Below are 144179 nucleotides of genomic sequence, written 5' to 3' on the forward strand. Positions count from 1 at the left end.
TTCTGAGAGATACCTAAACTGGGGCAGACTTGCAGAAGGCACATCTTGTTCCCTGGCATTGCACCTATGAAGCACTTCATCATGCAAGGCTGCAGACTGAGCTGTATTTCCAGCAGCTCAGTCATTCCCACAAATCAGAACAGCCATGGACCTAAGTGAAAGGGGATAAAGTACTTTACTTCCCATAGGTAAACACAGCCCAAGAGTTAGATGTGGGAGCTCAGCACCCAAAAGAGATTTTGCCTTTGAACTCAATATCTCAAGGCATGAGTGGTCTGAAAGTGCACTTAAAAGCTCAGCAAGAGGGGAAGAGTGTAAATCTTTATATATCCTTAAACAAAGTATATTTGTGTAACTATGATCCAGCTGCTTTGTTCATTTGTAATAAGATATTAAATTATTTGTTAGCTTCCTGCTTCAGCTCACTTCATGACCTACAGCCACCATCTGGCCATCACTGTTACTCGAAAAGCAACAAGAGCTACAAGAGGCAGCCATGGTCTCCTAGTTTCCTCTCACTAATGGAGTTTAGCACTTCAGCAGCAAAATATGAAAGTTCTCAGACACTAAGAGATAAACGAACTACCGATATCATGCTGCTCTTTCCAATTCATTATCAATTTTTGTTACTGTTGTTTTCAATCCTAAATAAGCCTGTCTAACATTGTGGTTAAATGCATGCCAAAAAAAAAGTCTCAGCAATAGTCAATAGAAGTATTCATTCTCCTCACATTAATACAGTTAAATTAGCAAATATAGCCCCTGCACGATTATGTTCAGCCTACCACTGTTCCATATCCAGGCCAGCTGCCTTGAAATAAAAGGTACTAGAACAAAAGCAAGACGCGAGAGCTATATATAACATCTACCACTGAAGACTGAACAGTACTGTCTTAAGTTTCTTGCGCTCATGTAAAATAAAAGCCAGGTAGCTATTCCTTCCAACATCTCAGCTCCTATCAACCTCTTTAGAACTGCACACAAGTTACATCTGTACAAATAAACTAATCAGAGCTGGAGCATAAACCCAAGGGTGCAATTGTCCAGAGCTCTATATTGCTAGCCTGACCTCTGGTCTTGGCATCGGCCATCCAGCTCTGTGCTAGGCCATGTCGGGCAAGTTTTGGAGGTTAGTGTAGACCAGGGATCATGTCCAGCAGATAGCTCAGATGTAGCCACCATGGTCTGCAGGGTAAGACAGGTTAGTCATATGGACATGTTCTGCTGTGCCTCTTTGCCTCAAGGCTAGAAAACAGACCCTGGCCTGCAGAAATGTAGTAATGAAAGACACCAGGAGCACGCACAATACTTCTTTGGAGCCTCTGACAATCCATTCATACCCCAGCTATAAATTGCAAATAGGAGCTAGGTGCACAACACAGACATAAAATACAGAAGAAAAGGCTAAGCACACTGTGGTAAGTCAAATTCTTGCAATAGTCCCAGATGTACTTCTGCATGAGGCACATCGCAGCAGGCTGGCTGTGAGGCAAAAACATACATGAAGCAAAAGTCTTTTTTTTCCAAGAAAAAGTCCGTGAAATGGAGATGGGAAAGAAACCCTCAAACACGTTGGCTGCTGTTGTTGGTCCAGAATGAGTGCAGATTCAATACTACAAGGAAATTATGTATTAAAAATGGCAAGCAAGCTGTCCTTCTTGACAGAACAAGGAAATAACCCCACTGAATCCTCTGACTGATGCCAAGAGCCAGCAACAACTACCTCAGTGCTGCAAGGGTCGAGCCACAGGCTGCTGCCTTGAGCACTCTCCAGGCTCCATTAAGCACCAGAGACACACAATGTGCTACATCCCAATGGTTTTCACCCTCTTGCCTATATTATTTGTGCCTGCAAAGGTCTGAAAACAAAGTGCCTGGAAACGAAAGAATGGATAAGACTGGGCAGGTCCAGGCATGTCGTGCTGTTCTCAAAAGGATTTTCATTGCTTGCAGCAAGCACAAGTTGTCAACATGGCACAAGTGAAGTGCTATCAATGGGTGGCCATCTTGTGTTCCTAATAGGGTTACTGGTTGAAAAATACAATTATTTATTTATTTATTTTTGTATTGTAAAATTTGGATATTGTATTGTAAAAATACAATACAGATTCTCGGATTGCATAAGTTATCACAGGACCAACACAGTCAAGGAGAATAAACTGCCTTTCACAATTAGTTTTAGCTCATAATTTAGAAAAAGTGAGTGAAAAGATGAACACATTATACTAGGCAGGCATTTTCAGATAAAAATCCGTGCGGAAATGCTAGGGGCTACTATGGCTAATGACACGAATAAATCCATGGAAAGCTCTTTTAAAAACCTGCACTATTATGAAAAAATCAAACCCATGTAATCTGTGAGGCAGCGCTGTCAGCCCGCAGAGAATGCAGTGCTGGCAAGGAGTGCACTGCAGTAATTCTGCACCAGTACATCATTCCACAGCCAAAATTTACACCCATAAAAGTAAAAGCAGTACCTAATTTCATTAGTAGTTTTATGAACTGCCAGATCCCATAAATATTCACATCTGAAACATCTGTCACAGTCAGCCAGAGCTCATCTTCCAATATATCGGAAGCAAACAAGAAGCATCTTTAATGAAAACATTTATTTTTAAGACAGTGAAAGCATTTTACTGAAAGATAGCTATAGGAGGAAATTATACAAACTGATGAATGTAATTCAGAAATATCCTTTGGCACTAACCTCAAGGTCTTTAAATCAAGAGGAATGGGCAAGCAGATGTAAAAAATAATTTCTTACTTTGTATTATATATTAGAATAAAATTCCAAATCAATAAATTATGCTAATTTGTCACTAGTTAAGAATTAGGCTTGAAGTGCAAAGAGGAAAAGAATCTCTCCTGTGTTTTCAGTAGATGGGACCTAGTAATTTCTAACAGATTTCATCACATTAAAAATATATATTTGATTTGACTGTAAGCATGCTCAATTTTTATTAGAGGCATTTGTATAATCTGTAATTAGTTACAGTTTTGAAGGCACTTCCATTCCAAACTCAATTGTTTCAAAACTTATTTCTTGCAGGGATTTTGTGGTAAGGAATTATTTTCCTTCAATGGAGATGTAAAACAAAACAAAACCAAAACCATTTTCAGCATTTAATAATTACAAAGTACAAAAGCAACTCTCTTGAATTTTCAAGTTCTTCATCTATGTGGTACCAAATGCGCTCTCCATCTAGTCTGAAGACAGATATTCCTGAAATAACAATGCTGTTGGCATTGACATATGCTCTACCCTTTTTATTAACTTCAGAAATACGGGCTACTCTGACGTGAATGTGATATGAGAAGTTTATCCTTTACTCCATCAGAGGCCTGATGCCATAAAACAAATTATCCTGAGTTCTGACTTCAGTGTAATCTGAAGGTGTTTGACAACTTATAAAAAGCTTTCGGCATTACTCAATTTAAGACCCAAAATGCACCAGTGTTTTGCCTCCCTTCAGTTAGGTGCTTTACTTTTAACCTAGACAGCTAAATAAGCGTTTCAGTTCTGAGGTAACACAGATGCCCTCAAAAAGAAGCTAGCTAATAAGTAAGAATTTAGCAGCCTGATTTTTTAAGGACCCTAAAGGAAATATTTGCCTTACTGCAGACACAGATCAATTTCTGGTGTATACAGATTTACCTGCGACAATGCATTGCTTTCTCTTGTTCTTGTTTCACCCTAGTCAGTGCAGGAGTTCCTCCATGATAAACACCAGTCTCTAATCCTCTGGTAAGGATGTTCTGGGTTTCTCCTATACAGACATCTATGTTAGTACACAGAACTTCGTGAATATTTACGAACCCTCTCTATGTATTTAAAACCACAGACTGCATAAGGCTAGTAAGCTTTATTGCTTTATCAATCAAACAGAATTAATATATCTTTGCCTAATTATGCAAGTATTCCATTCTCAGCATAGCTCTTAGTGGTGCAAGCCAAGCCAAACAAATCAAAATAAGTGAAAGGGATTAGGGGATATATTGATGTTAGTAGCTGAATTCCTTTTCAGGAATGTGATTGCCACATGATAGTTCCACCTTATTTTGAATATAAGTTTCAAAGAGGCCTCAAGGAATTATTTTTTAATAGCAACCTGACATGGAGTAGAGTATGCTTAGCAAGTTGTGACAGAGCAACTGAGAGCCATCAGAAGTGAATATTTCTGCCCTGGCAATTACTGCAGGCAGGACAATGGATTTTGACTGACCCTACACAAAGAGACTGTCAACGGGTTTGGGATGAGGACTTAATATGGGGCAAGTCCTTCAGTGGAAAATAAGAGAGAAGAAAAGTCAAGAACCAGTTTAATAAAAATTACTAAATCCTGCTCAAGCAGGGTACTATTTAATAAGATCACTGGTCCAAAAGGCTAGAAAGACTGGTTGATCAAAGAACTGAGACTGCATTCAGGACAAACTGAGTGAAGATGTTCTTAGGAAATCATCATTTTCCACTGATGTGACGCTCTCTGTGTCTTAGGAACAAGAAATGCAAATTTGAGAATTCATTTTGCCCACCTTTTTTAAAGTCATATTATCTCTGAGGAGGGTAATTACAAAATATGAACATCTCACTGTCAAGAGGGCATTAGGAGGAACATGAAGCAAACTCTAGCATTGACTGCAGGGACTCACTGAACCTCTCACGCATCTTAAGGGGTTCAAAAGTCTGCACCTGGAAGTCCACCTCAAGCAACGGACTTAGGAAAAAATGGCTAGTGACAATGGAGAGCAAAGCATAACAAGGGGCTTGCAGATAAACCTCTCTTCTCTTTTTTTTTTCCAGTTTAGGATGGAGAAATACTGACAGAGGTGGGCATATACCTAGGGAGCACACACAGAATGAATCATAAATCCAAGAGAATTTTTTTTCGCCTGTGGAAAATAAATGTAAATAAAAACTTGAGTAGCTCTTACCTAATGTGTCTGTAAACATTTTTTTCTGTGGTACCTCCACTGCAGGGGTTTCTTTAATCTTGCAAGCAGGAGCCTCACCAGCCATTGCTGAGGATGGCAGATCTAGGTTTTTAACACTCCTGGCCCTATTCTCATTCTTTGATTCAGGCTCATGCTCTCTCCTTTTCGATCTTGTGAGATGAAATAGGGACTGCTGAGGAGAAGCATGAGCCTTGCTCCCTTTCAGCCTGACAGCCCCAGTACTGGAATCACTGCTACTTGTGCTGCAGGAGAGACCTTGTTGTCTTAAGATCACTTGAATATCTTGTTTCTTTGGGGGTGATCTGCTGTACTTTTTAACAGACGTTTTTTCACTTCCACTAGGCTCATCACTAGCATAATCACCGTCAGAGAGATCCAAGTGTCCGTCAGTATAATCTACTCCCTGAAGCCCGTGCTGGGAGGGATGCTGAGCATGGTGAGATTTGGGCTCATCATCACTGTTGGAGGACACGCAGCTTGACTCACAGGACAGGGATGCAACATGCCACTTCGAGGCAGCTGTCCCCTTCCTTTGCCACTCCTGCTGCAAGGCTAAGGATGAGCTTCCCTTCTCCACAGCCTCAGGTGAGCTATGTGCAATTTTTACAATCTTACCATTGACAATCTTAAACCCAGTATGGATTTGTCTTTTGCTTTCTGGGCTCTGGCTCCGTGAAACAAGTTCTTGTGGGCATACCTGAACCCACTTCTGGCCCTGTGTGAATGCAGGGCCTGCACTCCCCTCTGCCTCTTTGATGCGACCTGTTTCTAAATCCGGAAGCAGAGAATGCTTTTGCAGGACTTCCAAGGGAGGTTTTGCTTCCTCTGTGAGATGACCCTTCAGAGGCTGATCTACCCTACCTAGGTCCTTTTGCAGGATACCCTCCACAGGTCTTCCATCAGTTCCACCTGCTTGCCCTGGAGAATCCCTTTCCTGCTGTACTTGTAGGTTCATTTCTCTTACTGTTTCAGGACATGGTTTCAGGTTTTCAGGCCACCTTCTCTGTGGTGAGTCAACAGGATTTTCCTTCGCATCTTCATCTCTCCCAATCACTTCTTTTTCTTCTGCACTTTGCTCAACTACTTTTGCTTTACAGTCAGTTTGAGCCTTTATCTCCCACTCAGCTAAAGCACAGTCTGCTTTTTTTTCATGTGTACCGATCTGCATGGAGCTACTGACCTCCAGATTTAACTGAGAGCGTTCCCCTGGCTGCAGTATTCCTCTATCCACCTGGCCAGGCTGGGAGAAATTACCCCAGCAGTCCAAAGCAGCTCTTCTGGAATGCGTGCTGTCTTTTAAGAGCTTCTGTTTATTTTTTTCAAGCCTTGCCACACCTTCTTTTCGTTTCAGAAAAGCCTTCCGAGGTGTCACTTTAGCCTTGCTCTGAAAAAAACATCAAAATGCTGACAATCACAGTCTGAGAATCATGCTCCAGAAAGGAAAGTATTTATGATAATTGAAAAAACTGAGACATCAGAAGTCTTAAAGACACTGTCTGAGGATAACTGAGGGTGTAAGTAACAGCCTCGAGACTACAGGGAAGGTACAAGAACTTTTAGAATTAGTCGCTCTGTGATGCTTCCATTAATTCATTAGTAGAGTCGGATGATTAAGACAGTGCTAAGTGTTTATATGATAGAAGCTGAGAAAAGTTCTTTCTTTCTTTTTAAAGGAAGTTTGAGTGTTTTTTACAATGTGACACACAAATATTTAAATACATCAGTTTGAGATGTTATTTTGCCAGGGAGACATAGAGAAAATTCCTGAGGGATGAAATGTTCATCTTCCAAGTCAAAAAGCCTAACAAAATGCTGAGTCTGACACCTAGAGGTGTCAGACATAAACTCATCTCAAACTGCGCATAAGGCAAAAAGCAGAACAGTAGTACTGTACTTGACCCTCATATAAAAAAACTGTATTTGGAAATGGTCCCATTCTCTCAGTGGCATATGAGAGATTTCATGGACCTCAGGTCTAAGTTAGCTAAGTATGTTGAGACTTGGGCGCAAACTATGACCCAGAAAGTATGTGGAAATAGAAGAATCCAGTGGGAAACTGGGGAATATAACTGACTGAGTAATACAGGTTTTTTTTACTTTGGGGAAAAATGTGCTGCCATGCAATGACCCAAAACAGAGCCCACACAATACTCAAGTCCATGAGAACTTGTCAGAAACAAAGTGAATGCATCAATGGCACAGTACCTGCTTCTCCTTCTGCTGTTTTTCTGTGAGATGATTGTCTCCTTTAAGTTGTTCTTCAACAAATTCATCAGAAGTCTTCTGTCCAATACCAATTGCTGGTGTAATTGGCCTAGGCAAGAAACAAGAAGATACTTATCTGTCAGGTTCTCCAGCTAGTTTTCTTCCAATAATTCTCCTGGAGCTGATGAGTTTAGAATGAAATGTTCTCTCCAATTTTTTTTCAAATGTGAAGCATGTTAGTAAAAAGCCCACTATTATGTGACACCTAAGTCTCACTTTAAAACATCCTGTCTAGACTAAATATTAATTATGCTTTTAGCAAGTAACATTTTTTTGGCTGGTATCAGTCTCTCCTTGAAAATAAAAAGTAGTCAAAAGGAAAAATACTTCAGGCATTTTTTCCAGACTAGAGCTGGTTCAATCACAAAGCACTCAGTATCTGTCTGACAGAGTGGTTTGAATCAGCTGGTGATGATGACACAGGAGAAAAATAACGTTGTGAAGGGACAAATTGAACACTGACTTAAAATGAAGCGTAATACAGCATACATTAACATATCTTATTTCATTGAAAATGTACTTAGAGCCTTAATTTAGGCTCCTACTAATAATCTCTACTGAATATTTAAAAATCTTGGGTTTAATAGAGGTACTGGTTACACAGCACATTACTGTTCCTTCTGTACCCCACCTCCATTAACAGATAATCTGTTCATTTGTCTGTCTAGCTCTGTCTATTAGCACACAACATGGTCTAATAGGTTTAGATTTGTAGACCAAAACTGTTGTTGCTGAGGTCTAAACATTAGACAGTACGTGTTTCAGAGAGGTTTACTTCAAACCATCTATAGCCTGGTCTCATAGCAAAAGTATCACAAAAAGCTGGAGTACATTCTGTGCTGTAGTTTCATCCAGTTCATGCTAAGACCACAACGTGAACCAAAGCACAGCAAGTGGGGTTGACTGGGAGATGGATTTCAGAAGCTCACTGCTGATGTGGCAGTGTGCCTATGTGGACAGGCCTACTTGCCCAGAAGTGCTTAAGGTCCTGCCACATCTTTCCAGCTTTCTGCTTTGGAGATCCCCGTCTTCCTTCTCTGCCCAGCTCCCACATGGTTAACGCACTAAAACACACTCATGACAATTACTTTCAGTCTGTACTTGCCTAGAAATTTGCGGCTTCTGTTTATACTTGATGGAAGACTTGTTGTGCCAAAAAAGCTGCTGCTTCTATCTGCATCAGCTGAGGAAAGGGAACAACTCTACGAGCATTTCTTCCATCACTAATGCCAACCTAACTATTCTTGCCTAGCCATAAGCACCCCCTCAGTGTGTTGGTACAATTCCTTTTACAATGGCGTGATGAACCAGATGAGATAACTGACCCAATCTAAAAGTTACATTTCTCCTCTCTCCATATAATTTTAACTCTGCTGACCTGTTCGCTATACAGGCACATAAAAATTGGTCTTGGCACAGCTGAAGAGGCAGAGCAAGTAGAAGAATAAATCAGCTGCTCAGACTGATGCTGCAATCACAAACTGGTGGCCACTGCAGAAGAAATGACAGCATAACAAAAGATGTTATCTCTCCTGCCAACTTTTGCCTTATTTCTATCCTTTTAAGATCAGAGTTGCAAACCCAGTTCATTTAAACTGGCTAAACCAGCATCCTATTCTATAGAAGCAGATCAACTGCAGTCCCTAGACCTGTCCAATCTCTGGCCATGCATACCTGCCACTCTGAAGCAAAGGAAAGAGCCTTTATGTTGCAAATATAACACATACAGTATGTGTACAATGGAAAACATGCTTTTGTAGCTTGACTAAGATAATTTCTCACCTGTCTTCTGTGTTTCTAATCTTCATCTTCCCTTCTATGCTGAAGAGCGATGGAGAAATCTCCTCCTTTACTTGTTCTCTTTGTTCTTCTTTGACAGTAGAAAAAGTTTCAGGGAAACTCCTTTCTTTTAATTGACTGTTATCTAGGCATCAGGAAAAAGATCAGTGAAAACAAAGCCCTTATAGAATGAATAAATGAAAAATAAACATCATAAACTAGAAATTTTTATATTTTCAAGAACATATGCAAGGTTTTGATTTTTGAAAATACTTAATGGAATTAATTTGAATTAAGTAGATGGAAGGATGCTACTCATGGAAAAAAAAAAAGAGGCTCCTGATGCTCAAGTCTAGTTCCTGGAAATAAGGAAAGGAAAAATGGTATAATTTGTACTCCCTGCCTCTAGAGATTTGTAATGCTGTGTGTTCTGGTTTTGTTAGCGAGGGGGGGCCTAAGGTGGTAGCTTCTGTAGGAAACTGCTAGAAGTCGCTCCCCTTTGTTCAGTGGACTCGGCCGGGCCTAGGGCGGACCTGCTGCTGGCCAGGGCCAAGCCAATTGGTAGCAGAATGTCCCATGATAACGCCTCTGCGATAACGTATTTAAGAAGGGGAAAACAGGAAAAAAAGAGGAGAAGGAGAAGATGTGAAGCAGCTGAGCGGGGGGCAGAGAGGGGGAGGTGCGAGCCTCATGGGCCTTGCAGGCCTCACCCTCTGGCCTCCCGCCAGGCAGCCGACTGGGCCCAACTTGGCCCGGCCTGGCTGCAAGAAGTGGAGAGGAGATGAGAAGTGAATAAGATGTAAAAAGGATCCTGAGAGGCGTCTGCCAGCCTGTTGTGAGGAACGGCTGCAGACGCCAAGGTCAGTGAAGAAGGAGGGGGAGGAGTAACATGGCTTCTGGCCAAGATTCCTCTGCAACTCGTGGTGAAGACCATGGTGGAGCGGGTTGTCCCCCTGCAGCCCATGGAGGTCCACGGAGGGGCAGAGATCCACCTGCAGCCCGTGGAGGACCCCACACTGGGGCAGGAGGATGTGTGAAGGAGGCTGTGGCCCGTGGAGGGCCCGCTGGGACAGCTGTTCTAGAGGGACTGCACCCCGTGGAAGAGATGACCCACGCCGGAGCAGTTCCACGAAGGACTGTGGCCCGTGGGAGGGACCCCACGCTGGAGCAGAGGAGGAATGCGAGGAGTTCTTCCCCCGACGATGATACAGCAGCGTAAAACAACACGTGGTGAACTGACCGCGACCCCCATTCCCTTTTCCCCCCCGTGCCGCTCGGGAGGGGAAGGTAGTAGAGATAATGTTAAGCCTGGGAAGCGGGAGGGGTGGGGGGAGGTTATCTTGTTCCCTGTCTCATTCTCCTGCTAATTTTAGAAATAAATGAATAGTTTTCCCCAAGTCGAGTCTGTTTTGCCCGTGATGGTAACTTTAAGGATTTCTCCCCGTCCTTATCTCAAACCTTGAGCCATTTTTCTTATATCATCTCCTCCTATTCTCTCGGAGGGTGGGGGGAGCGAGAGAGAGACTGCGTAGTCTGGTCCTGATCGGGGCTGAGCTACGACACTGTGTTAATGTGTTTACTGCAGAATATTGCAGTGGAGACACTTTGCTAGACAGTACTGAACTACTCATGTGTCTGTAATTATGTGACCAGTTCATCAAACAGTTTAACAAGCAGTATTTGTATGCATGAGATTTTCTAATCAGGCATTTACTCTTGTATTTCACAAAAGTGCAAATTTATATATCTTCCTTTTGAAGCTTACTGGCTATGCTCATTACAAGAAGGCTCTCACTTCAATTAAACTTTTTTCTAAATGTCAGATAATGGAGACTTGCTCTTTTAGCTCAAGTTAGGCCTGTCAACTGGAGCTAAAAGCCTTCACTGCCTCACTCATAATACACACTGTTGCTGTAGCCAGGAACTACATAGCTGACTTCATCACATTAATGCACCCAGTGCTACTCAAGTCCTTTGCAACACACTGAAAGGACTTTCTGGTCCAACAACAAGGATACAAAAGCTTTAGATCCTTCACTTAGCCATTTTCTGCTACACACCAAAAATCTCCAGTCCAACAGCAGACAAGCAGTGCTGTTTCTGCAATCTTCTCACTTGCCTCGCACCAGAATTCATTTGAGAAGCCAGAGGTGACACAGCAGGTTGGCAGAAGCAAAGGACGCAGAACACATGTCCCTCCTCACAGTCTCATATGTGGGGCTATGCTGTCTCCAGAACGCTCTAATAGGAGAGGAGCCCGAGCAGAGTAATTTTCAAATACCGCTTCCCAGTGCAAGGCAAGAATAATATGTCCAAGCAGCTGTGTAACTCACCTTTGTTTTCTTTTCTGTTCTCTTCTTGAGCATCTTGTCTGGAAAGTTTCTTTGTGAGGCTCCCAGTACGCTGCTGCAACGGCTCTGTGCTTATCCCTTTAAACAAGAATGTGAAGTGTTACACACGCTGTTGGCACAATCATGTTTATGTTTGCATAACCCATACTCTTCACAACAGTCAGCAAGGCCTCGGGTCAGCCCAGTCCTCAAGCACACATTCAGTTGAAGCATATCTCAAAGGCAACTGCACTGACCAGCTTCAAGTCAGGTGTTAACCTGATGTTCTAAGGCCTCTGCACTTTCAAGCCTTAGTTTCACACACACTTGAAGAAGGTCTATGTCAGTGCTGCTGTCAAAAATAAGCAGTCATACCTCCCCCTGTCCTCACATGTTCTTGCTCTCAGGTTCCTGTTGTCCACATTCGCCCTCCCCCATTTGTGCTGGCAGAAATTTTCTGAAGCTCTCTGGGCAACTGACCTAGGTTCAGCTGAAAACAATAGTGCTAGGCACAAGAAGGAGACCAGACTCTTTCAGTGAGAGTACTGGCCCTGCGCTGGCTTGAAAAATATAAAATTGAAGTTTCAGTTGTACTACAAGACTGTCTCACTGCATCACAGTCAGGTCTTGCTATAAAAGTTCAAGGGAATCCAGGATGCAGGTCTGATTTACATCCTATTCCCCTTTAAGAGGTTTCATTCACACTTCTTTTTATTCCTGTTCCTCCCATTTTGAAATCAACATTTGATTTCTTGCAAATCACTCTTTCTTCTTTCTCACCCTTTGGTATCTTTCCACAGAAGACAAGGCTGGCAAAGAGTAGGAAAGAGGAGATGCCAAGTAGCAGCTTACATATTGTTTTTCCTCCACGATGCAACTCCATATCAATGATGTGAGAAACACCAAGACTGCTGATGAAGAGCAGGCTTTCTTAGCTAAGGAAACATGTTCTCTCACCTTTGGAAGCGCTATCAATTTTCTACTTTTTATGCTTCTTCCCTTAAATATAACATACTTCCTACTTCATAGAACTTAGCTTTTCCAACTTAATGACTTTCTGCTCCATTTACATCTACAAGGTCCAGTTTCTCTGTCAGTATCAGAAGCAGGATGGTTGTGATCCAAAAAGTGAAAAAATCAAGTTTGACAACTCACCATAAAAACAAAGCACCTTCCCCTGCCTTGCAGTAATATCAGTAACAATCACTAGCAAGGACAAAAATTCACAGGATTTGAAAATAGCCTTAGCTTCAGATTTCCAGTGTTTTTTACCCACCTGAATCTGAAAGCTGCTGGTGCTCTCCTGAGATTTCCGAACTGCTCTCGTTTGGCACAGACAGCGGGGATCTGCTTTGCTGAGCAGAGTGCATTGCCAAGGGAGAGGTCTGTATGCACTCCGGGCTTTCAACTTGGGAAGAATTCTCTGACGGGAACTGGACAGGAACGAAAGTAGCTGGAAAGCAGGGAAGGGGTGGCATCATGGCTACTAGGTGGGAAGGTATCCCAGGAGAAACGGAAAAGCCTAAAAATAATTACCAGAGAAGAAAAATTAGAGAAGTTTAAGACAAATATTTTGCACCAAACTAGAAATGTTTTGCTATACTGGTATCACACAAAACCAGCGTTGCTTTCATGTTCCCTGGTGGTTTGCATGTTCAGAGTGAAATAATCAAATTCTGCTTTTGTTATTTTATTTAAATTGTAAAATGTGCTTGCCACAACCATCAGTCATAACCAAAATTATCCTACACTACAGGGATGCTGAATTAAAGAGAATTTACATAGTACTCCTGAGCACATAAAACACACATTACCCCTGGGCCTCCTTAAGTCCCTTAGCAGGTGAAAGTGTCGCAAAGTATCTCTGAGGCACCCCTCGATGCAAAGGAGGGCAAGGTTTTCCTTTTAGCTCTGGACGGATGGTTACATCTTTTATTAGAAGACTTCCAAGTGGAAAAGACATAAGCAGTTCTGCTTAGGGACCAGAGGCCAGGCTTACTGCTTCCAGGAAAGAAGCCCCTTGTAAGATGACAAAATTAGACTGGCTTCTTATTTTCTTTCTCCACATCATGATTCCTTTCTATCCTGTCACCTGACTTCAACAAGAAGAACAGAGACTCCCTGCGACTGAAATTGCCTCATCCTGCAGTTAAGGCATTTTTTTGGCAGAAGGCTGATCAGTGGATTCAAATCCCGTCTGGTACAGACTCAGAAAAAAAAAAAAAGCCCAACATGCTACTTCTGGACAGATTCTGTAACCACAAAGATGGCAGCTGGGCAGAGCCACTTCCGTCTGTGTTACTGTGAGACATTAAAATGACAACCTGAAGCTCAAACTGCACATATGGTCTTGAGTCCATGATACAAACTGTACTTCAGAAAAGTGTCAAATGATTTACAGCACTGAAGCAGGGGAAGAGAAGTCTGTATGATGAAGCGTAGCAGGACCCAGGGCACTTTCCCTCTCACACTGTTCAGTCCTTCCTGAGAACCTGAAGAAAGTGGTGCAGCCTAACTGTTCTGCTCATAGCACACCGGTGGAAGTAACAACAAGCATCTTGGCAATTGTAGCATTTTGTCAGGGATTAATGAGCAACATCATTGCTCTGTGGACATTCTGCTCTGATTGGAAAACTTGGAAGCTGCAGAATGTGTACTTGTTAAGCCTGGTCATTGCAGACAGCTTGCTGAGCATTTGCCTGCCATTTCAACCAGACCTTCCTCTGAGGCAAAAAGCACAGGATCATGAAGATTTCATTTACCCAGCCACAGTCTTAATTCTGTTTCTTTCTCAAGCTGTGTCCCTGGTATACAGCAGTGTTTCTTGACAGCTATTTCGCAGTGGCATAGCTCCATCAGGAAAATCGGTACAATGACAGCCAGACCTGCTGGTGTCACTGCTGGTGTGGCTTGGTTTCTGGCTGCAGGGTTGATGATTGAGATCCTGCTTATCTCCCCAGCTGAAAAAAAGCTGATTGTCACAGAGCATCAGGTTTGAAAATGAGACCTTCAAACAGAAGTTACATTGTGTTCTTTCTCAAGTTTCTCAAGTTTCTGGTTCCTTTCAGTCTCATTTTGCTTTGTGCTGCTGGCATCATCAGGAAGCTCAGAAAGGTCTCCACAACACAAGCAGACAATCTAAGCTGGAGAAAGTCAGGCTTTTAATGGGCACTGTGGAGGTGGAAGCCCTTGCCATGAAGATGATCAGAGGGCTGGAGCACCTCTCCTGTGAGAACCAGCTGAGAGAGCTGGGGTTGTCCAGCCTGAAGAAGAGAAGGCTCCAGGGATACCTTACAGTGGCCTTCCAGTACCTAAAGGGGGCCAACAAGAAAGCTGGAGTGGGATTTTTGACAAAGGCATGTAGTGATATGATGAGGGGTAGTAGCTTTAAATTGCAACAGGGTAGATTTAGATTAGACATGAGGAAGAAAATCTTTACTGAGAGGGTGGTGAGGCACTGGAACAGGTTGCCCAGAGAAGTTGTGGATGCCTCATCCATGGAAGTGTTCAAGGCCAGGTTGGATGGGGCTTTGAGCGACCTGGCCCAGGGCATGGGGGTTGTAACTAAATGATCTTTAAGGTCCCTCCCAACCAAAACCATTCTATGAATCCTCTCCTTTTGTCTCTGTATAATCTGTAACTTTCATATCGAGGTACAGGAAAAAAAAGGATATTTCAGCTTTTCTGTAATGCTCACCACTATACTATCATTTTTCTGCAGTACCATTCAAATCCCTATTTCAATAGAAGTCTGTACAAGAGACTGTACAAGAGATCTATTATTAAAGATAAAGAATTCCTCCTCATATTTCTCCTGGAATTTTAGTGTACAAAAATGGAAAGCAATGTTATCTGGAGTTTACAGCTTGTGCATAATGTGTGTAAAGAAACAAATGTTTTAGCCCAACTGCCAGAGGAAGAGCTCTCAGCCACTGAAAACAGCCATCAAACCTTCTCTTTCTTTAAGGAGCTGCTGAATTTCACTGCTGGAGCACAAGCATCAGCAGGCAAGGGTGCTGCAGCATCAGGAGGGATTCCCCAAGTACCTCGGCTGTAAAGTGCAATGATTTTCTGTTGTTCAGCCACCAGCCTTTGCAGCTGCTCCATATGCTGCCTCATCACCTGGTCCTGCTGCCCTGGAGTCTGAAAATACCAGGAAAATCTAGTATCAAACTACATTTCTCAATGTTTCTGGTACCAACAGTAATAAGAAAAGAAGCCTTGAGGTGAGGTGGGCTTAGGGCAAGAGGCAGATGATGCAGCCCTGTTAGCATCAATTTATATCTGATTTTTATTTTATATTATAAAAAAAGGCTAAAATTATTATAGACTAACAGTGGAGAAAGGGTTGAGAACTACCAGCATAGACACATCCTAAGTAATAAATTCAACTGTATTGGAAACATGAGCTTCTTTACAATGTGCAACTAAAGTGCTGTGGTTTTTACTATCTTATAAGAAGCACTTGGAGCACTCAGTGGAAGAGATACTGTGGAGTAACTCCTGATCATCTCTTTGTCAAAACTAAGAAGAAGAGAAAAAGTCAGAAATGGAAAAAAGCTAAAAAAGGAAATGGAGGATGAGAAGAGGACTGATAGGAAGATGTACAGCAATAAGAACATGAACATGCCTCACAAACATTACACACATGAGAACACAGAGCCAGAACATGCAATCTTTTTCACCAGAGGGAAGGAGACAGAAGTAACTATCCAACAAGAGGAATAAGAGAAAAATTGATTAATAGTCTCTTTGGAAAAGCATCTTATTTCATGGATGCATTAGAGCAATAATCAAACACAGGGTTATATGCACTTCCCAATGCTTGCCAGTAGAGCTTCCTACCTATAGACAGACAAAAAAGCTATCATCCCTTTTTCCCTGAAGAGGCTGTGCAACTACCAGAAATCAGTAACATGCAGTTATACATTCAGTGATTATTTAAAACAAACTAACCTGTTCCATGATTTTGTAGATGGAAGCACAATGGTTCATCCCAGGCTCTGAGGCAGGGAGCAAAGGAGGAGTGAACATTTCCAACGTGTCACTTGCATCATGAATTCCAGCCTGGGTTACACCAGAAGCCAACTTTTGAGGAAAAAAATCAGAGCTGGCCAAATAACATAATTGCCTTGCATGCTGAAAAGCTTGGTCATGGCCCACGTTATCTGCTGAGTCACTACTGTTGCCCATCATACCACTGGCTTCTGAGCTGTATGAAAGTGGACACTGCTTGCCAGAGGGCTCATTCATGTTGTAAACCCAACCTGGGGATGAAGAAGGCATGACCTTCTCAGTTATTATATTGGAAGACAGTATCTTGCTTGCCAGGTCACTCGCAGTCTGCTGTGACATATGGTCTTCCTCCTTAAAAGCATGTGCTTCCATGTCCTGCTTTCCAAAATCCATGTTAGGGGTGTGCAATAAAAACCACCATGAACAGAGGTGTCATGCTGACATAGTAAATCCTGTGATTGTCTTCATCATCATTTTTTTTTTCATTGAAGATATGGTTTTTTTTCTAAGCCCAGGCTGGAGGTAGAGTACCTTCTGACTTCAGAAATTGTAAAACATACATATGTATTTATTTATATTTTTAAATATAGAGAAGTATATATAAATATATAAAATACTGTTAGGATACATACAATACAAAAAAAAATCTGTGACACCACAATGTTTCTGCCAGCTAAAATGCCTTAGATGTAATCCCTGCTCTCTCACTATTAAATTCTAAAGTTTCAGACAAACACAAACAGATATCAGACTCTATTACAATAAAAACCAACCCCCCTTCACCACTAGAAGCATTTGCCAAAGTGTCTTGACGTTGCCTTTGAGCTAAATCTTCAGTCTTTAAATGCAGAGAAAGTGCTTAATGTCCAAAGATGACTGCAGAAAGCAGGGGATCAAGATAACAGGAGGAAACAGGAGAAAACAAATGGCATGTGAAAAAAACCCAAACAAAAACATCACTAGAAAACTGCCTGATATTTAAGTAGCTCAGAAGAATGCTTTTTTCAAATGATAGAATAACACCACTACAGCTTGCATCCGTTCTCCCTGAGACCAGTATGACTGAGACAGCTGCACAACACAAACATTCTACTTCCCCTCTTCAGGTACTGCGCTCCATTCTGAGACTTACCTTAAGAAAAATGGGGTGGAGGGGTATATTTCAGCAGCTGAAGCTAGTGAGCACCCCTATCTTGTCTGCTACAGGAGGATTCAGAGGTAGTTTATTTGCACTCTTTGAGAAATGCGGAGTCTCCAAGAACTTAATTCACTCACAAGAAAATTATTTAATGCCTTCTTCCTACTTTAATGTGAGTGGTTTGCGTAAGATGTATACACACGCAGGTTCGATACCTGCTTTGACAGATCCATCATCTGTAGCTAGGAAACGTTATGTTGTTTGCAGGCTTAAACTCCCTTTAGAGTAATCTAGAGTTCCACTGGAAACATTTTAGAAATCTACAAACCTAAAACAACAGAAGTCCAGGCTGTCTGGGTAGATGCTTGTGTGTGAAAATAAGAACCCTACAGAATGGATTTTCAGTAGGAGTGAAAAAAAAAACAAAAAAGGAAGCAGGTGTAGTGAAGGCAAAGGCTGGACAGGGACAGATCAGAAAGGATGGGCTAAGAAATCACATTTAAAGAAAACAGTAGAGCCCATGACTATATTGCAATTCTCTACAAAATCTAAGAGGCAACACCAAATTCCCAAGTCTCCCTGTTCCTCTGCTGTCAAAAGCAGTATTGATTGTATCCTAGTATCGCACAGGATATGATAATTTGCTTCTGCTACAGATCCCCACTTCAGGTTGAACTCAAGTGGAGCTAAAAGTTCAACATGCTAGTCATTTTTCTGAGTATAACACTATATGCAAGTTGGTTGGGGTTTGGTTTTTTGTTTTGTTTTGGTTTTAAAGCAAAGAAACAACATATACCCACAAAATCACTTAGGTACAAAGTTCATAGGGTACAAAGTTCAAATGCTGAGCAGTCAGCAGCTGCCAGCATGAAGGTTACTCTCAGTACTAAAGGCTGTTAGTGGCATGTCCCACTGACATTCCATTTTGTACCAGGTGCATGAAGACTCCATGTCCTGCTTATGCTTTCTCCAAAACACAAATTAAAGCAATATGATCTGAAGACTAAGAATGGCGGGATCTGGAAACAGGTGACATTTGACCAATCTCTCCAAACACATACTTTGCTTTAGGCACCACACTCACTGCCCAGCAGGTAAAGAACTATGAAGAACTGGACTTTGTGAGGAAACCTACCTGAAATCATCAGCAAGGAAAAGATGTTCAAACCTTAACACTGATAAGGAGGTCTCTGAGTGACTAACTTGACAGTGTTAGCTTTTATCCCATTAAAAATAAGAAGAAAATCCAATAACTGTCCAACATAGTTGATTTGCTTCATCAGCTTAAAATATTACCATCTCAGAAAGGAGGGGAGGTATATTCTTAATGTATGAGGTTTCAAAGCTAAGAAATAATTTGTTTATAAAAGTTAACACTGCCTAGGCTGGTAGCTGACTACAGTTTGGACAAGAAACTAATCACTAAAACTTGCTCTATCATGACCCTTTTCAATGTTTGCTTTCTCATTGCTGTGGATTGCCAGGGAACTCGTGAGTACACAGAAGCTCTCAGCCACAGCACCACTTGGTCAAAGACAAACGGAACCTCCCCCTCTCGGGCAACAAAGTAGTTTCTCGGTAAATATGGCCGAAGCAGTCAAAGCCGCTCCCTGTGAGGTAGAAATACCTTTGCACAGAGCGTTTTGGCAGCCAGTAGCAGCAAACAAGGAAGCGCGGTACAGGCTGATGATTGTCTTGTGAAGTGTTTTGCAGGGATTCTCTGTTTCAGCAGATTTTTAAATTAAAAAACTATTATAAAGATGAACATGTTTTATCCCAGGTAGTTTCCTAATAAATATAAGGCAAAATAAGTATGTAAAGTACCTTGCACTTTCACAGAACCTTCCACCCATGTATTTTTAGAGCACTTGCTGTGTTAACTGCATGCATAAAGTCAGTATGCATACGCATATGTGACCTGATCTTTAAAACTGCTAAATCCTCACAAATTCCCTTGAAAACAAGTAGAACTCTAACTGAAAGCCCCAACAGTTTTGATAAGGTGCCCCAAAATAGCATTAGGAAGTTAACCACAGGCACTCAGGCCTGCAGGCCTCAGCCAAAGCCTCTGAGCCAGTCTCGCAGCCCTGCGAGACCTGTCTGTGACTGGGGCACCCGGGGGGAGCCCTCGTCCCCTAGCACTGAAAGACTTCTGGGAGAAGGATTTTCGTAAACCTTGGAGCAGTTCCCTAAGTGTCTCCCTACTGGAGATGGCAATGAGAAGTTATTATTTGTAAATTTTCCTTTTGTTTTTTTAAATCGTCTGATTAAGCTTTTGGACCATTTGTACGGGTTTTAACCACCAGAGGGAAATGTTGTGCTATTCTGAGTGAGCAAACAGACAAAGAGATCCAAGCACCCAGATGATTTTTAAAAATGTAACAATGAAAATAATTCTACACCTAAGAGAAACACATGATCTCTGAAGTAATCTTAAGGGATGTTTTAGATAGTATCAGTGTCTCACAACATGTTATGATATTAAATGTGAAACTTCAAAAATTCCTAATCAATGAACAGTGGCATTTTTGTATACCCTACTGGCTACTAAACTCAGACTGGTGAAAAGCCCAAACAGTTTCCAAATACACCCAAGCCTCCACACTCGTGTCGAAAAGACAGCAGCAATGATTTGCAGAGAGTTTCTGAATTGGAGCACTGCTCTATTTCTGAAGTAGGTGATACCACATCATTGACCTAGTCTGTTTATACCGTGACATCCACTTTTCCAGTTGGAATTACCAGCCTACCTTGAGCAAAGTTCACAAGAAGGGCACTTTGCCAATGGAGTTACACTATAACAGCAATAAGGTGGATACAGCTTACACCAACAAAACTGAGTTTCTGCCAGGTGTCCTTGACCCCTACTTTGCAAGACCGATTTCCATGAGCAGTGCTATTTTGACAGCTGGACCTTTGGCTCCTAAGTAAGTAAAGATATTTTAAAATCTCACTGTAAGTTGTTTTTGTGCACAATTCTTCCGGATAAGCTTCCCCACCCAAACAAGATGCATCTGATGGCGGCCATCAATATCTGCGCATCTGGGAGCATAAACCTCTCTGCAACCAGAACCCTGTAAATATGAGTGTGTCTCAGTTGATGTCAGATCCTACAACAGCTGATGTTTCCTTTTAGGATTTTCCCCATGAGATTTTTCTCAAGACTGGTTCTATGGGATATTAAGGTCCATGGGAAGGATCATATACAAACGCATGCTAAAAACATTACCCAGTATGTTTGCAGCTGTCAGATCTCATACCCTGCACTGTCATGTGGTAGCTTTTTTTTATCCTTTCCGTCTACTTGGATGCTTTGACTCCTGTCCTGAGGCAAGAAGGATATGAACTAGTCCATGTCTAACAAGATTCCTGTATGCTTCAGTTACCTGCTGGAGATACCCAAGACTTTATCAGGCACTCTGGAGTATCCATAGTTTGCCTATGTCCTAGGCATGTTAGTTGCCTTTGTATGAGGAAGCAGATTTTGAGGAGTATTAATTTCTGATAACTGCATTCCCAAAAGTTCTCTTGTGGTGTAGAAGTCAGCAGAGAAACTGGAGTCAAGAAGGTTTCCCAAAAACCTGATTTTATAGCCCCAACAGTAAACAATATTTTTTCTCAGATGATCAAAGGAACTGACAGAAAGCTCATAGACTCTTTACAACCACAGTGTCCAAGCAGAATCCTTCAAAGAGCTATTTGGTTTGTGGTTTGCTGTGAGGGCCTTTACAAAGCTCAAAGAATGACTGTAACTTGGATTTTGTACTTTAGTCCACATTGGACCCTTTCTTTGCCTTTATTTTATGTTCTTCTCCCTTTTTACTTAAAATTGTTTACTTTAGCTTTTGTTTTGAATGCATAAAATTTACATAAAACTGCTATGAACATTTCTGAAATTAAGAACTATTCGGGAGTAATTTTTACACAAAAATAGATTTTTACTTAAAGGCCAAACAAAAAAACCTCCACCTTATTTCACTATGTTCCATACCAAATAACCATTACCTTATCAGAGATCACACACTATATAATAGAGCAGCAAAGTACCGAACTCTTTTATATTTTCTGCCAATAATTTCTTTTTGCCTGTGCTGTGTCAAAACTTAGTCTTTAATTAAATCTCTTGAGCATTTTCAATCTTAGTGAATATTAGAAATTGGTCTGGCTGCCAGACTCTGAAATGCATAAGAAATTATCCTTCAATATTGTGTTGGCTTTGTTTAGTGAAGGGGGGCTGCGGTGGTAGCTGCTGTAGGAAACTGCTAGAAGTTGCTCCCTTTTGTTCAGTGGACTCGGCCGGGTCTGCTGCTGGCCAAGGGCGAGCCAATTGGTAGCAGAATGTTCCGTGATAACGCCTCTGCAGTAATGTATTTAAGAAGGGGAAAACAAACAAAAAAAAATTAAAAAGGAAGAAGATGGAAAGAAGCAGACACAGGGGGCAGAGAGGGGGAGGCGCGAGCCTTGTGGGCCTTGCAGGCCTCACCCTCTGGCCTCCCGCTGGGCGGCCGACTGGGCCCGACTCAGCCTGGCCCGGCTGCAAGAAGCGGAGAGGAGATGAGAAGTGAATAAGATGTAAAAAGGATCCTGAGAGGCATCTGCCAGCCTGTTGTGAAGAACTTCTTGTGAGAGGAACGGCTGCAGACGCCAAGGTCAGTGAAGAAGGAGAGGGAGGAGTAATGCGGCTCCTGGCCAAGATTCCCCTGCAGCCTGTGGTGATGACCATGGTGGAGCAGGTTGTCCCCCTGTAGCCCATGGAGGCCCATGGAGGAGCAGAGATCCACCTGCAACCAGTGGAGGACCCCACACCGGGGCAGGTGGAGGCCTGAAGGAGGCTGTGGCCCATGGAGGGCCTGCTGGGGCAGCCGTTCCAGAGGGACTGCATCCGGTGGAAAAGGACCCTGTACCAGAGCAGTTTCACAAAGGACTGTAGCCCCTGGGAGGGACCCCGTGGTGGAGCAGGGGCGGAATGTGAGGAGTTCTTCCCCCAACGAGGAAGGAACGGCATAAAGTGACCATAACCCCCATTCCCTATTCGCCCCTGTGCCACTCGTGGGGGTGGAAGGTGGTAGAGATAATTGAAATTAAGTTAGGCTTGGGAAGAGGGAGGGGTGGGAGAAAGTTGTTTTTATTCTCTTCCTTATTATCCTGCTTTGGTTTTAATAATAAACAAATAGTTTTCCCCGAGTTGAGTCTGTTTTGCCCGTAACAGTAACTTTAGTGATCTCTCCCTGTCCTTATCTCAAACCTTGAGCCTTTTTTCTTGTATTATCTCTCCCTATTCCTTTGGAGGGTTGAAGGAGGGAGTGAGAGACTGCATAGCTTGGTCCCAAGTGAGGCTAAACTACGACATGCTCACACCTTTTAGCAGTGTTTTATTCACATGTATAAGCTGGGCTTTCAGGTTATTGAAAGTTATCGTGACTCAGCTGAGGAACACCAGTAACCTTCCAAAGGAAGGTAACTTTTTAAACCTTAGCCAATATCAAGCTATGCCCCCAAATAATCTATAGAATAATGTATATAATCTACAAAATAAAGTATAGAAAACTTGAGAGGGAAGAAAACTTTTGAGTGTAACAGCCGTTAAAAGTATTTTGTAATGAATTCAGTTGCATGCAGGCTGAGACAAGTACAAGAGAGGTTAATGAAAACAAAATAGAAAATGTTTTGTGCATTGATGAGTCTGCTAAAAAAAATCCTGGTTTTAGGAAAATCCCAGAGTACATAATACCTTCATTAACAAACACTGTGTTCATGCCAACTTAACTACTACCTAAAAGGTACACCAGGCTCTTCAATCTCTGTTTTGACTATTTGCATCCCTGCTGATACTGTCCAAAGGCAGTTGTCTTTGAAGTATAAACCCAACATATATATCCACTGGTCTGAAAATACCATAAACTGGAAAAAGCCTCTGAAAACAGTACTATTTTTACCACTGTTGTTATGAGCTGAATCTGTTTTGAATCAGAAAAATAAATACAAAAGTGTTTACATTTTTCTATTAAAATTTTATGAGACAGATTATTACAATGCATTATAATTCACCTAGGATACATTAATAAGACTATTTTAACTTTCACAAATTAGTATCTCTTAGAAATCCATCCATCTACCATAAATACACGTCATTCATGCATGCTAATAAATAGATACATTTTCTGTATCTTGGTATTGCCTTTTCTCTTCCATTCTGGTTTTTTTTTTTTTTTTTTTTGTAATGGAATACAGAGCAGAGAAACTGTTTTTATAAAAATGTACTTGATACTAGCAAAAAATAATAACAAAATACACTGACTAGAAGCAAAACTTGATTTGATACCTACCAGAAATTCATAGGTTAAAACTAGCAAAAGATGAGCAAAGAAAATCAAGGCCAGCAAGCAGAGATCCAGTGGTAACTACTTTAATGGCTCCATATTTCTGTAAAAGTTTTTCAGAAATGGGACACGAAATCAGAACAAAACCAAAGCTGGATAAACCAGTCCAGGCTAAGAAACAAAAACTATCACCAATTTTCTGGTAATTGATTCCATTATAATTCCTGACCACTAGAGAGAACTAAGCACAAATTCTTCACAAATAAAGCTGCCATGTTTTGTACTGAAGCATCAGAGCTTCAGTTGGAGAAAATCAAGATCACAGATATTTTCTGCTTTGACCTCGATATTCAGCCGTTGTTTCTTATGGAAGGAGCCGAGTGTTTTCTACTTCCCCTAATCCTCAGTGAATCACAAGTTTATAGATAGATTCAAGTTGCTGCAGATTAAATATGTTTTATTACATTAGTGTGTGTTAACTTAAATACATGTTTAGGAATGACAAAGCTATACTAATACTGAATAAGAGCTTTAAAAATTTTGATAGAAGAATACTAATTTGACTGGCTTAGCTCAGTTTTATGTACAGATCAAATTAATAATGCAGTAATTCAGTATGTATTTCTAATAAAAATGCAAAGAAAATAAATGGAAGATTATTTCATTAAAAGTATGAATGGTGCATCAGGATTTACAGTTGGGTTACAGAATACCATCAATCCAAAGAAAAGTAGCTATGGATATCAGCTAGAAAATTGTACAAGCAACGGATTTTTCAATTTGTAGGGAAAGGAATCCTGACTTGGTGGATAAGAACTTTCGCCATCACAATAACGTTTTAATGAGTAGGTTTTGCATTCCTGAATAAATAAAACTCAGGCACTTTTCAACTCAGGTTAGATAATGGAGTTCATTCAAACAAAACCAGAGAATTTGTTTTAAGGAACTTGTCGTAAAAGGAACTTAACTATGCTCAAAGCTGCCCAGGGAACAGCTCCTTCTTCAGTGGTCACATCGTTACCACCAGGTCTCAAGTCATTCACCCACAGTAGAAGAGATGTCATTTAATTCCCTCTTCAGCCTGAGGGACCTGCAACTACACCGCCCAGAAGAGAATTAAGAGCTATTGGTATAGTACAAATTGATGGTGAAACATCCTCCTTTTTTTTCCTTGTTTTTGGAGCTGTACTTCACATAGACAAAGAGGGTATGAGCTCCTAACCCACAAGTGGTGGCAGGAGGTGGTAGCTCTTACACAGGAGGTTGCAGGAGGGAATACCCTGATTGCTTGGCAGCAGCATAAGAAAAGAGGTTATGAGCTTCTTTCAGTGGTTTTGCGAAATAATTTCCTTGGCTTTTATTATAGTATCTGAAAACTAGCCGGAAATGTGAAAACATTTTAGATGTTTCATGAGACAAACTGTTCTGCCGTTTTGAAAATGTTATCATTTTCACTTAATCTAAAACTATTTTTTTTAAATAGATTCAAATTCTGAAAGCTTCAAGTACCATCTTCTTGTGACTTTGGAAGAAAAAATCCCCCAAATTTTCACAGTTCTAGTCAACAAGACTGCCTTCCAAAGATCCAAATCAGAGTTTGGTTTAAATGATAAAATCAAAGTTATACGTGTTATGTACTTTGTTATTATTATTAACCTTCCATCACAAAAATGTTCCTCTCTAGACTGTTTGTTCCTATTTATCTTCAGTTTCTATTCATTGTCTCCAACTGTTATCTGTCTTTGTACGTAATTTTTGTTTTCTTTCCTCTGCCTTTCCTTGCTGGTAGCAAGGCCCAAATGACTTTGATCTCCTCTGTCCACTGTGACTCTTTTGCAAATTCACTAGCTTATAGTGATCACTCTTCTAAGAAAATTAATACATAAATAGAAAAGATAGCACATGAAATTTAAATACCATGTGAAGAAAGTTGTCACATTTTATGGGGAGATGATTAATAAATTAGGTCCATTTTCAAGATTATACATGTCAGAAAACAGATTTAGCTTCAGGCTGTCTGCACTGAGATATTATGGCTTTATTTTAAACACCGTGCACTGATGACCTACCTGCTTCTGAGCTGCTTGAACGGAAGGCGTTGAGCAGGGCTGCCTCAGAGCCACCAAAAGCAAAATGGAGCTCACCAACAAGCAGAGGCCTTGTACATGCAGCCAATACCACAAACCAGCCCCAGCCCCAAGCTGCTGGAGGACATGAATTGTCTTCTCAAAGCTTATCAGCCGCATCTCCTGTGCGTACATGATGCAGCACAGTATGTATCCTTCTCTCTTTAAATATGGTAGGAAGTGAGGACCTAGATAAAAACAAGTCTTTTTTTTTTCTTCAAAAGTAACACATGGAATACATTCAACAAAAAATAAAACTTCACCATGCTTTTGCTATGCAGTGTACTGCACAGCTACCACAAAATTAAAATATTTTAGTAAAAACCAGCCTCCATAGCAAGCTCCAAAAAGTTAAAAGTTACTCCATAGTGAATGTAACATCCAAGTTCCTGCAAATCTGTGTTCTTTTCATGTCCTAAACTCCTAACACCCACTTCAGCTCACCTGTCAGTCCTTCTGACATGGTCACTGAAGGAAAGATAGAATATCTGAGAGCCTGCCAGCAACATCCGCTGGCCAGCCTGCCACTACGGCTGCCTGCTGTTGAAAATTGAGCAGTGGGGTTCCCCGCCATTGCTTTTGCTCTGAACTGGTCTTGCTCTTTTACATAGTAGTAGATTTCACAAAAAATGGTAAGAATGTATTGCATGTAAATTAAATCTTTAATATCCCATACTTGCGTTCTGTAATTGCCCTCAAAATTTGAGAAGAAAGCCAGTGCCCCACAGATCGGAGCTGAGGTTCTGCCTGCTCCGCAGCCCCTTGGAAACACATCCCAGCCTTCATCCCTGTTTCTCCCAGAGACAGGGCAGTCACTCATGGCAATCAAGATTTCCACTGTACCTCAAGTGGGATTTTTCACAAGACCCTAACATCAGCACAATTCATACCCCAAGCACCGTTTTGGTCTCACACACACACAGTGTGTGACACCTGTCACTGACAACAACCATGGGTATGTTTTCTACTTTTCAAAGTAATTTCCAGTTAAAATTTTCATTTTTCCCTCCCATAAGACAGAAGCCTGAGGCAGATGTCCCACCGCTGCCATTTCCAACTCACCAGATTCCAACTTGCCAGGTTCCCTCACGGTTACCAGGGGCTGACGACCTGCAAGGCAGCCTGGTGGGACCCTCTCCCTGGGGAAGGCCCCAGCCTGCCAGACAAGCTTTGTTCTCTTCCCCCTCCTCCCTCACCCCCAAGGGAGGATGAGGAACCACTTCACAAAGGCTATGGCTCACTTGCCCTGACCAAGTGCCCTCCCTCTCTGCCCGGGGTCTGTCAGTGAGCCCCCTCCAGTGGGATGGTGACAGTGACAGGGTCAGCGACTGCCCCTTGGCCACCATCTCGCCCCCCAACCCCACCCCGGCGGCCATTGGGGCACGTTTGGGTTGTTCAGTGGCTGCAGGCCAACGCAGGCATGGCAGCAGGGCTGGCAGGAGGCTGGGGGTATGGTTTTGAGCCCTGTGGGGCTCTGCCCAAGAGCCACCATACCACTCGGTGGGCTTCAGTTGTGGACTTCCCACGCTAGAGCACACTCCCTCAGGCAGCCTCTGAGGGGGAGGCGCTATGTCGTTCAGATATGGTAGAATTTACACTGAATAAGAGAATGTTTCAAGGCAGTACATGTAGCAAGAAACTTTTACATCTGAGGGGTGTTTTTCCTTTTCAGTTACATTTTTTATTTGTTGTATTCTCTTCCAGAAAATCATCAGTGCTATATACAGCAAATGCATGCATCTCCATTTACAGAATTTTGCATCATATTCTTGCCTAAGTTGCTATTCAGTCATGACAAATATATGCAATCTTCATCACACTTGGCATTGATATTTAAAAACCTCACACTGCGCTGTGAACAAGGATGGATCGCACCAGCAAAGCCATGACTAGTTTCGTGTCGTGCCATATCAGTGCCCTTCATGAAGCAAGCTTCAACTCCAGCACTGTCCTTCTTAGCCCTTTGCATTGCCACTGAACGATGCGGTTAGTGATCCAAGCTCCACTGTCTCTTCAGCCATGAACTTAGGAAAAAAAACAACCAAGGTAAAAAGCAAGCTGCAAATTGCATTAATTTACACATCCGTAGGAGTGTAATGTCCCACACAACAGCAAATCCAGACACCGTCATGGCTCATGCTCCCTTTGCAGCAGAACTGCAGAGGACTGGCAGGTACTTCAGCAGACTGCGAACTGTGGTGCTCCTCTTCTCTCCTCCATCCTGCCCCTCTGTCCTTCAGCTCCTGCCCCTGCCTACATCACCATCCCACCATGACTGCTACAGTGTGGTGAAGCATGCTGAATGAGCAGAAGATCCACTGAGGGCTTGCTGAAAAGTCATGGCTGGGTAAAAGTAATTGCATTTATTATAAATATTCTTATATTCATAGTGAGTCAAATACTGACTCAGTAAAAATTCTGGCTGAATTAAGTCAGATTCTGGTCTTGTTTTTAGATATAGTTCTTAATAATTTCTGAAGCAAATAAAGTACATTTCATCTATGCATGCTTGTGCTAGTAAATCCATTCCTAAGGAAACTTTGCTAATGGTAGCTAAATACCAAGAAACATATCATGTTTTGTCATGGATAAAGTTCCAACAAAAAGTATTGAAATAATTGCAGTTCTGTACAGTTTGTCGCCTTTTAAAAAGTGGCATGTGAATTTCACCTAGAAAAAAACAACTTGTCACAAAGAGATGTTCACCAGATTATCAGCTTTGACGGATTCCAGCATCTGGATCCTGTGCCAAATGAAGAGAATCTCTCAAACAAAGCTCCATTCTCTGTTCAGAAGATAAAAGCAGGAGATGTCAGAAAACCTTTCTGTGGATATTTCAGTGTTCTCTTTAATCAATAATTTTATTTTTTTCTAATATTCTCTTTAGTAGACATATCACTGTTGGCTTTGACCAGTCTCAGCCTTGGTGTAAGCAACTCCCAATGAGCAGATGGAGTCTAGAACTGGGCAAAGATTTATGAGACCTAACACCTAAGTCCAGCTATATCAGCAGCCTTGATCCTGTTTCTTCATTTCTCTATTTGCTTTCCTTGCCATGCTTTGCTCAAAATGTCGTCTCTTTAGGTTAGTATTATCACAGCACAACCTGTCTGCAACAAAAGGAGAGTGGAGACCTACATTTAAGTAAGATTTCCAGGTAGAAGTAAATGAAACAGCAGAAACAGCAAAAATGCAAGTAAACTGAACCTGGACATAACCTGATTCATTTACTTAGTACTTTGAGGATATTTCAGTGATACAGGACAGATGAGATTCAATTTTTCCTTAGAAAACAAAGCAAGTTCCTCTGTAAACTTCACTTTCCTGCTAATTCTAAGAGAGTGCACTTCAGAAGCGAGTAAGTCTTAAGAGAGGTGAGTAAGATTTCAGTTTTCCACAGGACAGTGTTATTCTCTTTACTCTTTTCTTGAAAGGAGTTGTAGATTATGTCCCTTAGAGATGCAGAGAAGCCCAGATGACTTGCTGTCACAGGCACAGTGACACTGGTTTGGGTTGCACGGTGAGAAGAGTCCTTCAGGAATAACATTGTTCAATTTGTATTATATAGTAAAAGAAGATCCATTGTCAGTCAGAATTTCACTAGTCTGTCTTGAATGACAAATATCAGAGTTTGTCCTTGAACTACGTTTATTGTATTTCTTGTATCTCATGCACCACAGGTCCTTCATTATCTTCACAAAATAACTTCTGAACTTCACTCCAATGAATGCATAGAGCACAGGGTTCACACAACAGTGTAAAAATGCTATGGCTTCAGTGGTGTACTTCACATAGGCCATTATCTTGTCATTGTCACAAGATTTGTCTATCTTCCCCATATTTATGGCTGTCACAAGAAGAACAATGTTATAAGGTACCTGGCAAACTAGGAAAACAGCTACAATTAATACGATCACACGGATTGCTTTGTTTCTTTTGGAATTCTGAGCTTGTTGTAAGGATTTGACAATGAATGTATAGCAAAAAATCATGAATATGAAAGGTATAAAAAATCCAAATCCAACTTGTAGAAACAGCAGCAGTGATTTCAGCATCGTGCTTTCTGACATTCTGTCAAATCTGTGATCGCAAATCTTTTTGGTTTCATTGATGGAGAAGCTGTAACTTTCACTGTATAGAAAAGAGGAACTAGAGATTAAAATTGATGATACCCACACGACCAAACAAATGAGTTTACTATATGCAAGCGTTCTTGCCCTGAGTTTAAAGGACTTTGTTGCCTGTACGATAGCAATGTACCGGTCCACACTGATGAAGGCCAAAAGCAGCATGCCACAACTGAAGTTGATTGCGTAGATACCTCTGCTCATTTTGCAAATGAAATCACCAAAAATCCATTCGTCAGCAGCATAGTTCACTGCCCACAGTGGGAGAGTGAGAACAAACAGTATGTCTGCTATGGCCATGTTGAAGAGGTACACATCCGTCATGGACTTGGTTCTTTCATATAGAGCAAACGTCATCACTACGAAGATGTTACCAACTAGGCCGATGATACAAATCAACGAGTATGCAACTGGTAGAAACGCTTTTGTGAAGTTCCTGACTTCCAACTTAGAACAAGGTTGTGTGATTAGAGAAGCATAGTCTGAATAATATGGATAATCTGTGGGATGAGGCTCTGTCTGTAAAAAGAGAAGATCATCAGTTAACACATTGGTGTTAATCTCTGATTTCTATATAGCAGAAAGATGATAGATAACAAAGTCAAATCTTTCAAAAATTAATATGCAAGTATTATATGGCTTGCTGATTTGAATGGAAGCGGCATTTCCCTTACGATAACTGTAATACTTCTATCCAGTCCTTCCCACACCTCAACTTCAAGTCTATATCAAGCTCATCTCAAGACAGTCCACAGCACTGTTGTTTCCTCCAACGCTACGTGTTTTACACTGTTTCCACCCACCACACACCCCAATTACAGATGTATTTAACACTGCAGAGGAACTTGTAAGAACTAACTAGAGAATTTCATAAAATCTTGTCCTGGTTTCAGCTGGGATAGAGTTTTCTTCCTAGTAGCTGGTATAGTGGTGTGTTTTGGATTTAGTATGAGAATAATGTTGATTGATAGCACACTGATGTTTTAGTTGTTGCTAAGCAGTGCTTACCCTAAGTCAAGGACTTTTCAGCCTTTCATGCCCTGCCAACAAGAAGGCTGAAGGTGCACAAGAAGCTGGGAGGGGGCACAGCCAGGATAGCTGACCCCAACTGGCCAAAGGGATATTCCATATCATATGACACCATGCTCAGTATTTCAACTGGGGGGAGTTGGCCAGGGGACGGCGACTGCTGCTCAGGGACTGGCTGGGCATTGGTCAGCAGATTGTGAGCAATTGCATTGTGCATAACTTGTTTTGTATTGTTGTTGTTGCTATTATTATATTATTTCTTCCTTTTCTGTCCTATTAAACTCTCTTTATCTCAACCCACGAGTTTTATCTTTTTTTCCAGTTCTCTCCTCCATCACCCTGGGGCTTGATTGGGCAGATAGCTGTGTGGTATTTAGTTAAACCACAACAAATTATTATTAATTAAAATATGAACGTGGAGATTATATTTCTGGATAGCCCAAAGGTTTCCCATCTTTAAATATATTAGGTAGAAAGGATTAGTCTGCTGTCACAGAAGACTCTGTAGTGTAAAGGTCTGAATTTGAAGCAGACGTCTAGAATTCCTTTACCATCAAGGCAGGGGAATAGGCCATTCTAGCATGTTATACATTTCATACTAATGTAGCTTGGCTCAGTCAAGCCCAGGAGTGTCTTCTCTCCACTCCAGCTAGACAGGCAATCCAGGATGGCTAGCCTGAGGCACAGTTACCTGCACCACAAACACCAAACCTGTAGTTGCTTTAGGAGAGTGCAAGCCAAATAAACTGTGTGCTTTCACAATGAACTCTGCTGTCAGAAACACCTCTTCAGCTAATCACTCCTGAGATTAGGGCACTTGGACCAGTAGCCTCAAAGAGCTGAGACTTCCAGATACATTGCTTTATTAATGTACTAATAAAGTTTATCAATTTAGTACTTACAAAATTCATTTTGGCAGTCCACTTCTCAGAAAGAAAAATATGTTGAGAAGAACTTCAAAATGCTTTCCCCAAGGATTTCTGAAAATAAAATGAAGTAGATTGGATTGGGAAACCAGCACAAGAAATGTGAACAAGTAGAAAAAGACAATTGGAAATAAAACATTAATTCAAAGAATAATCTCATCACTTCAACTATATCAACAACACACAGGAGCATCTCAACAAATCACACATCTCTGCAGCACAATGTGCAGTTGTGGAAAGTGGATGGTTTGTATCAGTATCACTAAGATCACAATCTTACATACGGAGTATTTATTCATAGAGCTAATAAATGATATATGAGAATATGTGACTTGATTCACATTGACTTTGCACTACAAAAAAAAAATCAGAGTAAATTAAATCCTACTTTCAGAAATTCTGCATGACAATGGTGATTAGTGTATTCAGGGAAATAGGGAACAAATAAACAGCACTACCTTATTATGTTCCATAACAGTAACACGGCACTTTAACATCTTTTTTTTTTCACTCTGGCATTTTATCAGTGTGTTTCAGTGCTTTTAACATCACATTACTTGCCCTTCTTTATTACACTGGTGAGGTAAATGCATCCTGGCCTGCATTAGAAATACTGTGGCCAGCAGGAGCAGGGAGGTAATCATCCCCCTGTATTCGGCACTGGTGAGGCCGCACCTCGAGTATTGTGTTCAGTTTTGGGCCCCTCACTACAAGAAAGACATTGAAGCCCTGGAACGTGTCCAGAGAAGGGCAACAAAGCTGGTGAGGGGTCTGGAGCACAAGTCTTATGAGGAGCGGCTGAGAGAGTTGGGATTGTTTAGTCTGGAGAAGAGGAGGCTCATGGGGAGACCTCATTGCACTCTATAGCTTCCTGAAGGCAAGTTGTGATGAGCAGGGGTTTGGCCTCTTCTCCCAGGCAACAAGCAGGACCCGAAGAAATGGCCACAAGTTGTACCAGAGGGGGTTTAGATTGGACGTGAGGAAAAACTTTTTCTCCCAAAGAGTGGTCAGGCACTGGAATGGCCTGCCCAGGGAGGTGGTGGAGTCGCCGTCCCTGGCAGTGTTCAAGAGGCGGCTTGATGAGAAGCTACAAGATATGGTTTAGTAGCTGTGGCAGCAATGGTAGTGGGAAGACGGTTGGACTAGATGATCTTATAGGTCCCATCCAACCATATGATTCTATGATTCTATGATTCTATGAAATTAAGAGTGCTAGGATAATTGCTTCTTATAGTGCAAAGGATAGCACACAACATAGGAAAAGACTGAGCACTAGTGTTGGTTAATCTTTGTTCAGTGTGCAGATCTTTGTGTTATAGGCTGCACTCTATGAAAATAATTTATTTTCTTTGTCACTGTGATACCTAAATATTTTACAAATGGTAATTAATTAATTTGCACAACACCCTGTGGTGATGAGATGTTATTACCTTTATTTTACAGGGAAGGAACCTGAGCCCTGAGTGGATACAGTAAGTGGATACAGTAAGTATCCACTCGAGATGTTCAGTTTGAGACACCTGTACCCCTCTAACACCACTATTAAGAGCATATGTAAAGGATTAAATCCATTGATTCTGGTTGCAGTGAGGCACAAACTTCTGCAAATCACACCACAGAGTCTAAAGTCACCCACATAAAATGGGGAACATGCCATTGGTGGCCACGTGTGCAAAGCTGGGCTTAAATGACTTGTTTAACCTCACACAGGAAACCACAGGCAGGAGTCCTCAGCATTCCCCTGCATGTGTTCAGTCCTCCTCTTCTTCCCATTAGCTGCTGTGTGAGAAGGGCGCATACCAGCAAGGCAGTAATTGCAGGGACTGGATGACATTTGGTCCCATATTTGCTAAAGCTGTGAATGGCAGTTTCATGTAGAGTTTCTCTGCTTTTTGTTAGTTGTGCTGCTAATTAGGAACTGTGCATAGGTCAACTTTAAGTTTAAATAAACAAATCCTTCCTGTTTGGGAATTACCTGAATTTTGAAAGAGAGAGAGACAAATCATCTGTAAAAGTAGGGCAGATGCAGTCCAGATATAACTGCAAAGCTGGGGGAGGGAAAAGACTGAACACGTTCCAAAAGCATCATGAGGATGAGACTCTCTCTGACTCATGTGGGCAGGCTGGCTCATGACAGAGGGATGCAGATGGGTAAAGATCCATGCTATATGATGTGCTTAAGTATCAGAGCTTCTCTGGCTTTCCTGTCCTTTAAATAAATCTTTAACCTCCTCTCCAGCTTCCTCTGCTGGCTTTTCAAAGCTAATTCTTAGAAGCTACAGGAATATGACAGCCTGAAAGTGCTTGAACACCTTCTGAAGCAAGCTTTAAACAATTTAAAGTGTCTCTCAGAAGCGTGAAGATGTATAAGGCAAGCAGGTAAGTTGTACAGTTCATACGGGGCTGTGGTCCCCACCCCATCTTTGAGAAACTCTGGTCTCCATCTGCTGCCTTACCCTCTTTACCCCATCCAGCCAGACACTTAGCCCTTGCTTGGTGTTTCTATTGCCCTTTGCCCTTGGCTGCAACTACAGTAACTCTTCAGTTAGACAGCACTGAAGGGGCATCTGTCTAGGTTATTATTTTAGAAACTGGTATTTTATTATTGGTAGAAATATTTCTAGGTATCTGTCATTCATATCTTTCTAGGATATACATGGTTAAAATATACAAAGAGAGCCTGAGAGCGTATATTCTCTATCAAACAGTCATTCTTCGTTCCACTTAGCCAAAGCCACTCTCAAACATGTAGAAGGAAGAAGACGAGGTGAAGGCATTTAGAAGAAAGGGGGCACGGATGTTTCCTACAGCCTGCAAGGAGGGCTAGGAAAGGAGATGTCTTTAAATTAGCACTGAAGAAGGGCTCTGTAATCCGAAGAAGAGCTCAGCAGATAGCCTGTAGGGAACAACCACTCATACTCTCTGCATCTGTAGCATCTGCATTCCGTAGCATCAGGGAGAGCTGCGTACTCTCCCTGATGCTACAGGAATTTCACAAAGGCAGCACCAGTCACACATTTAGTCGGAAAAGGACTTCCACAGTCCAGGTAAAGCTTCTCGAGGATGGTTGGTACAAGAGCAGTAAAGAAAGACTCAGACTGAAACCAGAATTGTAGAGATCAGATTTAGGATCTGATTTAAATCTGTAGAGCTGATTTCCTTTTCTGAATTTGAAATAGCATTCACTGAAGTTATTAAGAAGATGCACTGGCTGCAAAGGAAGTTGAAACAGAACTTCTATAAACATGATATTCTTTTCAATTTAAATCTTTCTAACAGTGTTTCAATAGGCACCTTTATAATTTATAATCTGCATATTTACGGCTTTGTTTAGCAATAGTGTATTAGGTGATTATGAAAAATAATTTTCCATATATATAAGGGGATGTGTGTGCCTTCTAACATTGTTTATATACTACATACGGGCACATGTCTATGCATGTGCACACAAACATACTTATGTTCTACATATTAAATACATAAGCCTTGCATTTTTGAGCTTACTATTTTTCACTTTTATCCACATTATCATATTTCTTTTCACTATGAAAGCAACATGTGAGTACTCAAAAGTCTGAATAAACTACAATCTTAAGTACAAATACATCATTTGAGTTCTACCAGCAAAAGACAATGAATAAAGAGAGACCTAAGGAAAAAAAGACAGATTTCTATAAGGAAAAAAATTCTCAGTACTTGGAGGGAATCAATGAGTATTTTTAAAGCATTGCCCACCATTGTAAGTACACTCCTACTTATGTGTTTGCTTTAATATGTTCATCACACATATATACATTATAGATTACCTATTTTATTTTAGTACTTACCAGATTTAGAAATTGTCTGAAGATCAGATGAAAGAGGATGTGTGATTCTGTTGCATTCTTTTGTGGCTACCTTAAGCGCATTTACCAACAGCCTCAACCAGAGTACACTTTAATTCGAAAAACAAGAAATAGCAGCATTAGTTAAAGGTACAGAGTTAAATTGAAATAATCACCACTTCCTCCTGACAAGCAATAGCAACAACCTGCTTTTTTTACGTAAGGGAAAATATTTAACCTTATCTGTGCTGGAGGCAAGTCATTTACTAATTAGGCTACCTATGTAATGATAGTATTTTTTAAATAATCAAGCTAGTCACGAATACATCCTGAATGATGCTCTATTTTTGCAAAGGGTGCACTTACTGCCATGGAGATGAGTAGTTTGATTGTCAGTCATTTAAATCACAAAGATCACTTACACTGGAACTGCAAACGTAGACAAGTGTTAATTACTCAATTGAATAATAGCTGTTTTCTATAGAAAAAAAAAAATATAATAATAATCTCGTGTATGTCAAGGTGCATATTACCCAAATGTTTTGCCTGATCTGCTAACACAAAATATGCAAATGCCAAGGTAAAGAAGGAAAATGTAATTGTATTTGCCTGTTTGGCATAAACATTTGCTGGTTTTGCACATGCTCTTCTGGTCTGTTGTTAAAGTTACTTGGAACTAGACATGAAAGTATTTCCTTTCACAATTCCTGCATTTTAAAAGCTATAAACATTTATTTTCCAGACCTTAGTTTCTGATGACAACTTGGAAGTTTGCCTTAGTGGGAAAAACAAAAACTAGTAAAAAAACACCTTCACACATCCTATTATATAAATTGTGTGTGTGAACATTCAGTTGCAGCTGGTGATCTCATTAGAGAGACCAAATGGCATTAATATAGGCCGCCTGGTAAGGTATGATTAAATTAATAGAACACTAAATCTAAATAAAATGCAGGATGATGGATGACATGCTCGCCTGTTTTTCAAAACTGAGCGTATCCCAACAGCAGTGGCTCCCTAGCAGCTTAAGTACAGCACTGCTCTCCACTAACAATGCTCCACTTACAAAAACACTCCATGGTGTCAAAATGTGGCTTGGCAGATTTAAAGTATTATGTCATAATGGTTCATAATCATTTAAGCAGGCACATTTCATTTTCTCAATGGCTGATTTTCGTAGGATCCAAGATCTTGATTTCAGCTATGACAAAATCCCAACATATTTGCATAGAACAACACAGAGATACTTTAAAACCCAGAATGGTGAGGCTCGTTTTTTCCTCTGCCTGTGCGTGTATGTGGACACAGTGTTTTGATTGTTACTGCTGGTTTGGTAAGGTTCAGTTACATGGAGGGAAGAAGACGTGTGAGCTTTAGTGCAGCGAAGAAGAGGTAAAGATAGAAGGCCAAGAGAAACGATTGTAGCAGGCAACTAAGTTTATCTCCATTTTAAATGTCTACTGATAATTCAAGCTAGCAGCTGCAGTCAGAGAACCAGAGTGAATGGACCTTTGGTCTGTGGGACAGTTCTTGTATTCTTAGCGGTCATAGAATCATAGAATGGTTAGAGTTGGAAGGGACCTTCAAAGGTCATCTAGTCCAACCCCCCTGCAAGGAGCAGGGACATCCCCCACTAGATCAGGTTACTCAGAGCCTCATCCAGCCTGGCCTTGAATGTTTCCAGAGATGGGGCTTCCACCACCTCTCTGTAGAACACTGGAACACACCTGTTCCAGTGTTCCACAACCCTCAGTGTAAAAATTTTTTCCTAATATCCAATCTAAATCTACCTCCCTCTATTTTAAAACCATTACCCCTCGTCCTATCACAACAGGCCCTACTGAACAGCCTCTCCCCATCTTTCTTGTAGTCCCCCTTGAGGTACTGGAAGACCGCTATCAGGTCTCCCCAGAGCCTCCTCTTCTCCAGGCTGAGCAGCCCCAACTCTCTCAGCCTGTCCTCATAGGAAACGGTGCTCAGCAGTGTATCTTAACTGTCTGAAGCAGCCTGGATTCAGTGGCTTGCAGCAGTTGCTGAAGGACAGCTATGTTTTAATTGGGCTACGAAGACGAGCAAGGAGAGCTGAGCTGTTGGTCAGTGTGAGAGGGCAGTACGGAGGCAGGGGTGTGAGTGGGGAGGGTGCACGAGCAACAGTGCATGGAGGGTGCTAAACAACTGCACTGTAGTTTGGTTTTCTACATTAAGATGATTGGCAAAGTGCCCAGACCTTGAGAATCTTTCAAGACATCCTTAATCACAACAGTGAAGTACTTTTCATTGTACTGTTTATTTCATAATTCATAACAATTTCCATCATTAAAATTTCACAAGTTTTCAGGTCACCCTTTTAACCTTTGCTAAGCCCCTTCCAAGGGGCTTTTACTTTTTTTTTTAACTACATTTTTGTACTGTTTTGCTAACTTGCTGTTAGTTGCATGCCAAAATGTAGCAATAGAAATAATCTAATTAACTTGATTTGGCCTTCACATGAGGCTCATAATGTATTTTCTGGACTTTCTTGGAAAGAATATACAAGCTTCATTTTTAAATCTCTTGTCCCTCTAGTGCTGCAAGGAACATTTACTGCCGGTAAGATGAGGCACATATACTTTCTGTAAGAACATAGCTATATATGACAGCCCAGATCCTGTTTACGGAAAACTCACTTTCTGTCTAACTGCTGTCTGAAACAAATCACTGATTCCTGCTCAGAGTGGCTGACATTTTGAAACATGAGCTCAAATCTTGTTAAAACCAGCAAAATCAGAGTAGGAGCACGTTCTATGTTAGTAAAGTGATTTGCCAGTATTTCATTGTGCACCATGTCACTGTGAGCCTTTTAAGCGCTTCTTTCTCATAACTCTGAGACTGAAGAGATGGATCTGCCTCTTGGAAAGCAAACTTCTTTCCACAAAGACAAATCTATCTCATGGCATTTCGTACTCCCTCCGTAATACAAAAATGGATGTTACTTCAAATAACCAACCAAGTCCATGATGATTGCAGTCCATATTCAAGCAAGCTCTTCTGCTGTTAGTAACAGCTTCCAGCATCTCCCTCAGACAACAGCCTAGTTTTGGAAGACTAACAGATCAGCCTGTGAAACAGCTGAATATTATCAACACTATTTCATGGAATGAGAGTAATTAAAAGATAAATCAGAATTTTAATGGTTAATTAAAATATAATTTAGAATTTTAGCCTTATTCATTACAAAAATTATTGCTCATCTTGTTTTGTATTCAGGTGTTTCCTAATTTAAATGTATCTCCTGCTTTTCTTCTGGAATATATTCAATATTCAGCATTAATAACAGTCTTTCAGAAGGTGAAGAATTAGGTCGAAGTAGGTGAAAGCCAAAGTTAATAAAAGGTAAGTAGCCCAACTTACCTCCACAGCACGTTTTCTTTTGACCCAGTTATGAAGCCCAGGCAGCCTTCTTTGCAGATGCTTTGTGCTTCACCTTCACACTGCTGCAAGTGGCAAGATTTTTTTTTTCTTTTAAAGACAACCATTTGAACATCTGCATGTTATGCAAATGAAGCCCCCACATGTAGTTAGTTTTTGTTCATATGTTAGAGCTCTGGCTCTGAAAGGAAATCTACTCTCGTTTAGCTAATATGGTTATTGTGGTTTGTCAAATCTCACCACATGTTAGTTTTCTGCCACCACTAATTAAGGAAAGAAAATACTGTAAGATAAGGAAAACAAAACCACCATCTGAGTTATTCCAGAATCCCCATGTTTCTTCTGGAATGACTGGGGATGTTGGGGTTTTTTTTAGTTCTAAAAGACAAACAGCACACACACCCCACGCTGTTCCATCCTGCTTTAATGTTCATTCAGTCTAATCTGATTCAGAAATCTACCCATTAGCTGAGGTTCTGGCCTCTCCATCATTCTTTTGGACTACAAAACGTAAACTATATATATTCATATTCAGGTTGATTGTATTAGCTATTTAATTATATTTTAACATTACCATCCTATATTGTCAATATATTTTTTCTCATTCATTCTTTCAAACTTTCCTTCTTTTGTTTGCATCTGGCTTTCCACTCCCTGTCAAACATGCTTTCTCTGGTTTTGTTATTTCTGTATTTAGTTTTTTATTCTCCTTATTTCTTTGTTCAGCTTTTCTAGATTTCTCTTCTTTCCATCTCTTGTTTTCTTCATTATTTCTCTCCAGCATTACATTTTGTAGTACCACTCACTTTCTTCCCCTTTGATCTTTTTTGTTCATATTTTCTGCCTCACTCCCATCTGATTACGTCTACCCCCTTGTGTCAGACACAGCCCTCCTCATGCATTTGGAGGTGTCAGGGACTGAAATAACATGATCCCAGCACTGACATCCATCAATGTTTTAGTTATTTGATCACCTCTGTCCAACCAGCTAGAGGAGACGGAGCCCTCCTAAAGGCCTTCTATAGGGTTTTTGCCAGCGGAGCAAATAGGACTCAGGAGATTAAATGAATAAAGGTTATAAACAGAGCACTTGGGAAGGAGAGAGACTGCATCAGCAGCATTTAGTTCTAGCCTCTAGCCCGAGACATACCATTTCATTTGTAAAACCTCACAATCCACCAGTTTTCTTCAACCAATGCACTTGCTATTTAGTTTGACAATAGAGGGAGACTAAAAAAAAAATATGGGAAATACTTTGCTGGTCATGTGAAAATGGCAAAGATTCGGAGGTGTTTTTTTCTCAGCCCGAACATGGAATTTCTGGAGGAGGAGCACAGTCATACTCAGAGGACTGCTCTGCTTCACTGCAGCATCACTTCTTAGAACCAGCCTAGCTCCTAGCTGGCCTGGCTTCCAGAAAGAAGCGTGAAGAGCAGTAAGTGTATTCTCCCATTGATAATCACTGGCTCCAGAAAAGCTGGTTAAAAATATTTTATTTTCTTGGAGAAAATGTTGATGAAAACAACAGTTAGACAAAAAAATTGTCATATTTTTGATGGAAGGTTGTATAACAAAAATGCCAGTTTGACAAAAGCATCAAGATGCACAAGTGAGTTATTGTATGGTTGTTTATGCTTTTATTCCCTTTTGTAGTGTGAGCTTACGAATCAGACTATGTTTCCTAGCTTTGGATAGAGAAAGTAGGCAATGAGTAATGTCATTCCACAGTCTAAGGTCTCACAGAAGCCTAGACAGGAAAAGGATTGGAATTCATAAGGAATAACAGCTCTCATGAGACATAAGAGCAGCATTTTCCAGTTAACACATTTAGATTTTTCATCAAAATGTTTCTAGGATAGCTAAAGGCATTCTGGAGGAAAAATTTGGGTTATTAAAATCATGCTTGTTTCCATTAAGAAACAACTTCAGACAATTTCCTATCAGTTATACTCCTTTAATTTAAGAACTTTTACCTGAATTATGTTGTATTTAGTCTGTTTCCTACTATTGCCCTTCAGCTGCTTATCTTAAGGAGGTTTAAGAACAATTTCTGGTGAAAGCATCTCCCAAGGTTATTCCAGAAGTAATGAACCTATACAGTCATGAACAAAATTATATAGTCCTTGTATTGCAAGGGGCAATTAAATAAAGGTGCCAAGCGCTTGTAATCTCACTTATCTACCTTCTCTGCCCTCAAAAAACTATTATATGGACCAGAAAATATATGTTTGTTCCTGAAATCCCAAGAAAGCGAGTGTAACGTGAGTCCTTATCCCTTATTCTCCACCACCTGCGCAATGCTCTGCACACAGTTGAGCATCACTCAGATGTTTTCTTTTCCTCAATAGGAAGAGATTGCTTTCATTGTAAATGTCCTTTCTGAGGTCATGGAGCAGGAAAGTGGTATTATTCCTGTGTGTCTCCCTCCGCCCAGTGGAGATTTACAAATCAGAAGTACTTAATCCAACATTCTTTGATTCCATCTGAGTCAACGAATCCATGAAATCAAGCTCACGTTACTGCAACACTTAGACAATATGTCATTATGAGACCAAGCTTAACATAGCAGCTACACTGAAAGGCTTAAAACCAGATTATTGCTGAAGTTGATTTGATTTTTTAAAAATTAAATTTATCACTACCAAGAAGAGAAAATATTGCAAAATATTTCCACATAATTGCTGCCTTTTGAAGTAAATGGTCCCCTGCAAGAAAGTTCTGCTGAATTGCCTGCTAATTCATGACTAATTTACATTAGGCTGTAGAGGGCAAGTGCGTTTCCACATCAGAAATGCTGCAAACATAAGGCAAAGAGATAAGCTGAGTTAAATATGCAGTCACTGACATAATTTCTATGTTTTTGATGCTGTAGTTAAACCATACCCGCTGTGGTAACGTTTTTTCTTGTTGCTTGCTCAGTCACTCACTCTCTGTTTCATATCTCATTGAAATAACTACCAAAGTAATTTCTCAAAGCCTGTCATCAGTCTCTACTCCCAGGCACTGACATTTCAACCTGAGTATGTTTAGTTCATTGACCTGATTTCTTTTTAGAGTTGTACTTTCCTTATATGACTGTTTTTACAAGAGACCCATACCATGGAATGCCCCAGTCACCTCTCTTTCCACAGCAGTAGCCTTCATGGCTCCTGGTGCTTATATACCTAACGATGCAATTGATTGTTTAGTATGGAAATTTTAAGGCATCTGGGATCCTGGCTCCCACTTGAAACCACAAGTGCTGAAATGGAAGAATGAAATTGTGCCTGCATGGTATGCAGTCCCTGGGCTGGTTGGATACAACTGAAGGAAGATTTCTTTCAGCCTGTGTGGACCAAGATGCAGTGTGTGCTTTTCAGCTTATGGGTTGTGATTTTCCCAGTCATAAAGACAAATTGGAGGGATTGGCTGGCCACTTTGATGAGACAATGACTCCCTTGTTTTTCTTCTACACCATACTGCAGGCTGTAATCACTAACCACACCAGCCATCTGAGGCAACTCAGAGAAAAACTCCCACAAGAGATTGCTCTGCAAGGAGGACAATCACCTTCCAAGTCTTCTGCACAGCGGAAATTACTGTTCCTAAACAGCTGCCACTGAGACACCACTTGTGCAGACTGATGTGGGAAGGAGGTTGTGTCCTAATCACAGATCCGCTCTATGGACACATGTGGATCAGTGAGATAATCAAGCACGTGTTTAAATCATTCTGCTTTTAATAAGCTTGAAATGTATTGGGCACTTAACTCTTACTGCATCAACAGAAGCTAGGTAGGTCTGTCCCTTTAGAGACTTGAGCATACCCATGAATTTCCATGTGGATTAGGAGGGAAAGTAAATACACATTGGGGTGCTGTGCCAAGCAGATCACAGGAAAAGCAGTTCCTGACACAGGATCCTCTCAGTGAACAGCGAACACAGCTCTCTGAATTCATATTGCAGCAAATAGTTTACCTTTCACTTCCCTTCTAAGAGTGGGCAACTGCTGTTATCATTCGATCTCTAGGTCTTCATGCATGCAGTCACCTACTGGTGGTTAGTGCTTTGATAAAATTGATTTTTCCACTGTGATTATAGAGGTGGTAAAAAAAAAAAGAAAAGAAGAAACCAAAGAAGTAACAAGAGGCACATCACTGATCATTTCCTCACAGGAGCAGCAAGTCAGCAACTGCAGTTGATTAATTCTGTGTTGAGCAGAGAATGCAAGCATGTCCTTACATCCCATTCCTGAGAGATGATGAATTTGTTTCCATAAATATAAGCTAGTCCTCACTAAAACAGGCACCTGGTAACACTGTGGTGCAGGTACATTGGAGAATCGTGCAGCACAGCTAAATCTACTGAAATGATACTATAGGGCAACAGGCTGGATAGTGAAGAACAGTTGATGATTAGCCCAGATATCCAGGTACGACCCTCCTGCCAGGTGGCACTGGCAGCACAAGGGGCCAGATTCGGTTACGCAGGCATTCTGGCATTGATCTGAATTTAGAGCTTGGTTATGGCTCTTGGCCTTGGCAAGGAAACTTCTTCATCTGCAGCAAGTCCAAGACTTTTTAACAAGTCTTTCAGTATATCTTCCTTACCCAGTGCAAAGCTGTGCCAGATAGCTCAGGGGCCAGATCCAGTACAGCCCCCAAAGGATCCATTTGTCTTGCTCCAAGCTAGGCTGGTTTTGATGCCTGCCCAGGCACCTTACTCATCTCTTCATGGTCTTGTGTTGTGCAGTGCAGATGTGTTCTTTACTGCAGGGAAAAAGTATGAGTATGAAGTATGAGTATGAGTATGAAGACCGCTATCAGGTCTCCCCGGAGCCTCCTCTTCTGTTCAGCCTGCAGAAGAGGAGGCTCCGGGGAGACCTGATAGCGGTCTTCCAGTACCTCAAGGGGGCCTACAAGAAAGATGGGGAAAGGCTGTTTAGTAGGGCCTGTTGCGATAGGACAAGAGGTAATGGTTTTAAAATAGAGGGGGGTAGATTTAGATTAGAAATTAGGAAAAAATTTTTTACGATGCGAGTTATAGAACACTGGAACAGGTTGCCCAGAAAGGTGGTGGAGGCCCCATCTCTGGAAACGTTCAAGGCCAGGCTGGATGAGGCTCTGAGCAACCTGACCTAGTCAGGGATGTCCCTGCTCCTTGCAGGGGGATTGGACTAGATGACCTTTGAAGGTCCCTTCCAACCCTAACCATTCTATGATTCTATGAGTGTCTGCGAGGACATATTTGAGAAAGCTAGCAACCAATATCTGCCCGTGTTCCCTCCTCCCCAGGATGTTTTGGTTGCCTCCACCATTGAGATTTGGGAAAGTGTGCTGATATTAACCACTTCCTGCTTCACTGCAGCTTCCTCCCACTTTGTTGACCAGGGTTGGCAGACATCTAAATTTGCATTGGTCCATCACTCATGGATGGCGCTTTAGCGCCTGTCCCAGGACTCTCCACCTAGACGCTTGCAGGGATGCCCTCACCAGGCTCTGCAGTTGCTCCCCATGACTGTTCTCTGTGGCTTCATGCAAAGCAGTCTTGGCTCTGTCTGCTTCCTCCTACAAAGAGGAACAGGGAGGAACCAATCTTAACATGCTCCAGTATAGTCCCTCCCTTTAGAGAGGACCATCTGATGGATATCTTTCTTTCATCCTCAAAACATTCTTTCTATCCACATTCAACTGATTTTATCAGTCTGTGTTGGAGTCAGGATCATGCCTCCGCTGGGAGTATTTGAGTGAGCAGTCATGTTCTTTCATTACTTCACAGGCACAGTATTCCTTTTCGTATTTTGAAGCTCAGTTTCTCCCCAAAATACCTCTGACCACTGCTAGCAGAAATGCTGAGATGAGACCTGGCCCAGCCAGTTGTTCCTTTCTACCTGCTAGCAGTCATCAAAGCCGAGATGCTGCTCCTCTGCATCTTTTGTCCATTTGCCCCAAGCGTATCCGCTCCCTGTTCAGTCCCAAGTCCCAGGACTAAGTGCCCTGACTCTCAAGGCACACATCACAAGAACGGTTTAGCAGACTGCCTTTTAATATCAAATATATAAAACCAGAATTCAAAACTGAAATCAGTTTCCCAAAGCCATGACAGTTACATGAAGTTTGTGTAATCCATTCCTTGACTTCCCAATGTCAGTATGAAGTGAAGGTACGGAGTCACCACATCCACCGCTAACCACTGCATTTCATTTAGCGTAGGAGCACTGACTCTGCAGGCCCTTCTGAATCAGGGAAAGCCTCAGTCTAGTGAGATGTTCAGACCTCTGCCTACTTCTAAATGCATGAGCAGTCCCAAAGGTGTTTTTCAGTCAGGTTTCAAGAGAGAGTCGAGCCAATGCATCAGCTGATACCGGCAGCAGTCCCTTACCTTCTCCTGGCTCTGGCAACTGCCTTTCTCTCCAAGTGGCTAGCTTAGCTTGCCAAAACAACAGAAAATTGTTATTCCTCTTTCTTTGTTGGTTTGTTGTTTTTTTTCAAGTGAGGAATTTCTCCTTTGTTTACTAAACAGAACCAACTCCTTCAGGGGTCAGATGAAAGCCAGTGGGAAGAGCCCAGACCTTGATCCTAAATAGAGTCAAGTCAGCCTTGCCTCCCCTCCTTCCGCATGTGGAAAAGGGGTTCTCCTTGGTGGGAATTGTCCTTCCCACCTCCAAGAAAGAGGGAAGGTCTGACCCACACACGTGAGGTATGTCCACACTAACCCACAGTGACATGTGAAGTCTGGAGAGGATCCCCTAAGCCTCACCCTGGCCTAGTTCTGGAGGGACAATGATGTCTTCCTGGCAGGATACAATGTGTTGTGTGTGCCAGTCACGACTGGGCTGCCCTGCTGTGGCTGGCACATAGAGCAGCCGATCTTTCAAGAGCCCCCTTCTGCCTGTCCAACAGAAAGAAGTTTCTATTACATTGACCTCAAGACTGGCATTCACTGCCAAGCCAGGTCTGCGAGGATATCTTCATCACTCAGCTCCACAGTGGGGTGTGTTCCTCAAATCCAAGTTCACACAGCAACCTACGGTCAGCCAGGGAATATCCAGGGGTTTATTTTCCTTTCTCCATTTTGACATAGAATCACAGAGTCAGAGAAGAGTTTGGGTTGGAAAGGACTTTTAAAGATCATCTAGTCCAACCCCCCTGCAAGGAGCAGGGACATCTTCAACTAGATCATGTTGCTCAGAGCCCCATCCAACGTGGCAAATACAGGTGTTATGTGATGCAAGCTTTTGTCTCTTGCAAGGACGGAGAGAAAATCCGCTTTGCTGTCATCACCATTCTCAGCCAAGTAGGAAGGGGACTTCTAGGTCTCAGTCTACATGGCTGATAAAGACAAGGATGTCATGCCACTTTCCACAGCAAATGGAGGTGGCAGGACTAGAGGGGTTTGTTCCCTTTCAGACTGTCCAGGTCTATTCAACCAGACTAATCCACATCACCTTTAGCATAGGCTCGTGTCCTAGTTTAGCCCTGCTGGGAACCAAGCTACGCAGCCTCTCACACACTCTCCTCACCCTCTGAGGGAATGGTGGAGAGATGATATAACAAAAAGATTGAGGTTTGAGATAAGGACAGAGAGAGATCATCCAAGTTACCATTACAGGCAAAACAGACTTGACCTGGGGAAAAAGATTTCAATTTATTATTAATAATAAAACCAAAGTAGGATAAGGAGAGAGACAACAAAACCAACTTCCCCCCAGCCTCTGTCTTCCCAGGCTTAACTTCATTTCAAATTATCTCTACCTTCTTCCCTCCCTCCTGCAAGTGGCACAAGGAAGGAACATGGAATAGGAGTTACGGTCAGTTCATCATGTGTTGTTTTCTGCTGCTCCTTCTTCCTCCAGGGAAAAATTCCTCACATTCCTCCTCTGCTCCAGCGCAGGGTCCCTCCCAGGGGCCACAGTCCTTTGTGAACTGCTCCGACCTGGGGTCCTTTTCCACGGGGTGCAGTCCCTCAGGAACCAGCTGCCCTCCTCGGGCCACAGCCTCCTTCAGTCATCCACCTGCCCTGACGTAGGGTCCTCCCTGGGCTGCAGGTGGATCTCTGCCCCTCTGTGGACCTCCATGGGCTGCAGGGGGACAGCCTGCTCCACCATGGTCGTCACCACAGGCTGCAGGGGAATTCTGGCCAGGAGCCGCGTTACACCTCTTGTTCACTGACCTTGGCATCTGCAGCTGTTCCTCTCACAATAAATTCTTCACAACTGGCTGGCAGACGCCTCTCAGGATCTCTTCACATCATCCATCTCATCTCCTCTCCACTTCTTGCAGCAGGGCCGGGCCGAGTCGGGCCCTGTCGGCTGCCCGGAGGCCAGAGGGTGAGGCCTGCAAGGCCCACAAGGCCTCCCCCTCTGCCTCTGCGTCTGCTTCTTCACACCCCTTTTAAAATTATTCTTCCCTTCTTAAATACATTATCACAGAGATGTTATCACTGTCACCAATTGGCTCGGCCCTGGCCAGTGGCAGGTCTGCCCTGCAGCCAGCCGAGTCCACCAGACAAAGGGGAAACTTCCAGCAGGTTCTCACAGAAGCTGCCACCGTACCCACCCCCCATTACACAAAACCAGGACAGCTAGCTTGTAACCTTGTGAAAGAATCCTTGCTGTTAATATTTCAGTGGTGCTAAAACATGCAAGCGGCTTACACTAATACAAGAATTTTGCTGTAATTTTCCCAATAATTTGACACAATAAACACTATGCCTCATCTGTGCTGGAGAAAGGGATGGACTCCTACCAGCTGAGCTCAGCCAGAAGGTTCCTGGAAGACCTGAAGTAATAATGTGGGGCTGCTTAAAAAATTTAATCCAAACAAATACAACAAAAGAGCTTGCACTGCGATGCCTCACTTAATGGTATTACTGAAGAGTAACTATAAAAGGAGCTACACCGCAATTACTAGATTCATGTCCTGTGTTACTGAGATGCTACTGCCTGATAACTGTGAGCTACATGTCAGAATTCAGAAGTTCCCCCAGCTCTACAGAAGTGGAACTGATTGCAGGATTAATGACTCAAAAACTAAATTCTTGTTACATTATGGTATTGTGCTAGTAATTTATCTCCTTGTGGGTTCCTCATCGTGTGAGCCAGCTGCGAGGTTTCAGTCTACTACTCAGGTAGACACTTCTCAGTGCAAGATGGTGGTAGGTAAGGGAAAGGCTGAACTACAGAATCTACCCCTCTGCTCAGATGTGCTACCCTGTCTGCGAAGGGTGAGGGGGAGGGGGAGGCCGTGCCAAAGCACGTAATGTAGATCCCACCTGGTTAAGTGAAACAGAATGTAAGTGTGAGGCCATTCCAGTCTGCAACAAAAGGTGTGTGGGAAAAGCCAATATTTTCACAGTTCTCCCTGAAGATTTTTTTATGACTTTGAAGTAACTTTTCTTTACACTAATTTACCTTTTCTGCCGCAGCTGAGTGCAACAAAGACTGTAAAAGGCAAGACAGAACGTTAGACTGAAAGATTTTTAGAAGCAACAGGAGATTTGTGTTAAAAGTTATTTTGAGCTCCTACTGTGGAAGATGCCACCTCACTGCGGCAGCACACGGTCTTATTCTTAAAAGCACCCTCTGATCGTATGTTTAATAAAAAGCTGCTATTTGAATAAAGAAGAAAGAAGCTTTGAGAGAGTTCAGTTTGCTATAAGCTGTATACTAAGGGTGCTTTGCTTTGCTTTGGAGAGGGCTTCAGGTGAGTTTTGATGAAGTTAAAATCTCATTTTTCTAACCATTTGAGTAGACTAGAATCAGACTTGTTTCTTTTAATAGTCATAAATGCAGAGATTGCTCACTGCCTCCAACTTTATCTCGTTTTGTCTGAGATGATAACATCCTATGTTAAACATCTTTCATCTTCTCTCTTTCTGCAGTCCTGCAAGGCCCAGTGTGGTTTTCAATCTGTGTTAGAGTACCTTAGCATCCAACTCATGTTGAGGCTTTGAAGCTCTTATAAGCAGCAGCTTCTTCCTGGGGTAGTTGCCAGCCTGCTCTCTCACGGTGGATCTCTTCTGTCCCTATCCCACTCAAATGCTTAAACTTGAAACTAGAGTCTGAAGCACCGTCCCTGCATTAGGACTTCTAAACACATCTCTGGGGTGCCCAATTCTGCTTAGCAGCCCCTCTTGAAGGTTTAAGCTTTCAGTCTGCCTGGTTCCCTCATCTCCTCCTGCCCCACTACGGCTTTAATGTGCCACCAAAAGTGCAGGCCTTCCCTGTTGAACTCTTCACAACTGTAGTGTTCTTAGGGGGAAATAAAATCTTCTGCTTGAGTTGAAGGCAATTCAAGGGTTTTCTTCCAGGACTCTGAGAAGACCAGTAGAAACACTAGTCAGACCTCCCACCCACCTACAGAAGTATGTTGAACTGTCTTTACTCCCATCAAGAGCCTGTTGTATCTCACTTTCTCCTCTATGAATTGCTCTAAAGGCTATCAAGGTGGGTTTCATTTCCTTCTGAGCAGTAGTGTTGCTGTCTCCTCAGACCTATCCCAGACAGAAACTGGGCTAGCTGCAAACCATCTCGTCTTTCAGACAAGAGTCACTGAGTTGTAACCACAGGCCATTGTCCCTGGACAGAGAGAAAGAGGGTGACTGGACGAGCACAGGAGGAAATCCATGTGGGCACTAGCGGTGCTTGGGGATGTAATGAACTTCACGAGCTGTACGGCCTGACAAACTGCCAGTCCATCCAGCCACATCTTGCAGTTGAGGATTTGGCACACAGAAATATTAAGCAGCTTAGCCAGAGTCACCTGTGAAGCCCATGGCAGACCTGTGAACATATCTTGGGAGACAGAGGTCAATGCTATTAAGGCTAGATGGCCATTCCTTGGACTGTGTTCGGACAAAAGTAATTTCTCCTGGTGCTGGGAGCAGAGCTGTCAGTCAGGTTTGCAGTGTCATTCTGCAGAAACCAAGAAAAAACGGGAGCTGAGGAGGAGATGGGATGAGCAGGGGGCAATGCGGGGACAGCAACAGAGGGAGAAGGATCCAGCCGGAGATACAAAGGAATAAAGGCAACAAAGGAGGTGAGAAAATTTAGAAAAGAAACTGAAGAGGAAACAGACCATATGCAAAGGGAAGGAGCTTGAAACTATCAGTCAAGGGACTTTTTAAGCCACCACCCTGTGGCTACCTATGATGGGCTTAGCATGGCTGAGTTCCCAGTCTGTGAGGCCTCAGGACTTCTGAATGCAGAGGGCATTGCTGAGAACAGCGGTTTTTGCCTTTTCACGACCCACCAAACTAACGCAAAGGAAGAATACCCCGAGCTCTTGCTAACACCACTGTACAACTCTGAGAGCGAGGAAGGCTCTGCAGCAGGCAGCCCAAGCGTGCCTCACTGTTCTCTGCCAGGCCTTCAGCACTGGTCCCACACTGCCTCACCACTGGGTCTTCAGTCTCCAAATACACAGCAGAGGATCCTCCACTATCCTTCGTTCTTCCTTTCTGTGCCTGAGACTAGATACAAATTTCTGATTGTGCAATTTTATGTTCCTGCTTGTTGAAAGTTTGTTTCATTTCTCCTCCCCAACCCCTCAAGGCAGCACAGGGAGGATTAAGTAGCAATTAAACAATCCTTCAGCAGAATTCAGTTCTACTGTGGAGAGGAAAAAACAGCTGACCTGAGCAAAAACGCTGTAGTGACAAGAAAATGTATAGATGGTATTTATTGCAAAGGACCACGCATCTGGACGTTCTTCAATTTGCTTCCCATGACCAACAGATCCTTAGTGATCAGTACCAACATTGTTACACAACAGCATGAGTCAGGATGCATCCTTTGTTTTAAACTCAAAGACCACAAGAGCAAACCACACTGGGAGATTAGAAAATGAAAAAGACAAAAAAAAATAAGGCTGTTCTGCAAGATTTCCTGTTCCATGATGCATGGGTAATTGGCCTATATTTGTGACCTCATTTTTCTTTCAGGTTTGTAGCTGTGCTGCAGAGATTCAATCCTTTGGTACAAAACCTGTGCTGTGAAGGAGTGGGAATGGTCAATGGTCAACTACAGAGTAAGTCTTGAATGAGGTGCATGGCTCTCTAACTTGTATGCTTTCTAACTCCCACATGGCCCTCATCCTGAACCTAACCTTAAATGCTACTCTTCAACAAAGGGACAAAGGAAGACACAGCCCCCTCTCTCTTAGGCACCCCTTTCTGAATTGCATCCAAACCGGAGCTGCTCGGTAGAGGCAAAGCCCAAGGTGGAGCGGGGCTGGCTGCTGCTGGCGGCGGTGGTGAACATACTGCAGCGCAGGAAGAGGGCCACTGCGGTTCTGCTCCCACCATCAAAGGGAGAGAGGAGAGTAAATGTCAGTGGTGGAGCTGCCCCTAAAAAGGGTGCGTTTCATAGGCAGAACAGCTCTTTACATGGTTTGCTCTGCAAATAAGCCCTGCCTGCTTTGTGCACTCCTAGAGCTGCTGGGTTACAGGTGTGTCTGTTACACAAAAAAGTGGGCTAAAGCTATGAGATCATATAGTCTACATGAGCTACTACAGGCGCGCAATTCTTCATCTTTTCCCAACAAACATTTTCTAGCACGTCTCCTACAACACCGGGGACATCCACCCTCTAAATTTTTGGTTACAAACAGGATTCTGAATTTCTGCTTCAAAACCAGAGTGCTCCTCACAGTGCGTCTCTACTGTGCTGCTATTTCTTCAGACTTTATTTTTTTCACTCAAATTAATCCCCACAACTGCTGCTCCCTTCTCTAAATGGCCCAAGCAGGTATCTGCATCACTATCAAGACCACGGCCACATGCCCCAGGGAAGGCAGCACAGCTTCAGCCGTCCCTTCGGCAACGCGAAGGGAGTTTCCTGCACCACAAGAGCCACGGCTCTCACGCTGGCTGCAGACGCTTTTACCGTTTCAATCAGTTTTACATAACTTGCTCTCTGCTACCACCCATTGCCTTTTCAGCTTCACTGTGCTTTGGGTTGTTTCAAAGTGGCACTTGGCATTCATTTCTGCTCATATTTATAGCACCTCTCTGGACTCCTCTGTAACTTTCCACAGTTTAGCTTAATTCATGTTGATATTTAACACAAAATGAGTATGCATGCAAGGAAACAGTGCAGAAGAGCTACTGTGCATTAACATCACACTGGTTTATTCTACCTTAGCTTCTCAGGTTAGACAAGAGCTATGGCCCCAATGCATTCATTTTTTTGACTGGTACTTTCAATTCCTTCAAATTAAGTACCATTGCATTGGCACATACTTACTAAAAAGAGAAATTAGGGGAAGAGAATAAATCTTATTCATTAATTTTAATTTCTCTTTCATGGAAGAAGGCCATGAGAATTTGTCTTGTTTCTCTCTGGGAACCTCAGATTTCTAATGTCAGCACCTTCCCATATCTGTAACCACACCTTAAAGGGAGCTGCAGTGCAAAAACCTGCTCAAAATTCAGACTCTCTCATAGTTTTGTTTAACAGCTTCTGGTTCAGGTGCCTAATTTAAAATTTCATTTAGGGTCTAATTAACTTAGCCTACCAGCTGAGTGTAACAGAGGAATATCAGCTTTGCAGTGCTACACTGAACAATAGCTGAGGCAGGGCTTACTTTGTTATGGCAGCATCTGTTGCTTAAATCTACAATTTATTCCTTAAAGAATTTTTCTAAATTTAGTATTTCTCCCATCAATGTGTGTTAGTCTATGAAGTTTAAATGTACATAATTCTAATTGCCAGGATCCCTTTAGTCTCTGAAAAATAAAACTAACATTTTATAATTCCCTCTTGGTTTGCTTGGAATTTTTTTAATTACTTATCTTTCAGTTTTATTGGTTTCCTTTTAATAAGCAGAGCACAGTCCTCCTACTTTGCAGCTGAAACGAGACAAAGAAAACATTAGTCAGAATGTCAGCCACTCATTTGAGACACTTACCACTGTAAAGGTACCTTTTCTCACAAAGGGTGCCAGAATAATTTTAGGTTAAAACCCAGCTCTGTAAAACATTTCTTAGGTAGGAAAATGCCACATACATTTCCTCAAAACGGATCCTTCAAGATTTTGCCTAAATTAATCCCTAATTCATCCACAATCCAGAAGCACTTAGATTGTTTTCAGTCTCTTTATTCATGTTTAGAAAGGATTGGAAACAGTGCTGAGGGTGGAGTCAGGACAGATGGCACTGGGCAGGGGCAGGCACAGCTGGAGAAGCTGCTGACCAGCAGTCTGTTAGCACACACCTCGTCCCTTTTATTCTCTTTTCCCTCTGTTTGCTCACACTTGTTCCTCCAGACCACTGTGATCACTCCCTTGTCCCCCTTTTGGTCTTGACCCTAAATATCCTGGAATAGGACTTCTGCACTCTCCAAAAGATCCTCCCCAGCATCCCACGGTGAGCCCATGCCTCTGTAGGTCCCTCAGCCTGTGAGGTGACCTGGGGGCTTGCCTGGGAGACTATGGGCTGGCTTCTCTCCTGGGACAGGAGGCTTTGGGGGCTCCAGTTGGGTATTGGGGCCCCCTCACCCTTGCTCCTCTGTGCTCACAGAAATGAGCCTTTATCCCATAATCTAACATTCACCTACGTAAAAGTAAGTGGGGACTGCACCCTCCCCTCTCCTTGCACAGCATTTTCCAGCAGCGTTTCGGAGCTCTCACAGCCCCACGCCTCAGGAAGGGAGCTGCAGGACCAGAGTAGCCCCCAGTAGCGGTAGCTGGGCCTCCAGGAGTTACCTTGTTCCTCTGTCCGCCTTTCCATTTGCGGAGATGAGCTTTTAATCACATAACCTAACACAAACCACCAGAATTTGCCTAAAACAGAACATGAACATCAATTTAAAAGCGACTCTGCCACGATCACCTAAGCCAAAAATGTAACTGGAACCGTAGCTCTGCCACATGCCGTACCTTTCCCAATAGCGTCCCTTGCAGCATGCCCTGAAGGACATGTGTCAGCCAAAACAGATCACATTGTGAGCATGAGGTGGAAGCTTTTCCGTTTCAGAGCAAAAAACGCTGAAGCACCTTTCTTGCTATGAAGATGCATGTGATACTTTTACAGGGGAACTGTGCGAGTGACCTGATTTTAGTACCTTGTAACTGTTGTGGTTTCCCCCTAGCACAGAGTAATTGAAACAAAACAATTAAAGCTGCTAAGAAACTGAAAAAAACAACTTTTAGAAACTTTATGGCTTGTTTTTAAACATAGATCCAAGTGTAAGGATCAGCTGCAGCTACTTGCACAGTGCACGATCCAATTATGTTCTAAGTTCACATTTTGTAAGAGATTCCTTCTAGGCATAAGGTTTTAAACCTCGTAGTAGAGTGATGTTAAACTACTATGTTTATAGACGCTGGCCTTTCTCTGTAGCACAGTTTGCATGTACATGAACATCTGCATCAACAAACTGTAGCAAAACTTTTTCTACATGCAAACAAGGTAGTTTGCACACACAGAGGCAGCCAGGTGGAGTCTGTCTACCCCCATAACAACTCATCTTCCATATAAAGGTCCATTTCAGGAGAATCGTGGAATAATTTAGGTTGAAAGGGCTCTCTGGAGGTCCAGCCTCCTGCTCAAAGCAGACCCGACTTCAGAGCTATATCAGGTTGCTCTGGGTCTGTCCATTGAGTTTTGAAAATTTCCAAGGATGGAGAATTCCCAACCTCTCTAGGCACCTGCTCTAGTCCTGGGACCATGCTCCTGGTGATTTCTTTTTATTCCATGTAGGCAGCTGGAATTTCTCTTGATGCAATTTGACTGTTGACTGCAGTCCTTTCACTGGGTGCTTCCAGGAAGAATCTAGGTCTGTTTCCCATACATCCTCCCATAAGCATGGAAGACCACAGCTTAACCACTCACTTTCACCTTCTCTTCTTCAGGCAGAACAGCCCCAGCTCTCCATAGGTCCCTTGCTCCAGCCCCATCACTGTCCTCTGGCTCCTCCACTGAACTCTATTTTGTTGGCATCTCTTGTACCGAGAGCCCAAACTGAACACAACACTCCAGGTACAGTCTCACAGGGAAAGGGATATAAGGGGAAGAACGACTTCCCTCAGCCTTTTGGCTACATGAGCCTAGTCAGCAGGCTGACAACTCTTCAGAGCTTTCACCTTTCAGAGCTGTCCCTAGGCCCTTTTCTGCAAAGCTACTTTTTACTCAGCCCATCTGTCCACAGTTTGGCTACATGGATGCTTTAGGAGACTTTGGCTAAAGACAAAGAACATCTACTGTTGCCCCCAGAGCCTATCACCTCACAGTAGAAGGTGATCACATTGGTCAGACACAATTTGCCCTTCATAAAACCATGCTGGCTGTTCTCAGTCACCTTATTTTCTTTCAGGTACTCAGAAATGGCTGAGAGGACTTGCATCAAATGTTCTGGGACTGTGGTGAGGCTGACTGATCTGTAGCTTTCTGGATCTTCTTTCTCACCTTTTTAAAAGCTAGACACAACATTTTCCTTTTTCAAGTCATCAGGAATGTCCCTTAGTCACCACAACCTTTCAAAGAAGCCTGAGAGCAGACCTTGCCAGTAGAGAGGCAGGTGAAGAAAGAGCACCTCAGTCTTTTTTTCCTTTACCTTCATCACTAGATCACCCACTACATTCAGCAGCAGGCCCACATTTTCTTTAATTCTCCTTTTACTGATGTCCCACTTGCAGAAATCCTTCTTGTTGCCTTCATATCCCATGCTCCAGGCAAGTTTTGATATCCCTTGCACCATTCCAGTATGCCTGTGCAGGTCCATAGTCATCCCTTGTAGCCCATTCACGCTTCCAGCTTCCATACAATTTTTTTGCATTTGAGCTGAGCAAGGAGTTTTCCAGTCAGCATGTCTGTCCTCCTGCTGTGCCTATGCATTGTTTCACACAGTGGAAGGAATCCTTTTGAAAGGCACCCAGCTCTGGCCCCTGTACCCCTCAGGGCGGCCTCCCATGGGCTCCTGCCAAACAGAGCCCTGAACAAGATAGAGTTAACTTCCCTGAAGTTCAAGACTATTATTTTGCTACTTGTCTTCCTCTCTGCTCCCTGGACTTTTAACTGTCATCTCATGGTCACTGTAGTCAAGGTTGCCATTGACTATTGCATCTCAGCACGTCTTCCTTATTCCTGGGTGGCAGATCTAGAGTATCCCTCCTCCATCCTGTCCAGCACTCAAGTAAAAGACAGTTCCTGACACACTCTAAGCCTCCTGGCTTGTTTGTGTTCTGTTGTGTTGCTCTTCCTGCAAATTGGAGGTGGTTAAAAATCCCCATGAAAACCACAGCATGCAATGAGGAGACTTCAGATTGTTTAAGGCAGGCTTCATTCTCTTCCTTTTCTTGATCAAGTGGTCTGTTGCAGGTGCCTATTGCAATACCCCCTTTGTTGGCCTCCCCTTTAGCCATGATGACAAACTCTCAGCAGGCCTGTCATCAGGGCTTTTTCTATTCCATTTATGCTCTGCAGATGCAGATGACTTCTCTGTAGACCTCCCCCCCAACTCCATTTCTCTTTCCTGCCTGCTTGTTAAGCCTGTGTCCATCCATTGCACCACTCCAGGCATGCAAGCTATTTCACCATGTTCCTGCTGTCCCAGCAAGGTCACAGCTTTGTGACTGCACAGACTTCCTCTTTCTCTTGTTTACTCCGTTGCACATTTGGTTGTGGAAAAGAACCTCAGATGATCCCAGTCACTCTGATTTCTTGCAGCAAGGGATGTCACTCCCTCACACTGTCCTGCGTGTGCTCCCTTCAGCTCCTGCATACCTGTAGGCTTTGGTGTCCACACCCAACAACCTCATTTAAACTCTTCACAAGGTTAGTAACACTGGCAGTAAAGATAATCTTCATCAGGTGCATCCTGTCTTTTCCTAGCAGACTTCATTCCTCAAAAATGGTTCCATAGCCATAAAAAACCCAAAGCCCTGCCCATGACACCAGGAACATACCAGATATGGGCGCAGGCAAGGAACAAACAGGTCTAATGGCCAGGGTCACTGCCTTCATCACTTCACAGAAGGAAGTCCTTGACTACTGTTACCTGTCACTTTCTTTCAGCCTCCAGCAGGGTTTGGCCCAGCTTGCAACCAAGCTACACAGCCTCTCACACAATCTCCTCACCCTCCGAGGGAATGGCGGAGAGATGATATAACAAAAAGCTCAAGTTTTGCGATAAGGACAGGGAAAGATCATCCAAGTTACCATTACAGGCAAAACAGACTTGACCTGGGGAAAACAATTTCAATTTGTTATTAATAATAAAACCAAAGTAGGAGAAGGAGAGAGACAACAAAACCAACTTCCCCGCAGCCTCTGTCTTCCCAGGCTTAACTTCATTTCAAATTATCTCTACCTCCTTGCCCTCCGCAAGCAGCACAGGGGAGGAAGAGGCAATGGGGGTTGTGGTCTGTTCATCACATGTTGTTTTCTGCTGCTCCTTCCTCCTCCGGGAAAGAACTCCTCAGGTTCCTCCCCTGCTCCAGCGCAGGGTCCCTCCCATAGACTGCAGTCCTTCACAGGCTGCTCTGGTGCAGGGTCCTTTTCCATGGGGTGCAGTCCTTCCAGAATGGCTGCCCCAGTGGGCCCTCCACAGGTCACAGCCTCCTTCAGGCATCTGCCTGCCCCGACATGGGGTCCTCCATGGGCTGCAGGTGGATCTCTGCTCCTCCATGGGCTGCAGGGGGACAACCTGCTTCGCCTTGGGCTGCACCACAGGCTGCAGGGGAATTCTGGCCAGGAGCAACATTACTCCTCCCCCTCCTTCTTCACTGACCTTGGCATTTGCAGCCGCTCCTCTCACAAGAAATTCACAACAGGCTCAGACAGATGCCTCTCAGGTTCTTTTTACATCTCCTCTCCACTGCTGTCAGCCAGGCTGAGCCAAGTCAGGCCCATACAGCCACACAGCAGCAGGCCAGAGGCTGAGGGCTGCAAGGCCCACAAGGCTCACACCTCCCCCTCTCTGCTTGAACTTTTTTCCTTTTTCCCTTTCTTAAGTATGTTATCACAGAGGCAATACCACTGTCACTGACTGACTTGGCCCTGGCCAGTGGTAGGGCTGCCCTGCAGCCAGCCAAATTCACTGAACAAACGAGACACTTCCAGCAGCTTCTCACAGAAGCTGCCACTGTAGCCCCCGTCCTACTCCTACACAAAACCAATAGTCTCACGGGCTTCAACAGCATGGCTAGATGCACCCCCCAAAAAGACTCACTCCCTGTCTTGTCAGGGCTCTACAGTTCTCTCAGTAAGCATCTGCAGCTGGATAAAGCTTTGGTTTTTCCTTCCTTGGGAATCCCAGCTCTCCCTTGGTTAAACATTGCCTCTGGCCTTCCCCTCGTTCCATGCAATAGGGGATTGGGGTTCTTGCTTTTACAATGGCCACAAAGTACCTTCACCCTCCTGTTGGCATTCCTGATGCCATCCAACCACTTCAGCTGGCAGCTCAGTGACCTGACCAGAGCACAGCTCCTGCAGGTGGGGCTGCTGTCACCCCCAACATCTGAGAAGCTCCAGGCACCACTCCCTGCAGCCTGCATCTGGACAGCCACATCCTCCCCCAGGTTGTGTCTGGGTTGAGGTCTCCAGTATGCTGTGGTGGTTGCTCTGGCTAGTGCTAAGGACTGTATTTTGTCACCATCATATCCTGTAGTGCTCTCGAGCACCATCTATGGCCTTCACTCTCTTCCACTAACACATTCCTGTTTGCACAAGCTGGTCACAGTGGTCCTTAGGTATTAAGAAAGAAGATGAACACCAGCCTGTTCTGCTCCCCCGATCTCAGTAGGCACCTTCTCAATCTCTTGGTTCTTAGCTGCATGTCTGCCACCTTACAAAGGCCAGCTCACCCTGGGCTGGCTGCTTCCCCACAGACAGGGAACAGAACAGAACAGGACACAGAAACCCAACACACACCTGCTTTGGCCTCATGAGATTTCCTGCTCAGGGTGCAACTCATACTGTTTTTTGTTCCCAGCTGCAGTTCATTCAGCTCATAAGTATCAGGTCTGCATTTTTTCTCCTACACCCCGAGGTTAAATGAAACAGTTAGGCAAGAAACATCAACACTAAAAGGAAACAGTTCATTGAACAAAGCAAGTGTTCCCCAAAATAACTTTTTAATTATATGTTCAACTTTGATATGATCCTCTACTGTTCCAAGACAATGCCTGAAGACTGCACTAGTAAAAAAGAATGAAGTTCCATTCTCTTTCTGTGCTTAGAGGTCCACCGTTGAGCATTGAGCATTTTTTTGCAAAAGGTACAATGGACATAGCTGAATGAGGCAATTAATTTTGAGGCTTGGGAGAGAATACTTTGTGGCACTTCTCTGAACAGCAAGGCATACACTTACATTTTGCCCCCAGAAATATTAAAAATAAGTGATTTGGAAAAAGTTACAGAAGAAGTTTAGAAGTACGATTGGCTTTAAAGACATTATGAACATATTCCAAAGAAGTGACATACTGTACATGCAAGAACGGCTAAATGCATTTTTCCTATTATCCTGTACTGAAAAATAAGTAAAACCACAGCAGCCACAAGTTTTAGTACTCCAGTAGTCAAAACCCAGAAACTGTATGCTAGACGTCATTGGGCTTTAGGGCTTTTTTTCTCCTTTCTAATTTTTATTAGGAGAATTTAGTACTGGTTATGATATGTAAACAAAGGAACTTACACTTTCTGATGTTAACTGCAGTTCTGTCAGAGGTTCGATCTCCGGGTAACTCAGTGACCTTGAATAGGCCAGTTCCTGGCTTTTTTTTCCACTGTTTTTTTTTTTTTTAGAGATCAAAACAGTCATGTTGCAAGTTATATTTTTGCAATACTGCATTCATTATATATAGTCTGTAGAGCATTTAGCTTCAAGATGAACAAGATCACTTACTAATCTACCAAAATGGAATCTCTTAGAATTCAGTGCAACTTCTCTCTTGGCTCTACCTTACAAGGAAGGCATCAAACCAAACAGACCTACAAAGAGATGCGTCTGGCATTTTCTGAAATGAACACAAAGCACTGTAGTAATCTTGATGAGATTTAATTCCTGCTGCCTAGACAATGCTAAAACTAGAATCTTGTTATGCTTTACCTCTGAAATATCCATGGATGCATGCTTTCCAGAAGAGAAGGCTGAGCTTTGTAGAAAGCATTTCATCAGTGATAGTTACTGTACTAAAAAGGTAAACAAAGTAGTAAAACACTTCTGTATCATTATCACCCAATCACCTTGTCACTTACAAAAGTGTTTTAAGTTGTTCCAAGAGCTAGATAAATTAAACCAGTCTAAAACTCAGAGTGGTTTCATTACAGTTGGGGAAAACATCACTTACGAGAAAAATATTTGGTCATATGTGCTGTGGTTTCTCACCTTGCTTTAAAAAAAAAAAAAAAAAAAAAAAAAAAAAAGAACGAACAGTGGAATACAGTAACTTCACTGCAAAAAAGACAAGCATAGTTTTTATAATCCATCCTCATTACCACAGCCATATTAATGGTATGGAACTGTCAGCCATATCTTAGTCCTTGATTTTTTACTTCTGGAAATCACAGGATTTTTAAACAACTTAGAGTCCAAGTGTTTAACAAAAAAAAAAGTATGATTCTAAGCAGACCTACCTGGTGCAAAACTGCACAGATCAGTCATAAGTGCGCCCCTCAGACACCTACTTCTCTGTTCACAGAGACGTCTCGGAAAAGGCAGAACCAGTACAGAAGAACACTTAGACAGGAACATTCCCATCTTCTAAGACAGAATTAACAACTCTAGAGCCCTAACAGACAGATGAGGTTGAGTATTCATCTGCATTAGGTTCTTTAGGAAGAAGCCCAATGTAAAACACCAAACAGCACGGGTTGAAGTGCGCAGCAAAACAAGCATTCAAGAGAGTTTAGCTTGTCACTCATTTAAGTAACTAACAGTGGTAAACAAGACAAAATTTTTCCACTCAAGATTGGATTTCCCCCCCCCTTTGTCTGTTGAATCATAAACCATCTGACAACTCAGACTGATATCCAGTAACCCTACTCAGTCTGGTCTTAATCAGACTTTAGGATTCACCATCAGAAATTGCAAGATCCTTTGGGCTAAGAAAGAACCTGAGCACACACATTCTCAATTGCAGACTAGACTAACTCTGCAAAAAAATACTTTTCAAGAAAACTCCCCAAAACCCACAGCGCTTCCTGAATTTCCTAAATGTTAATATTTTTTATTCAAGAAGTCTCAAAAGTACAATTTAGCCAGCACAATAGCTTTATTTTGCAATTTGAATTATTATACACAATCCAATAAAAGCCCACAGGAGGAACAGCATGGAGACTTACCGCTTTCTGGCATTTCCTTAAACTAGAGCCAAAGTGCAAGGTCTCTGATTAACTCCTAAACATAACAGAACTTTGCTGTTAACAGAAGTTATATTAACACTTAATATCTAATTAGTTATTTAAAAGGCCACATCTTCAAATGCAATTAGAAATCATTTAATGACATTTTTGCTTCTTTTGGTATGAGAAAGTGTCACATATCCTACAGCTAACAGAATATCATATTTTCTCAAGACATGTAAAAAAAGCAAGAACTGTCTCTACATTATTCCATACGCTTTAAAAATGAATGCCAGAAATCAATTGTTCCCAGGTATTTAAGTGGAATTTTATTTCCTTCTGACATGCTGTTGCTGCTCTTAAAAAAAAAGTCCAAAACAAACTTTTCACACACATTATCTTGAGGCACAGGTTCCCCCATACTCAAAGGAATTTTTACACAGGACATATCATATGTTACAGCATTGTTGCTATTTGAAGTTTATGGCACACTGATTTTTTGGGGTGAAAAAAATATCCTCTGTGTTCAGCTGCTACAATATGGCACAAAGTTAGAAGTTAATACCATGACTAAATATTCTGATGCTTTTTTTTGCTGGCTATTTTGGGGTGCACATAAATAAAAGGCACACTTTTCCTCTCTCCTCTCATTTATGAACTGTACAAGCCTAACTTCCCAGCACTGATCCATGCCTGCTGGCCCAGTGCAAAGAGGGATTTAAGTCAGCATCCAATGCTAGTAGCAGCTCTATATGCTTAACCAATGGCTTTAGTTTAGCATGCTACTTCCACTGTGGTGACCACTGATAAGAGGTCAACAGTGTTCCTGAAAAAAAAAAATTACAAAGCCTAAAAAAAGTTATTTATATTCACTTACATGTAGATTTTCCAAATGTGTTCACCATGTTCAGAAAGTGCACATTTTGAAGTTTCAGTATTACAAATGTCCATGACCTATATACTATAGCAGCGCCATGTAGAACAGTATCATTAAAGAACTGTCAATGTTTCCGTTATTGACCCTGCTTCGCAAAAGTATAATGAAAATATGAATTTGCTCTTAGCTAGTATTTAGTGTCCATAATGTCTTCGGTATGCTATTTTTAAATATTTGGATTTAATTCTGCACAGCAGTCAGAATATGAAAAACAGAAGGTTAGTGGTTTCACTTTTCAGCACTCTTTTATGTAACAGGGATTTTCAAGAATGAAAGTGAGCTTATAGCACGTGAAGAGCCCTCCACAAACCATTACCAGACTTAAAACTTCACAAAAAACAGTAAGATTTAGTTAATGATTTGTGGATCCTTACAAAATTACTTTTCGTGATTTACCAACAGATAACATTGATGAAATTATATATAAAAAGAGCTTAAGTCTTAACATCAATGGTCTGACAAACATTTTTAAACAAGAATATTCAGAGTTAAGAGCAGTGCTAAATTTAGCTCCTAAATTTAGCTATACTCTTATTTGAGAGTTTAGATACTCTCAACTTGATATATCTTTAAAAAATAAGCCCAACTTTCAGAAGAGTCTGAAGGAGCGGTTTCAAGTAAGTCTGGAGCAATTAAGTATTGTGGCTAGAGCTACCATAAGTATGTACTACATGCTGACTTGACAAAACTGTGTTAAAAGAAGCGTGAGTTGAACTACTATCTCTGAAGGTTCTTCCTTTGGTTATCTTTTTAAAAAAATCAGACTGTTAAAATAACAGTGCAAGTTCATTATAAAGCCACATGCTTCTCTGTAGATGTTCTGTTATCGATAGGTTTGTTTGTTTGTTTTACTATGTCCACTGCCAGCAATGGACATTCTGCTTGGAAAATCCACCTCCTGCTGTAACAGGTTTGGCTGAACCAATGAAGAAAATAAATCTATGGGACTCAAATGACAACACACTATTTCATTTAGTTCTTGGTGAGAATATTTAAAAGCCGTCTCCACCTACAGTCTTTTTGAAACACAAGGCACAAATAGGGAGTGGACATTCCAGCAAAAAGTGATTGTCTGAAATTAACAGTCCACAGCAGTCTTCTAGTCCAGCACAATGAAACACTTTTGCTGCCCAGTTCTATGCCACATCTTCTAGGTAGTCAGCAACATCACTTAACTGAGAATTGGTAAGGTCTTGCGTGATGCCTTCAAGCTACAAAATAAATGAGATTGTAAACTCACAAATCATAGAAACACTACGTATTATTTCTTGTAGTCCTTCATATAGCATCCCATCCTTTTGGCCTCAAGCTCTTTCAATGAGATTTCAACTCCTTTAGGAGCTCAGACAGATCTTGATATACAGGGATAAGATATTCCTACGCTGGATACTAAATCAGTCTCAAATACATTCTACATGCCTAGAAACAGACAGTGAATTGTGGCACCAAAAAAAGTATACATGTCAAGGTTTTATTATTTGTTATGTTCTGTGTTTTTTTCCTGCCAAGTTAGATGCTATACTGATTAAAAAACAAAAACAAAAAAAAAAAAACCAACCCCACAACAGTTTTTTTGGTGCCATTACTTGGAACCTATGATAATGGCATATTCCTTCACAGAAGGTTAAGAAAAGTTAAGACAAAAATCAGAAGAATGTCAAGAAGAATATTTAAAGAATCATACTTTATCACTGGTGTTTGATTCTTCTGTTTCCACAGAAATGTCATCTATTTCTTCACCAATACTGATATCACTTTTTTCTGAGCGATGACTAGCACTGAAGAGAAAGAAAACCATAAACATAGAAAAGACTTTCTTTTCTAACATCCAGGTATGCCATTCGCTTTATACCTGACATTTGACTTGGATTTCCCTGCCTAGCAAGTTAAATATGAAGTTACTTAAAAACTCATAACAATTAAAGACCTTCTACCTAGATGAAGCCATGATAAATACTGATACTTAGGCCTCAATCCTGTAGTTTACAACACCAATACCTTCACATTGTAAGGAGGAGGCTGTTAAAATATTTATTACTGACTACTCACAATGATTTATTTTTTAGTTGAATATTTCAGTGCATACCATATTCATTGTCTAATTGTATTAATTAAAAGTGCTAAAAGACTGCAGGTTTTTATGTTCATGGTTCAGGAAAAAAACAAAACCAAACTCTTCCACAGAAAAGCAACAACTTATCTTAAAGTTAGCACCAGGTTTTTAAGGAACTCATTACACTCAACACAAAAGGGATCTCTTTTAAAAGTTGTAACTATATGTGTTAAACCAGCAAACTGAAGTTTAAAGGAATTCAGAGATATTGACAGACTCCAGCGCTAGGGACTAGCTGAAATATTATGAAATAATTCAAAATATGCCAGGGGATGTGCTTATAATGCATTAAATACTATGCCACTGCAAGATCATCCTTCTCTTACCTGTTGAAGTCATCAGCATACTCATCGTCATCTCCATTTCCTAAATAATTTTAAAAGGTATTAATCAAACAAGTTTTCTCTTCAGGTAATGCAAAAAAAAAAAAAAAAAAAAATCTATTCCTGTGCCAAAATACATAGTTTGATGGCCAGCATAAGCGGGAGTAAGTTAAATGACTTGTGAAGAGTAGGAAAAGAAGCTGCATTTCTGTTTCTCTTTTTTACACAAACTGTTCTGAAATTAAACATATATTTTCACCATGTTGACTACATTGCTAAAGACAAAATTTAAATACTTGGCAGCTGTTTTGAGAGAGAGCTGATACTTCTTATATCATATCATCTTCATATTGCTCCGAAAGCTTACAAGGCTACTTTCAAAGGTGTGGAGGGCAACTAAATATGCCACTGAAAAACAGTAAGACTTGTCTATCTTTTTCTGGCCTAGACAACAAAGTTTATCACTGGGCATTAACAAATGTGTGCATAGAATTAACCTAATTTTTTCTACATGTGTAAAATACTATTCCACACACAAGACACCAGTTTTCACTTTTCTCCATTCCTTTTGATCAGATCTTGCTCTTAACTCCAGTAAGTTCCACAATGGCATTACATAGAGTGACAGAAGTAAAATTTGAAGACTTCAGTTTAATACATATATTTCAGTTTCTCTGACTCCTCTAAGAAGGTGGGCCAGAACTTACAGTTAAAAACATCAGAGCTTACTCATGTCTAGCAGTTACTTGCCTAATTCTAGTGATCCCAGTTTTGCATTCACCAACCGCAGGTCTTTCAAAACAGAGTTTCTATTCAAAACTGTAACAAAACAAAAGCATTTATAACAGAAATTTAGCTTGTGATTCTTTAATAAGATCCCACTTAAACACAGAATCATAGAACAGTTTGGGTTACCCCTTGTTTATCACTACAGGCCCTGCTAAAAAGTTTCTTCCTGTCTTTCTTATAAGCCCCCTTGGGGTACTAAAAAGCAACAGTAAGGTCTCTCCAGAGCCTTCTCTTCTCCAGGCTGAACAACCCCAACTCTCTCAGCCTGTCCTCACAGGAGAGGTGCTCCAGCCCCTTCTCTGGGCTTGCTCCAACTGATTCATGTCTTCCTTATGTTGGGGGCTCCAGAGCTGGACACAGTACTCCAGGTGGGGTCTCAAGAGAGTGGAATAGAGCGGCAGAATCACCTCCCTTGACCTGCTGGCCACACTTCTCTTGATGCAGCCCAGAACACAGTTGCCCTTCTGGGCTGTGAGCACATATCAGCTCATGTCCAGTTTTTCATCCACCAGTACCCTCAGCCCTTCTCAATCCCTTCATCCCCCAGTCCATATTGATAACAGAGGCTGCCCCAAATGAGATACAATAATCTTATATACTTTTATAGTACAGTACAGTAATACTATATCCAATTTTCCAGTCTGAACTCTGCTAACATTTAAAAACATGAGTAGCAAACAAGGATGCTCTCCCAGTATTCAGGATAAGGTTTTACAACATGAAAGCAAACATCCCTGAAGAACTTGTGCAAATCATGTAAGATAATAAAAAAAGAGTACGTTAATTTCATTTAAAAACTGTGCAGTAGAATTTTATACTCCTGAAAACTACTTTATACATGGAAAAAAAGAGTATAGTTAAGTATTTCATGCTCCAAAACATAACAAATTCCAATGGTAGCATAATATATCAAAAATAGTACACAATCACTCTGTGAAAAAAGTATTACTATGAAGCACATTACAACCATAAGGGGGCCACATACAGCCTACTTAATTACATTTGCATCTAAATGCATAGATAACTTATTACATTATGGGAAATACCTCCTACATTCATCAAAGCACAAAAACATGTGAAAACTTACTATCAGGCTCCTTTAGTGAAGGTGCACCAGTCAGGGAGCTTAACCCACTTTTTAGAGGTGGTGCATCAGAAAGGGATTCTAGACCTCCTGCTTTATTAGCTTCAGTTTTCCTAAAACAAGAAAAAAAAATAAATAAGTAGCCCAGAGAGTTGTAAAACATGTGCAGCGACTTTCTTTTTTGTTATTTACTAAACTGTCATGAAACTAGACCAGCAATTTTTACAGCACTATTCATTCTGCAATCTTAAAAACAGTAGGCAGTTTACTGGCACAAGTGTCAAGCAAGACATTCACTAAGAAAGCCACTTTCTCACCTACACAGAGACTTCTGCCTGCTTTCTTTCAAATAGAGGTCCTGCACCTTCATCAGCATGACTATTTTTAATCGAGGGATCTTTCATTATGATTGAAATGCAGACAAATGAAGAAAGATTTAGATATAAATCAATATTTAAAATAGTTTAGTTCACAACTAAAAGATTATGACTGATGAAACTACCAGTCTTAAAAGTAGTCAGTTCACAGAATGAAAACCTCTCAGATATAGCAAGATAGATCTCATCATCATGTTAAAGCTCACTTGGCTACTACCTATTCCATTCATATATTTAAAGTGTTGAGTTCAATTACTACTTGCAAGTAAAGGATGGAGAAACACTATTAAAGATAAGATTTTCACATTTTGTATTACCAGAACTGTTCGTTACTGTGATTCCATTCTTATTAATAATGGATAACATTTGAATCATTCATTGAATCTGTATCACCAAAATATCATGTATGCCATCACATCTTAAAACACATTCAAAGTTTTGAACAATGGGTCAAAGACTTAGGAGCAATGAGAGCTTGGACCATCTCTACTCTGTCTTCAGTAGCTACTTGCTCCCTTCCTCCCTAATGCACCCTTCTTACAGAAATGGGCAAAGCTCCTATAAGGGATTTACCTTTTCGCACACCAAGCGATGCTAGCCCCTCTCCTACTTACTCATCCCTTAGGAATACAAGCACACCAGCACAACATACCACAATGGGATTTCACCTGAAGGATATGTTCTTTTTCTCCTCTAGAGGAGCTGCCAGGAGGGTAGAAGCAAAAGACTCAGAGTCAGCTCAGTTACAGTTAGTTACAAAAGAACACCGTGAAATGATGTTGCAGCATTTCTCAGTAGAGGTCTAAACTAAGCTTCAAAATAACTCAAGATGATAACACAAAGATAGGTTTTTCAGTTTTATAACCAAGCTGTTGTATAGTTCAGTCACTGGTTCTTGTTTCAAACTGTATTCTTCAGTCATCAGGCTCCATAAAGTATGCCTTTCAGAAGTGTCTGCAAAGTTGACATATGCAGAAATAACAACACTTGGCTGAAAACATAGAGCTGCATGCAAGAGGTGCTGCAATGTGAGGAGGATACTCTCAGCTGTGAGAAAACTTCCCTTACTATGCTTATGGTTTATGGAGCCAGTTTACACACTCACTGGATTTTTTTGTACTCCTTACAAATCCATACAGATATCTAAAGCCCTGTCCCTGTCCACTTCCCTTAGCACTGATCACCTCTGCAGTGAGAAGAAACGCCAACGTCTGTGCCTTATCCATGTTCATTCCAAATAAATAGGTTGGGGACATTACATAGTCTAACTGATGCACCTTCAAGTGATACAGGTTTTTCCACTCATGGTATATCCAGGAGATCCCAGATGACACTGTGCATTTCATAGAATAGAATCATCTGGAACAAAATGTTCCAGAAGAGATCTAAACATTCACATTTACAAAGTGTGAATAATCAAACACCAGCTAGCTCTCAAAGGTCTGCAAACATACTGAAGAACATCCATGTTACTTACCAGCCATAAGTCCTTTCTGGTTTGGGTATAGGATCATCAAAAAAAGAATCTCCTTCTATATCGTCTTCATCCGCACCTGGATCACTTTTTTCTTTGGTATTTAAGTCTTTGTTTTCTAGTTGAGGATCTAGTTTTGTTTCATTAGGCAGAAAATGAATACTTCTTTTACTTGCTTCCCCTGATGAGACACTTGTATCACTTTGAGTGGTTTCAGCAGCCTTAAAAGATAAAGAAAAAAGCCCTCACCGAAATGAATAAGTAATTCTCTTGAAGAAAACCCATATAAACTGGATTTGTGTCTTATAATACTGTAAGTGGTAATATAAAAACAAAATTTATTATAAACACCTACCATCACTGTTTAAAAAGTTACCTCAAATTTATTAGTACTTCTCACTAATTTATTGGTATCATCAGGAATCACACAAGAGAAAAGTTGTTTTTTCACTTTAAAAATGAAGTGTTCTTTATTGTTGCTGCCATTAAAACTTTTTTTCCCCATCCTCTGCATTGCTTTGCTACCTAGATCACCTTTATTATAAAAGCAACCAACTTCAAAAGATGTTGGTCATCAAATAAAGAAATCTACATACAGACTGATTCTTACCTCAGAGCTTTGGATACAGGGGGACCAGGTTGGTTTGCAGTATGACAGTTACATGATGTTTTACTAGTGTTATTTTGCAACTCATCTATAAACAAATGCTGTTAGCTACAGCCATTGTCTTCAAAAGAGATCAGTTTAAACCCATCCAGATTACTGTAACTTCCATATTAAATGTTAGTCTCTGCAATATAATATTAGGTTTTAAAGAAGAAAGCATAAAATGACTGCAGTTAATTACACTTTCTCCCTCCAAATACTAAAACCAAAAATGACACAGACACTAGAAAAATACATAACTTTCAGTCTTTGTATCACGCGTATGGCTCAGTCCTACAGATACTCAAGCTTGTAAGGACTAACGTTGCTAACCTTGAGACCAAGTAGTATTGCCAAACTTTGTGGCCCAAAGAACAATAGTCAAATTTACCTAGATAACCAAGTTGTTGTGAAGAAACACATTTTTATTGTTAAACAATAGCATCTTGCTACCTAGCAAGCAGTACTGCAATCTTTATCTTCCCTTAGACTTATTAAAATTAAGACAGTCAAAAGATCCATTATTTCACTAATTTCCTTCCTGCACAGTAAGAATAGCAACAGTTTTGAAACAAAATCAACAGTATTGTTTAAAATCCAGATAACCAGTATGTAGGCTGCACTGTTCCAAGTATTTCTTTATCAGTTATTAACTTCAGAAGGCTGAAGTAAAATTTTCAAGCTGTAGCCCATGAAAGTTGAAAAGGCCCACTCAGGTCATTTTATCTCAGTAACAGGAGCACATTCAATTGCTGGCAGCAGCTCAGTTCCTTCTAGGGCAAGAAAAAGTACTTATACCTGTAAGCGGTAGTTGCAACAATATTTAATTTCCTATCCTAGAGGATCAGAATTTTTGTTGAAAATTAAGAGCTTAGTGATATCCTGACTGCAGTAAAAGAGAAATTACAGCTACTTTTCTGTTCTGGGCTCTGAGGGAATGAGCTGCTGCTATCTCATCTGAGAAACTAGAAGCAGAACAGATGGCCTTTGCTTGAATGTATTGTAAATTTTTGCTGAAGTGAAATAACTACTTTCAAATTGCAGTGATTTGAAAGGCTAAGGGTTCAAAGAGCAACATGCCTACCTTGGGTTTCAGACTAATGGTGTTAAGATAAGTTAAGAGTGCAGTTTCACATTTGCAAGTAAACCAGTTTAATTCTTTGCTGCTGCCAGGAGCTGTGGTCTTGGGCTCTCCTAGCACACTCCCTTCTATGTTGCATTACTAGTTGCCAAGTCATAGTCAGAGCCAGTTCAGCTCACAGGCTTGCTAAAAAACCACCGGAAAAATCTCAAGTTTCAACTATGAAGTCTAGACCGTTCAGGTAACTTCCATCTTGCTCCAGCTGGGACTGGCTAAAATTTCCTCCTTTTGTGTTATTTTTACTTCATGTTGCACAGGCAGAATATTCTCCAATCCTGCCTTTGCCAAGGACAGAGAGAACTAGGAAAAAAAAAATTCTAATAACTGTAGTCCCATTAAGATATCTGCTACTTATTCTTAGAGGACTATGTAGTCCAACCAACAGCTGCTGCTGTTTCCACAAGGAAACATCCATACGAAAACCAATTTTCTCCCGTTTCCGAGACAAATATATTTCCACAGAAGACTTGGCAATAAATTCAGAAAAGCATTTCCAGAATATGTTCATCTGTTTCCCACTGCCATGGAATTATGATTTGCTTGTCATAGAAGATGGCTATAAAGAATATAAAAAGCCTGATCATAAATTTCAACTTATTGGAAATTATATTCTACCTGCAACCTCATCACATCAGAAAGTGTTCTTATCACCACCTTGGCTGCTGCTGCACACCATAAATATTCAGCTCTGTGGTGTTCTGACAATGCACAAGTCTCCTTAAAAAAGGAAGTATGGTTCAATGAATTATCTTTTACCACACTTAAAATACTTCTTGCTCAGAATTAAAAAATCCTATCTGAAAGTTTCTCTCAAACTTAGACCTTAGAATAAACTTCAAAATCACTTTCTTGTGTACAAATACTTATTGGAGATTATGTATATAAACATTTTAGAAAAAAACACTATCCACTGGAGCAATCACAATCACTATTATTAAGCTGAAGTCAGTCAAGACGAGAAGCTTTTGCATGCACCATCTAGTATATCTAAATAGTTAATAGCAGCCTGAAAAATAAATCTGACAATCTCAACACAGAGAAGAACACAACAAGTTGCAATACAGTATCACCTCTGGAAAATAGCACTAATCTTTGGAAATTATTCAGACACGGCTGTATTTATTTTCTACCCAGTTTGGACAGCACTATTTTAGCCGGGTACAAGTGTTCGTGTTTTGTACAGGTCCAAAGTTGTGATAAAAGAACTAAGACTGGCATCTTGCTATAATTTTAAACAACAGAAATGACTTTAACAACTCCATGACACTTTCTCTAAAGCAGACTTTCAGGCATAACTTCGACCTCATTCTTATCAATCTAGTTTCATAATGAAACAGATCCTAAAATATTATACTCCTCTGTGGTTGTGTCTGTCTGTCTTCCTCTAACTAATGTATTTTGGAATGGCTGGCTAAGTTCAGCCACTGCAAAATGGGTAGAAGTTAAAACAAAACAAAACCCACAACAAACCACAAAAAAACCAAAAAAACAAAAAAAAAAAAACCACAAAAAAACCTCCCCGCCTAAGTGCATTGCAAAATCTCTGTCAAGAACAGATAAAGGAATAAGATTCATACCAGACAGAGGGTGGACCATCCTCGAGACATGTCCACACATACCCAGAAAAACTCATATGAAACCTGGTTCAATTTACAAGCTACTTACTGGAACTACTTTTTTCCTCCTCTAGACAAATATTCTTCTCCTGGGGAAAAGTCATATAACAAACACTTAGCTCTTCTCTTTCTGACCTGCTTATTTCAAATAAAGTAATTAAACCCTGAAGATGAAAGGTGGTACATGCAGGGGGAATGGAGTATTTATGACTTCTAACTTAAGATCAGGAGTTCTTCTTAGCTAATCTAGAACCACCTTAAGACAAAAGTAGGGACTCAGGTATGAAGCAACAGTATTTACAGTGATATTTAATCAGTATTTAGATCTTGTAAGTGCCTTTTTTTTTTTTGTTTTAAAAGCTGGTGCCAACCACAAATCATCTTCTCCTAAAGCAGGTCAGAAGTTATTAGAACTACTATTCAAAGGTCAGTTACAGCAATATCAGTTTTTAAGATACTATCAACAAGCCCAGCAATTAATAAAGCAACTTAATCTTGAAATTAATCTTGCTTTTCAAATTGTCTAGTTGTCTGGTTTTGCATGGCAAAAAAACTAAAGAACTGGAATAAAATGAAGCAGATGCAAACTGAGTTTTCATTTTATTTTCTTTTATCATTACCACTCCCTCTCCCCAAATGAATAAGCTAAAAACAAAAATCATGCTATGTTATATTTCTCAGCTTTCATTAGTGAGTTGGAAAGCTTCTAAGTTATTTCCAGTAATCTGGAAAAAAGCTAATAAAATTTATGTGATCATCAATAGTTTGAACAAACTTTAGTACTTGAATGAGAGTTGGGTTTTTTGGGTTTTGGTTTTTTTAATTGTTTTTTTTTGTTGTTGTTGTTTTGGTTTGGTTTTGTTTTTTTTTTTTTAAACTGCATGCAGTGCAGAGCTGTTTTCTTGTGGAAAAGAGGCTTAAGTGATCGTGCTCCTGTCTGTGCCCTACACTTTCCTATAATTCTCAACCTGTTGATCAGTTCCAGTCAAATGTAGAGGAGCATTAGAGGCCTGGAAGATGTCAGTTCATACAGATTTTGTGCTAACAGGAAGCAACAGAGAAAAGAAAGCCACAGACTCAGACACAAAAACAGTTGTTTCCTAAAACCTTTTCAATTCCAAGCAGCAATCAGCTAGCTGCCCAATAAACAGACAAATTAGCTCCAACCTGTCTGTGTCTCACAGAGACTATGTATGCACTGTCACCTACCTGGTTGGAAAGGTACAGGACTTTGCAGGTCATTTAAGTAAATGACATCATATCCAGAGTTTCATAGGAGTTCTCTCATTTATTTCTCATGTATGTTACATAGCTTTTTCATTAAAAATAGACAATCTTACCTTATGTGGTATAGGGTGTGTACTTGATCTTCCATCAGATGATTTTGATGTGGGGCACAGGCTGTCACTTAGAACTGGAGCCACCTAAGGAGTTTCACATAAACACTTATTAAAAATATATTGAGTTTGGTCATAATACCATCCAACAAGAAACAAGGCTATCTTCCTCATTCACACAGTATGCAAACTGTGACACCATGATGCTATGTCACAAAGTCTGTCACAACTGCTTTTGAATTTAAGCTTTCATTGGGGCACTGAATGCATCTTGGGTACAGACAATTTTCTTTCAAGCCACAATCACGATAGACTAATCAAATGCTATTGATTGGATTTCATTCATCTGATTAACAACTTAACTATATAGTCCATTAAAATATGACTGTCATTGCCTTCAGGTAGATCAATATTTTCATATATATTGTTTTCAATACATATGTTTTCAGAACAGCTTTAAAGGTTTTACCAAAATCAATTCCAGGCTTTTCACGTCATACTAAAGTTAGAAGTATGCTAAAGAAAATAGGTACAGGTAAAAGTGTTAAACTACATTAGAAATTAGAAAATAAGTGACATAGTGTTTTGTGTCCTTCACCTGGGTTCAGTCTGTATTACTATGTTGTAGCAGAATATTAGTAAAGATTACTAGGGCAGCATTGAAAGTAACAGAATAGTCATGATCTTTATCTTTCAGCATTGTTTTCTGATAAGTTATGTTGAAGGCATTTCTATTATACTGATTATAAAGAAGATCTGAAACAGTATAATACTACAACTGTAGCCAAATGCTCTTAAATTTACGTTTATTTTTCATCATTGAAATTAAAACATAAATAATTACAAAGAAAGAAAGAAATTGTGTGTTAACCCTACTTACTTCTCCGCTGCCTGAAATCTTCTTCTGCTGACATTTTCTAACAACCTCCAGCAACAAGGGACCACCCACAGTACCTTCTGCTTCTATAATTCCCAAATCTCGAGCTAAACTTTCTCGACCATCAAGGCCATTTAGCTGGGCAAAAAAAACCAAACAACAACAACAAAACATTTTTTAAAATAACACAGGAATAACTATTATAAAACACTATTTTGTAACATAAGCACCTAAAGCTTTTTGGTCTTAAACACAGCAATATTTTGACTAAACAGGTTGTTTTTTTTTTAAGACTTCTTATTGCATGTGGACTAAAGTAATGACAGCCTATCACATGATTTACCTCTGATCTGTACCTGAACTTATCACAGACCACCCAAAGTTGTTTTAAATGTGCAAGTATTCATCATCGGCATGCTTCAGCATTTAAGGATTTATATGGCCAAGTTACTTTAGCCTATCACATTTAAGAGTGGATCCTAGGACACCTAGCCAGCGGTTCCGGCAAATTCACAGATGGAGAGTCCCCATTCACTATTCTATTCTACACAGAAGTACACCAGCATAGGTCAACATTTACTTTCAGTCTGTTTCACTTTTTAAACATATAGGTTTGGACAGCAACAGGGATAAAAGTAATTCAATATCAGCCAAAAGAAACTGTCAGGAAAAAAAATTAAAGAAAAATACACTTTTAAAAACTGAACTTCACATTATAGCAGAAGCAGAATGCTGCAGCAAACCCAAATTGGTTAGCATAATCTCAGAATGGCAATACTGCAAAGGGCACCAGTTCATCTCGAACTGTTATGATTACTTAGTGACACTTCCTACTAAAACACTAGTCAAGCAAATACTGAAGTAAGCCGCCACTAGTCAAGCACAGTGAAACATGGAGGATAGAGACAATACAGACTGCTCAGAGACCGGGGCTAGTAGAGGAAGAAAAAGTAAAATCTTTCAGCACTGTACACTACAGTCTTGGCCGACCTGCTTAACTTTGGCCAAATTTCATATAAGCACTGTAATAGGTGAAAAAGACTTTTACTGGAAAAAGGAAGGGGGTGTTTCAAAGAGCATGTGATGCCTTTACAATGCAAAGGAAGCACTGCTCCCAAGAGTGAGTGGCAACAGTACAGAAAGCATGACTATTTTTATTTGGCAGTATGAACAGGAATCTTTGTACAGATGTGTCCTAGTGCAATAAAGGCAGCTAAGGATATTCAAAGGATAAGGGTGTGCAGGATTCTCCTTGATTAAGTCCCCAAAAAAACCCCAAAAAACAACTCATGAACTTCTGAGAAACAGAAGTCAATTAATTGATTTAACAAAGGTGGATTTTTAATAAATTACCTGTTTAAATTGTCATTAGCAATAAAAATTAGTATTTGCAATGTAAAGAGAAATACTTCAGTCAAATGGAACTGTTTCAAACTCAATCTATTGTTAAAACCTTTGTCCTTATCTCAAACCTCGAGCCGTTTTTCCTTATATCATCTCCCCCTATTCTCTTGGAGGGTGGGGGGAGTGAGAGAGACTGCGTAGCCTGGTCACGATTGGGGCTGAACTACGGCAGAGACAAAGGGCCAAACATGATGAAAAACCTCTAACTCAATATCAAAACCCTAAAAGCAATCAGTTGGGCTAAATGAACATCGTAGGTCCCTTCCAACTTAACTATTCTATTTGATCACTTTTTGTCATGTGCAACTTCACGGAGTCCTTTATTTCACTGAAACTTCTCTCAGAATGTATTACTGACATTATTTTAATTTTCACATATATAACAATACTAACTTAATATCATGACATAGTAAAACTCTTGCCAAAAATGTTGCAGTATTCAGTTGTATATACTGTTATAGGATTTCACAAAAACAATTAATTTGTTAATTCAAAATTAACATATTATCAAGTATTGATCTTTCATAAAGGGAATACTCACTCATATTAGCTCACTTTCCTAATACATGTCTTTATGGCAATAAGTAACTTTTACAGATCAAATATAAAAAATTATTTAGAATAAACACAAGCAAGTGGCTTATACAAATCTACTATAGCTTCTGTATTCATTGCCATGCACTCCAATCACCATAGCATACAAATAAAACTAGTATATCTTACTGTGCTTGATTCTGGCTGAAAAACAGCCAATGTAAAATCCAGATTGAAAAACCGTAGAAATTCTGCAACAAGACCTGCTACCAAGCGACCTAAAAAGGAAATAAGAAGAGTAAAAATACACTAGATGCAAACAGTTCTTACTTCAAAGATTTAACATGGCTTCAGTATAAACATCTACATTGACTCAATACTCCTACAAATATCACTTAGACATTCAGCAAACTATCACCACATAGCTAATTTGTATACCAATTCTCTAATTTCTAACTCAGACATCGTATCAAAATTACGTAAATGGGCAATACTGCAGGAGCGTAGAGATTGCTTACAAAATTCAGGTGTAAGATTATCTTTTTAAACTATTCAGCTGTTTTAAAGACATCATTGTGGCATTTTGCCTATATGTGCATTTACTGCCGTACCTCTACGGTGAGTTTTCACTGGTTACTGTTTCTGTTGGTCTAGAATGACTTTAAGTCAGCATAATTGTAACTCATCACAAAATACTAATTTAAATGCATTAGTCACCTCAGTTAAAAACACCTCAGCAATATTAACTTAAAAAATCATAGACTGAATCATAACCTGAATTAATAGCAATTATGACACTTGACAGGAACAAAAGTATCCTTTATGTCATAAAGAATGTACTGTTAATAAAAGATTCAAGGATTTAATCTTTTGTTCCCTATTTTTATTAGTTTGAGAAGTATACTAAAAGAACTTACCATCTTTTGTATTTAAAAAACTTTTCAAGCTTTCATTTACCAGAGGTGTTTTGTTCTGTCAAAAAGCAAAAACCAAACAGTAATTAATGCCATCATTCTCTTACCAGCAAAAAATTGAAAACCACAGCAAGTTGGTGTTTTGGTGCACGCTGTTCCACAATGATGCCTGGCACATGTAATTCACTTCTTCAAAATCTACCTTTATATTAATTCTACTGCCTAAAAGTAAAAGCTGCAGAGTCATACATTTACTTAGGCAAATCAAAATTGTCTCAGTATTATTATTATAAAAGCTACAGAGATAGAGTAATTCCACCAAAATTCTTAAAGCATACTGATTTTTGTTTACTTAATGATTAAAAAGGTAAGTTAAGCAGTTCACTTCCCAAGTTGCTCCTCTAATATAGTGTCACACTTGTTCAAGGAAATTCAGTCTCACTTTTAAAAAAAAAAAAAAAAAGGGAATTTAAAAATCATCTTGACAGAGTGTGGACTGTGCTAATTAATGGTTCACAAATCAATACTGATCTTCTATTAATTAAAATAAGATATTATGAAAAGATATTATGAAAGATAAATCAAAGATATTATGAAAATGTTTTTTCTCCCTTGTTAGATTTGCCCTCTTCAACCTGAATTTTTAAACAGAGATAAATCAACACATTAGGTTTGTGTTTGTCAAAATTGTTCAGGGATTTTTCAAATCAAATTTAAATGTCATTCCTAACACATCAAAATATCCTGGATAAGAACCTAATTCGAAAAAAAGAATCTATTATAGACATTTATCACTATAGTCATAAATGCTAACACACACAAGAAAGCACTGCACAAGAAAAGAGAAATATATCTTGCTTAATATTTAGGAATTTGGAGGAGTGATAAGTATTAATATATTTTCAGCGTCTCTCCAGTGTAAAGTTAAAATATCATGATACATTTATTTTTACATTTGAAAAAAGGATGAGCTGAGATCAACTGGAGAAAGCCTCTCCTCGGCCCTCTTATTCTCCAGATAGTCTTGGAGGTTGTTCTCCGGGTATTCCATAACATGCTGAAGCTTCCCATGGGAGACTGCACTGTTCCGTGATTCTTCCACTATGTCTTCTTCAGCAATCTTATATAGATTTCTGGAATACGGAATCTCATACCATAGAGTAACTACTTCCCCCCTTACTAATGTCATAATAGTATCTGTTTCAGTTATGAAGTTTCCCAGAAAAAGCACAAACATCTAACCAGCAGAGGAACAGGACAGTTTTTCATTCCTCTCTTTTCAGAGTCTGGACATGCAGCACACTGTCCCCTTTAGTTCTAGGAAACGGAAAGACACAGGTAACGAGGCAATGCCAGTAGTAATAGGGTTCACAAAACCAGTATGTGCATACCACAGCAGTATTGTTACTTAATCATGTTAATATCACATACCCTTCACGTTATTATATTGTCAAGGTATCAGTACATAGTGCATCTCTTAATTCAGAATTCTTCTTTAAATATAAGCAAATTATCCTGAAGTAAGCCTACAACATCCTTATGAGAAATACTAAAAGCATTAGCATACTCAGCACGTTACTGCATTAAATTGCTTTCACAATACACTTGTCAAAAAATTCACTATAGTATTTTACATTTCAAGAGACATTATTCAAATTTGATAAAATCTTTATCAATCAACTAGATGATTTTTTTTTAAGTATATTTCATGCAAAAAAAACTTTAGTTATTCTGGTCAATTGGACAGAGGCAATATAAAACCAGTAGAGATAGTTACTTAAACCTACAGTTTCAAAAGACTATGTAACAATTCCTATTTCTAAACATCAGGAAACAACCTGATAGTCCTGTGTTCTTTAAGCATCACACTCTTACGCAGTAATACATAACTTTCTCTTTTTACATTTTTACAAACAGAAAACATTAACGCTATTATATTTAATTCTACATGAAGAACTATCAGGCTGCCAATTTATTTTTTTAAATTTATTTTTTAAGGTTCTCTTACCTCTACTTTCTCTTGTTCTTCTAATGCCAAGAAAACAGCTGCTCGCAACTCTGCCTGCCAAATAAAACACAAAAACTGCATTTTTACAAGCACAGTTTTCCCTATGCAAATAGAATGCAAAGAGACAGCAAGTAGCTTAGCAGCTATTTGTTTCTCTTCAAGCAACTTGACATCGATTGTAATCTACATCAGTGCAATTAAGACACTTAAGATTACAGGCAATGGAACTTGGAGCTGAAAAAGGAGAGTTTTCAGTCTGAAAATAACAAGGTGGGAGGCTAGATTTGATACAAGACTTTCCAAATTATTTCTTCATACACAGAAAGATTACCTACAAATTACCTACATTATCTCCTACTAGTTTCTTCTGAGAGTTAAAAATCCAGGTCTTTCAGGCAGCCTTGAAAGAGTTACTCTTCATCTACAATTCATTCATGAAACATGAACAAATAGCTTGTGGTAACATATTTTTAAAAGTTAATGTTAAGATATACAAATCCCTATGATTTCTTGTCACATCACACTTGAAGAAACAGAACTTCTCAAGGAAAAGAAAGCATGATTCCAGTTATTCAAATATTCCTGTAGTGAGGTTTTTATCTAACTGAATTTGAATATCTTAATATCAAGGATCAGAACTCTTCTAAAGACTATTTTGAATATTTAAGCTTAAGTCTAGCCTACTTTTTCATTGAACATATCAAATGGACAACACTTCATAAAGTAGTTCGCCATTTTAATCAACTCTTAATCTGACACCTTGAAATAGCTGATACATAACACCGCAGTAATAAACTATAAGACAGTGCTGCTCTGTATGCCAGTTTTCTCACTAGCAAAGAAAGCAGCTAGCTTTTAAAGAAAGGCTGATTTCTATAACTAAGAACAATATGAAGAATGCCTGGATTTTCTCATGTATATTATGAAACGTAATTAAACATGGATTACTAACTGTTCTGTACCACAAAAAATAATATCCTTTCATGGGAAAAATAAACACTTCCTTTTTAATCATAAGACTCTTTGGACATCTTTTTAAAGAACAAAAAGTTAAAAAAGTTAAAAAGACTTCCCATCAAAAGTGTAAAATGCTTACCACAATTGTATGCAATGGCCATACTGACACTTCAATTAAATTTTTTTTGCAGGTGCTGAGGTACAGCATTCAATCAGTAAATCCTCTTACAATCCATTAATTTAAATATTTAAAAATTTGTGAAACAGACTGGCTATTACAACTGTTCAAAGTAAAAGACACCAGCCATTACATGTGGGTAGGGATAAACCCCCTTAAGGGTCTGGAACATGAGATTGTAGAACAAAGTTGTCTGAAAGCAGTTGCCTTTACACCAGCTGATCCAGAGTCCATTTGAGATTATGCAATAATTTCACACCTGTAATTCCTTTTCACATAACTGAGATTGTTTGCCTGCTCTATTTCTCTAGGTCCAACCCAATGGCTTTTAAATATGGACTGAGGTGCTTTTTTTCCTTTTCTCATCTATTTAACAACAGTGTCAGCTTCTCCCAGATGTTGACATTTGCCATCAATAGCAAGTTCACCTTATACTTCCATTAGTGTCCAATATAGTTAAGGTGATGTTCTGGTTTTGTTTGGTGAGGGGGGGCCTAAGGTGGCAGCTTCTGTAGGAAACTGCTAGAAGTTGCTCCCCTTTGTTCAGTGGACTCGGCCGGGCCTAGGACAGACCCGCTGCTGGCCAAGGCCGAACCAATTGGTAGCAGAATGTTCCATGACAATGCCTCTGCGATAACATATTTAAGAAGGGGAAAACAGGAAGAAAAAAAAAAAAAAAAAAAAAGGAAAGAAGATGTGAAGAAGCTGAGCGGGGGCAGAGACGGGGAGCCGCGAGCCTTGTAGGCCTTGCAGGCCTCACCCTCTGGCCTCCCGCTGGGCAGCTGACTGGGCCCAACTCGGCCCAGCACAGCTGCAAGCAGCGGAGAGGAGATGAGATGTGAATGAGATGTAAAAAGATCCTGAGAGGCATCTGCCAGCCTGTTGTGAAGAATTTTTCTTGTGCAACGAATGGCTGCAGACGCCAAGGTCAGTGAAGAAGGAGGGGGAGGAGTAATGTGGCTCCTGGCCAAGATTCCCCTGCCTGTGGTGAAGAACATGGTGGAGCAGGTTGTCCTCCTGCAGCCCATGGAGGTCCATGGAGGAGCAGAGATCCACCTGCAGCCCGTGGAGGACCCCACACCGGAGGAGGTGGATACCTGAAGGAGGCTGTGGCCCGTGGAGGGCCCTCTGGGGCAGCCGTTCTGGAGAGACTGCACCCCGTGGAAGAGATGACCCACGCCAGAGCAGTTTGAAGGACTGTAGCTCGTGGGATGGACCCCATGAAGGAGCAGGGGAGGAATGTGAGTTCTTCCCCCGACCATGAAGCAGTGTGATGAACTGACCGCGACCCCCATCCCTCTCCCCCCTGTGCCGCTCAGGGGTGCGGGGGAAGGTAGTGGAGAATGATAAACCCAGGAAGAGGGAGGGGTGGGCGGAGGTTATCTTGTTCCCTGTCTCATTATCCTGCTAGTTTTAGAAATAAATGAGTATTTTTCCCCCAAGTCGAGTCTGTTTTGCCCGTGATGGTAACTTTAAGGATTTCTCCCCGTCCTTATCTCAAACCTTGAGCCATTTTTGCTTATACTATCTCCCTCTATTCTCTCAGAGGGTGGACGGGTGTGAGAGACAGACTGCGTAGTCTGGTCCTGATTGGGGCTGAACTACAACAGGTGAGGACCTCATCAGAAGATAATGCCAGTGGTATTTAGTACATCTCCCTTTGGCCTACCTGCGTCATCTAGACTACCACTGTACAGCCTTTCCACAGATAAACAATAAGTTTGAAGTTAAGAACTCCTGTAGTATTTCCACAAGGAAGGTTTACACCATTCCAACACACTGGTCTTCGTCCTTTGAGGTGAATACTGCTCAGGTCATAGTAAGGTATTCTCAAAATACCATCTCGATAAATTTAGGCATGGAGCCACACACCTAAATCTCTGTGAGGTTAAAGCAGTAGTTCTCAAGTTCATGAGGAAAAAGTAAAAAGCAACAATAACAAAGCTGAGGTCAAAGGAAAAGTCCCCCAAGACAAGGAGATGAGTCATACTACACAATAGGATGGACAATGTCACACAGGCTTTTCAGGACCTGAGACAGATCACAGGATTTGAACACCAGAGACTGAGACCACCATCATCAGGTATGGTCACAGCAATTTGCTCCCACCAGCAGATATGGAGGCTTATATAACTGCACGGATTAATCCATTTATACATTATTCTTCTCCTCTCTCTTTTTTTTTTTTGTTTTAAACAAGCATGAACAGTTTGCATTTGTCTTTGCCCTCGTACCTTTTAGCACCAGCCTATCTGTTATTACAATCTCTTCTTGCTATCCCCCTATTCCACACTGCCTCATTCTGCTAGCAGTTTTCAACATAATCCAAATATAATTTTGAAGAATTTTGCTCACAGACTAGCAGTAAAGCAGACCAAAGCTTGATATTCAGCTTCCTCACTCATAGGAACATGGGTCATGCCAATAACAGCCAGACGTTGACAAGTAAGGTGACAGTGTTTATCTATCACTCTTGCACCCACCAAACCCACAGGCTCCTTTCTCACTCTGTGGAAGGTGCCCATTGCCTTCTACCCCTAAGAAGTTTTATCAGGCAAGAGCTCATACCAATGATTTCACTTAGCTAAAATGAGTAAGGCTAACATTGTATATTACAAATGCTGTCTGTACTCAGTGGGGAAATGTCTGGGTCAGTATTCTGAAACAAAAGCACACTTCCCCTTTTCCTCCCAGGCATCTGATGTACTCAGACACTACTGTCTCTTGTCGATTGCTGTTGCACTGTAAATCAGAAGCCCGTAGTCCTTGAAAGTGTCTTTTCTGCACTGGGCTGTAGTATCTCTCTTCAGAGACTAGATAAGTTTATCATGTTCTAAATACAGAGCCTTTTGCATGCATCTGGAATACTGTACAGGAAAACTGCTCCCTCAGTCTGCAGTTCCCTGTGAAAGGGGAAAACAGTTCTTACCATCTCAAGAGCTTCCCAAACATATTTTTTAGTTGGCATCTCAAAAATGCCAGTCTGATCTGGCATCTCTTACCATTAAGGTAACAAGCACCTACCTTAACTAGGTTATTAATCTGATCCAGCACGCTTGTAAAAGTCACCCACAGCAGCTTTCATCCAGACACTGGAGGAAAAGTAAAAGGATAAGACAGACTGTCCAGGACTGAAGGATGACCTGTAGCCTATTAACTACTTCCCACTTACAGAGTCCAACACATAGGTACGTAGCATGCCCCTGGAGTTTTCTTCAGTTGTGGCATTTGTCTTTTATGGCACTGGAACGCATTTCTCCGGCACTTAAACAAGAGAGCTTACTGTCCTAGTACAAAACTTGAGACATTGTTTTCCAATAGGAAAACACTTAGGGACTTCAAACTCATTTCTATGCCTCAAAGCATGCAGGCAGATCAGTGACCAAGATGACTTCTTATAACAGGCACTAAGCACAAACTGAATATGGCTTACTTGTTGCTCACTGGTCTCCTTTGCATAGCTACCCAATTCACTTGCAAACACCCTTCCAGAGAGACGTGGGCAAAATTATCTTTACCTAACAACTTGTTTCATACTGTCTACTCCTGAGGCAGTATTTTAGATGAACAAGCAATAGTTTTACAACACTGATCTCAATATGCTGTGGAATACTAGATCAAAAAGCAGTCACTTTAATTTCAACGTAGTACAGTTGAGTATGACATTGTCTCTAGCTTGACATAGCCTTGCTGTCCGTTTCATGCACTTTTCAGTCTCATTTCTACAAACTCCAAGTCCTGCAGTTTTTGCAGAGGAAGTCCTAGGATTTTTTTTTCGTCAAAGATCCATTAGCAGAAAGCACAATATAAATTTCAGCTTGCCAAATGCACGTGCTAACACCCTTCTCAACCTGCTAAAGTAGCTGAACGCATATCGTTTTTGAAGACACATACTCGGTGCATTCCCTAAGAAGGAAGGGGTAGACAAGTTCAGCAAGTATCAGTGAGGGAGACATTCACTGCAGAGATCTACAACAGGTCGGCTGGATGTGCAAAACTCTCCTATAAGCTTTCATTCACAAACTGTTACTAACACATGCATAAGTGGATGGTGTGGTTAAATATATGTTTAGGGCAGTGAAATTTTTAAAGTAATCCATAAGATTCTGCAAGGTAAAAGAATCCATTGCTGCCGAGATAAAATGTTTACAGGTCCTCCAGGCAAAGCACAGGCATGTGTAACTACCATCTGCTCCAGTGCTATGAAACAACCCCACACATGCGCAAGCATAAACAATCTCTTGATTATGTAAAATTTAGTGGCACTTGAGCACCTTCCCAGACAACTTTCAGCATCTCCACTTCCTAACTCCAAAATGATTGTCATATACCTCAGTAGATACAGAGTAAGACTGGCATAGCGTTAAGCAGTGTGACCACTGGTGATCACCCCAGGGTAAAACCCTGCATGCATCAGGCTAAAAGGCTGTATCACTTTATATGCATCCCAATCCAAAACTGGTGTCAAACTGTAAACAGCAACTTCACTACCAATGTCACTGCATACCCTCCACACCACTCTCCATCTGTGAAGCCTGCACGGTGCTCATCCTTGAGCAGGACTACTAAGGTAGTTTGCAAGACCATTTTTTGTCCACTTCAGTGGAAAACTTCAGCTTAGCAGTCTTAATTGGCAAAGAAAGTTAAACTTGCTGGAAGTGTAAATGAAAGAAGAATGCCAGAAAAAGAAATATGAAGAAGTCATACTACAAAGGAAGTAGCGTACACCTAGACATCATAAACTCTAAATACCTGCAGCTACATTTATCATGTGCTTATTAGCCTGCACATCACAAGCAGTTCTCATTCTCATGTTCCTAAAGGTGGAATACATCCACAATGTTAAGAGGACCATACTGACATTTAGATATTAAATTTCAGTTAGTTAATCAGAAATCATTATAAATGGTTATATTTTATTTAAATTATAAAAATAAGAAATAGATGTTACACAAAAAAAAAGTAATGATTCTCCTTGATTTCAAGAAAGAAGTTGACTTTCTGATATGAACTGCTTTAAACAAACAAACCACACAAGATGCAGAAAACAGGAGATTACACTGTAGTGTGCAGCATACTCACCATAACAAAGATGGTGCAAATGCAAAGATACTTAAAAGCATTTTTCATTATACTATATGGAATGAGGATGAAAAAGCAAATAGAACAATTTTAACTGACCTATGCATACACAGTTAACAATCCAATTTAAAAATAGTATTTTTATTCTAACAACAGCTCAGCTGTCTAGGTTTTGAATCAAATTAGCAAGAAATTAGTAAGAACATCAGCCACAAGCATTACTAAATATACGATTTAGTGATGCTAACCTCTCTCATATTTGTCGCAACAGCAAGTTCCAGAGAAGATGCAAAATTCAGGTGTCAGAAACTTATTTTTCCAGAATGAAAGAGATTAAAGATACAAACCAAAGTAAGATAATAAAGGACACAGTAAGAAGCATAATAGCTCTTCTTGCTCTAATAATGACAGCTTCCCTAGCAGAGAAAGATCACACTCTCTCCGAGACAGAACATCTCTATTTGTACAGCATGCATCACATAGTATCAGTGATAATTTTCACTAAAGTACAAATATCCACAGTTATATTCTATATGTTTACAGAATTCATTAGAAAGTCTTATTCATCAGATTAATTCCAATGATTAATTACACAAATAAACACACACTGCAGCTTAAAGACAGGAAATACTCAACTGTAAGTGGCAAACATATTTGCACATCTTCCAGTTTTCACAATATGACTTCATTAAATACTCCATTGTTCAAAGTCTAAGGCAAATTTTTTAAAAAAAATCAACAGATATTTAAAATGTCATACAAGTAATGTTTTCTTTTAGCTAAACAAGTTTAATCAACACCAATGTGTCCTACAAATTAATCTCAAAATAAAAATATACTAGTAAAATGTAACACATTATAAAATCATGTTATACTAGATAACAAAGGCATCACAGTAAGTTTTCCTAAAAATGCAGTAATTATGTTACAAAATATACTGATAGCCTGATACATTCTATCCACTGAAATAATTCTCCTTGAATTTTAATCCTTCCAGACCTGTCTTTAATCGTAGTGCTTCATAGCAACTCAGCTATAGGTTGATCATATAATTTTCTTTAACATACCTACTTCAATAAATCTCAAACACATTATCATAATTAGCTTTCTAGCCTCATTCATCTTGGAAAAAAGTCGGTACTCACTCTGAAGTGTAAAATAAACAATTGTTTTGATAATATGTAAATATTCATCCAGTTCTATCACATAATTTAAAAATACCGACACACAATAAATAAAGAAACACTACTGATCACAGCTATGCTTAATTTATTTTAATGAAAGGATGATGGCAATTTTTTTTTAATGTATGGTGCAATTAAAAGGTGATGATTTAAGAAGATATCCTGTTTCAGCTGGGATAGAGTTAATTTTCCTCTCAGCAGCTGATATGTTTTGGATTTCATATATGAAGAACATAGAGAAACACACCGATGTTAGCTGTTGCTAAAGTGACCAAAGACACTGTCTGGCTTCCCAGGTTTCGCTAATGTGCGGGTACAGCAAGCTAGGAGGGATATAGCCAGACCCAAACTGGCCAAAGAGAATATTCCATGCCATAAACATCATGCTCAGTACTTAAGTGGGGGGTGGACCAGTGGCCTGGCTCTCTTTCTGTCACTGTTCGGAATTGTTCTGGGATCACTTACAGTTTTTTTTCTGTTCCGTGATTGCTACTTGAGACAGGCTCTATGGCTGGTAAGAAATTGTGCACCATTCAGGTTTTTTGTTTGTTTTGGTTTTTCTTTAACTTATTATTAGTCTTACTATTGATTTTTCTATTATCATTATAATATAATTATCTTTCCCTTTGCTATCCTAGAAAATTGTCTCTATCTTAACCCACTTCTCTTTTCTTCCCGATTCTCTCCCCCATCCTCTGGGGAGGGTGACTGAGCAGCTGTGTGGTAGTCGATTGCTGATTGTAGCTACACCAGGACAGAAGACATCTTCAACCTTAATTCTTCTGGAACACAAAGGGCTTTTTGTCAGGTACTAAACCACAAATTCTTTAAGTCAGTAATACTATCAATTAACAGACAACCAAAGTCATGTGCTAATTAAGGTTTACAGCCAAGATACACCATGAACTCAAATGAGCAGCCTTAACCATAAGCATGCCAATTATTAAACAGTAACTCCTAGTGTTAGAGACATAACCCAGTAAGTAGGCTGCAGTTTTTATTTTTGTAAGTCCGTTGCTACGTTGCCTTAAGGATACCCTATGCCATATTGGATAATACACACTTTTAGCATTATAGAATAGTAAAAATCATAATAAAACAAAACTTAATGAACTGGCAATCATAGTACAAAAACTTCCATACCATACAAAGGCAGGAATTAAGAAACTACAGCTCACATGCTCAATGTGACCTAATTGGCTTGTGATTTTTTTTTAATTATCATTTTATTATCACCATACTTTTATTGGTTAACACTACATGAGCAGTTAACAGGTGGCCCAGAAGGCCTATTTAACAGTTAACTAGGAAGAGGTCTCCCTATTCAAAATACAGTTATATGAGCTAGAATCTTTATCTACTTATGGAATTTAAATAAGGATTATCCATTTGAAATGCAAAACCAAGACATTTCTAATAATACTATTTTGTTGAAAAGTATGACAGCTAGCCCCAAATCCAGTGGACTTCAAAGTCTCTCATAAAGATGAGAGAAGGAGTTAAATAAATTTTAGTAGATATGGCATTGATTAATTATTGCTGTGCATACTAAGGAATCAAGTTGATAAATAGCGCTTAATGTTTTGCTAACCACTTGCTTAACGATTTGCTAACCATTGTGCAAACTATCTGAAGCAGAAAGTCTTGCAATTCTTCAGGAAAGACAGTTCCTGGTAAAGACTAGGGAGTAGCTTCAAGAACCGGCTAAAACCGACCCTGCAGCTTGAATAAAAAAGCCAAGGGATAACTGAGTTTGCGCAAGAACAAAAGGTTACTAGCGGTGACAAAGAGGAGTCACCTACCTTCATCCCCACGACCACCAGGAGGGCACTGCGCAAGCGCAGACGGGAGGAGTTTATGAAAATGACCCCTTGGGACTAATTTTAATACGAAGCAGGGATAGGTTACGCATATGTATAGGCGTATTGCCAAACTTTATGTATATGTAACACTTGGTTGTATAAATTTAAAGTGAGCTACTGCATCAGGTGTGCACGGTTTTGGTGGGACTACGCCTCCCCTCCCCACGTGCTGCCCAGCACTAAATAAACAAACCTACTTTACAATCTTATAGATTGTGGAGTCCGTTTTCACACGTGAAAGATGCTCTCACTTCCTGAAGGTTAATACCACCTTCATTTGTTGAACTGTTCCTGAAACACCAGCAATGATCATCCACCTCTTGAATGCTTAAAATAAAACACTGGATAAATGCCACCATCCTTGATCTGAAAACCAAACTTCATTTCTCCTCTAGCTTGAAAGCGTATCCAGCAGGTCTTACATTTCCATATCTGTATGGCTCTCTGCTACACACAACAGTTACAGCTGGAAGCTTCTAATGTGAAAAAGAATCCGTGGAACCAATTTTCATATCCTTTCCGACACAAGCTCAAGCTACACCAAAGGCCTGTAAGTAGCATACACTCCCCTGCAACGCTATCTTCTACACGATTTCTTAACGTAGCACTATTTGTTCTCTGAAGTCAGGCAGCACCCCCAGAGTTTTCAGGTTTAGTAAGCCTCCAAGTCACAGCTGGAGGAGTCACACCCTCAAAAAGAACAATGTTTAAACCCTCAAGGACTCTGGCTTGAAATTTTAAACAGGGGCTTTTTTGTAACAAGGCAGAGAAAAACTGTCCACCCTGTTTCAGGCCACTCAGCGGCTGAATGCTTCCAGCGGGTTTGGGTAGCAGCAAGAGAGCTCTTGCGGCCACATGATTATCTGCGAAGGAAACACCGCACAGCCGGGCACCGGGCTCCCTGCGGCGGCGAGAGCTCCCCTCCCTCTCGCCGCCGGTGCGATCTCGCAGCTCCCGCGGCCGCCGGGCAGACCTCATGCGGCGGTCAGGCCTCGGGCCCTCAGCTCCGCGGCGAGCACGCAGCAGCTCTACCGCGCAAAGGCAGGCGCTGGACTCGGCTTCTCGCCGAGCCTCGGAGCACCACGGGGGCGCGACCGCCAGGCCGCGACGCCGAGAGAGGGCCCGAGCCGGGAACACCGGCTGGAAGCGGCAGTGAGAGGGGACGAAGCTCGCGAAGCCTCAGCTCCTCCCTCCCGGCGCTCCGCGGAGCCGTTAACCGCCGCCGGCGCCAGCCATCGCTCCCCCTCTCCACGCTGAGCGATGTGCGCGGGGACGAGAGGCTCTCCTTCTCCCCACCTTAATCTTATTGAGCACCCCGCTGCTCTCCAGCGTCTGCACCAGCAGGTCCCGCAGCTCTGTGTCCTCCTCCGCCGCCATCTTGTTTCTCCCTGACAACCGCCCAAACTGCGCTAGCGATAGGACGAAGTCGGCAGATTCGCCTCCGCCGACGGGGGAGGCGCCAACCCAGCAGCGGGCCCGGCGAACCGAGGCGCGGCAGGGCGGCAGCCACCCTCGGTAGCTGCCGGAAAACAGGACGCAGCGAGGCCACGGCCGCCCGGGGCCTCAGCCGTCCCGCAGCGCCTGGAAACTGCGGCAGCAAATCAGCAGCGGGGCGGGCGGGAAGTTTAAAGCGAGGGGAGGGGAGGGAGCATTAACGGCTAAACCCAACGGACGCTAAACCAACCCACTCCCTCCCACACTCTGCGGCTACCCCTGCTCTGTATTCGTGCTCCCTAAAGCGAGGCGGGAGTGGAGGCACTGAAATGGGTTTAAGGAGGGAACAACTTCCTCTCTGGAACTGAGCTTCTTCCAGCAGCAGTGTCTCTCCTCTGGGGAAACGGCTGCAGGCCCCAGCTGAGGCCTATGCCACTGCACCTGCCTGCTCTGCTGTGTACAAGGGCACCCGGCGTCAAAGAGCATTAACATTAACAAGGGCTTCTAGGGCCCTTGTTTGGTCGCAAGCATGTTTGTTACATTAAAAGCGTAGGGCAGTGTTGCAGGTGTGGCAGGCTCCAACGTTACTGTCCCTTCAAAAAAGGCTTTGTAAGTTGTAAGGCTTCATTTGCAGCACTGCATGTTGCCTTCAGGCCTTTTTTTTTCATTAGGAACTTTCTATGATTTTCCTTAAAGAGAACTGGTATGATTAAGAATTTCAGAAGCTATGAATATTCAAAGCGAGCAAGTATGCCTCCTCGATGGGATCAGGCATCGCTGGAAGTTGATTTTCAAAAACATGCAGTAGGTGGCACTAATTCTTCAGCGATGCCCCCCACACTCAGTCAAGCCTGCGAGGGCAGGTTTCATTCCTGCTACCCTGCCTCTGTTGGAGGTACTGCTGGATGTCTGAGCCTGTTTCTATAGCCACTCAAAAAATATAGCACTGCATTTTATAGAATCATAGAATACTTAGGGTTGGAAGGGACCTTTAAAGGTCATCTAGTCCCAGCTCCCTGCAAGAAGCAGGGACATCCTCAACTAGATCAGGTTGCTCAGAGCCCCATCCAGCCTGGCCTTGAACGTTTCCAGCGATGGGGCATCAACCACCTCTCTGGGCAACCTGTTCCAGTGTTCCACCACCCTCAGTGTAAAAATTTTCTTCATTATATCTAGGCTAAATCTACCCTAAAAGCTTAAAACCATTACCCCTTGTTCTATCACCACAGGCCCTGCTAAAATGTTTCTCCCCGTCTTTCTTATAAGCCCCCTTCTAGGAACTGAAAAGTGACAGTAAGGTGTCTCTGGAGCCCTCTCTTCTCCAGGATGAACAGCCCCAGCTCTCTCAGCCTGTCCTCACAGGAGAGGTGCTCCAGACCTCTGATCATGTTTGAAGTCCTGAAGTTTGGAAACATTAGCAGTCTTTCACTTTCATACAAAATTGTGTTAAAGTAAACCCACAACATTGCATTTCTTAAGCAAGACAGTAATAGTTTCTATATAATTTTTCAAAGCCCTATCAGAAACAAATCATAAATGCAAAAACATAATGTCTGATATTACTGTTACCATTTTCACTTTTCCACTAAATCTCCAAACTTAATGGAAAGACAAAACCCACTTGACAAAATACTTGACAGAGACTGCAAAGCAGAGGAAAAAAATCAGTAGACTTAGAAGATAGTTTATAATATGTAAAATTAATTTCAGCATTTCAGTAGCACTGGATTCCTGCTTTCAAATACATGCAGAATATTTTTAATTCAGTCTACAGACAACCTTTTCTGAGCTCTGCAAAATACCACAATATTACTCAGCTACACATTCATCACCTAGAGGGCAGCAAAGCATCCTGATAGTCCAACTTCTTATCCATCCACTGTACTGTCTCAAACCACCTCATGTTTGAAGGAAATGTCATTTTGCATGTATGTAATTCCCAAGTCTACCTTTTCGAAAATCACAGAAACTCAGTGTAAAAGATAAACCAAAATTATTTTTACTGTTTGTACAGCAATGTGAATGTGAAATAAGAGGATGTGTTTTTATGGGAAACCCGCTACAGCTTTAAAAAGATTCTGTAAAACTAACACTGCATTCTTAAAAAAAAAAAAAAAAAAAAAAGCCATAGTGGTATTGCTTTTAAAACAATTTAAGTAAAATTTAAGCTTTCAAAATCAGGCATAGACCAAGTCCATTAACTTAAAATTAGGACACGGAAAATTACGTACATTCCAAAATTTGGGCATCTGCTTAGAGTATTGTAAATGTCTTATTAACACACAATTAACAATAAAGTCTAGCTACATTTGTGTGTTCTATTTGTGCAATGGGAATGATCAAAGCAAAACAACACGTTGTGTTTAGGAAACAAAATTTGAAAGTCTCTATCTTGACTTTTAAATCCCAATCTAAATGTAAACTGTTGGAAGCTGGAAAAATGTATTCTTCTGAAGTGTTTCATATAAAATCTTTAAAGATGACTCATGACAACCTAATTTTGGGTTGTTTTTTTTTTCAGGCAACACATTTCAGCATATAAATACATAAAAATCTAAGATACAACTACATTTGTTCAGAAATTTGTGAGGAAAGTGATATTTTCAGGAAAAATTTAAAAGAAACTTTTCAAATCTTCTGACATTCCCTCAGTTTTCCACCAATTTCTAGTCATAGTGTCACGAGTGTTAATAGGGAGCAATTAGGAGAGAAAAGTCAATCCTGAAATAAAAGATCATAGTAATTGTAACGAGAAATTCCCAAAATGAGGTCTATTATTTTTCATTACAATGCTTCTCAGATTCAGGAGACCAACTATTTCTCAGAATTAATTATTTAGAGTATTAAAAATCCAAGTCAACTCTAGATTGGTGATTGAGGCTCTAGTTCAGGAAAGCACTTCAGTACTTTTTAGTTTTATCCCAGTTCAGAAGAGTATTCTAAGCTTGTTGGTATGTGCTCATGTCATCATGCAGGACACGGATGTGGGTCAGATACGGAGTTTCAAACTGGACAGCCAGTCTGTTGACTGGGGGAATGGCTACGGCAGATCTCGTATCTGAGTGAGGATGTTGCCGTACTTCATGAAATGTCAAAGGTCTCAACAGCTTCCAAGGCCTCTATGCAGATATTCATGCATATTAATTTATTGTCCTCTTATTATGACTTATGGGGTAAATTCTTTCTGTCTTACCCCTAATGAACAGTCTCTTATATTGTGCATAATTCCACCAAAGTCAGTGGAGGCTACCAGTGGCATAAAGTACAGCTCAAACTGGCCAAAGTGCCTAATTCTTTCTTTTAATATAACCAAGTGTCAGAACATAGAAGAAATACTAAATTCCAGGCAGTAAATATTAAATACAGTTTTGGCACCACTTTACATCTTACAAACCTGGATATTTACATATGCTTGTCAACAATCCCCAATATTCTGAGTTGTATTAAGATGGCCTGTCTGCCAACTACTGATGAAAGATGAATGTGGGGTTTTTTTTCACAAATGATTATTTGAGAAAGCAGTCTTAATTATGATTGTTTTTATTCTTCAAACAGGTTGCAACAACAGCTGTTCACATTACTGAAGTAATGAACTTGTGAAGAGTGGAACATTTCCCAATCTTAATATAAAATGGTTGAAAACAGTGAAAATAGAACTTGGATTTCTTTCTCAACATAGTTGACGGCATCCGCATCTGATACAATGTTTGATTTTACATTATTGATTTATTAACAATTCTCTTGTTTCCAGTACATAGATAAATACTAAATGTAAAGTCTTAAGGAGATAGTTATCCAAAGTAGCTCTATATTGTCTACCTTTCTCATATTCATCAAAAACATCCTTTTTAATAACAGCCTCCATTAACATGCACTATTTTGTAATGAAATAATGACATGAAAATAGAGTGTCTTTGTTCTGATACCTTAAGAGCCTACATCATTTTAGAGCAAGTTTGAATCTCTCTTTAAAAACACCTTAATGGGAAACTTGTGTTTGGGCTTAGTTTTCACAGAGCACCAAGAGTTAATTCGGCAGCCTCAGAGTGTAAATCTCTATGGCACCTCAAAACAGGACAGACAGCAGAGCACAAGACCTTCCAAGCAAGACTGTACGTGCCATACTTTTCCCCCATAGTCTGCAGACAAAGGTAAAATCCAAGGCTGAGATAATAACTCTGTGTTGGTGTCTACTGACTGCTTATGGCCAGTAACAAAGACTGCAGTGCCAGATGGAGGGGTGATGCCCTCAGCAGCAGGGGAAGGAGGAGGAGGAGCAGTGCTGAACACTAGGATCTGGAGAGCTTCACTATTTTTAACTCTTTAACACAATTTCTGAAACTTTTGATACTTCTCGGACACTGTCAGAGACAACAGCAGGTGGTCACTCATTCCACCTAGGATATTTTCATATTGCCATAGAAAGATGGGCAAAGAGGTTAGTTTTGCCTCATCGTCCTTCTTACTGTATAAATGTGTAAACATAATTTAAAAAAACCTTGCCAGTGAATAATGCTGTAACTTTAAAGAAAGACCTTATTACACAGACTAACAAATCTGTTAAAAACAAATGTTGTTTTGCTTGTGGAAGCAGATCTGCCCACATATTTCTCAAGTGCGTTAAAAGAGGATGGTTGTGACATACCCCCTCCAGTTCAAAACTCTACAATAATAATTAATAATCACGCTTTATATTCGTGATTCATGCATCAGCAGAGAAAGAGGTGTTGGAATCTGTTTCATGGTTTACCATAGCGTTGAGAACACATGAACAAAGTCCTGCCTGGGATACTTGTGACTCATCCCTTCGAGTTGTTTCTTCCTCAAAAACTTCCTATTGTTTCCAAACACCAGTGTTACCATTTCAAACTTCCCCCATTATTTTGGAGAAGCAGGCCACAGACGCGTGTGTCAGCATTCCTCTGTTCCCCTTGCCGCGCTTGCTTTAGTCAATAGTCTCCTATTCGCTATTTGAGTAATTACTTAAAAATTTTAAATTTGGAGTGGCCTTATTGTACTCTTGAAAACCTCTGTGCTGCACCAATTTTCAGTAGGAAAGCCCAATAATGAAAACCCAGAATATGCTAACGAAGAACCAACCAAAACATCAGGAGGAGCAAAACCATGCACGCAAACGGTTCCCTCCCGCCTGACCCGCGCGCACACGGGCCCTCTCTCGCTCCAACAGGGGTTGGGAGCCGAGGAGCGCGATCGCCGCCCGGTACAGGCAGTCCGGGACGGCACCGAGGTACCGGCCGCACCGCCGAACGTCCCTGGGCAGCCGCTGCCGGCGGGAGGCGGGGCCGGACCCCTGCGGCCTTGCGGAGGGGCCAGGGAGGGCGGAGACGCGGGCGGCGGCTGGGCCAAGGCTCCGGTCCGTCCGTCCCGCCTGCTGCCTCCTCTTCCGAGGCGGGGGCTGTAGGAGGCCAGGCCCGCCGGCAGCGCGTCCGTGTGCGGTGCTGCGCCCGGCCATAGACAGAGGCCCGGCGGAGCGGGCGGGAGGTAACGCGGGCTGGCGGGCCCTGGGCTGGGCCAGGCAGCGGCGGGCTGAGCTGAGGCGAGGTCTCGGGTCGGCGGCGGAGGTGAGGCCTGGAAGCCCCGTCCCTCTGCCCGCCCGTTGACCCGCCGGTGGCTGCGCGACCCGGCGGGAGGCAGGTAGCGTTGGGCCGGCCCGCGGTGCTCGGTGCGAGCTTAGGTGCCCGGTGCCTCCAGTGAGACTGCTGACCTGCAGGAAGTTAGGTGGGGTTTGCAGGGCTGGTAAGGGCTCAGATCCTGTCGGTTTTCATTTCTTGTGCCTTAAATTCCCTGTGAAGCAAATCAAAAGACAGCCAAAGAAACTGCAGTGTTTCCCAGAGTTGTAAAAACTCTGTTTATGTTTGCTTTGTACGCTTGTCATCAACTTCGGTGCCCTGCTTAGGGTTTTCTGCTCTGCTGCATTCTTTGTGACTTATAAAAATACCCTTGTAGTAAAATATGGTGATTGTTTATCAGGAGCAAGCACTTTATGGAAAGTAAATCTTGTGTGTGAGGAGAGCAAGGTGCCACTGTCCTTGGGACTTCCCCAGGACGCCAGTGGAAGGGCCGAGCGCAGCATCAAACTCACCCCAAAACCACTGCCGCGCAAGTTCTGCTTTGAATTGAGCTCTGTGAGAGCAGCAGTGAGAAAGTCCGGTGAAAAAGTTTGCTGTGTCAATGGACGGAAGTATTGCATCTGAAAAGTCTTGAAAGTGCTTTTTGTAGTTACTTAGGCCCGCGCCTGGGCTTGGGCTGAGTGGTTAGCTGGGAGCGGGCTGTGGAGGTGAAAGTTGCCCGAACGAAGAGCATTGTTATAAATTCAGTGAATGCTTCTGGCGCACAGTTTTGTAACTTGGCTGTCTTGTGGCAGGGGTAGTGTGCGTTGCCTTGTCTGAGATGGCACCAAAACCTGGGTGTTCATTTTTGTGCTTTTAGATGCCAGACTAGCTGTCCTAATTCTCATCTCTGGCCGTTGTTGCAGACGCTTAGCTGTGTGGGTGCTGTGCTGTTAGCCAGGGGAGTCCTCTCACTCATGCTTAAGTGCTCTTCTGCAGCCTCTCCTTTGTTCTGAGTCTATATGCCTGAGCTAAAGTGGAAACCAGGAAGTTTTATATAGCTGTGTGGTTTATTACTCAAGCTAGTTGTTAAAAGAAAAAAAAAAAAAGCAGCATATGCTGTATTGGCAGTCCCCTCAGGATGGTATATTAGAATTCAAATGATAGTAAATGTGTTAAAGAAAAAAATCATCACTGCTTATTGCAAGTTCTCCCTAGTCCTTGATCAGCCTGGGCAGGTAATTTTGATACCAGCATTGGACAATGCTGACAGCTGAAAGTGACCTTGTCCTGACTTTGTTACTAGCACACACACACACAAGCGTTGTGCATTCATATCCATGTATAGTAAACCAAGAGTCATCCCAAAGCTATTCTTACTATTTTGAATTTTATCTATAGTGAAAATGAGTCAATAGCCTAGTTTGAAATAATGATTTTATGTATCTGTGCATGTTTCATTTTGAAGTTTTAAGTTTTATTTGTTATGAAGTCTTTTGAAACATGACTTTTTTATAACTAACTTTCATAATATGAAATCCTCATTTCTTCTTATTAGAGTAGAATTGGCATAAGATTTGTTAATCTCTTGTTTCTTGTATTTGTGGAATTAGTAATCCAGTGTAATTTTTAGTAAACAGAGGCAAGTATATGTGCTTCATACCTCTTAGTTGTTAATTTGGAAGTGTGTTTCCTCAAATGTGCATCATCTGGGTGCTTTTCAGGCGAGACTGGTGCGCTTTTCACCTCCCACCATCAGTGTCACAGACAAATAAAAGGTCAATTTGAGTAAATCACTCAGTCTGTCATGGTAGCTGCAATATTGTCTTGTGAGCTAAAACCTTAGGCAGAGAGTTTATGTATTGTTTATCAGTGGAAAAAAAAAGGGCAATTTTTTACGCAAGGTTACGGGTTGGGGGCTTTCAGATCTGCTTACTGTCTCTGTGGTCACTATGCTCCCGTTTCAGGGGGCAAATCAATATGCAGAATAAATCAAGTACACTGCTCTGATAGCAGCATTTTTTGAAGCCCTGTTCTGTTTCTGTTTATTTGATCAAATGTAAGAGTCCAACGAGAAAGACAGATAATTACCTTTATGCTCTTTTGCAACTTAGTCACTGGAAAAAAAAAAAATGTTTCATTGCGCCTGCCGTCTGAAGTCACACCAGTTTGCAAAAGAAATGCCGTAGTGCTTGCTGGCTTATTTTTCTTCCATAACCTACTTCCTTAAGAGTTTTTTTCCCAGACCCTTGTACAGTGCAGCCTTTCTTGGTGATAGTGTGTGACATTACTGTCTTTAAGTGGTACTTTCTGCTCTCTGAAGAAATGTGCTTTTTATAGATAGAGCAGAATCTTACATGAAGACTCCTTACATCTCTCAGTGTTTTATCTTGGGTAGGTAGTTCATCATGCAGAAAAAGAAAGTCTTGCTTGGTTGATTATCAGTTGAAAATAACAGTAGATGAAACCATAAACAGGTCTGTAAGGCTGAATCTCACATCATTAATTCCTGTTGTTCAAGTGATGAGGCTTGAGAGAATTTTAAAAGCAGAACTCTTGAACTCTTGGGGAAATGCATACCTGGCAGTTAATTACTTAGTTGTGATTTTTTTTTTTATTATGTGAATATATCAATTTATTTAATACAAGATGTACATCTTTTATTAGATAGCTTTTGATAATGATTTTGTCTACATTATTGATTGCTTTTGTATACAAGTAGCTCACTCCAAATTTTTTTTTTTTGGGTGCTTATCTTGCCTGGAGATATTAACGTATGAAATAGATGAATAGCTTAAAGTCTGTAGTTTCTTCACAACTTAGCAAAATCTTGTGATAAATCTAGCTGGTTAGCTGTTACAGTTGTTGCCCAAACCCCTCACCAGTTTTGAAATCTCGACACACTTTGCAAGCTGGGAGGCTGCCTTCTGCATCTGTCAGCTCTGCCACGGCGTTTGCAGAACTGCGAGGCAGGGCTTCTGGGGGGACCCGCAGGCTCCAGAGCCCTGCGGTAACGGTGGGGAAACGGGCTCTTGTTTGTAGTGAGCCGTGGGTCAGAATCACACGGAATCTCCTCCAGTTAGCCTTAATGGCTGGATCAGCAGTGTCTTTCCTGGTAACAAAACAGGCTTTATTTGACTGTGAGAAGAAAGGATGAGTTTTAAAACCTTCATAGAAAAAAAAGGATATGATTTGTGTAATGAGCGATCATCGAAGGGGCACATCGGTTACACGTGTGAGAAAGCTGGAAAGTAGGTTTGGTGAGGCATTAATAATTGCGTGTAAACGTATGCGTGCACATCTATTCCTGGCATCATTCAAAACGCTGTGAAATGGCTGGCAGATACAGGAGGCAACGGGGGTTTTTTGACCTGTGCCAAGTGAAAGTCCTCCTGTTGGTGAAAGTTGATTTTTTTTTTTTTTTTTTTTTTCCTTTCCACCCCTGATTTCTAGTGTTCATGAGGTAGTGGGCAGATTGTGCATGGTTTCATAAGGCTGTCTCGGGTTTATAACAAGAACAGAAACTAACCTGGTTTTAGCAGCAATTTTTTAAACATCAGTTTAGTAGTCAACTGGCATTTAGAGAGAATTTCATCCTTTGACATCATACTTCACTTCCAGTGAGTTTCTAATATCAGCCTTGGTCAATCCAACATGAATATTCAGTGTTAAGTGTGAAGTTTCTTTAATGAATCAGTCTGGGCATTTCAGCTGACCACAAGTAAAGACTTATATTACACAAAGTATGGTTGCATAGAAGATTTACGTATCTGTGTTTATTGGAAAGTGGCCCTATTGGGACTGTGTGCAAGTAAAGACAAAAAAGGAAACTGTGATCTCATCCTTGATGCTATTAGTTTATGAAAATTAGCGTACAAGCTGGGGAACTGGGCACAGCCTTCAGAGATCCGCTTTTTACCCATGGTTGTAACTCTAGTCTAGAGTTGATATTACCTGCTGTTTCTGAGACAGTTGTGTTTTTCTGTATTTTAACACTTGCAATTTAGTGCATTGGATAAGTAACAGAGTTCTTCTTTTAACATCTTTTTACAGCTATTTGATTAACAACATGAAGCCTACGAGGCTGCACTATTGGATTCTGGCTTGGTTTTCTATGTCATTGTGTTGTTGGTGTACTTCAGATAAACTCACTCAAAGGTAAGTTATGCTTTAAAAAGAAATCTGACAAGTTCTTTCTTAAGTGCGGAGTAGAATAGTTTAACTTCTAATGAGTGCAACTTTATTTTAGTATGTGCTTTTTTTGATGTGTTATTATTCCTTTAGATGACTGGTAAAATGAGGCATCTCATTTACCTCCATTAAATGGCGGAATGGGGGTCACGCCTAAGAAAAGCTTTACATCTGTTAATGTGTCAGCGTGAAAAAGGAAGTAAACTTAGATTACATTCATTGCACTTAAAAACTTAGCAATCTTGTTTTAAATGAATCATTTAGCCTTCTAATTGTAGTAATGACAAAAATCAGAAATAATTTTGGGACCTATAACAAAAAACGGAAGTCATCCCTGTGGCATGGATTTTACCAACTGTTACACTCAGTACTTTTAAAATATATCTATTTTCTTGCTATTTTTGCTATTTTCTTGGTTTCTATAATTTTAAATTCCTTTTCAGACAGCTTCCCAGCTGGGGCTGTATCAGTGCCAGGCAGCTCTAGAGGCACAATGCTGAACTGCACAGAGCAGGATAACTTAGCTCAAAAAAAGGGGAGATGTCCCTGAAGCTTGATAGGTATTGAAAATGGCTTTCCTTGGATTCCAGTTCTGAGCTTAAGTTTCTAAAACTTAGTCTATTTAATAACCAAAATTTTCTAACCTATCCTTAGCCAAAAAGTGTGTTCTAGGAGAACTTGTTTTGGGATGATTATTGTTGCAGAAGTTCAGCTGCTATTTCAAATACAGATGAAAGATGGTATTTTTCTAAGTTACATTTTTTTTTTAAGCAAGGAAACTAACTGATCTGCAGTATTGGGGAATTCTTCTATTCAGGTTTCCACAGCAGCAGCAAAGATCAGTTAGAAGCGTTAGTAGTTTTCATTGTGGCTATGCCTGTTTTATTCCAGAGCTATTCTGCTAAATTATTTAAAAACCACAGATACATGTGAATGCCTAAGAATGTTGCAGTGTGACCATTGCAAACTAGCAAAACTAGAGGAAAAAACTGAGAAATTATGTAACATGAGAACATCCGTACTTCCTCAGGTTGAGAAGAATTAGCTTTCTGATATATTTTTTCCATAACCTCTGGCAAGCACTAACAAAGGACATGTGTCTGTTAGCTTCCAGAGAATAACAGTTCATTTTGACAGTACTGCATGTAGCACTGCCAGTTTGAACAATTTACAGGTTTTTTTTTTTTCGGTTGATTAGGTTTTCCCACTTGCTGTTCTAGTTAATCACTTAGTGTGGTTGCTTAATTGCTAAATATATTTGCTGTAGGGTCTGAAGCAACAGGTTTTTTTATCTACTTCTAGTTTATCCAGAATAGATCTGCTCCAAACTGTTGGGAAAGACAGTAGAAGTGGCAAAGACATGATACAGGCTTCCAACATTTTCTGAACAGCATTTTTAAGCTTCCGGCTCCCCCCGTGTAGGAATAAGATAATACTGATGCCTCTGTGAGTTATAGATCCCTTTATTTTAGGAGGCTTTGAAACACAAGTGCTTTTGTAAAATACGGGATATTCCTCCTTTAGTTCTTCCTTAGGTAACCTTATGACTGTGTCACAGTTTGATTATTTATAATGTTTTAAAATTTCTTCATTTATAGTAAGCATTTTTCAAATTTAATGTTTGTATGTTTTCTACTTTATTTTTTTTATGATTTCTTTTTTTTTTTTAATCTAAACGGTTGGGGATATTTGCAAGATCAATTGCGTCTCCTGCAGTGTCAACTACATGGCTTGTGGGTGGTTGTAGTCTTTCTTTTTTGGAAGGGTAGTTACAGATCCGAGAATGTTATATACTTTCTTCTCAGCTAATGTACCTATCAAGAAGAATTAGAAGATTCTTAACATCCTAAACAAAAATATCTTTAAAAAAAAAATATTGTTGTAAAAGCTTGCCAGTAAGCACTCTCCTAAATATAAACCAGAACAACGTTTCTTCTATATTTAAGAAATGGAAAGCATGTGTAGATAGGATGCCCTGAGTTGAATTTGTTTAACCATGGGGGGGTATTAGCAGGTTTCTAAATATGTTGTTTATGTATGTTTTGTTAGTTTGGTCCTGCTGTGTTTGGAGTTCTCAAATATTGTGATAAAAGCTATAAACAACCAGCTCTAAAATTAATGCATTGTGCTAGTAAGAATTGTGTTACTGGCTGAAGATGTTCCTCTTTTTAAAATGCTTGAGGAAAAACAGGTTTGTCTGTCTTTCTCCAGTGACAACCACCCTCATACCTGGAAAAAGCTGTTTCTTGCTCATCAATGGCCAGTGACTGTATGTAAGGTGAGTTTTTTGTGTTTTATTCACTTTATTCACTGATAAAGGTAGCCTTAGAAAAGTTTGAAAATGTTTGAAAACAGAATGAACAAAGCCCATCAAACGTTTAATCTTGCTTATGCCCTTAGATCTTTATAAAGGTTTCCGCTGATCTTGGTGCAACTTTTGGTGCTTCCCTTGCACTCCAGAGTAGCCGTAAACAAGACAGGATTGTGTTGTGTTACAGATACAGTAGTCAATGTAGGACATGCTGTACGCTAAGCCTTAATTGCTTGTTGCGTATTTTGTGATGTCTCGTTAGTTGTAAACTTAATCCTAGACTTTCACTAGACTGTAAGACTTGCCTACCTTGTCTGGCTGAAGGTAGCAGATTAGTACTTGAACTGTCTGCTGCACAACAAGTTTTAGCTTGGTAATGTTGGCTCCAGTGTTTTCATGATAAGTCATCAAGCACAGATTCATTCAGGAAAAAAGAGACCTATAAAGCTGTTACGGCAGGTGTCTGAGCATTTCTGTATTTGAGGGGTGGGAACCAAAAATGAACCCAGTCTTCCAACGTAAGTCTGTCAAAAGCACAGCTAAGAGAGGTACTGCTTGCTTTTGCCTACTACCTAGTTCCTGCCTACTACCATCTGATAAGTAGAATGTTTTTCCTGTGCTGGAAATACTTGATAACCTCTTTTCATAGAGGTAAGTTAAAAGTACACTGTACTTCAAAATGGAAGATATGATCAGATTTACTGACACAAGGATGAAGAATCTTCTGGATAATAGAGAAGCTTCAGTTTTGGGCAAATGTCTTTGGAGCCAAAAAGGTCCTGATTCTGGGAGACTTAAGTTTATTTCTTACAATCTTAGAGTCTTATTTTTTGTGCTTTAGATACTTCTTTATTTCTCATTCCTATTTCTGGAAATAGATATAAAAGCAGTAGCAGCTAAAGTCACATACTGCCTAAATTTCTGAGAGGAAGTAGATGTACTTTACATTAGTTAAATGTGGAGGGAAAGTATTAATAACAAAACTCAAATCTGCTTAACCGAGACCAAGGTGTCATCACTGTTCTATTTTTTGTTTGTTTGCCTGGTTTTAAAGGGGAATAAGGGCAGATCTGTTGCAATTTATGTCTCGTTTTCCGTGGAGTAAACATCACTGTTACTAACTTTAAGCAGAGATGTTGGTGTTCAGGAGTTTGTAGTGCCTGGCATGAGTGGGCATTCAGTGTCAGTGGCGGTGCAAACCTCTGCTTATGTGAATGAGACGCAAACAATTAAGAAAATAAAAAAGCAAACTAAAACACCTCACAAAACAACCAAACAAAAAAGCCCTACCAACCAGTTTTCCTACTGTACGTTTGTGCTGGCTACTACTGTTAATTTCAGCACAGTGCTATTGGTAAATTGACAAATAACCTTCATAAGCTTACAGTGACATGATAATGAATAATTGACAATATTAAGCATCAGAAAATGTAGCCTTTCTTACACTTACGATCTTCTGTAGTAAGAGGTGGACAGAAGCAGAATGAAGATGAGTGAAGAAAAAGTGAAATTAAAATCATATTAAGTGACTTTTTGCCCAGTTTCACATCACTGAGTCGCATGAAACAGAATCTCAACTGTATTCCCATAAAAGCTTTCTTTTTGCTAATGTTAATGTAAGAGGAGTTCCCAAATTCAGCTGTGGGCTTTTTTTTTTAAGTATGTAGATTCTTCTGCATTTTAAGTGTTTTTATATATGATCACTATCTTATTTCACAGAATCATAGATCAGGTTTCTCAGAGCCCCGTCCAACCTGGCATTGAATGTTTCCAGGGATGGGGCATCCACCACCTCTCTGGGCAACCTGTGCCAGTGTTCCACCACCCTCAGCGTAAAAATTTTTTTTCCTTATATCAAGTCTGAATCTTCTTCTCTCTATTTTAGAACCATTTTTTTTAGAACCATTACCCCTCATCCTATCACGATAGACCCTACTGAAGAGTTTCTCCCAGTCTTTCCTGTGGGCCCCCTTTAGGTACTGGAAGGCCGCTATAAAGTCTCCCTGGAGTCTTCTTTCTTCAGGTTGAACAGCCCCAGCTCTCTCAGCCTGTCCTCATAGGAGAGGTGCTCCAGCCCTCTGATCATCTTCGTGGCCTCTTCTGGACTCGCTCCAATGAGTCTATTTCAGGGAGGAAATATTTTTAATATCATTCTTCAGTTTAAAATTGTTGATGTGATGTTGAAAGGAAAAATAGCTAGGTGAAGGAAACTGCAAATCTCATTATAACATTATTGTGCAAGTACTTACTAGTTTATGTTTCCTACATAAAGGAACCTGATTATTTCTTGATAGGTGTGTGGATAACCTACATGTTAATTCCTACCTGTTTTGCATATCTGTTCAAAGAGTTTTTCAGGCTTTTGAAGGCCTGAAAGGCCTTTTTTAGAGTTCAGTGGGCACAGTTCAGCATGCCGGAAATTTGAGAGTACGCATCTCCCAGCTCTTTCTGTGCTTTAAACTGTATGTGTTCGGCTGGTGCTTCTTAATACTGAGTGTGATCAGCACAATTAAACTGGAAAGTAAGTGTTTTGTTATCATATCTTATAAACTAACCTATTAAGATAAAATAGTGAGTATCATGGAAGCAGTAATCATCCCAGGACTTAACTTCTGACCGCTGCAGTGAAAGGGTGAAGGAGAAAGTGAGATATTCTTATTGTGTGATTAGAAGTTCAGTACTGTGTAATTGACCTAAAGTGACTGTATCTTCTACAAAGACATCCGTGCTAAATTCACAGGCTTCGAGTGATTATGAATTTAATGTTCCCTTAATAAAATGTGCCTCTGGTGCAATTTATTGAACTTCATGTCGCTAATTCATGTCACACTTAAACTTTCTGGTCACAAATTAACGTGAATCCTGTTAGGTGGACATAGCAGCAATTCAGGGACAGGAAGAGGGATTTTCCCCCTCCCTTTTAATGGAGTTATGAAGATCTTAAATTCCGGAACTTAAAAAGAGAAATATTATTGCAGCTTTTGCATCTTGGAGATGGCAGAAAGTTACAGTCTTCTGTGGGTGTTTCCTTGTGAAATGGGGAAAATCCAGTGCAAGTTTGTAGGCTGTTCAGTTCCTCCCCTGTTGAAAATGGGAAGGACGATACAGAAATGGGTACTAAACCCTGCTGTGATCTGCTTTTTACTGCACATATGTGCTGATTGAATCAAAACAAAGGACAACTGAATAGGCTTTGGCAATAATTTTATAGCAAAGGCTTAAAGGAAGAATAGAAACACTATTTTTTTCTTCTTTTTTTTTTTGTAGGAATAGAAGTAGTCACATAATATAGAAAGAATTAAAGTGACTAAGGTGAAGGTAGTGTACTATTGTGGTCTATCATTAGATCAAAAAGTTCCTTAGATAAAGGGATAGCTTTATTTCTTTGTATATTATGCCAGGTATGTCTAAGTGAGTCCAGCTCTTGACATATGCTATTTTGTAACAAAATGAAGTTTTTTCCTAAATGTCTGTGTAACTCGTAAGATAATTCTTAATCTGTGCCTCCAACTTCTGTGTGAATAAGGTACGGTTTAAATATTTTTGTGGATCTTTATCTTCTGTAAGGATAAACACATGAAAGATTTTAGCTTATCAGCTCATACTAGAGGTGTTCGATAAGAAGTAAATTTGTTTTATTTCCCTCCCAAATTTTTTCAGCAACCTTATGAATTTTGTTCATTCATTAATTAGTTTTACCCCGGGGAGTGGGGAGAAGGAGGAAGGGGAATAATGACAGACTGATTGGGAGAGAGAAATTGAAAAGGTGAACTCTCTCCGCAGTTTCAAAAGCAAGGATTTTTCATAGCATTTGTGATGTTTCATTACAAAATAACATTTAAAGTTGATCTTAATTAAACAGATGGCCTACTTAAACAAGGTGCTTGAAAGTGAGAGCAGAATTAAATATTTCACTTCCTGGAACCTGACTTTTTATTTAAACTTGGAGTATCTGTATATGACCCAGTAGCGCTACCCTCTCCTATGTACAAGCTGCTATACCAAGGGCTTTGTTACTTGGGCAGCTCTACAGGTAACGCTTCTGTGATAGTTTTATGGTGTTTTACTTTTTTGGCATATCAGAGGTGAAAAAAAGCTCCTACGCTTCTAGCAGCCAGATTTTGTCTGATGTCTTGCTGTTACAAACTGGCTAATCTCTCTGCTGCAGCATTCCCTCTCAGCATGGCGGGAGCTGTAAAGGCTCCCTGGCACTTTTCTCATTGTTATAGATCTTGTATGGTTAATTTGATTGGTTTGATTATGAGATCGCGCAGTCTGAGAACTGTGGTTGAAGACTGAATAAGGAGCACTATTGCACTCTTCCTCTTAGCACCCTCAATTGAGCAAGCTACTGAGCTGTCAGGTTGTTTTTCAGGGGATGGTGCATTAGCTGCTGGCTGTTAACTTGCTGTATTTTGGGCTAGATAGCTGACCTCTTTCAGCTTCACAAAGATTCTGTCGTGACAGGAGCAATATTGTGTAGGTGTTTGCAGTGTGTGTTTGTTGAAAATATTCCTGTCGGGGGAAAAAAGCTATTGCTGGGTTTAATTGCTTCTATTATTGGTGGCAAGAGAGGAGAGGAAGGAAACGGGCACAGAACAAGAAAGTCTTGCAGAGCTTGCAGTTGTGCTGCCATTAGTTTGTGGTATGTGGAAGGCAGCTAGTGAGATTACAGCGTCTGTTCTTGTCTACATTCTGCTCTTGCTTTGGCATCACATAAAAGGAATCTTGGCATAATTAAGACAGGGTGCAGAGCTGGAAAGGGAAGCTATTATTATGGGCAAAGAAAGTCTGAGAAGGTGTTTATTGAATGGCGAAAAGTGTTTTCTAAAAAGAGCCATAATTACTAAGCAGAATAATCAAAGAAAATACGGTAATGGTATTCTGTGATGTGTGAACATGGATTTTTTGTTCTGTTTTGTTCAGGAATATGTACTTTGTTCTAAACAGTAATTAACATGTAGGCTATTTCTCCTGCATTATCAAAAGTTTTGACAGGGGGCTTTTATTTTATAGTGATGTATGTAATCTTTGCTCTTCTCTCCATTTCCTTGTCCCTCAAGTCAAAATACTTTAAAAATATATTCTAACCATTTTACTTGGAATAAGCAACCTGTTTAATCCCTTATTTGTATTTTTCATTTTTAGTAAAACAACAAAACTACTACTAAATGCTTAAAGATGGTTGTGTGATTGTCTAATATTATAGTTTATGTTGATGTTTTTTATTTTAATGGCTCTGCAGTCTGTCTTTTTCTCATCATCAGATCTTTGCTCAGAGAGCTGCCACCTGGAATATGATAAAGGCAGATTTATCTCCATTCATTTAGCATGGATCAGGCTACTTTCTGTTACCTCTGAAGCTCTCTTTTGTCTTCTTTTTTTTTTTTTTTTTACACTGTGTGTTCAGGATATCCCCTGATATTCGCTTGATCTGCTTCAAAATTTTAATGCCACTTGGTCTCTGCTAAGTGGCACAATCTGTGACAGCTTCAAGTAACTGGAGTTCACCAGTTCCTGATTTGGGCAAGCAAAAGTTCTCATGTCTCCCTAGAGCCTTGGAACACCAGTGAATAAGCTTTTATTTTTTCCTCTAAACCATTATCCCTGGACACATATAACGAATATTCTGTATTTTTGTTATCCACAGAGGAGTGCTAATGATTGTCAAGACCCTCCAGAGTACTGGACAATCCATGGACTGTGGTATGATCATCATGTTTTGGTTTCAGCCAGGAAAGAAAATCAAATGTTTAATGTTTTGGTTGTTTTTTTTTTTTTGAGGGCTTAATTATCTGTTTTTATGATTCCTTGAAATAAAAGCCTTCATTGTGTTGGTAATCAATACCCTATGGTTTGATATAAAACTGACATATGCTTCTGTATCTTATGCATCCACTTATAAGATCAGTAAAGTTTTCAAACAGAAAAGGAACTATGGTTTTCCCTGTTTTTTTCTCCTTGAGTACACAATTTGTTAATGTCTCGTGACAGCTTGTGGCTTTAAGTATCTCAGCTCAGCACAAATATTGCAAAAGTACAGGAAAAACTAAGTTACTTCAAAGGAATCAACTTCCTGGAATTGGTGCAGTGGCAGCAATTCAAAGATTTTCCTGCCAAATACTTGGAAAAATTCGGTACAGGAGTTTGTTAAGCTGTGTGTCCTGCAAAGGTGACCAGTATTATGTCTAGATTTCCAGTGAGTATCTTGGTGATACTTGCAGAATCTTCATTTACTCCCCCTGTATGTTATTTACAGAGAGTGAGAGGGTCTGGAGGGCCTAATGGAGAGCTGTGGGAAATATTTTGGACATAATTGATGTCTTGCATTTCTGCTTCTGTAACACTTTAGATGCTGATGGGTTATTTGCATTTTAAAATAAAATCTCTAGCTATATTCTTACATATTTAAAATTCAGGGTAATGATATAGAATAGAATGGTCTTCGTTATTATTAGTGAGTCAGGAGATATCTTTTTTCGCTTTTATTTTGCTTCCTTAGGCCTGACAAAACTGAAGACTGTAATAGGACCTGGCATTTCAACGTCACCGAGATTAAGGTATTTATTTAGAGCAAAAACAGTCATACCAAGCAGAGCTGAATGTGATTAGTTTTGCACAACCTGTGTGCAAAATCTGTAGCTGATAATGAGACGTATGTTCTTTTAAGGATTCTGCAAATTCATTAGCTGCTTCTGGTACTACTTGAAGTTGTAGTGCTTGTGATCATTAGCAGCTGTTCTTACTTGATTTTGTACACATGCGGTTTGACTCATTCAGCCACATCCTCCTTAAAAAAAAAAAAAAAAATCTAGAGAGCATAGGCAGTGGATCTGCAGTGGCAAAAAGTACCTGTGAAAAAGAGGTTACAGTCAGTCCATGTCTTTTTTTTACAGTCTTTTTTTTTTTTTTTTTTTTTTTAAATAAAAGAATTTCTGTGTTTCATTCAAATGTGCTGTAAACAGGGGTAGGAGGCTGGAGACGACAAATCTGAAAAGCTGAATGATTGAACAACTTCTGCACGGACAGTTGAAGGAAAATCTTGCTTTGAGGCAATGTGCCAGTATTAGTACATTCAGATATTTAGAGAGTTGTACCTACCTGTTACATCCAACAACAGCATTTTTGGAATTTTGGGGGAGAAGACCTTTTCTTTTTCTGCAAGGAAATGTTTCAGTTGGGGATGTTGAAAAATGAGGCTTCAGTTCTAGAAAATGTATCAATGTATGTGGATTGTGTAAGAAATAGCTTTTCAATACTGTAGGTGCATTTATTAATTGTGATATTTTTAGGATCTTATGTCAGACATGAAACTCTATTGGCCTGACGTGCTTCATTCGTCTCTGAATCGCACTCAGTTCTGGTGAGTACAAAAAAAACCAAACTAAAAAGTATTTTCAATTATTATTTTATGAAAAAAATATGTCAGAGTTAGTAGTTCTTCAGGTGAGATGTTGTGCGCGAGCAGCAGTTTCCAGGAGGCTACTGAAAGCGATGTGTCTTGTGAGTCTCTTGTACAAAATAAATCTGTTTTCTGGATAGAGCACCTGCAAAATGCAGCTGTTGGAGAAGGCTATTGCAGAGGTTTTGGAGAAATGAAACTTGATGAAAGAGAGAGAGACAATGTGTTTCCTCCCTTTGCCCCCTGGGAGGAGAAGTAGCTGCTGGTGACACATGAAATCTGAATAGTGGTAGCACTCCTGGGATGTCACAGCTAGCTGCAAGAGCAGCTTCCAGGCCTTTCTTCCTGGTTAGCTTCGCTGCATTGCTTGCCTTGAGAGACCTTCTCTTTTGGGCTTTCTCACAGAGGAGCAAATGGAAAAATAGGATGCATTGTATCATCCTAGATGCTTCTGTACAGAATTCTCTCTTTTTACTTACTTTCCTAGCAGCCTAAAATCAGAGAGATTAACCTACTTGGCTCATGGAGAGGAGGGGGAGATTGTGATCTCCCCTGACAACAGTACTGTTTTCCTTCTCTATATTTCTCTTTACTTGTGAATAATCAGACACATGAGCGGTATAGGTGGTACTTGAATTTGCACAGGCTTCAGTTTGAGTGCATTATTTTAAACTAAAATCAATAGCTATTCAAGTTAATTTGCTGAGCCATGAGCTGCATCAGCTAAGGTATGGATGTGCAATTTGTTCTTCCAGATCTTCAGTGAAAGTGGTAACATAAGATAAGAAGCAGAGCACATAGCTAGAAGCAGTAGCATTTAAAGCTGTCTCAGCTATAAGTGCCCATAAGTTTCCCTCTGGATTGGATGACTATTTCCTCCCTGTGTCACTAGGGAAAAGCTTTGAAGGGAATGTGCATCTCTTTTCTGTAGAGCAAACACAAGTCTAAGACACTTGTCCTCAGAGTCTTAATCTGGTTCCACCAGTGTCTTACGGCAACCTGGACTTGTAACTGTCAAAAGTGGTGGTCTCACTTTTTCCTCCCTCTTCTCCTGTGTTCTTGCACTGTGCTGGGGAGAGCATGACTGCTTCTTCCTGTGGTAGTGCAAGTTTATGCCACCTTCAACTTTTCCTGAAATTAGAATAAGAAAAATGTGTCATAAATCTAGCACCTGGCATGCCCTGACCACCTAACTGTTCATGAAAACAGGTGTACACCAATCCTTATTTACTAGCAGAGATTTTGTGGTAGGTAGCAGGTATGAACAGATACAATCAAAACCTTTTCTATTTCAGTTCAAGGCTAGTAAATAGCACTTATTTCAATATAATAAGAAATACCATAAAAGCAATACGAAAGTCAGATTATAACACTAATATTTTGATTGACAGAGTAATTCATCCCCTTTCAGTAAGGTGACAAGTGCACTGTAGTTGGCAGCTCTAACTGCAGATTTTGTAAATGCAAGCTTTTAAGCCAACTGAAAACCAATAAGATCCTATTGTATGTCTCCCTTCAGTTAAACATTGTACTTAAAAATAAATAAATAAATATAAATTCTCTATAATGTAAAAATCCTGACACAGCAGAAATAAGAATCTGAAAGTAAAACTGACTATTCACAATTTTCACTGTTGTAAATTAAAGGTATTTTAATTGGGTAAAGAGCATGAGCAGTGACAAGCGAAATGGATATTGAATTATCTTAGCATATCACATCTGGGTTTTTCCAAGACTGCTATAACTGTGTAGTATGTTTCTTCCTGGCTTTACCTCTAACTGTAGCCCTGGCTTGAAAGGGAAGGTAAGGAATCTTCCTGCTGACTTTTTGATGGCTACAAGTGCTTCTGTAAAGATAACTGTGCATCTCCGTTCGCCTTGTTAACTTAGGAACTGTGACAATTGCCACCCAAGAGTTTGAATTGAACAGGATAGAATGCCTTAATACAGGACAAAGGGTTGTGTGTGCTTTGTACCTCAGAATTTATTAACTGAAACCATTGCTTTTATACTAGTTAATTTTTTTTTATCAAGTAAAGATTTCTAGACCAAGAAGATTCCCTTCAGGATCAGTTTATACATGTGATACAGAAGAAGGAATCAGTGTTTGGCCTATAGGATGGCTAGATATACCTAATCTTCTACATGTAGGCAGCATTTGCAGCTGTGCTTTACAGACCTTCTTTGTTCCTACCCTAATAATGAGCCAGTCTTTGAGCTGGGTGGTTTCTGTAATCCTTGGACCTGCCTGATCGGCTCCCGACTTTGTCTGTCACATCTGCATGACTTTGTGCTTGGGGGAATTCTGTCCTTGTACATAACAGGAAGCAAGATCTCTTTGAGGCTCAATACCGATTTCATTCCTTTGCATTTCTGCAGCCCCCTGAGACTTCATTTGTAGGACTTAGCTTTGCGGTTTGCAAGCGTGACATTTATTCTTAGCAGCACCATAGAGAAAATGGTAGAGAGGGATGAATTATATCATGGAACCCAATCTAGTGCTGTAAGCCCCACTCCTGTGTGCCTGCCAAAGTACTTGTGTCATACAAGGGAGAAAAAATGTTCAGCAAAGTTCTTGACGGCTAGCCTATGTGCTCTGTGCTACTGCGTAGCTCATGGGTAGGAGGATCCACAGAAGGATGAGTGGCCTTCATGAATACAGGCAGCTGTGTTCTGTATCCACATGCCACACAGCTGTGAGCTGAGGCTCAAGTAGAATTACTTTGTCTTGTTTCGGTCTAGGTGAAGGATAATATGTCTCAGTGAATAACATTGAGACATCAATTATTTTTCTTTCTAAACAAATTGGTTTATGTTATTCCCTGGTACCAGCAGCTCCTTCATTTCTTAACTGCTTCAGTTTGCATTTCAATGGAAGAGGTGAAGGTGAAATTCCATGTGTCTGTGCTGAATGGTCAGAATTAGCTCTACCTGCATCATTATGTTTTTTTCACATGGCTGTGCTGCGCAGTAAAGTAACACTGTCAAGAGTGTCATCTTAAAGTTTCAGTAGTTGTTTTGTAGTGACTCTGTAAAGTAGCTCTCCATTCTGGAAGCTCACAGGACTGATTAAAAAACTTGGGCCTGCTGTATTCTTGGCTTGCTGCGGCTGATGATGCATGGACACAGTCTTTGGGTAGCACTGTGTATTTTCACTTGAGATCCCCATTGCCTGGGACCTGTGACCAGTGGCAGCTGGACCAAACCACTCCATTGCAGTCCCATGTTAGCAATAATATGCTTGTTGAGCACCATCACATCTTTGGCACTCTGTTTCTGCCATCTTTCTGGAAACAGCAGGACGCTTAAATACAAGTACTTCTGAAAGCCTTCAAAAGATAGGTGCAACACTTTGCCATTAGTTTTACACAAATGCATGCATAAATTCTCTGAAGAAAAATTGTCATCCTACATGCAAAGCCTTGCCTCCAGCTTACTGCTGTTCCAGTAGTCCTTTGGATGTGACTATTGTCTGCTTCTGGTCCAAGCTAACTGCTCAATGTCTCTTGCTAAATTTAGCCCTAAAAGAGCTTCCATTTTCTTTAAAACTACGGTCTTCTTTTTCTCATCAGTGATTTTGGATCCCTTGTTGGGAAATCTGCTGTTTGGCCCATGTGAAGTGGACTCGTTCGGGCGGTAAACAAGTCACTTGACATGCAGTCAAGTTGAGTGTTACAGCCCAGATGAGAATTCTACAGGGCTAAATTTGGGAATGTGTAATGAAAATCTTCCAGTAACGCATCTTCTCTCCTGCCTCAAATCTCTTGATGCCACAGTTGCTTTAGTCATTCTCTGTTCAGAAGTAGTGTACGAATTTCTCAGGTAGAAACAACTTCTTTTAAAGTGTTTTAACTCCTTAAGAAGAACCTGAAGTTTTTAATGTGAACGGACAATTCAAAGGCAGGCTTTCAAGTGAATAATAGTTGTCCTTGTGCTTCTCTGCTTTTCCATGAGGTTCTTAAGGCATCGTAAGGTCAGGGAATGCTGTGGCAGTGGCAGGAATTTGTGATTAGATAACATTTTGTGCACATCTGTTGAATTGATACTGACTTAATACAAGTGGCTTGTGAAAATTTGAAAGGAAAGAAGGAAAGAAAAAAACTGCCCCCGCCGTCTCAAATCCACAAGTAGTCTTATTAATGATTGTACTGTTTAGTCTTTCAATAGACTTAAGAATTTATATAAATATATTTTGAGCTTTGCCCCAGTTTTTGTCCTATTTGAGTTTATCTGCCATAAAATTGCAGGAATTGGTTTCTTCTGCACTCTTGTTTTGTGATATTAAAAGACTTGATGGAGGAATAGAAGCAAGGCTTGCGAGCAGACCTATGAAGGTACTGCCACAGGCCAAAGTAGAAGTTGAGACAACAGTCTTATCTTGGCAGCTTGTGCAGCTTCACTGTTCCACCAAAAACAAGGGGTAGTCTCTTCAGTTGTGAAAATTTTTTAGTGCTTTCAAAGTATATTTGACATAAAAGACTCCACTAAAACTTATATAAATTCAGAAACACGCATTTTCTAGGCAAATTCTTAACCATTCTGACCTCCAAACCTTTATTTGTCATACACGACTGACATCTGTATTGTAAGAGCATTATACATATTTATTTCATAAATTCCTTCATTTAGTTATTTCAAAAACAAGCTGATTCAAAGGAGATAGCTAAAAAACCAAACACCCTAACTGTTTGGGCTAACTTAATCTAACAAAACACCCTAACAGCGCTTTTATCTTAATAAAGTTTTGTCACATTCTTTTGACACAAAGTTATTTTGGTCAGCTTTGGAATGAAGTAGTGGTTTATTCCACATTGGTATCTATCTTTTCTCCTCACCTTACAATGTCCAGTCTTAAAAAGATGGCTGATAGTGGTGGGGGGGACAGGAGAGAAGGGTATCAGCCCTTTGGTGAGATAACAGGTGAAGGGCTGAGCTATAAATGACTTTTGCACAAATTCATAGGAAAACAGAATACTGATTCTGAATGTCCCAGGTCCTTAATAGTATCTGAACCGTTAGACCATCCTCCCCTTTATTTTCTACAGCTCTTAGATTAATGTGAAAAGTGTCTTGCAGCTGCTAATGTTAAGGCCAGCTCATTTATAAGTCTTCAATACATCATCTGAAAGAATTTTTTTCGTAGTCTGCTGTAACAGACTGTAATGAGGGACTTCTTTGGTTTCTTCCTTACTCTCCTAATAGGTCCAAAATCTCTTGGTAACTGATTCTGCTAAAAAAAAAAATATAGATGTGGCTGTAATTGAAATGGTGGGAGTGATCTTTTTTGGTTTTGCTTTTTGCATGTGCAGTATTTTTTGAGTGCAGTGTCCTACTTCATACATGTAGGCTTTTAGATACTTAATTTAAGTATATTGGCTAGCTTGTGCAGCACGTATATCTGCAAATAAAGTTTTTTAAAACTTAAATTTTGCTTTCCTCCCATAGGAAACATGAGTGGGAGAAACATGGCACTTGCGCAGCCACACTTCAGATCCTTAATTCTCAGAAGAAATACTTTGGTAAGACCTTAGAACTCTACCAACGCGTTGATCTTAACAGGTACGTAAATAAACTCGGTGGTCTGCCTCTTATTTCAAATAGTTTCTAGAAGTTTCAAATCTATTCTAAGAAAAAGGTCTAAAAATCTGATGGCAGAGGGGAAATGAGTATTAGCATAAACTGGAGTTCAGAAGAAGGGTTATCTACTCTGAGAAGCATGTCTCTGGTCGCTTCAGAGTCTGGTAAGTCAGCAGTGTTCTTCATGCATCATCTTCGACCATGTGAGCCAGAAAACTCTGAAAACCTGTATCGGCTATATCACACTTCCAAAAGCTCTGGTACCTGTAAACTTCTAAATCAAGTGACAAAAACCCCCAAACTTCTGTGTCATACTGAGGCCCAGACATTTGTTTTTAGAAAAGACTGCTCTGTTCAGAGGGAAGGACAAGCTGCAGGCAAAATCATGCACAACATTCTGGGAAAAAGCTGAGAGGTAACAGTGAGAGAGGATGTCCTGAAGGGTGATGTTCAGTTGCTGTAGGCAACCCTCAGCTGTCCTTTCAAACAACCCCGATGTGACACTCTTGCTTTGTCCTGAGGGCTGATTCCTCCTCATGATTCCAAAGCACTGGCTGTTGCGTATACAAAATCTTGATGGGAATGTTGTGGTTTGTCCAAGCACTGTATGTACATGTTCTGGCTGCAGGTGAATTCTAGAAGGCCAGAATCCTTTCCTGATCAGTGCTTGGTATGCATGGGAGAATGTTTGACTTGGATTTGTTGACTGTGAATTGTCTCTCTGTGTAAGACAACAGTATCTGAGAGAGGAAATAACTTCTTCTGTATCTAGAAACATCTCTTTGGAAAAAAAAAAAAAAAAGAAAAAAATTCCTGCTCATGGTCTGTCAATGTCTTGTCCAAGCAATTTCCTAACAAAGTCTCATTCACTTTTTATATGCACAAAGGAAATATGTCTTTCTGCCATCCCCCCTCTTATTTTTGTAGTTCTCTTGTAAAACGTAATCAGATTTTTCTAAACACAGTGCTTGAAAGCATGTCTTGTGTAGTGTTAATAATGTCTGATAAGTCAATTGCCTAAATAGCTGTGATGGTATGACTAAAACATTTTACAGATGGCACAGTGACCAATTATGTGACTCTGTGTTGGCATGTGTAACACCAAAAAAGAGACTGAAACCTGTTGAAATTAATTGCTCAGAGCATATTCTCCACTGGAAAAATGCACATAATTAATTTAAACTTTACTGAAAAGAATAAAGACTGCTAATGTTGTCATTGTACTTCATTTATACTTGAGTGAGAAAAAATAGTGTTAGTGATTAAAAGATTGTTTTCAAAAAGGAAATTATTAAAAAGAGGACATCATGCAGGCTCCTGTAAGAATGACAGAAGATGATCTATTTTATTGGCCTCCTTATATCCAGTGTCAAATGACTATGACAAACAGCTAGTCCTTTAGTCAACTGGGTTAAATCTCCCCTGTGCAGAGCCTGACCTTGAAGGGTTAAGTGTTATCAGCAGTCATGGATTAATCCTGCAAGATGCTGAACTTGCGGAAGAAGCTGGAACTTAGAGACTCACCATCTATTGTGTCCTGAGTCTTGTCAACTTGGAAGTGTGGACTTCCCACAGGACTGAATCGAAAGGAAGTGCTATATAGGCTAGAGATTCTTGAGAGTTACCTTGTTTCTCTTACATGAACAGCCTTTTCTCTTCAAAAACATATTCACCAGGAAACATTTCTACCCTGATGCTGATGTTGATCCAGATCTGCACACCATGTCACTCTCCCAATGTGCTGTGCACCTGTCACCACAGCAAGCTCCCTGTGTTAGAGCATGAGGGTACCTAGAGCAGCCTGATAAGTCTGCCTCTGTCCCCTCCTGGTGGCCAGAGCACAGGGGTATAGCTGAAGGTAGGGGAAAGGCTGCAGTTAGACTGCATGTCCTACCTGGCACTCAGTGGAACATTCTGAAGGTCCAGCAAGTAACAGTAGTATTGCCCTTTGCCTGAGCTGTGTCTGAAGACTTGGCTCTCCCAGCTTCTTAGTTGAAGGTGGGGGAGCGAGTTCTTCCTGACCCTGCTGAGTTGGATGGGAAGCAGCCTTTCAGAAAAGGAGAACCTTTCCTAGGCCTGGCAGAGGATGGAAGACAAGTTTCCCTTGCTCCCCATCGCTATAATGCTTGCCAAGTCCTCATTAAGATTATCCATTTACTTAATGGATATGATGAAGTTCTGTTTGCATACAGGAAGCATGGAAAACTATTTTATCTTTGTTTCAGTTGTCTCCTGAAAGCTGGGATAAAGCCAAGCAGTTCATATTACCAGGTAAGAGGCAATCTTTTATAAAACCAAAAAAAAAAAAAAGTACGTGTACTTTTTTCCAGCAGGAGTCAAGTAATTTCTAGAGAATAAGTGATCTTCTTTTAATTATATAGTTCTTTAAGGTTGTACTTTATTTAGAAGTTTTTGTGAGCTTAGCAAGTGTGAGAGCTGTTGGAAGATGTGCTAGTGACTTATTAATTTCTATAAGCTTTTTTAATTTTTCAGATGACTGCCATAAAGGAAGTTCTTACAGGATTTTATGGTGTAACGCCAAAGATCCAATGTCTTCCTCCAGAAGAGGTAAAAACCCCAAACAAACACACACTTCCCAAAGCCCCCGAAACAAAAAACTTTTTTTTTTTTTTTTTAAAGAGCACTTTTTATCTAAAAATAAAAGCAAAAATAGTGAAAAATCTTCAGCATGGTGAAACATAGCTCTGGGTGTTCCTCTTTGCAGATCAGATATTGCTCGATTCTTGGAGTGGAGTTCATAAAGACATTGCTGCTGCTGTTCATAAAAACTGTTACCACTGAGTTCAACTTATGTTACTGTTGCCACAGCCTTTTTTTTAATGCGGAAATATTGTTAGTGGAGGAAGTGTCCATTCCTAGTAACTTTGCTGTTAGTGTGCTTACCCAGAAAGTGGGAGCACTGGGTTTTAAAAGTCTCTTTCTCTTAAAATATTTGAACCTGCATCTGTTGCATGAATGATGTAACTACCCTGCTAGAGCTACTGCTGTAGCTGAGTACTTTCCACTGCTCTTGCTAAAGCTTAATTGCCGTATAGCAGATTACTAGAACTAACAAGAGTGAGCTGAATGGAGCCAGTGACTGTTGACCTTGACAAGAGTACTGCCTATCAACAGCAGTCTTCCGTTCGCTGAGCATGGCACGTGTTCTGCATGAAAAAGTTACTCATTGGACAGAATCCTTCAGAAATGAAGCAACTCAGAGGCTTAACTCTGAGGTTGTTCTCAAAACTCCCTACCTAAAGAGGTGCAAAAAAGCATTTTGAGCTTCACTGTGGTTCAGGATGACTACAGTCTTTCCTTTGGAGCCAACAGTGTCTAAAATTTCCATTCTTTCTACTTTTTCTTGCCAACGATTGTACTGTGAATCACGATGCAGTAGAGAATGTGATACATGGAGACAGTGTGTTATAGCGTAAAATACAGGTCACCATATCTGAACCATAAATGCCTTTGAAGGAACATAATAGTATTCTGAACAATTACATGGGTAGGCTGCATAGCTGTTTCTTTCCTTTTTCAGCTAGGTTACTCTGCTTTTATTTAAGAAAAAACCCAACAAAACAAACCCACAAGACAGCTTGCCCTCTTACAAATGGTTCCTTATTATCTCAGCTTGATAAAATTGGTTTGCTGCAAAACACGACAGAGTTATTGCCCGTACACAGATGACAATTTTATGAAAACTTGCCAAGATACAGTTGCTGTTGGAGTTTAATAGCTTTTGTGTTGTCAGCTCATTTGCTTTACTAGTGCTCTGAAGTTTTTACGCTCAGATGTTTCTTCACATGAAAAAGAATTGGAAGTAACAATTATTTTAAAAATGTATTTTAACGTTACTTTAAGCAACACAAGATTGAGATGAATGTGGGTTGCACACTCACCTCTTGATGTTTAAGTAGTACAGAGGTAACACAAATCCCAGTTTCTAGCTCTGTTCACTGTAGTTCTGCCATTGCTTTTAGTACAATTGGGATACTGCTCAAATTATGTGAAAGTAATTTATAGCTCGAGTCTCCTGTGCTTAACAGCTGAAGCTGATGCGTAATAGAAAGGAAAAAGTACACCCCAGTTATTTAAAGATAGCCATTTTCAGAGTTCCAGCGTGTCGATGCCTCAAGTGCATTATGGGGGTACTGTTATGCTTAAAATGTATTACACACTTGCTGTGTTCTTAGGTTCCTTTAAAAAAAAAACAAACAAAAAAAACCCCCAACAACAAAAGCCAAAAACAAAACCAAAAGAAAACAGCAAGAAAAATCCCAAACCCATACACAACAAAAAAACCAAAACCAAACTAAAAAACCCCCACAACCAAAAAAATCCTCAAAACCAAACTAAACCAACAACAAAGAACTCCTCACGACACTTACTTTTGTCTTGTACATGTACTTCTGTCCTGCATAGTGGTTTCAAAACTAATTTTTTTTTCTACATGCCTTTTGCCACATCTGAGCACTTGGAAAGATTTTCATGTAATCTTCTTCCCCACATGAAAGGCTTCCATGTCTGCTTGCCTTATTCATGGTTAATATTTTTCTTCCTAGTCAGTCCTTTAATCCAAAAATGACATTTCTGCTACTTTTGAGAGCTTGCTTCTGTATTATTTTCAGTAAAAGCTGTTTTAAAACCAAATTTCTTTTCTCCTTTTTTGAGAATTTTCATTGCCTCAATTCCCATCACACTACAAAAGAGTTAGTTGGTGAAAGGTGGCTTTTAGGTCACACTTACTCTTCAGTATTCACAGAGTTCAGCCAGAGCTCATCATTAAGGTGAACAGCTTCTGAGTACTGTGCAGATTTGGTAAATGCTAAGATAATCCGTGTCACAGCATTTCATAATGAGACTTAGTAGTTAGGCAGATTCCCCAAATTGTTACTGAATTACGTTGTTGAAATGTGTTTTCTTGACTGCTTGCTCCTTAAAGATAAGTATGTACTATAAGCTGTTCAGAATGGATGCCTCTGGTACCTGTCTCTTTCACATTTTTCAAGTGTCAAATAACAAATAAGCAGAGCTACATTCTATAGATAAGTATATCTGAATAATGGATTGATTTTCCTCAAGCTGATCTCATCCCTTACGTTTCTAGGGTGAAGAAGCACAAACAATTGGTCAGATTGAATTCTGCTTCACCAAAGAACTGCAGCTGAGAAACTGCACGGCGCTGGAGGGTGAATCCAGCCCAATGCAGGCTGACTTGGAACATGGAACAGAGGAGCTGTCTGTCTGCGATGATACTCTGCCAACCTATTATCCTTCAGAGGTCCAAGATCACAAATGAAGACATAAGAGGCTGCAAAACTTTTTAAATAGCAACAAAAAACAAGCTCTTAAACATTATACCTTGGAAAGCAGTCTTGACTTAGCAATATTGCAAAGCCCTGTCCATACTGTGATGATTTCTGCTGGAAAACATGTTTCTTTTGCCATTAAAGGACAATGGTCCATATATAATATTGGTTACACAAGCTTAAGTATTGAATTGTTGCTCTGATATTGATGGGATGAGAATCTGTTTTACAGCTTTGCCTGGACTTTTTGGCTTGCTTATAGTTTGAATCAGTGTTCACAAGAGAACTCTGACTTGTTAGTTTCATTTGCAGTTAAGTCTGCCACTTCAACCACTTTTCAGTTTTGCCAGTGACTGAGGGAAGTTAAGTCATTCTCTGTTTTGAAAGGATGCTTGTCTCTCTGAGATGAGATTACAATTTCTTGAGAAGAAAATATCAACAAAAAGAACTTGACAACCTGTATAGAGGTCCTTTCCTAGATGTAATACCCACTGCCTTACTTAAATTTGCCCTCCAGAAGTGCTGGACAGAGGCCGTGTCCTCTGAGGCATTAAACCTTTCCTCACTCAGAGATCACGGTGGACCAAAGATGCCAACTTTTGCCTAACTTCTTAGTGAATGAAATTATGTTAACCAGGCTTTGGCACTTCTGCTAAAAGGGCTGCAGGAAGACTGTATTTGTAGCTTTACCTGTTCTTTGATTGATTTTGCTGCAGTAGCTCCATACAGTCTTGAAGAACAACCAATCTTAGAACTTACTTGCTCATACAGGAAAACATTAGGCCCTAGAACTATGTTGTTGTTAATTTTTTTGTTGTATTTGAGCATTTAGCGTTACCACACAAGTGCAGGTGTCCACACTTTTATTTAAAAATGAGATTGTCATGTAATCACTTTGTTCCATGTAATAACTTTCTGTAAATGAAACAGGAAATAATACTACAGGATTTTCAGTGAAAAGCACACGTTAGCAATAGTGCATCTCTATCCCATAATAATTATTAACTCTCCACAAAGTTGGATGTTTCCAAAGGGGACCACATTTGGATTACATTCTCTGCACAGTGCTGTGTTGATATAAGTGTCTCAAATTGTCTTTCAAAGAAAGACAATTATGGCTCAAGGAACCATCTGTTAAAATAATGTTGCTGTGAAAATGTGAAATGCAGTATTAAGAACAAATTTGTTAAGTCTTTTGGGATTTAGAAACCATTCACATTTGCTCTCATGTGTTACTTTCCCTGTTCCTCTACCACATTTCATTTAAGGCTCTGTTACCTTGCCATTTCAAATACTGTCCATTTTTTAGTCCTTTCTTTACAAACTCAGATATTTATTTATTTTAACAGCTACAAAATGAGTATGATCTGAACTTTGTTATATCTGTGTTTCAGTAGAGCAAGGGATTCTCTTTCAAAATTTGTCTTCCTTCCTGAGACAGGGAATATACTAACGTATATTAATACTACGTTAGTGTACTAATGGTAATCAGATGTAGTATTTTTATACTAGCCGTGGCATGTTCAGTTCATGTTGAGCATGACCAGAGACATGACCAATGAATCACAATTCTTTGTTCATCCATCTCTGCCATCAACTTCTAGGCAAGAAAAAGTAGGGAGGCTGAACTAAAATGCTTGAAAAGACTAAATTGTAGGGGTTTTTTTTGTGGAATCTCTTTGAGATCACTAATATTTTTTTTTCCTTCTAATTACAAAAATTATCTTAGTCTAAAGAAAACAAATACTTGTTGGGAAAACCACATTTTTCTGCAAAGCAGCAGCCCAAGGCTTATGTACTTTTAACACTCTGTCCTACTCTTTCAAATAGCACTTAGGTGAACAGATTTTGAGTGGACTACATAGAGTGCAAACAACTTAGAATGAACATTTATTTACTATTCCCATTGTAAGTTTGTTTTGGGTTTGGTGTTTTGGTTTTTTTTTGTTTTTTTCAAGAGGCAAGGTTCACCTTTTCCTCAAACTTGTGCTATTTTTTTAATGGTTTGGATTTTTCTGTCCTTTGATGAAGTCCCATGTTCTCCTTTTGCTTTCAAAGTTCTCAGAGTGCAGTGCCATGTCTTTGCTTGTTAAGCTAATCAGCAGTGAGGGAGGTGGAAACAGAGGTTGGTAACTACCATCAGACCATCTCACAAACATCTTCATCAGTGCTTTTCAGTCACCAGTTTGGTAATGAACACAGTCCTTAATTAGAACAATAGACTTCTCAAAATCTCGCTATAAATATTGCCACCTTGGATGAGCAGGTGCACTATAAAAAATTCCATGAAATCCACAGCAATATGCTGTACTGCCAAATGAGTGACTGTTGAGCTTTGCCTGTTTTTCTGCTGTTATTTTAATTCCTTGGTCCTCTTCACAGCTAGAAGAAAAGCTCAAGCTTGGAAGCAATGATAGCATTGATTCTTGTGCCGACATGTGCTTTATGAAAGCTCAGAGCAATAGCCTGATTATTTTTTTTTTAATTGCAGTATAAATTGCATTTTCTTTTATAATGCCAAATAATGCTTAGGGAGACAAAATATACAGTATGAGTTCTCTGCAGTTCAAGTGTAATCCATTAATTCAAGCAAAGCCAACAACCGCAAATATGTACTTTACAAGAAAGTGACACAGAAGTGGCACTGGTTGAGACCAAAGATCGTGTCCAGCCTTTTATGTTCTTTCTAGCAATGGCTCACAGCTAGTTGCCACCCTTGGCAACTGCTTTTCGTCTGATTGTATATAATTTCAAGGATTGGATTAACACAATTTAAATATAAGAGGTAAACAATTGGGAGCCCTAAAATTTGCTTCAGTTCTGAAAAGTGGCACTCTCTTCCCTAAGCAGAATAAAATCTATCAGCCTTGAAGATTCAGCACAGCCTGGGGAAGATGTCAGCTATATGCTTTTCTGCATCATTAAATAAATTAACTAGATCCAAGCAGGGGGGTTGTTTGTGCAGGCTCGGTGCTTTAAAACACTAGTGAACTCCACAAAGGAACTTAGCTTGTTTATACCCTTTGCTCTCCGTATGCTCTCTCTTGCAAAGTGCATAAGTGTCCCTTGGCGTGTAGGTTAGAGCACAGGCTGGCTGTCGCCTTTCCAAGAACAGCCCCTCTTCCTAGTCCATGGGCAGGTTCTTTTCTCTCTCTTGTTCTTTCTGTTTCTGCCTGCTGCACAGGAGCCCAGCTTCAGCCAGGTTTACGGTGCAGGGGGGGAATACAAGATTGAAAAACACAGCTTCTACTTGGTTTCTTTAGGTAGCTACCCATGTGCGTGTATGTTGTGCTACATCTACGTACAGAAGGCATACACAAGGCTACATCTGTCTCTCCTTACCAGCAGCCAGCTGATGTACCACTGCCAACAGGAACAGGAGATGGGAGAGGCAGAGGGGACTTCTCCCCATCGCTCCTGTTCTTGGTGGAGGCAGCAACCGATTGCTGTTGCCCAGCTGATAGGCAAAGCTACCTCCGCAGGCTGAAATGGAGATGGCACAGGCTTCTGTAGTGTCTCCACTCTGCATCCTCAGCGGCTGGCAAGCGCTGGGCTGTGCTGCTGACCCTAGCCGCTGCCCATCAGAAGGAATAAAGCGGTGGCTGGTGCTCACGCGGGAGGTCAATACACTGCAAGTCAGGTCCCGCAAATGTGGGCAGCCTTGGTATCTACAGCAGCAAAGCAGCAGGTGCTGGCCTTTACAGTGGGGAAGGGGGATTTTCACAGGGATGAGTTCTTGAATTTGGGCACCTCAGTTCTGGTGTGGTTGCGCTTCAGGCAGCTGAGCTCTGTTTGGATCTGGCTCTAAGAACCACTAAGCCAAGGCCATAGGAGGTTAACAGTGCTGCTAACAGTATTATTGCTGGCTTATGATGGTGCTGATGATGGAAAGGGAAAACATCAGGACTTTGCAAGTTGCTTTCCCAAGAATGGAGCAATCCATGGTGAAGAATGTTGTATTTATTCAAAATTCAGACTTGCTGCTCAGGCAGCTTCCTTCACAAGGTTCACTGCATGTCTTCCCTTCCTGCATGTAAGTATTCCCTTCTCGACAAAGTTGCTGTAGATCACCCAGAGTTGATATAAATAATTAATTTTAGAAGGAATTTCAATTTATTGTGCTTTGGAGAATACACATTAAATGAGATCTGGTGTGGGAGACAGATTATTTTATGTTTGTGGGCTATGGTCTTCATTATTCCTTACCCTAAAGTACACTGGAGCATCACAGATCGGGTGAGGGTTAGATGGACCTCAGGAGCAGACAAGCCTAACCATGCCCTCAGATTGGTGGTATGGACCCTATCCATATCTTCCACATGGAAAGCACAGCGCTGACCTTCAGCCACAGTGCTCAGTTTGAAGGCCTGATGTTTCAGTCATCTTTTTATTAAAAAGAAGGTAAAGTGACCATATTTGAGAAGAAAATTCTTAAACAGGTGATAGAAAAATCTTAAGCAAGCCGAAGAATGCCATGGTGCTGTCTTTATGAAATACTTTCTGAGTACAGCCTCACTTACCAGAAAACAAACTCTTCGCTTAAGATTTTTCTAGAACTCACACAATTGTTGTGTGCATTAGAGACTTGTGCTCTGCATGTAAATTAGAGAAGACGAGCCAAAACAAAATTAGCAGGAACTAAAAGCACAGCAGTTATCCTGTAATAATTGCAATCTCTATAAACAAGTGGGACGCATCCCAGCAGGTACCTGCCATCAGATCACTTCTGCTTAGTATTGTTGAGTAAAACTTGCTACTGTCAGTTTTGGAGAGAGGCTTCTCTAGGCTTCTCTCTATACAAAGTACTCAGCTGAGGGTGGAGAAGCTGTGCTTAATTTCAGCAGGGGCTGGGAGAGCTGTCACATTTTCTGAGTGCTGTCATTTTAGCCCATCAGCCTTCCACAGATCCATCTCCCTTACCAAGATTTCATACCTTAGGTTGTGGTCGTGAAGGCTACGTGTGTCCAGATGACTTGCACTATCAGTTCCCAGTGCCAGCTGTTGCAGGTTTTGTTCAAAAGAATATTGTGCAGGGACTATCCCTTCTCACAAACCCTGTTTTGCAGGTATTTGCCAAGTGCCTGGGGCATGCATTTGCCAAGGATTTCTTAGCCAGGAGGCAGGCTGACTCATGAGTGAAGTGGGAGCTGCTTTCCCGTCTCCTGGTCTCTCAGATGTTCAGAGCTTACGATGCTGATATCCTACTGAGGTAGATGTTTTATACACAGCAGCTGGCCATGCTTTATTTATCCTCCAACCCGTGGATATCTTAAGAGATTTCAGTCTTCATTTCTGTGGGATTCAATAAGTAGCTTGACATTTCTGAAGCCTGCTGCAGGATGATCATTGTAACAAAATAGTTGTGGGACACAAACTACACTTTCATTTCCAGTGCCTCGTGTTTCTTTCTCTTCAATTCTCTTCATTATCCTCAATGACCTGAGAGATGAATGGACTGTGCTCTTTGATCTTGCAGAGTAACCGAACCATTCATGAAGGCACAGATATTGTAGCAAAAAAAAAAATATCTTAAATCTCATTGACAAAATACACTCCAAATAAATACCTGGTTTTTTCATAGGATCATAGAATGGTTGGGGTTGGAAGGGACTTTTAAGAGCCATCTAGTCCAACCCCCCTGTCAGGGACATCTCCAACCAGATCAGGTTGCTCAGAGCCCCATTCAGCCTGGCCTTGAATGTTTTCAGGGGTGGGGCATCAACCACCTCTCTGGGCAACCTGTTCTAGTGTTTCACCACCTTCATTGTAAAAAATTTCTTCCTTATATCTGGACTAAATCTACCCTCTTTTAGTTTAAAACCATTACCCCTTGTCCTATCTCTACAGGCTCTGCTGAAGAGTTTCTCCCCGTCTTTGCTGTAGGTCCCCTTTATGTACTGAAGGGCCACAAGAAGATCTCTCTGGAGCCTTCTCTTGTCCAGGCTGAACAGCCCCAACTCTCTCTGCATTTCTTTATAGGAGAGGTGCTCTAGCTCTCTGATCATCTTTATGGCCCTGCTCTGGACCTGCTCCAACAAGTCTGTGTCCTGCTTAGGAGGTGAGAGCTCCAGAACTGGACATAGTACTCCAGGTGGGTCTCACCAGAGGAGAGTAGAGGGGCAGAATCACCTCCCTCAGCCTGTTGATCGTGCTTCTTTTGATGCAGCCCTTGATACAATTGGCCTTCTGGACTGTGAGTGCATATTGACAGCTCACATCCAACTTTTCATCCACCAATACCCCCAAGCCTTTCTCGGCAGGGCTGCACTCAATCCCTTCATCCCCCAGCCTGTATTGATACCGGGGGTTGCCCCGATCTGGGTGCAGGACCTTGCACTTGGCCTTGTTGAACCTCATGAGGTTCACATGGGCCCACTTCTCGAGCTTGTCCAGGTCCCTTCCCTCCAGCGTGCTGACCACAGCACTCAGCTTGGTGTCATCTGCAAACTCGATCCCACTGTCTGTGTCACTGATGAAGGTATTAAATAGTACTGGTCCCAATATGGACCCCTGAGGGACAGGCCTTGTCACCGACCTATATCTGGACATGCAGCCGTTGACCACTACCCTCTGGATGCGACCATCCAACCAATTCCTCATCCACTGAACAGTCCACCCATCAAATCCATATCTCTCCAATGTTGTGGGGGACCATGTTAAAAGCCTTACAGAAGTCCAGGTAGACCACATCCGTAGCCCTTCCCTTGTCCACTGATGTAGTCGCTCCATCATAAAAGGCCACTAGGTTGGTCAGGCAGGACTTGCCCTTGGTGAAGCCATGCTGGCTGTCTTGAACCACCTCCCTGTCCTGCATGTGCCTCAGCATAGCTTCTGGGAGGATCTGTTCCATGATCTTCCCAGGCACAGAGGTGAGGCTGATAGGTCGGTAGTTCCCAGGATCCTCCCTTCTACCCTTTTGAAAAAGGACTGCAATGTTTCCCTTTTTCCAGTCACCAGGGACTTCACCCGACTGCCATGACTTTGCAAATATGGAGAGTGGCTTGGCAACTACATCAGCCAATTCCCTCAGGACTCTGGGATGTATCTCATAGACTTACGTATGTTCAGGTTCCTCAGGTGGTCACAAACCTGATCTTCTCTTACAGTGGGAGAGACTTTGCTCCCCCAGTCCCCATCTTGCAGTCCAAGTCCCTGTCTTGCAGTCCCCCTTTTTTCCCCTCTCTATTTTTGTTTTGAGAGATTCTGACTGCAAGGATCACTGGAGGTCTGGAGGAAGGTAGACATATTGATGGATAGCTTTTAATTCTTTATTTGTTATCCCTTTGGCACCAGTTTTTTGGCATGTCTGGCTGATTAACAGGCTTGCTGTCACACCTGACCAAGAACAATGTCTCAAAAAATGAATTAAAAGAGATGGCAAAAATGGATATTCATTAAATCAGTTAACAGTCTGGGGCCTCCACAATTACTTAAACAGAAACACGGCATGGGTAGCCTGGTCTGTCTGGGCAGATGGGAGAACAAGGAAATCAGTGCCTGTTTTCTTACTTAGCTTTGCCACTATCCCCCTGGGAGTGAAATTCAGCTTGAAATCTGATGATAATTTGAAGTCACACAGAAATTAAGTAGGACTTCCATGCACTTGCTGCCTGCAGAGGGGCATTTTGTCCTCCCTAACCTTGACACTATTTTAAGCCTAAACGCTTAAAAATATCATGGCTTTTGGAGGCAATTGGAACATCTAGTCCCTACAGCTGAGTGGAAACCCTGGTTTTAGCAGCTGAGCAACTTGTGTTTACAAGGTGGGAACGATGTGGTGCTGCAGAGGGATGATTAATGCAGTAGTTGGACTGAGCCTTAAATCTGAGTCCTTCCCAGGATGGCAAGGGGCCATGTGCAGCTGCACTGGGGCAGCCCTCCCTCAGCCTTTTGAGATAAACCAGATACAGGCAGGAGCCTGCATAGCACTGGTTATTGTAAATACACATTGCTGGGTCATACGGCACAGCCATAGTCCTCCAGTTACCCAGGAGAGGTTTCTGCTGCAACAAATGGCCTCTGGAGAAAACGTACAAGCAGATTTTGCAGCAGGGATGAGAACCTGGGATTTCTCCCCACTTTAAGCAATTGCAACCAGTTTTCTTCACAGCTTCACAAGGAGAGACTTGGTGGAGGCCCTACGCAAAGCAGCTCCCAGTCTGGTGGTTTAGATGCTCAGTGGGGAAAAGAAGTCTGTGTCCCTGTTTTACCCTGCCAAGGGGAGAGTACAAGGGACCTCCTCTTCTGTGGCTCGACGACTGCTTCATTTGTTGGTGGGTCCTGCAAACAAACAGCACTGGCACTTTCAGCGCCATGTTAAACACAATGGCTGTTCTCTTTTGCAAAGAACTTCATCCTATTCGTGTAAGTGTCATGGGCTCTTAGGAAGCCGCTCCAAGGACTGATACGTGAAGGAGTGACCTGGCCAGACAGGAGGGCATTGGGTGCTGAACTTCCCACCCAGATGCGCCATCCTCAGCAGCACATCTCCAAGTGCTTGGGGAACCTCAGAATGAAATGGTGAGAGTGAGGACCTTACAGGACGAGGTGCCAGATGAACCAGAGTTTGCCAAGATCAGATTTTATTATTTGCATGCCTACATTCCCTCAAATCTCAGAAGAAGCACACAGGCCTTTCCTCATCCGTCTTTTGAAATTTAATAAGCAGCGTTTCTGTGCATTTCACCTTCTTCAGCTGAATTCTGCTGGAAGCCACCAGTGGTCAGTGGTGGAAATTTTAATTACTGGCAGCTTGTTTTATAAGACACAGAGAACCAGATGGAGCCAATTCCATAATCCTGAAGTATAAATAATGTATTATTTAATACAGATTCTGAAGTCCCTTCAGGCTTGCAAATCAGCCAGTTAATAAGTTTTCATTTTAGAAATACTGAACACTGTAATAACCTGATGTCATTTAGAACACAGTGGTTAAGTATCCCGTTTACAAGACAAATGGAGACTCATTACAGTCAATCAGGGAGAAATTACATGAACTTAAATTGCAGACATTTATCACGGTTTCTCAAAAGAATATTTTACTAGCTATTTTGAAAGAAAAAGCTGCTTTATATTCTGTAAAAGTACTTCCTTCTTTATGAAGAACTTCTAATGAGATCTTTTTCCAATCCTAATGTTTTGTGGTAATCCAGCTGCCCTGTGTCATCATTGGTCATTGTGGAATTAGATAGTGAGTGTGGCACATACATCTTATACTAGCAACTTCTTAGCAATCTATTTTAAGTCTTTGCCTCTGTGATGACTAGAGTGGGAGAAAGCTTTACTTTAGATAATGCAATAGGAACTGATTCAGCAGCCAGTGATTTCCAGTACCTTGGCGAGAAAACAAAAACATAAACCAAAAAAAAAGCAATAAAAAGTAATATTTGATCTGCTTAGTTTGTCATGTTTGCTTAACTTGGAAAATGTTGGTACTTTCCAGTAATTTAGAGCTCAGTGATGTAATACAAAGTACACTTAGTTAAATACACATAGATTCAATTTTTTTATGATTGCAGTTTTTGATGATTTCAATTCCACCCATCTCTGTAAGTCTTGTACTATATTTATCTTTTTTACAAGATTGCCTAAGCTGTAATAAGGCTGCTGAAAGCCAATTACCAATATTGGCGTAATACTAATACATTGTAGCAGAGGAACTGGAATAAAATTATTTTCTTTTAGTCAGGGATTTCAGAGTGAAATACTAAGTAGTATCATTAATAGATTCAGAGAAAGAAAATTAGGCTGAGGTTGCTCTTCAGAAACTTGCTTAACATTTTATTTTTTTACAGCACAGGAGCCCAATGCTATTGGCTGCAGCTATAGCCCTAAGGGCTTCTATTGCTTTAAGATCACAGTTTTATTATCAATTGAACAAATCACAGTCAGACTCTGCTAATCAATAACCTTTGTATCACACATGACTTACAGTAAAGCTCCTCATTTAACTCCCTGCTTTCAGTAACAGCATGTTTCCCTTCCAGGTTATTTGGCATTATTCATATTTAGACTGAGGGGCTGTGTTTTGTTCTCACTCTTTGTGAAGATATTTACATGAACATTCTCTGAAATGTCACCATCAACTTCAGTTTCATTAAGAGACCTTGGTATTCCAAGACAACTGGAATTTGTATTCAGAGCAGAAAGGTTTGCAGAGAAAAGCATGTTGATTAAATAGTTTTGCTTTAGAAAATTAGTTACATTTCCATAGGAAGAAGGGAGCAATTTTGTCTTCATTTTCTTTATTCCACACAAAGAATTCAATATAAAGACCCTGAGATAGTGAGCATGCTTTGATGCAACCTGACTGTGCCAGAGACTTTATTACCAAATTTTACTCTAGACTTTATATATTTCCTGGAATTAACTGCCATGTGATCTTCTCTCAGAAGCATTTCAGGGCAGTTTATAAAACAGAGAAAATTGTACAGTTGGTGTCATTTATATGAGACAATAAGCAGTCCCAGATTCTGCTAGTTGTGCTTTTTTGGGAAGCATTTTAGTTTTGAGAAATCTTTTACAGTTTGTCAGGTGAAAAGTGGGCTTTGGTCAGAAGAGGAGATGATCAAACCAGCTGGCGTGCCAACCGTGTCCAAGTTGGATAAAGAGCCAATTTGTTCCAGGACTCATCCAGAACATTTCTGAATCTCAGTTGTTCATGCTGTGGTCATTGACTACATTTTCAGTTCTGTCCTGGAAGAACAACTTCCCAAGCCAACCATTTTCTGCAAGTCAGAATTTTATTTCCCAGTGAGCCTTTCCTAGACTTCAGCAACCACCAGAAAGCGTTCCTAATGCAGCCAAGATACTTGCAGTGCCAAGAATATCACAATGCAGAGCTGTGCTTTATTCTGTTGCTGGATCAGAGCATCAGCATTTCAGACTCAGTTCTGAAGTTCTGAGTTTACTTGTGCTTCTAATCTGAACTTCTGCCCCTTTTACATTTGCTGCCTTATTCTGGTTTGTACAGAAGAGGGGAAGAAACCAAAGGACCAAGCGACTTGCTGCAGTTTATGCAGAGAAGTAAAACCAGCCATGACCAGAACCTCATTTAGTGCTGCATGTATTAGGTAAAATTAGATTTGCAACATCGGTCGCTCTGTTTTGTTGCATAGTATTGTAAGGGATTTGGCAGAAGGTTGGTTTATGACAGAGAGTGGAGTTATAAATAATAATGTTTTGTTCCTACAGGTGCTGGTTTACAAGTAAAATCAGGAGAAATGGAGTCTGAAAATAAAGTGCCACACATCTGAGTTCAAAATGTACCAGCTTTTAACATCAAGGCAAATCAGATTCATTTTGAAACACTTCTAAGAAGACTTTAATGTCCCCCAGACAATGTGCGTTGCCCATGTGGAGATGAATTTTTGCTGTCCTTGAAAACCTTGTGAACTGGAGCCGGTGGAAAGCTGTGCTGTATGTCATCCCAAAGAACCTGTTTCTATAAAATACTCCCCAACTAAGAACACTGGCCCCTCAGAAAACTTTCCTAAACCTCACAAAGTGTGCTGCCCTGTGGGAGACACTGCTGCAGATTTCTGTTCTGCTACATTTGGGTTACTCAGGAGTGAAAAGCTTTCCTTCTTTGCAAGTAGAGTAAGCTCTTGTATCGAGCTCTCCCAAAACCTGAGATCCTACCTAGAGGCTGCAAAGCCTGATGTACGCATAGGCTGTCTTCCCTGGAGTTTTGCAAGAGGTTTTCTTTGAAATAAATTCTGCAGCTTGAGAGCTGTTGTGAGGCAAGAGAGTGCTTTGCAACTAGGAGGGACGGGTCAGAAAATGCCAGTCTTCCTGGTGGATATTTTCCTTCTGATGCTAGGTCTTTGAGTGTCAGAGGTTTGAAAACAGGTAGCAGATTCACAGGTATTAATCCAGTCAATTAGATCCAGAGAGAAAGAAGTAAGCAAACAAGAACATTTTAATAGCTCTTTGCTCATTTTGTGAAGTAAGCATGAGCACGATGAACAGGCTGGGTCAAACCTAAAGTGGTTACTTGACTCCACTGGTGATCTAAGGTGGAGTTTGTATGTTTTGATCAGGAACGGATTGCTCTGGCTGGAACCAAGCAGAGCAGGAGCTGAAGGAGGAAAATCGTCTCTGTTAAAACTGTTTGGAGGATGCTGTCTGAGAGGTCTAGTAATTACGTATATATCTAAGTCAGAGCAGCTGTTTGCCTGGGTTTTTTTTTTTCTGCTATGTGACTTTTAGCTACTTGGTCATATATTGCAAGATAATACAGTCACAGAAATAGTTTAAATTGCTTTATGTAAGAAACTTCTAGTCAACTGTATCACAGTAATGTCTCAAGGAAAATTGCAGCAAAACTTGTAAAAATGTTTTGCAAATTATTTAGGATGTCATAAATGACATTTGTCTGGTTTTAGTGATACTGAGATAACACAATTATTCACGTAAGCCTTTGCCTCTCCAGCAATAACAGACAGGTGATTAAGACACTGTTTGAAAATAATACAATGTCTCATATGCCACCTTCTTATATGCTACTCAACAAGGATAATACTTTTTTTTTTTTCTTTCAACAGGCTGTTGTGAGGCGTTTTTATTGCTTATAATGAGATTGGTGAAATTAGAGTGGAAATTGTACCAGTAATTACTCAAGTCAGAATATCCTGACATGAGAAAACAACATTTTCCAAACCCTAATTAACTGAACTGAATGAAGATTCGGAGATACATACAGGACTTATTATTGGTGACCTATGGAAATGATAGGTGTATAATTATTTCTAGAACATTTAAGCCAGCTGTTACTTAAGCCATTTAAGCAGTGGAAGCATGTTTAGGAATACTTTTAGCAGAAGCAGTAAAAGAAAGTATTTAAAACATCATGTTTTAAATGTGAGGGAGGAACGCAGGGGTTGGAAAACAGCAAATTCTAAGATAAAACTACTTCTTATGAACAATTTAAAAGCTGAAATTATTCAGGTTCACTATTAAAGTAGCTACAGCAGATACAACATTTTCCACATTAGACAATACACAGGCCAGCCATCATTATGGTGTTAGAATTGGAGGATAAATTAGAGATACTGAAGAACCACACGTGTTTCAATTTTATTGAAGAAGGTGCCTAAGAACATGTATCCAAATATTAAGTGTTGCAGAATTGTTGTGGAAACCATTGCGAAATAACATTTCCATGTAATTAACTATAGGTCAATTGTCAAAATAGCAATCGTAAAGAAGGAAAAGGGAGGAGAAGAGATAGAAAGGTAGGAATACCCAGGAAAGTAGGTTACGGATTTCTGGTGGCTGTGGGTAAAATTGAACTCCTTTTAATTCTCATTCTTTGCCTAGTTTCCATCTACCTATATGCCAAACAACAATCCCCAATCAAAATTAAAAAAAAAAAACCCAAAACGTTAAGCGTAATTCTTTTTAATGAGCCCCAGGGAAATTAGATAAAATCAATTTCTGAAAAATTCATTGTTGCTTATTTGGAAAGAGAAAAGGGCTGTATTTCACTCTACATTGTATCTGTGCAATTACAGCACAACAGACTGTGTCCAGTAATTTTATAATTGGGTTTATGCCATCTGCAGAGTAATTCTAGTCCCTCTAATATTGTCTTCTCCTATAGATTTATGGGCAAGGACACAGGGCTTCCTACTTTTTCAATGATTGGCACAGAATATCAGGTACAACAGGAAGGAAGTAGGACATGAGTTTTTTATTAAGTTAGTAGCACTTATTTTTTCAAGCTAAAATTTAATTAACAAAAAAAGATCTTTAAGACAATAACAATCTGTACCTAAATGGCTTTCTCAGTGTAATGATTCATACATCAGAACAGTCCCTCCAGCAAATATATGAGTCTCTGTTCATATTATAAAAACTTCTAGAATGTAGAAAGACTTTTTAACAAATCTGTTTTTTTCTGTAATGATACAAAACATTTATACTAAAATGTTGCAGCATTTGAGGGAATCTGTGCAAGACACAGACTTGTTTACACAGAAAAAAAAGAATTCTAATTAGCTTTGTGATTGCAGTGATGTTAGGGTCTGTATGAAGTCAAGCAAGTCATTAAAACTGACTGCATTTTCCTTGCTGTATTTCTGGCTGACACTGAAAATGCTAAATCATCTGATAAGGAACTTCTGACCTTCAGTTTCAAGCCCTGTTTATAAAGTCCTCAGGCAAATCCTTAAATTTAAAAGCTTTTGAGAATCTCTAAGCATAATTTTCCTTTGATCTATTGTAATGCTACTAGGAAAGGTTGTGCATCTGTAAAACCAGTCCAGATCCTGAGAACACGGACACTGATTTCAGCTTGGACAAAGATGACTTACATAGCACTTTCACATGCTTGGCTTTGAACAGTGGATTTAAGAATCCTTCTTAACTTGACAGAAATTCCTGCTTACCCTCTATGCAGTTAACCCCATTTTGCAACCTTTGTAGTTCCAATATGCTCTGATCCTATGGTCTTATTTGGTCTTAAAGCTCATTTTCAAGGCCAAGATAGGTAGGATCTAATCCTACTTTTACCATAAAGTAATATTGTGTGATACTTCTGCTACTACTTAGGAAAGTTAAACAAAGACTTAAATTGGGACAACTTTGCTAAGAAGCCTGAGGATGTGTGAGACAGAGCAATACCTCTGATGCAGACTGATGAAAAAATACTTCAGTGAATGCCAGGTGGAAGCATGCCTTGGAAAAGTAAAAATACTCTTATAAAGATGTAAGATATAAGGAAATTATATGTAAAAAAGCAACTAAATACTAAGAAATCCCCTAGGAGGTGACACAGTTTTAGTTAAAGAGCTAAATACTCACTCAGGAGGCAGGGATCCTTCCTTTAGTTCCCTTTTTTGCCTATCCCAAAAGGTGGGATGGACTCCCACCACTCATGGGAGTTCATCACCTGTTAGAACAGCCTGGTTTGGATTGCATCAACTGCTTGTATTGCTGTTTTCCTTTGCACAGTCTTCGCTAACAGGACTGGGTATTCTGACTCCTATCCACCTACTAAATGTCTGAGACACTAAATACAGTCATGAATTACCTCTTAGCTACTCCTTGGTGAATTTTCAGATGTTTTATGAAAGGTTAGGCAGCTTTTTCAGCAAGGTGTGGAGAGTAGGAAGTGTGGGTAAAGCGTCTCCAGGGCAAAGAGGTGGCAGCAGATCTGCAGTGCTTGAAAGGAAAGGCAAATCCTGCAATGCACTTCTTCTTGTTTGCTTCCTAGAAGACATTTTCATATAAAAGAATGAGGTATGGGGTAAAAAAGTGCTGAGATTAAGCACTGTAGATGCAGTAAGAGATACATGTCAACTAATCTAGAGGCTCATTATTTCATAATTATTTTGTTACAGGTGAACATTATTTTTCTGCCTTTCTGTGCTTTTTTATTTTTTTTTAATCTTACAAGGGATGTCATTCTACAACGCAAATAATTCAGAAGCCGGTTCACCTTCACTGAACTCGATAATTGCTTCCAGAAAACTTAAGAATGCTTTATCATTGGAAGGATGGAAAAAGACTCAACTCATCTCATTGAAAAACTTTGCAGCAATAGGCTCCATGGCCATGGGATTGCACCCTTGTTCCAGGAGGTATCAGACATGATACCCCCATGCCTGGCAGGCACCTGGGAGGTGTGAAGGTGAAAGCAGGTTCATGCGGTGTCCTTTTACATGCCAGTTCAACGTGCACAGCCCAGACAGGTGGAAAGTACGGGCTCAATCCAGTCAAAGGCTGTATGCAAAAGGGATGGGTGCAGCCTGCTGCTGGAGAAGGCCAAGGGGATATTTGCTGCCGAGAAGAGCTGTTTGGATGAGGAGTTCCTGTGATAAGGTGCACAGGAATTCTGCCAGTGTTATAAAGGCCCTAAAATCCTTACCAGTGGCATTCATATGGATAGTTCAGGTTAGCTAAAAGGCTGAACATTTTGGTTAGTTCCCAATTTTAGCCTCAAAAAATCAGCGGAAGGCAATCGTTCTATGTAGGAGTTCATTAAACCCTGAAAATCCAGATAGGCATAATGAAGCTAGAGTGGGACATATTAGACTTGTGAGAGAGTGAACATGAGTGTGAATATGTTAAATGAAGTTGGGGAACGAGGGAGGAATTATCCCTTGTGTTTTGTTTTAATGCTTATTGGGGATAGACGGAAATGCTATGAGGGACTGTTACCAAACTGTTCCAGATTTGAATGGACTGAGAGCCTCTACAATCCAGCTAAACTTGAACCTTTTGTTTTTATTCTTTCTGCGATGACTTTGCTTTTATACAAGCTTGCTAAATCTCAAAAGCAAATTGCAGGTCTAGTGGGTAACAGCAGCTCAGAGCCTGCAACATATCCCGTTGTGTCTGTTTGAATGGCTCTAATGAGGCCAAGGGAGCTTTGGTTTGGAATCTAGAAGCATGACTGCTCTTGCAGAATTCTGCTCTTTGCAAGGAAAATCGTGCCTCATTTGCACAGCCAAAGCTAAGACCTTTAGTTTGCCTGTGGTCGCCACTGCCTTGCATTCTCCAGTTGAATATTGCTATGGAACGGCTACAGCTCTGGTCTAATTTGTGTCTCCTTTTTTTAGCCTTTGGCCAGTTGATGGTCAGGTTCATTTAATCTCCTGTGTGTAAGACCTTGAACTTTTCTTGGAAGTGGCCTTAAAAGTAATTTATGATAATAAATTCTGCTATTCTTGCAGAACAACTGTTTTTCTTTCTAATACAAGTAAGCTTTTATTGATCAATGCTCATATAGCAACTTTGGTAGGCTTTTGCTTGTCATGCCGTGCTTCACAAATTGTGCTTTGTTTTTTTGTTGGTTTTTTTTTTTTGAGAAATGCAAAAGAAAGCTAGTGACATATAATGGTTCTTGAAGCAGAACATGGAAATAATAATTTATGAGAGGACATCAAACATAAGCCAAATATAAAATTCTTCTGTCGGCTTAATTTTGTTTAGTCAAAAAAAGGGAATAATTTAGGTTGGAAAATAATGTTAGAACAAACATATTAATCTATACTTGTACCAGAGCTTTTCACACTCTATAGATAGCAAGACAGCAAACAGGTGATACAAGGCAACCCAAGAAATATGTAACTCAGAACATCAGATTGTTTTACTAGCTGGGATTTATTCTGTTGTACCCTCTTTCTCTCAGTAATTATTGTTAGCAACAAAACATCACTCTAAGTTACTATTACTATAATTTAAGGCTCATCTGAATCAAAACAGCAGTGAGCTAGTGCACATCTGACTGACACCCCCACGGGCCCGATTCCAGACTGCCTGGGTGCCTGCGCTCTGTGTTTCTCCCCCTACAAACGCTCTCTGCCCTTGTGCTGGGGGAGGACGTGCGGCCGGCCCGCAGCAAGAGGGACCACGAGAGGTCAAGCACTACTGAGGCAGCAGGGAAGCACCTGCCCCAACCTTAGCAGGAAACTTTGTTCCTGGAAAACTCCAGCTCAGAACTAACTAGTGCGGGGCCCCGAGCGCTAACACCGTGGGTACTTTGCTCTCTAACTGGAGCCTAGGAGCAGGTGGCCCTCACTACACTAATGAGGAGCTATAAATTAGTGCAGGCTGGGAGCACAAGAGTTGTTTCTGCTTTGCTGGCTGTGGTCTCTTCTGTAGCCTGTGTTGTTTCTGTGTATGGAGGCAGTGCTCTGGGGCAGCAGCGTTGCCTGCATGGTAGGTATCATGGTGCACCGTCAACAGGGGCTCCTGGAGCTGTTGCACTGTGACCTGAGAAGGTAAGAAAGTGTCTTTGAGCAGCTCTGTTTAGTCATTGGTTTTCAAGGGGAGGAAGAAAGGTATCTAGAGGTAGGAAGGTATGTGCTTATTCATGGCTAAAAAAAAAGAAGTTGGTGTGGAAAATGTATGCCCTGTGCATACGGGCCTGCTGCTTCTGTCTGGGTCATCCTGCTGTTGTGCTGTGGGGAGGGAGGCTGGCTTGTGTGGTGTGACTGGCTCACCCATGGGCACCTTGGTCCCAGCCTCGTTTGTCCTTGTCCTGTGGGTAGGTAGGAGTTCTAGTTTGGGCGTGTAACTCTTCTCAGTGATAATCGTCATGGGAAACACTTGATCTGTAATGTCTGCCTTGGCAAGAGTTGCTATGTTGCAGCTGACGTCTGTGCTGGTGGCAGTGCAGGTGACAAATGGTTTGGTCCCATGCGTAGTGTGCTTCTAACTTGCCCATCAAACTGCTTTTTTTTTTTTTTTTTTTGCCTTTTTATCTTTTTCCCAAAAGAAATGTGAGTTATGTGGGGGTGGTACACAGCTGTGCTGTGTAGTTTGGTTTTCTGTTCACTCTCACAGCGTGACAGGATTGTAGCTCTGGTTTATGGCTTTCTGTCCCTAGCTCTTCCCCCTGCTCTCGCCTTCGCTAATAGCAACTGCAGCAATGAGGGGGAATTCTTCCCGGAATTGCACAGTTGATAGATGCAGGTTGGGCTGTGCTCTAAAAAGCCTTCAATCATCATCTGTAATAGACTTCATTTCTTGAGCTTAGATATTCAAGGCTGTACCTCAGCCATCTCATGTATTTGCCTGTAAAAATAAGCAGCTACTGTGGTATTCATTTGGAAAAAGTAATCAAAATACAGCATGTGACACATCTGAAAAACAAAAATCCTACAGAAACTGTTACTTCTATGTGTTTAAGATTCAAAACACTGAAGACATTCACTCAAAAAAAACCCAACTGTTCTTAGTATGGAGTTTTTTGGGTTTGGTTTTTTTTTTTTTTTTTTTCAGGAATGGGCTACATAAGGTCTGCAATATTTAGCAACTATTTTACTTTCTCTTGTTCAAGCTAAGGTAATTTAAAAAAAAATACATGCTAACTGGTTGAAGAGGAAGAAAGCATACTGCATATTCATTTTTGGATTAGAAAATCTTTAAATTCTTGATTTCCTATTTATTTTATGTGTCTGCTTTCTGCAGTCTTTATTGATTGCAATGTCATGTGTTCTGTTTGAGAGGTAATAAGTCCCTTTGAAGCTATGGACACTTGATGTTGCAAAGCCTCTGTAACAGTAGAGGATTGGTGCTGTTTACTTTGAATGGATTTTATTAGTTTCCTGACTGTAGATTAGACCCCTCAAAGAGGAATTTGTGAAGATGAAGTATGTCACTATTACTTCTCTGGTGCTGCATTTGCTTCTATTCTGAGTGGGCGAGATCATGAGTTTACAGAGTGAAAACCAACCAGCATGCACAAGCCTCCAAAGTAAATGGAGAACGAAACCCTCCCATGTCCTGGTCTTCCCTCCACTCAAGGTAGCGGCTTCACCAACTCTGCCAAAGCCGGAAGGGCTCTGTATGAGTCTTTTGAATGAGTGATTTTTTTTTTTTTTTTTTTTTGTTTCTCCACTGTTCCTGCAAATATCATCACAGTTGCTGAAAAGCTTGTGTCTGGTAAAGGTTGGATGAGTTTCTTTTGTCTGAGTAGACACACTAAAAGGAAAATTGGCAGGTAGTGAATATAACATACTCTATTTTTTTTTTTTTTTGTTGACACATTGCTACTTTCCCTAACGTTGATTGAAAAATGGATATTCTTTTAGGAGCACTATAATCTAAAGTTATTTTATGTTGATGTGATTAAGTAGAAAGCATCTTTAGCAGGATCTAAATGAAAGCGTGCCTGAAAGTGAGCTGGTACGCTTGTCTTCAGTCACCTAAAGTGTCTGTGTCTCAGTTATTGGGTAAATTACTGTGTGGGTTTCTATGACTCAGTGTGTAGTCTTCTGTCACATTAATGTAACCCTTGTTGACTTATACTTGAGAAATGTTGCTTGCAGTGTCCTGATATTTCTCTGTATATTTCTAGGCAATCCTACCTTCTCTGCTATCACAACGTTTCCTAGGCTACTTTCTCAATTTTCTTTCTGTAATTTTTTTAGTTGTCAATTCCATATTTCTGCATTTCAGAAGTATATATGGAAAACTTAATTCCTGAGCATTCTGTCACCCAAACAATCTTGTTATGTATTTGAAATAATAATGTTGTTATGTAATTAGGTTGATTATTTGCTTGTACTTCTAAATGTAACTGCTGACTGTGCAAGAGTATTCTGTTCCATCAGTGAAGGTTAACAAAGACCTAAACTTACTACTTGGGCTCAATTCCCTCTGTGTATGCTGGAGTAGAACAGATGCTCTAACCTTGTTTCAGTGCAGCCACATCCACACTGATAAGATGCAGACTTGTTGCCTTATTATCTTGTTGCCCCAAATTGATCTTTGCTTCCTTTCTGCATGGCCCGATTGAGGTAGGAAAGCTGTTCCTGTTTGTTTTGGTAAGTAAGAGTTTAAGCAGTTGGAGAGGTTAGGTTGCAGCTACTGTCTCTTTCCCTTGTGCCCTGTGGGCTGCTTCCCTTCCCATCCCCTCACTTTGGCTGCAGTAAATGTTCGAGCTGTGCTGCAGCTGCTGAGAAGCCTTGATCCAGCCTGGCTTGAGCTGTTCTCTTCAGCATAATGGGGAATATCCCAGAAGCTTGCATAGGGGATTGCTGTGCAAGAGATTACTTGGCTGAATGCTTCTGAAAGTCAGCATCTTTGCCACGGGAGTCCCTTAAATTTCTACTAGATAGGACTCTCCTGTGTTTGACAGTCCAGTTCTGCAAGTGGTGAATGTCTCACATGGCAAGGAAGCTAACAAGCTTTGGATGTTGGGCGAATTGGCAGCAAATCAGCTCAGGCTTTCCAGCTGTGTGGGCCCATCAGTGCAAGTGTGATGCAGATCTCCAAATTGCTTGTGGAGAAAGCAGTCACCACCTGGTTTAGTGTAGGTGGCACTCAAGTGGAGTGTACAGCTGAGGCAGGCCTTGGCTGGTATCATATGATGCCACTTGGTGTTGCTTTCAGTCTTCTGCACTGGCTGATGAACCCCAGTGTGCACAGACTGAGGCCATGCCCAACACTGTGCCTCAACTAAACTGATGGCATGGTGCAGGAGCACAGTGGCTCCTGCTGTGCTAGCCAGCCAGCCCTGTTGGGGACATTGGCTGAGCCATGTCTGTGCTGAAGGAGGTTGGTCTGCTGCAGATATCTGACCTAGGTTTTCTGTTTTCCAAGGTAATTCTTCCAAATTCTTCTATTATCTAACTGTTCAGCAGTATTAAGAATTGATTAATGTAGGATGTTCCAAGTACCTGTAACCTTAATGCAGTAATTAACAAGGATTAATGTGAAAAATGTTCCTTTTTCTACAGCTCCTAGCAGCCTTCATCCCTGTTCTGCAGGGTCACCAAGCCAGTTTGGTAATACCAGTCTGTTGCACCCTTTAAACTGAAAGAGCCCGTTTACCATTGTCACTCTCTAAGCATTCATTTTACTGTTCAGTCCAGACCTTCCCATCAAATACAGATGGGGAAGCCAGAGCATTGCAAAGGTTAAGAATTAAGCTGACCTTCTCTCCAGCATTGAGCATTTCATATTTCAGGAGACAAAGCTTAACATTTTTGAATTAAAATCATATCTGCCTTGAGCTTCACAGGGGACAGATGTGTGCTAATTTGATACTGAATGCCTTATTTTTCTCTGTGCTACTTGGGGATAACCAGGCATGTACTTCGCAACTATAAAAGGTAAATTATTTTAACATTTTGTGTTGGAGTAAGCAACATTCCCTGTGCCTTGCACACTTAGCAATGTGTAGGTGTGTTTTTGTGATTCTCTCCATGTTCTGCACAAGTGATGGGGGAGCATCCAAGTGCTGAACTTGAAGTAGTTAATGCTGAGGCACTGAACAGAGACAGCTTCTGCTGAGGAAATGTAGTTATGTTGTTTTAGTAATGAGCTTAAAGCATTTCAACATCTGCTCTCAGGGAGAAAAAGTAGTGAGGGGGATTTTGTTTGTTTGCTTGCCTTCAATCAGGAAGAGTAGCTTTTGGTAACTTTAGTGTAAAACCAAGAAAGCATAGGCAACAGACTTCACTCCATCAAAGAATGATGCATGGTTCCTGTGCAGTTTAAAATCTGCTCTATTTTTACTAGTTTATTATGAGTGGTGGAACACTGGAACAGGTTGCCCAGAGAGGTGGTGGATGCCCCATCCCTGAAAACATTCAAGGCCAGGTTGGATGGGGCTCTGAGCAACCTGATCTGGTTGGAGATGTCCCTGCTTCTTGCAGGGGGGTTGGACTAGATAGCCTTGAAGGTCCTTTCCAACCTAAACTATCCTATGATTCTATAATTTCTAGCATTTGGCACTTAGCCATCCACTACAGATTTAATCCATCTAGTACAGGCTTGATTGCATAGATTATAGGAAACTAGTCTTGCACAGCATATTTCTTCCATACTTGGAGTGGTATAGTGACAGACTGAGGATAATATGGGACTATGGTCTTGCTTTCTACTTCCCTGCCAGAAGGCTGCATTTCTTGGTAAACAAGAGAGGCTGTTGATGGACACATGACAGATACTGGACTGTGCGAATGTAACATGATCACTGGGGTGTGCTCAGACATCTTCACTTGCTGTTGAGGTTCTGCTTGTGCACGGTCTGTGTATGCATTGCCTTCTGCCACTGTGTGCTGACAGCAGTGTTGCCTTTGTCACAGGGGATTGACCAATCCTTTAGCTGAAGGGTCTCCATCAGCAGGTCTTCTGTGTTGTTTTCCTCCAGTTTATGCCAAATGATGTATTTTGGAGTATTCTTTGAATGTGATTTGGTTTTTCTGTGGTTCTCCCAGATCTGTGCCTCTGTATTGGAAAGGACAATATATGTTCATGTCCTATAGGTACAAGTATTCTACAGAATAAGCTAAATGTTGGCTTCTTGCTTGAAATATCTGTATATGTAAGCGCTGCAGGGCAGAACTTGTTCTGCTTCAGGAGGTCCATACTTTCTGGTTGCAGTACATAGCAGAAATCATTGGAAAAGACCAAAGAAACTTTTTTAATGCCTTGGGAGATTGAAGTAATCTGCAGGAAATATTACTAATACTTGGCTCATATTTTGTTCTTCTCTCTTAAGCAACCTTTGAAACTTTAGCACACATCTCATTGTGCAGTCTGATTGCCTTGGAGACCAAGGGATGATCAGTGGTTGGGCCCATTGTAGTTGAGCACTGAAGGCTTTCCAGGAGCCCTTTGGCAGCCAAAAATGTCATCAGATAGGTGATCCACTCAAATGGCTAGACATTCTTTAGTGCAACATCTGAAAGACACAGGGCACTGTTGCTTCTTTGCCCCTAGCATGTTCTTTCTCCTCCATTCTACAATGCTCTTGGCACTTCAGAGACCTGACCTTTTCTCAGTGCTGGCACTTGGGGTAATCCATCATTTAATATAATGTTCCCTGTAGCTGTTGTGTGCCTGGGAAGCACTGAATGTGAAGTTTAAGTTCTGTTGGCATGGTGCTGCAGCCAAACAGACAGTTAAGTGTCAGTCTTCAGCTAAAAAACTCTGCAGGAAAGGAGGCTTCCCTTGGGTGGAAGCCTGACTGGGGAGGTGATGCTGGTGTGGTAGTGTGGCCAGTCTGGTAATAGGTGACAGTTACACTGTGGCAAGCAGAAAGAGGCATTTAAATGCAGAGGGAGACCTTGGGAATGCCATTAAAGGAGGGAGGTTTTTTGCTGGCTTCTGCTCTGTCAGTAGCATGTGTTTCAGCCACGTTCAGCACGAGGTGGTGATTATGTTAAACTTAGCACTGAAGTAATGAGCTGAGAAGCGTGTTGAGCTACTGACAGAAAATAATACTTCTCTGCACTTCTTCCCTTCTGTGCATCAAATGGGAAAATAATGTTTGCCTTTTCCAGAAGGCAGTAGAGGTGTAAGTTATTGGTGTAAAGTATCTTATACAATTTAGAGACAATGCTCTTAAGGAATTTTCTTCTTGCTTACGTATCTCCACCTGGTGTAGGAGCTACCATAACACAGCAGAATATTGATGTGTCTAATCCCCCCACTCTGCATCTGGCACCAGCCATTAGATAGTACTCAGGAGACAGGTAAAAATAGATTAAAAATCACCATGTAAGTAGTCTAGTGCTTTGTTACACAGGAGATAAAAAATGCTTTTATACTCTTGAAACAAGTTGAATTAATCTTCTT

General features: G+C 40.7%; 3 protein-coding genes across 4 annotated transcripts; 1 reads left to right on the top strand and 2 right to left on the bottom strand.

Annotated features, from left to right (window-relative positions):
• Positions 1–29487: 29487 nt before the first annotated feature.
• On the bottom strand, positions 29488–31994 carry CCR6 (C-C motif chemokine receptor 6). The gene is made up of 2 exons (XM_086745731.1): positions 31986–31994; positions 29488–30573 (listed from the first exon to the last, which is right to left on the bottom strand). Exons 1-2 carry the CDS (start codon positions 31992–31994, stop codon positions 29488–29490), a joined length of 1095 nt encoding a protein of 364 aa, XP_086601857.1.
• Positions 31995–61409: 29415 nt separating this feature from the next.
• On the bottom strand, positions 61410–89831 carry CEP43 (centrosomal protein 43). The gene is made up of 12 exons (XM_086745091.1): positions 89637–89831; positions 79078–79131; positions 77073–77127; positions 76345–76433; positions 74221–74355; positions 73344–73427; positions 68604–68821; positions 66753–66862; positions 65627–65695; positions 64880–64919; positions 64125–64218; positions 61410–63651 (listed from the first exon to the last, which is right to left on the bottom strand). Exons 1-12 carry the CDS (start codon positions 89715–89717, stop codon positions 63577–63579), a joined length of 1104 nt encoding a protein of 367 aa, XP_086601217.1. The 5' UTR covers positions 89718–89831; the 3' UTR covers positions 61410–63576.
• A 5326-nt stretch (positions 89832–95157) lies between these two features.
• On the top strand, positions 95158–120314 carry RNASET2 (ribonuclease T2). Of its 2 annotated transcripts, none has more exons than XM_086745629.1 (10): positions 95158–95276; positions 99398–99502; positions 101747–101813; positions 107497–107552; positions 108349–108406; positions 109139–109209; positions 114694–114807; positions 117051–117096; positions 117319–117393; positions 119936–120314. In XM_086745629.1, the coding sequence occupies exons 2-10, from the start codon at positions 99414–99416 to the stop codon at positions 120125–120127; spliced, it is 768 nt and encodes a 255-aa protein (XP_086601755.1). In that variant the 5' UTR covers positions 95158–95276; positions 99398–99413; the 3' UTR covers positions 120128–120314. The 2 variants fall into 2 exon arrangements, with proteins under 2 accessions (XP_086601755.1, XP_086601756.1); XM_086745630.1 differs by lacking the exon at positions 95158–95276 and adding an exon at positions 95384–95429.
• Positions 120315–144179: the final 23865 nt, after the last annotated feature.

The sequence above is a fragment of the Chlamydotis macqueenii genome, chromosome 3 (genome assembly GCF_036417535.1).
Source record: "Chlamydotis macqueenii isolate bChlMac1 chromosome 3, bChlMac1.mat, whole genome shotgun sequence".
NCBI classification, from domain to species: Eukaryota; Metazoa; Chordata; class Aves; order Otidiformes; family Otididae; genus Chlamydotis; species Chlamydotis macqueenii.

Excerpts from the sequence above, each read along its gene's own strand:
- RNASET2 (XM_086745629.1), top strand. The coding sequence starts at position 99,414 with ATGAAGCCTACGAGGCTGCACTATTGGATTCTGGCTTGGTTTTCTATG. Across the intron at positions 108,407-109,138 it reads TCAACGTCACCGAGATTAAG|GATCTTATGTCAGACATGAA; the intron begins GTATTTATTTAG and ends TGATATTTTTAG. Across the intron at positions 117,097-117,318 it reads CAAGCAGTTCATATTACCAG|ATGACTGCCATAAAGGAAGT; the intron begins GTAAGAGGCAAT and ends TTAATTTTTCAG.
- CEP43 (XM_086745091.1), bottom strand. The coding sequence starts at position 89,717 with ATGGCGGCGGAGGAGGACACAGAGCTGCGGGACCTGCTGGTGCAGACG. Across the intron at positions 79,132-89,636 it reads GGGTGCTCAATAAGATTAAG|GCAGAGTTGCGAGCAGCTGT; the intron begins GTGGGGAGAAGG and ends TTTATTTGGCAG. Across the intron at positions 63,652-64,124 it reads AATCAAACACCAGTGATAAA|CTTGAAGGCATCACGCAAGA; the intron begins GTATGATTCTTT and ends TTTATTTTGTAG.